The following is a 108538-nucleotide window of genomic DNA, read 5'->3' on the forward strand; positions in this document are numbered from 1 at the left end:
TCCTGTGAGACACAACCTACATGTATTTCCTTTTTACATGTCATGGATTTCGCAAAAACTTTTGAGGAAGTCTCCCACAACATCTTCTCTACCAGCGAAATTTCTATAGTCAAACACTCATCGCTTAAAAACATCCTTTCTCTCAAACAGAACCCTGTCAGTCCTCTTGAAGGCAACATAGCTGATACAGTCTCGGTCACATCTGGCGTTCCTCAGGGTACTATTCTTCCTCTATATGATTTGGCAGAATACTTGAAACAAAGTACTCTACGACTGTTTGCGGATGGTAGCATCATTTATCGAGACATCCAAAACGCCAGCGATATAAAATAACTTCAAACAGACCTCAATGCAGCTGCAGCCTAGGGAAGAGACTGGCTGGTTGTTCCAACCCGAAAAGTGCTTTGTCCTCCGCGTCTCTTGTAAGCATCGGTCAAACCCTACCACAATATACTAAATTCATGACCATACACTACAAACAACAAATTCTGTAAAGGACCTTGAAATAGCAATTTATCAACCTCAGATGGGATCAACACATTAACTTTATAACATCAAAGACAAATCAGTCACTAGGTTTTCTGCGCTACAACCTACAGGTCAATTCTTCAAAGATCGAAAATCATGCCGCCAAAACCCTGGTACGTCCCAAACTAGAGTACAGTGCCTCTATTTGAGACAAACATAACTCCCGGAAGGTATCGCAAGCCATATGCATTCAAACACTTCCAGACGTCCAGAAGACTAGCTGCTTCAAATACTCCGTATATCCCAGAACTATACCCTACTATATCCCTACAACCCAATGGAGTCTTCTCCTTCAGTCTGTCGTTTCTGTCGACACTGTTGATGCCGTTGAGTCTGCCCTTTCTTTCCCAAATTTATGTCACTTCATTATTTTTATTATATGTATATATATATATAAATAATCAGCATTGATGGCCCACTAGTATACAGAAGAAGAAGAATGTCTTTATACGAAACACATTAAAACACAATTTCTTTTATTAACGGTGACGTCACGAGCGTTTGTTTGGACTTAGATACCGTTGTTTTCACACGAGGCGCGAGGACTTGTGTTGGATACAATAGGAACTCTTCGCACATAACCTGGTCATGTGACAGGAGTCACATTCGCGGAATTCCGAGTGATGTTGAATCAGGAAATAAAAGCAGTGCACGTGCTAAATCTATGTTGCAAAGTGTGTATCACTTGACTATTTTGCATATATGGTTTAATTATCAAAACAATTATCCCACCTTTGCAGACAGTCTATAAATGTCCTTATATCATTATTTTCTTGTTCAAAATGACGTACCTGATTTGGATAAAATGCTGAAACAAGTGTTATCATATCACAGCACTAAAAACGGCCCTAAATACTTTAATAACGCAATGAATCGGTATGATTTCACCATAAATCTATAAAACCCCACATAGATATCACGGAATATCAGTCCGCTAATAAAGAATACGACATAGACCAATAAGAACGGATATAGGATGGATCAATGCACAAATTTATAATTAAGGAGCGCTAGATCCCAGGTTTTACATCGGGTGTAGTTTTGTCCATCGGCTATAACAGCGATGTAAAGGTTTTTGATCTAATCTAAGGCTAAGGTAATATCAAGACAATATCAAATCAAAAGCTGAACTAATCTACTCATAATTGCAATAAAAGATGATTAAAACAACGGTGATAAGGTTGCTACAGTGGTATATCGTTGGTGACGTCACCAAAGGCTATATGTCAGCAGTCTTGTACAAAACGTTGGGTACAAAGGTAACAAAATACGTGACTGAATGTTTACAGAAAAATCAGGAGTAAGAAGACGAATGCATTATTCAATGTGAACTTGAACATATTGAGAAACTCATTTTTATAAAAGTAAAAAGCAATTGAGAATACCAAATTACGAAACTGTAATTCTAACTATAATCGATCAAACAAGTGCTCAAATGAGCAAACAATAAAGATTTGCATGGAGACCATTCAAAAAGTACTAGGGAACAAGACCAGGTGTGTCGGTAGGGTAAATATCTTGTTTTTTATTGAAGACAACCGCCAGACAAATCTTGGTCAAATTTTGACATACCGGTTGTTGCCACCATTCCAGTTTCCATTTTTTAAATGTGTACTTTCCTGAATTTGACCTAGATTTGATTTAGGTCAAATAAGGGTTGGTCACAATCTCAAAATGAGAGCTAGGGTAGTGACAACGGAACAACAAGAGTTATCAACAAATATTTACATTTACACTGCAGCCCCACTATATAACTTTACCAAGCTCACTTGGAAGTTATGAGTCCATAACTTCCAAATCTTTATTATGACGTCATTAATATAGTGACGTCATAATTGTCACGTCGGCGATAACGAAAGATGGCTGTTGAAAAGGCTGTTCCGTCTTTAACGATAACAATTTGTTCATTCATCGTCGGAGCAAAATTCCTGGATATAGTCTTTAAAAATCGTTGTCAAATGTAAATATCAGCATTGAACTGCTTTCAGTTGGAAGTTATGGGCTGATGAATGCCAACTGGACAAAGGCAAATTCAACATGAAGCGCTAGCGCGCTTCATTAAATTTGCCTTTGTCCAGTTGGCATTTATCAGCCCATAACTTCCAACTGAAAGCAGTTCAATGCTTAAATATCAGACATGCCACACGTCATATCGTACAAGGAAATAGAGTATTATGAGATCATGATGTCAACCAAAGCACTTCCCCATGGACTTCTTGGGAACCCTTTGTTCTTATTTTCCCCGTCGGTCGTCGGCATTTGTCACGGTAACTGTTGTTATAGGGTATCGAATAATCTGGGACATGTAAACCAAAGGAAGGAAACGCAGGATTGGGTCTCTTATGAGAGCTTTCTGAAGTACATAGTTGTACATTATTCGGGGACGTATTTCTTTAAACTTTCGACTAGAGCCCATAGAAAAGGAGCCGAAGATAAAATCTTGAAGATTATTGAATTTCCGATCGACAACATCCATGTTGAGTTTGATGACCAGATCTTCCAACAAATCATTGGCGTGCCCATTTGAACAAGCTGTGCGCTTCTATTGACCGACTAGGGTTTTGTCTTCAAACGGACTGAATATCTTGAAGAACTTACTGTAAAAGGTAACAGAGACCTTACAAAATCGTTCAATTTCACCTATGAATACATTGACAATGTTCAACTATGGATGAATAACAGAGACTTTACTGATCATGTCGATCGACTATGCACTCTATACCTTGACATGAAGGACATTACATAATCTTCAACTTCAGTTAAAACAATTCTAGTTGTGTAGCGCTTAGGTGTTTAACATCCTTGCAACAGCCAGGGTCATATGAGGACGGGTGTCAAGGAAACACTACTAGTCCAGGGTCATATGAGGACGGGTGTTAAGAAAACACTACTAGCCAGGGTCATATGAGGACGGGTGTCAAGGAAACACTACTAGCCAGGGTCATATGAGGACGAGTATTAAGGAGACACCAACAGCCAGGGTCATATGAGGACGGGTGTTAAGGAGACACTAACAGCCACGGTCATATGAGGATGGGTGTCAAGGAGACACCACCAGCCAGGGGGTCATATGATGACAGGTGTTAAGGAGACGACAACAGCCAGGGTCATATGAGGTCAGGTGTTAAGGAGACACCAACAGCCAGGGTCATATGAGGACGGGCGTCAAGAAGATACCATCAGCCAGGGTCATATTGGTTTGTCGCGAAACCAATATCTTGATGACATATATAAATGTAAGCCACTCAAAACGACAGTATTACGTCATTGTGTTTTCGAACCTTAGCCATGTAGAAAGTAGAAAAATAAAGCTTGGCAATCCAATCTAACATTTCCCTAAACTACTAACTCAAGTAAAACATATCAGCAAAAATTGACAATACCGTCAAATACAACAATTTGTGACCTTTATACCTAATGGTATCTATAGGTTGGGACGTGAGGAAACAAATGCGTGCACTTTGTATCTAATGGTATGTATAGGTTAGGTCACGAGGAAACATGTGCGTGCCCTTTGTATCTAATGGTATCTATATGTTAGGATTTGAGTTAAACTTGTGCGTACCCTTGTACCTACTTCTATCTAGCGGGCTGAAGTTAGCAGCGGATTCGTTATTCGTTATTGGGTATTCAGTGTTTTTTATGTTTAAATGAAATTTCTTTTAATTGACATTTTGACGATTGGATTCAAATAACAAACAACTGCAGCAGTGAATAGGGGATTCAGTAACATCTAAGTATTTTGTCTTATAATATGTGATTGGGGATTCGAATAACGAATCCGCTGCCAGCAGCCGGATTGGGGATTCAGTTTTTTTATGTATTTTGTCTTATAATATGTGATTGGGGATTCAGTTTTTTTATGTTTAAATGATATTTCTTTTAATTGACATTTTGACGATTGGATTCAAATAACAAATACGCTGCAGCTGTGGATTGGGGATTCAGTTACATAATTATAAGTGTTTGTCTTATAATATGTGATTAGGGATTCGAATAAAGAATTCGCTACCAGCAGCGGATTTGGGATTTGAATAACAAATCCGCTGCTGTCAGCGATTGGGGATTCAGTTTTTTCATGTCCAATTGCTATTTTTATACCCCCGCCATGAAATGGTCGGGGGTGGGGGATGGGGGTATAGAGGAGGATATCTAACAGTGTCTTCAGTAATACACTGTACCGAATATATTTCACGAGTGTGGCTGATATTTTGATATTTTTGAAAAATATTAGCAACACGAGTGAAATATATTCGGTATTACTGAAGATACTGTTAGATATTCTGTTTATTACATTTCATAGCAAAATATACCGAGGCAGCTCAATCTCTCCCAGAATTCATTGCGGTCCCTTGTCAACGGCTCACAAATGTACGCAAAATCGTGACGTTATGTATTCTATCTTACATTATAACGTCATATAACTTCAAATCTTTATTTTCCGCATTGTCGTTTGTAAGCAGTGTTGTGATTGGTCAAATCAGAAAAAGTGATATTTTCCACTAGTCAAACATATCAGAAAAAGTGATATTTTTCAAAATATCACTTTGATAGAAAGAATAATTCTGGATATTTCACTGGTAAAAATGTAATAAATAGTGTTACACGTGTCCGTCCCATCCCATCCCGATTCAATATTAAACTAGCATATCTATATAACTAAAAATGTGATTGTTATCAAACTTTGTTAACATAACAAATATGACGTCTACTTGCGCAACTTACTCCTTTTACCGGATCAAACATCCAAGATGGCCGCCACAGCACATGATTGGCTGAAAACATATCCTGTAATAACGTTTGTTCTATCTGATTGATTCTAAACGATCTTGATAGGGAGATGATACCACGACAGCACTCATTATTAACAAAAAACCAGAATAACGATTCAAGATGGCCGCCAAATAGAGATTTCTGATTGGTCAATATTTAGATATCGTTCGATTTTCATGAAATTTGGTATTAAATGCAGTCTGGCTACACAAAGACAATTGTAGAATTTATTTTTGTAAAAAAAAAAAAAAAAAAAAAATTGAATCCATTTTTCTGGCCCCTTATTGGTCAAAATTTAAATATTGCCCAAGTTTCGGGAACTATTTCATGTGAAGGCGGGGCCATTTATGTCTTAAAGACTTTTCTAGTTCTTATAAATTGTGATTGGAGATTCGAATAACGAATCCGCTGCCAGCAGCCGATTGGGGATTCAGTGACATACATGTTCAAGTGATGTTTTTCCTTTTGATATATGATTGGGATTTGAATAACAGCAGTATTTTACTGATAGAATTTTAAATTCCGTATGCATGATAGCATTCCAATAAAACCTTCAGCTATATCGAAATGATACTCTGGTCTTTATATATTTGTACCATAGAATGCTTGCGAAGAAACATAGAACTTCGTCTACTTGTAAAGAGACGATAAACCTCCCACAAGAAAGAAACTCTTGGCAGCAGATTTATACTAGAATCACATTATTGTTGATTGAATTACAAAGTAATTATATCATTGAAATACCCGCAAATTGCCGTTTTCGTAATTTGTGATAACATACGTCAATTAAACATCAAGAACTGAATCCACAATACGCTATTGGCAGCAAATTCGTTATTCGAATCACAAAATCAAAATGTAAAATCGAATCTCCAATCATAGTTTATCATAAAAATACCAATAAAACATAAGTAATTGAAACCTAATCCACTGCTGCAGCGGATTCGTTATTTGAATCCTAATGTCAAAATGCCAACAACAACAAAAAACAAAACTTTTAAACATAAAAAAAAACTGAATCCCCAATCCGCTGCTGGCAGCGGATTCGTTATTCGAATCTCCAATCATATATTATAAGAAAGACACTTATATGTAACTGAATCCTTAATCCACTGCTGCAGCGGTTTTGTTATTTGAATCCAATCGTCAAAACGTCAATTAAAAGAAATTTCATTTAAACATAAAAAAAACTGAATCCCCAATCCGCTGCTGGCAGCGGATTCGTTATTCGAATCCCAAATCACATATTATAAGACAAAATACTTAGATGTAACTGAATTCCCAATTCACTGCTGCAGCGGTTTTGTTATTTGAATCCAATCGTCAAAATGTCAATTTAAATAAATATCATTTAAACATAAAAAAAAACTGAATCCCCAATCCGCTGCCGGCAGCGGATTCGAATCCCCAATAACGAATAACGAATCCGCTGCTAACTTCAGCCCGCTCTTGTATCAAGTGCGTGTCCCTTTTGTACTGTGATTTCTCTAATTATACAGCTTTTTCAAGGCGGCGAGGAAACTATGAAATATGTTTAGATTAAACTAGATGTCAAAATGAAACGTAACATTGTATCTTATTAACTATATGCAACCCTGTCAATTTTATCTTGATTAACAACGATGAGTCGTGTCTGCAACTCGGGTGATTATGTCTGCTAATCAGTGTTGGCATAGCTGACACCCACCATACATTGCACGTACGTTCACACTGTCAAAACCTGCAAAGTGTGAATGAATCAAAGTGTTTTGTGTTTATTAATCTCGCGGGTAATAATTCAGCCAAGTCATGAAACAATACAATAACTTTCTACAAAATCTATATTATATCGTTATCATTATGTTTTATTAAAAACTTTCGTGTATAAATAAGAACGAAATCATATAGAATGTACATCAACATATTATTGTTTTAGGTCAGGGATGCAATCGATATGACCATTCCATGAATGTTAAAAAAGTCAGAAATGTTGCTAATTAGGATATCTATGACTATCATTTTGTGAGTTAAATGAAGTTTGATAATTGTTTATGGAAAATAAATGGTTTAATTGTTTTAAAACCTTTGATATCTCTCCATACTACATTCATTGTTTTACATAGAATGTTACATACATATCATCCTTTTGTGAACGGTAAGACTATCTAATATTTTTCAACTATAAATTCTATTTGATTCCAACCCTCCATAGTGTCTATTGGCACACCGAGTTAGCTATCACATCTAATGCTTTATTACAAAAAACCCATTTAGAATGTTTGCTTTTTTAGAGAACGCCTGCTATCCTTCCCACCATGGTACATATATAATGATTAGAAGGAGACACAACTGTTAATGTTATTTGTACACATTTTATATAGGGAAAAGTTCTTATACAATGATTTCATCTTGCGTGAAACACAACCATAATTGGGGGATGTCTCGGAAACGATTTTTGGAAAGAATCGTGTACTGTAGATTGAATTATTACTTACTACTATTTACCTGAAATAGGAATAGTGAGTTTGGAAACTACCAACGCACATGTTTGATATACCTTAATTAAGTTTAGTGATTAGACAATTTAAATGATTAAAGCAATGACTTTTGCTATTTGCTCCACGCAATGCATATGAATATTATGATGGGATTCACATTGAAGAAATTTAGCACTTTTTCACAAAAAATCGTAGCGGCGCAGGTGAATGATGTCTAAAGATGTTTTTACACAAGTGTCTCATTTGCAGTGTTTCCGAACGGTCGATATTCTCTAGAACCATTGATAGACATCAATACACATTTAATCTGTCTCCATTGCATGATTTCCTAACAAGTGTATTAAATATTTACCATAATCAATTGTCTGAAATCATAAGTGGCATATCTACCTTCAATGAGTTTTAACTGGGCGACTTGTGCTACAGGAAATGGTTACGGTCCTCACGTTTTACTTGCCTCTGTTTCGATATCCTATCGGTGTCGTCTGACTACATCTACTGTTTACCACTCATTCCACCTTCTGTGTCATCTTGTTCTGTTTATATCTTCAGTCGTCTCTGTCAGGGAACATACTTCATAACCTTATAGAGTCGGATGCTCAACTATGGGCCAAAAGCGAGGCAGCGTCAAGGTAAAACAAGGGGGATATTTCCTGTCTCAGAAGTCGTCTCTTAAAAATAATGAAATGGATGGAGCAGGCTTATATCCTACATGGAAAGGTCTGCCTGCCAAGTGCTTAGCATGTTAATGATCTTAACCGTTATTGTTGAGATTTCACCATATCTTACACACAACATATCTTTTATCTCTCTTACCATGCTTGTCCTCTCATATATACAACGGTGAGGTTACCTTAATGCTAGACACTGATGATGCGACGTGATTGAATTAATTACGTTTCACTATTTATTTGTTGCCATGACGTCATTCAATTGATATAAGTAGATGCAAAGTGGACAAGGAAAATGCACTGGTGTAGACAATCATGTCAAGGAACGGAAATATACCTCTACCTGTCAACCTACTTTTTACTGCTTTGTAACTAAAACAAAAATCAAAAGTATCAATGTAAAGCGATATTCCTTGACAATGTGACATTAACATTACTCTTCGTTCCCCAATGTATATAAAAATAACAACTATCCGTAATTGAAACTACATGCAGTTAAATTTTCTGTTACACAAAAATTGATCCATTTATGTTTATAGGATTATATTAACATTAATATACAATTTAAATGCAATTTTGAATTTATTTTTCTGGTGGCGTTCATATTTACATTTTCAAAACCTTAACTTATTTTACATCAATTACAAAACAAGTCAAATCACCTTATATTGATCACTCTTGTTGGTCCGGATGGAAGAACGCGAGGGTCCTTACTGTGGGAGGAAATCAGGGTACCCGGAGAAATCCCTTATGGTTATACCCTTTTCACGTCCGATGGGGGAATTAAACCCCGGCAGCCAAGGTAAAAGGTAAGCATGTTACCACTGCGCCACCCGACCATCCGTTCATATTTACTGCAGTCTCTATTTTGGAAACGCTTCTAATTTCTGTCATGGTTTTCTTTCCGCATAAAACGAAAAATAAAGTTTCTATTTTTACTTTTATGTTTCTTCCCACATGGAAAGAGTACGCATGTGCGCAAATTTGACGAACGCTTCCTAATGAGTCCCTATCTATACTTCGATATCGTGATTCCGGCTTGTTTTTTCATCTTATTTATACTCGTACCGACGCTTTCTAATGAATCATCTATTCATTTTCTCGTTTAAACAGGCTAATGAAATACCCATTTGAACCTGTTGTGTGAAAGAAGATATTCTACGGTTAATGAAAGGTTATTCTATTCTCGTTGAACAGGAGATATCTTTATCATAAACCGCCAGTTAGATGGCTCTTAAAAAGCATATTTGAAAGACATTTTCTTGACAAATCTTAAGAAATTAGGAACCATCCTAATTAATACTTTTGTTAATGAAATCTGTGCCTGATGACACTGAAGCACGGGAGAACATATGGCGTAAGATAATTTTACACAATTTACCTTTATTTCTTCCGCGCTGGGGAGGCCTACCTGGCGGACAAAGGTGGGCGTGTCCAGGTAAACGAGAACTAAATACGCATGCGTGCTCATGTGAACCGAATCATCATATTGTCGAATTTAAGTCACCTATCATTAGTCCATCATTAGTTCCTTTATCGGCGAGGAAGACGGAACAAGTAGCCAGGGTATCGCCCTGTTATCAGAAGATACATGTCGTTTGTACACTGACACTCCGAACGCAGAAACGATACAAAAATGTTTAAAGCAGTTGGAGATTTTACATTTAACAGTGAGAAGGCTAGTTAATTCTAACACCTCGTAGTAAGAAATTTATTTAAACAAATCGCTTAGTTATTTTAATTGATCAATGTGTATCTGATCGCGGCAATAGGTAAAATTAAAATTTATTGATATGGATATGTTTGCATCCATATTTGCGGCAAATTATGCCTTTTATAGTAACATGCAGGGTAGAAGACCAGTTTTCTACGCTCCAGTTGTTTGTCATCCGTCTCAAGCCCGACAATACCTATCTGCACCAAATTCATCAAATTTTCGAGGAACAGCTAATTCGACACCCATGAACTATTCCAGACTCCTAGAACAAAGAACTGATTGTAATGAAAATACAACAAAACAAAAAACCAACGAAGGTGTAAAGTTTTCTATTGATAGAATTTTAAATGACGAAAGACAAGACGTGCCAGAAAGTGACGAAGATGATATTGTTGAAGGTCCAAGAGATGAAACATCTCACATAACAGACTCACAATCATCAGACTCAAGTAAACAGTTTCCATGGCTACAATGTACTAGATATAAACCTCCAAAATTACCAAGTAAGTATACACCACCTTTGTGTTATTCTATTACAAGTACTGATGTCATTTTAATTGTGCTGCCTAAATATAGATGTACTTGATTTAATTTTACATGCAGTTCTGAAATTATTTTGGAATGAAGTCATAGATGGATGTCAATATTACTAATATGTGTATTTTAACATGAACATAAGTTAATGTTTCTTTATACATGACTGTCGTGAGGGCAAGCTTGTTGGACCAAATACAAACAAAGATAAAGATAGCACAGAGACTACTTAGAATTGAAATAGGCCGTTTATTATATATAAACGACGGACTTGAAAATATGAATTATCAAGTCTGACATTCAACTTAATGTTTCTTTCTGAAAGATGAATTATTTGATTTAAGAAAATGACATGAATTCCTGGAATTATCTTTCAATGTAAGGCATTGTGATTATCGTACGATATTAATAATTCTTGATAAGATATATAGAAAAGTGGCATTATGTATTTATAGCTCTCGGAAGAAAATAGACATTCCTTTAATGTTATCCAATTATAGATGTGTTAAGAAATTATCTTTGAATAAAAGTCGCTGATAATTGATAATATCGTTATACTCTTTTTTAATATATGCTTATTGGCAGTTTATACGCTGACATCTAATACAGGTTAACACACATAATGCCTGGTAATTTTACTATAATTTAATCAATGTACCAGTTTAGACATTTGTGGTGACATTTTTGGATTTCGACATATTTCAACGGAAACGACTCCACATTAGGTATAACTGTCTAGTCTGTCCTTTGCAACACTGATTGCATACATATAATATCCATACCATTGTACAATGCATTCCGATTTCGATAAAGTTATTCTAAGATGTCTTGTAAATACCGGATCATATCGCATCATTCATAATAAACATATTGAACCTATTTATACCTTTGAGTAATCGATTATATCAGAACGCAAGGAAAATAAGCAAAATTTCATGAATTTACTTGATTCTTTATGATAATTTACGATATTATGAATTTTACCCGACGCCACCATACAATTTCATAATTCATATCACAAGAATTTTATCTTTCTACTGAGAAATGCAAATTATTTCAAGTAAACTATGCTTTAACTACGATTGATTTTGCAATTGATAGTATATTTAATTTCGTTCAATATCTACATTAATATGTCATTAATAAGATTCCTGAACCAGATTTTTTCCAGACTGGTTAGAATTAATAATGTATATCAATATATATTAAACACATATTTTTATCGTTTCTCAATTATTCAATAAATATAAATCCACATGCAAAATATACAGATATATAGAAAAATGCATTCCAATTATAACATTAAAATATATTGATATATTGTAACTATGACCGTTTGCGATCGTCTCTATGTACGTGACATGTTGAAACGGATGGTTTTTTTTCAGGATGGTTTAGGCCAGTTGACTTCTCTTGTAATCAACAACCACATTTATACAGTGCATTTTGATATGCCATTAGCAATTAAATTTACTATCATGTTATGCTATTTAGATAAATAGGGAGCCTTCACCGATCGATTTAATCTAACAATACTATGATCATTTATTACGCAATGCATCAAGTCATTGTTTTACACAAACTCCACGGGTTTTTGTTCTTCAAAGAAAAATGAATTATGACTTTTTGTGTGATTGTGAATAATAAAACTTGTTAGTTGTATTATTAGACATTACGGATGTCCATAGATGTTTTACAACAGTAAGCTTTGCCACGGTAGTACCCATTCAGTAAGTTGATGCAGATTTGATGTCATCTGTAATAAGTAATATATATTTAACCGATATAGCGACTAAAAATATGAAGGTTAGATACATATCGAGTAATCATCTATCGTTTTACGGTACTCAGGTTGAAAAGTATTAATTGGTTTCAATGAGGTGAGGAAATTGTTTATTAACACCTTACAACAATGTATTGCGGATCAAAGGTGGTTTAATGATTCAAGCCAGTGGAAAGGAATCCATTTTACTGGTGTCATTAGGACAGGTGTAACACAAAAACAACTGTTGGAGAAATAACTACTTTTTTTTCTTTGAAAATGTAACTTTTTGTCTGTGTTTAAGCTGAGTCCTGTTCAAACCTTCGGTAAAAATTCAAATTAAAAAAATCCAATGTTCGAAATGATATATTTTTTTTATTAATACTTCATTTGTTTTTTTTAATTCGTTCTATTTCAATTGCTTGTATTTTGTTTGTACTAGCGTTACGTGCTGTCTAAATTGTTTGTTTCTATTACACAATGATAACCAGCTATATCAACTATAAACACCGTATATCAAAAAGATTTTTCTGAAGAAGACGTTTTATATTATGTATTCTATTGTTGAAATTCTTGTTCTATGTATCATAGCTCCTGTGACGCATTTGTCTATATAGATTTATTGTTTATTGCTTCATATGCTGAATACATACCATTCACCGAACTTGTAAGCAATCATCATCTTGTACCAGGAACGTTTACAAAAATTGTTGCTTCTGACACATTACAAAACACTATCATTATACGTGTCATTACAAAGGAATTTTTGTATTTTTTTTTAATATATTTATATCGTAATGTAAATTTCATTCGCACTCTTAAAGTTGAATAAGGTCTAGTATATTTAACAAGTGAAAATACCAATATTTATGTTTCTCTTTTCGTTGTGCAAACTTTTGAAAAGAAGCCAACACTATGATGATAGTGAGCATGAAGCATTTTTACATATACGGAGAAAGCCCATTATTCATGTAATCTTTCCAATCCAGAATTTAAATCAAATTTAAAATCTATATTATGTTAGCTATTTATTATTTAGGATGTATGAATGCATTTGATCCAATTCAGTTCACTGGTTCAACTATGAAATAATGAACAGACAGATGCAAACGTGTTAATGTTGAGAGAACACCGTGTCAATTTACATTGAAGTCATACTTAGGCGATAATAAAAAACGAGCATGTATCTGTCAAATAACAGAACCACAGCAACTAAATAATAGGTCGGCAGCAATTAAATAATAGGTCCGCAACTGTCAAATAATAGGTCTGCAGTGAATACGGTGTCCGCCTCCTATTGTGTTTTGTCGCGTCTATCGCTTGGTCGTGTCGACACTTTAATCAGCTGCATTGTCAAAATTGTTTCATGGAACTTTCAAAACAAGATTAAAATGACGAAGAATCGTGATATCCTTAACGGTGAAACAAATACCGGACGTGTTTATTTTATTGTCAATGCTGAGGCTTGGAGGAGTAGTCGATTGAGACATTTATAGCCATCCGGTGTTTTAAGTGTTCCATTTATTCAAAACCCGAATGCTACTTTGTGGCAGGACCTGCTGCGTAGAAGTACATGTAACTATTTAGATCACGTACAATTTGAAACCAACCGAAATAAACAAATGTTAAAACTGAAAACTACATAATGTTGTACAAATTGGTATTTGTTTCATCATTCCGGTAGACTCACCTTTATGAGCAACACAATGCATTCAATGCAATAAGATGGATACGGCGAGCTCATGATAATTAAATCTGTTACCTGTAAGCAGGCTATCCTTCCTCTCTCCAATTCGCTTTCCTTACTAATGAGGAAGGCAGAACAGCTGTATGATGCAATTATTCTAATATATCGGCATATAGTGTACAATACTTTTGTGCGTGTTTCAATATTCTTATTCTATCTCTTACCAGGGATTCAGAAAAAGGAAGTAACAAAAAAGAGAAAGCTTGGAAGAAACCCACGTGTCCCTTTTACACAGCACCAAGTTGCTGCACTCGAACAGAAATTTCGCCAAACACACTATTTGAGCAGTATGGACGTTGCTGAACTTTCTACTGCTCTCACTCTTACAGAAACAAGGGTATGTAAAATAAAATTATACTTGATCTCATAGTGAAAAAAGGTAAGTTCAACCAAAGTACACTAAACTATCCCTCTTATAGAAGAATATGGACAACAGACACGGTTAAGCATAACAGTAGTAGACCGTTTATTCCACGGTTAAGTATAACTGTAGAATGCCCAGTCTCATAGATACGGGTAAGTATAACTGTAGAATGCCCACTCTCACAGACACGGGTAAGTATAACTGTAGAATGCCCACTCTCACAGACACGGGTAAGTATAACTGTAGAACGCCCACTCTCACAGACACGGGTAAGTATAACTGTAGAATGCCCACTCTCACAGACACGGGTAAGTATAACTGTAGAATGCCCACTCTCACAGACACGGGTAAGTATAACTGTAGAATGCTTACTCTCACAGACACGGGTAAGTATAACTGTAGAATGCCCACTCTCACAGACACGGTTAAGTATAACTGTAGAATGCCCACTCTCACAGACACGCGTAAGTATAACTGTAGAACGCCCACTCTCACAGACACGGGTAAGTATAACTGTAGAACGCCCACTCTCACAGATACGGGTAAGTATAACTGTAGAATGCCCACTCTCACAGACACGGGTAAGTATAACTGTAGAATGCCCATTCTCACAGACAAGGGTAAGTATAACTGTATAACGCCCACTTTAACAGTTCTGCACGGGTTCATATTATTAATTATAAAATCCCAAATAGCTAATACATTTAATTAGTATAACGCAATATCACATCGAGACCTATCAGTTTGGAACCCATGCGGTGTGACATTCACAAACTGGTGTCAGACACTGAAACCCGTGTTGACGGATGGTCGATACTTCGGACACCTTTCGGTCATTATGCCAACGTCAACTTGTGTAATTATCTCTTGTATCTATAATGCGGATTTCAATTATCACAAATGGATGACATATTGTATGAGACAATATTGGAGTATTGAAAAGTATTTTATTGAAATACTATTGTGTGAGTCATATTGATATAGTCTCAAGTATTTCAACAGATCAGATAATCTGCATCATTTTGCATTGATTCGGTTAAAGTGACTTAATACCAATTACAATGTATATGCGTGAATGTCTTAATTTCCATTCGGATGGCTTCTAAAACAGAATATTGATAACAATTCACGAAAATAAGAGTTTAATTTGTTTATGATATTGTCTTCAATACACGTGATGTCGTTTTTATTGGGCATAGGTATATGTTGTTTTTATTGGGCATAGGTATATGTTGTTTTTATTGGGCATAGGTATATGTTGTTTTTATTGGGCATAGGTATATGTTGCTTCGGTATGTGATCGGATTAACATGACGCTATACTCTCCCTAATAACTTAGTTATCCCTTTGTTATGGTTCGTCGCACACCAATGTATATATTATCATAACAGAAACCTCATTTGATATATCGTCATTGTCATTAGTTCGAGCAAAGAACAAAATGTGTAATATACATTAAACTGGAATCATGTTGGTATTTTCCTAGCTAGGAAATAATGTCATGGCTATTGGTCATCAAATACGGAGCTATTAACAAAAGACATTTTGGCTCTGGTTAAATCGATACATACTAATACATAAGGTCAATTGCAAATCGTTTTTGACAGTAAGCTTTGTCTTCAAGATTTAGCGAAAATGTATCTAACAGAAATATAGTTCTTCCTAATAAATGACATTCTAGCTTCAGAAATAGTTAAATTTATATATACCTCGGAATTAAACAAAGGTTAATTCCACATATCTTTGACAGTAAATTCAATGACGAAGAAGATTTACCAATAGTGATAATAGTTGAATACTCTAGTATGTTCATCTTAATTAAGTGTCATATCTAACAACTATTTCGAAGAAATGAAGACGTGGTTAGTTCCTTTGGTAATATCTTATTAACACAAATCACTTCCCTGAAATCTACCCCGAAAATTGCTTCTAATCATATCACATTGTGCCACCTTATAGAACCCTAACTTATTGGTCTTAATGGGAACCCATGATATAAAATTTAAATATCAAAACCTTAAAACTAGTCATTGTGTCTGTTTCATGTCTGTATCACTAAAATCTAGTTGAGACAAAGTTGATAGAGATATTTACATTTATTAACAGTCGTTGTCGAAGTGGGAATGACTGGCCTTTAGCGAGATGGCTTTAGATAAGAACCAAATCTGGTTGTTAGATCCATACTATATTCTTTATAAAATTAAATCGTGTATTGTATAAGCAAAAATTAAACACTGTTTCAACTAACTAGCCTTAAAACAAATTCATAGAAGGATGGTGAAAGGAATATAAAATAGTATATAGATATGATATCCGGAACGGCAAGGTTATCACGAATGTTATCACGGATATTATCATGAATGTTATAACGGGTATCTTTGACATTAATTTTGTAAATCTAATGACGTAAAAAGACTCGGGCAACAGTTTTGGCTACAATTTATATACATGGGTATTATAAAATTAGGATTATGTAAAGATAGTAACAGGAATAACTGGTTTCTATGAAACAATTTTCTAGAAGAAAAAGGTGCGGTTGAAGAAATGCCTACATTCCTCCCACTACATACCAAAGGGAAGTATCATCAATGAAATATCTGTTTTCTCTCTCTCCAATGCAACTATCATAACAAGGTATGATCTTGAGGGTAAAATATGGAATTACATGCCGTGTCTCATATTTGTCTTTTCAATCAGACTGGTTATCAGTCGTTTATCCCATCGGCTATGAGACAGCTTTATTGTTTTGGTAGTTTTTCATGGAAATTGTAGAAGTCTTCAAGAGTAGCACTGCAACTAATAACGCGGCGATATGATAAGTCAGATATCATATTATGGACGAAATTGGTTTCTTTTCTGATTTTCATCATCACAACTCCGATGTCAAGATTGGAAAACTCGGCGGTGAGTCTATACACTCTGCCAGTGTCCTGTTGATGGCGCTGAACCATTCTGTAGGCGATGTTGGGTCTCAATCAGGTTACGGTGGTATTTGGCTAATTAGTATTTGATAATATGATATTAACAAAGCAGTAGCTCTAACAATGACACATTTCTTTAACTTGATGGTTTTTAATTTCTGATGAAGAATTCTGTCGCGTTATGATGAAAATAAATCGAAGCATGAGGCATTATATATCCATACAAATTTTCATTATTTGCGAAATTTATCGTATTTTGAAAATAGAATGGTTTCAAATATTGAAGAAAAAATGTAAATTGTCACAGTTTCAGAATATGGCTCGTATAATTTCAGTGCTATTTGCTGAAAAGGAACCTGAAATTTCATTAATGTCAATTTGTTTTGTTCACACAGACGTGTTCAATTCATTCTAAAAGAAATTGAGAATGCAATAAACCATGTTAATGCAAGTTTACCCATACGTCCATAAACCTCCGTGAAGTTGATTACTTATTCCTTATTCCATTACTTATTCGATTCGTTACTTATTCCTTATTCCATTACCTATTCGTTTCTCTTTACTAATTAACACTTTAAAAGGTTCAAAACTAATTATTAAGCATTCCCAATGCTCATTCCACCATTTCATTCCTTACCCATACCTAATTACTTGTTCAATTCCCCTATTACTTTTTCGATTTCTCTTTACTAACTAACACTTTAAATGGTTCAAAACTTATCATTAAGCATTCCCATCATCCAGTCGACCATTTCATTTCTTATCCATACCTTATTACTGATTCGATTCCTTCATTACTTATTTGCTTCCTTCATTACTTATTTGTTTTCTCTTTACTAATTAACACTTTAAATGGTTCAAAACTTATTATTAAGCATTCTCATCATCCAGTCGACCATTTCATTCCTTATCCATACCTCATTACTGATTTAATTCCTTCATTACTTATTCGATTCTCTCATTATTGGGTTATTAAGTGATGGGAACGGGTTTTCCCCCTTTTTTATTCATTAGCTTAATATTTACATTTCCACTGTGTGTTCTCTATATGAAGGTACTAACAAAATTAGCGTTCATTCCTAGGTGAACAATTAAGCTGCCGCGTATGAATACATACAGTACATTGTTGACGGTGCCAATGCAGAAGTGTGAATATAAAATCGTGTTTGATTACATATGAAATAATGTTTTATCAACTTTAAAACTTGTTAATAACTGTAAAATTGAAGACAACATTTCAATATTTTTCTTTCATGATGATTAAAATAATGAATTTGTGTGGAACTATATTTTGTGTACTTGTGTACTTGATTACCTTTCCCGCCAAATTGGAACTATCTGTTACGCTGTTACAGCGATCATTCAGCTGTTTCGTCACTACGTATAACGAACCTAGAATACTGTTTCTTATGATTTTTTTCAAAGATTACGGCATTTTTTGACAGATATTTCAACATGACGCGCTAACGCGCGTCATTTAAAATATCTGTCAAAAAAATGCCGTTCATACACCAGTGAACAACAAAAATAACAATTATTTCTTAAATATCATTTATAGTGTTTATAAGCACAGGGGAAAAGAACAGGTAACGAGTCGAATCAATAATGAAAGAATCGAATAAGAAATGGAATACATAATGGACTCGAGTGAGTAATGAGGGAATCGAATAACAAATTAGCTCAGAACAAATTAATGGAATTGTCGAATAAGTTATGGCCATGTTTATTCATTAATTTTTATATCATTTTTAGTTTTCATAAGCAACGGGGAAACCGATAGGTAATAAATCGAATAAATAATGATTAAGGAATTGAAAGGTACGTAGAATACGTAATGTAACTGTAAAATCATTATTTGTTAAACATTCATATTGTCAATAAGTAAAGGAGAATCGAACAAATAATCAGAAACTCGATTAAATAATTAGTTTTAAATTGGGAACGGAAGCAACGAAAAAGTACTGAAAATGTTGATTCAATAGTATTATATCATTTATAGTGTTTATAAGCAATGCAGAATTGAATATGTAAAGGGAGAATCAAATAAGTAATGAAGCAATAGAATAAGAACTTTGTTTAAATAAGGAATGGAAAGTTTGAGTAAGTAATGAACATGTTTATTTATTCGTTTTGACCGTTTTAAACTTTTAACAACCTACACATGTACGGTGTTTACATGTCTCAGTTGATCCGATATGCCAGGGCTTATTCCAGTTATCACGATTTTCGTGTCAGGTGTCGAATACTAACGACTTGATTAACTACACAGGGTTCGAAAGATGCAGGTTGATGAAAACTGTGGGAACATTTCTCGGTCGGCATCATGATCTTATTGGAAAATTTCACGTTTCCCTCTGCAATATGAAGTCAGACTTGTTTGGTGCTTTTTAATATGCTTTTGGCGTGGTTTCTTTTTGAACAACAGATTCTCTTTTGAGAATGTGACCTTAACCGGATTTGACCTACATGATCGATGAAGCAGAGAACACCTGGTTCTATTCCCTTGATTTTCTATCACGAGTCTCCATACAAATCTATATTTCATCACAACATTTTACCTTTGTTTACTCGATTTTGAGTTTGAATCATGGTTCCGTTACACTGTAGGTATTCCTGGTTTTTGAAAACAATGGCGAAACAATAAGACAAAGCTGAACTTGTATAAGAAATGAGCGAACCAACGAAGTATTCAGGGAATCAAATAAGTAATTAGATCTGATCAAAATCATTGAAGGGTCGAAGTGGTAATGGATATAATTATTCATTTCTTGTATACCACTTACAGTATTTATACACAATGGGGATACGAGTAGGTAATGGGAAAATCGAATAAGTTATGAAATCAAAATAAAAGAAATGAGCGAATCGCATAAGTAATAGCTTCTAAGGTATGGAAAGGTCGAATGGGTAATAGAAATGCTTGATGATTATGTTTAAACCATTAAAAGTGTTCATTATTAAAGACGAAACGAATAAGTAATGAAGGAATCGAATAAGTAATGAGAAAATCGAATAAGTAATGAAGGAATTGAATCAGTAATAAAGTATGGATAATGAATGAAATGGTCGACTGGATAATATGAAAGCTTAATAATACGTTTTGAACCATTTAAAGTGTTAATTAGTAAAGAGAAAACGAATAAGTAATGAAGGAATCGAATAAGTAATGGGATAATCGAATAAGTAATGAAGGAATTGAACCAGTAATAAGGTATGGATAAGGAATGAAATGGTCGAATGGATGATGGGAATGCTTAATAATACATTATTAGATAGGGTAGATATTCATACTGAAATGAAAGCCTTACTGTTACTGTCGCAACATGGTTTTTTTCAAATGTGTTTATTCCATCAGGGCAAGTTAGTGATATGCATGTATAAATATTGAAATCACACAATATTTCGAAAAGCTGCGGATGTGATATGTTTTTTACTCGAACAATTTTGTGTGAATTTACATCATCACTAGTAATAATATAAGCAGCGATGAAGCCAATTTGATCAATGATACATAAACAACGATATATAAGTAATTCCAAGCGATAGCCAAACAAAACGCATCTCCCAGTGAGTAAAAAATAGTCAAAATGAACCTGGTTGTTAATAGGACGTTAAACAGACCAAACCAAATTATCCATTGTGATGATATAAATATAATTACCAAAGGGTTTGGAAATTACTTCATGAAATATTTTCGTTTACCTGCATTTAATTTAAACTATACAAAGCTGTATTACAAGGGGACAATGTATTGATATATCGCACTTATCCCAACTTAATTGAAGTGAACGTTCCTCTGATTGGGATGATTAATATATACGTTGCCGTTGTATGATTAGCTTTAGATAACGATGTTCATCCGATGGATCACGTTTCGTAGTGAAAGATTTGCTTCCGAACTAAGCATGGTTTTGTTTGTTGACCTTGATTACTTCTCGATGAGTTTCCATATATTCGATAGCTTTCTATTGTAATGTTAATCTGGTATATCTCAAGTTGTTGCATACTCCAACAAAACTGAAGGCGGGTTTCTAATCAGATTAAACACTGTACAAATCCACTGCTTGTGAAACAAGAATACTTAGAGAACGCCCTTTGTCGCATGCTTACTGGTCCATACCTTTATTGCAAACGTTCAGGTGAAGATGAAGGACGAGATTGCATTGGATCAAATTCCCCGATCATTAACTGGATGGACCTTTGGTACTGATGAAATATGAAAGTGTCCCTCCTCTATGATATGTATCCTATTAAAGTAATAATATTGCTATTTCCTTTGTTTCTAAAGAAATAACCACCATCATTATCTGTCTTTTGATATTATTATTAAAACCTCTAATTTCTAATATCCGTGGTACTTTAATCAAGTCGTGTCCGACTCTACGACTAGCCACACCTGGTGATACGACAATTAATCAACGACGATGGAGTTTTGGCTGAATATTGTGCATCCATAACATCCCATTGTGAGAGCATTCCTTTATGGTTATATGTTGTCTCATTAATCTAACACGGTGTGTGCATTTCATGACCGATTAACATGCAGAACTATTGTTCTCTGTGTACCCTGTTCATTCTTTTGTCGTATTATGATAACTGCAATATAATATAATATGTATATATGATACAGATATGAGTACACGACATAAGCATACACCATCACATCCTAGGTCATTATCTGCTTGGTCTAATATGCAACAGATTCTCCTTGTTAATCTAGTTTTCCCCCCAGTATTAATCAGAATAGAAGAATCATGTTATTTGAATGTTATATGGACTTGATACAGTATTTGAACCTTATTCTACTCTGATAGTATTCTTTGGTATGAAATCAAATGAAACGGTATTGTATACATGTATACATAGCGTTTTGAGAAAGAAAGCATAATTATAATTATGGTCTTTTTTCTCAGCCATGTACTATTAGTAAGACGCCCAATGTCTCGAAGTGTGTTAAAACACAAAAGATTAGTCCAATAACTTTAATTCAGCACCACTGAGCTGTTTATCAAAATCAATATGCATTTCGACGTTTTCATTTTGTTGTAAATGACAACTAATTACATATATGCATCACAATAATATTTCAATTTTGTCATATGAATTAAAAAAAAAATATGGTAATATGAATTTGAAATATCAATTTATATATTTCATCAAAACGTAACATATGATTAATTACCGTTCAGTCTGGCGTTTGTCTAGAAAGTTCGTTTGGAAGAAGAAATTATTTTAAGTGATATATCAGATGATATTAATCATAGCTTGTATTCCTAATTGTCTCGTCTGAAATTATGAATACCCAGATGCACATTATTTCATCTATCTCCCATTTATCGGTTTTTGCTGGGTTTTTTTTAGCTGTAAATACTACCCTACAACCGTATAAAGAGGAACAAAACTGGGTTTTTTTCTTTATCCTTTTATTAATTATTGCTGTAAAATAATATTCTACATCAGGTTTCAGCTCCAAAAGACAACATATCTCTATATATCCAAATAAGTCTGTTATATTCGCGACACTGTGTCATTTTAATGTGAGTTAACGATAAAAGAAGTTCACGCCGACCTGAAGACATCCTATCGTGACCCGCCGACCACCAGCGGGCAGTCCCACCCTGTAGTAATGACCGGGCTTTGTCCAGCGAATCGTCCAAACTACCTGTTACCTACAAATTAGAGAAGTGACTTTTCCCCAGCCAATAATTTGCCCACATTCGGTGTGAGATCGTTAAGAATAGATGATCGTTTTATTATATTAACTTCCGCTAGGTTCAGATTTAATAGTTTGGTTTGTAACATTGGAGTTTCTAAGCACACCTTGCAGATTTCCTCCAATGTCTGTGTTTTATGAGGTCCTACTTAATATCTAATTAAGTCTTAAAGTGCTATTTTTAAATAGGGGCTTTAAGAAAATTGGAATGTGTAAACAGGCACGGGTAGTTATTGTCAAACGCTCATCTTTTATTTGTATTTCAACACGTTTCAGTATAAAAAAACGGAAGCTGTTCTTTATCCGCTTCAAATCGAGGCTTCCAGTAACTCTTAAGCATTTGAACACATGTTTTCATAATAGGATACAACACGAGATGTATCTAAATTAATAGTCAATACTATATATGTGTATAAAAAATATTAATTATATTTTACTAGTAAAATATCAGAAATCATCAACTTCATAAAAATCTTTTCTTTCTGTTGTCTTACAAAATGAAATGAATAGAAAATTGAATTGGTTCCCACTAATAAAAAATATATCGGTGTATTATGTTATACGAGCGAAATATTCAAGGGGAAACCAGTCAAAATTCTATATATATATGAATTTATTTGTGGCATTCTAAATATCAATATTATCATGCGAAATACCGAATATAAACTGTTTTGATAAGATGCTAAGAAATATCCCTTTTTTCAAGCGACAGCCCGCACAACGCCTACAAAACCGATTGATCAGAACGGAATTCAAACTTCTTTTCGATATTTTTATGTGTTTTAGATATTAACATAGAAATACGCTCGGTTATGGATATATTTTGATTAATATAATTATTGCAGGAATGAATAGCTCTATAAATCCCATTCCTTTTGCTTTATTGAAATAAATAATAAATAAAACAATCGTTAAGCTATAATTCACACATATAGCGCAGGTGTGGTTTGTTCATAAAGATAATGAAAAGAAGATTCATTTCAAATTCGTACTTTATACCTGATTTTCTGACGCACCATGATTATATAATGATGTTAAAATTCATCTGAAGTTATGATATTATCGGCTTTATTTCAAGGCGTGAAAATACACATATTACAAATCCATCTTCGTTGTATCGCAGTTAAAGTCAAAACAGGTTATTAATCAGCTTTCATGAGAATGTTATCGGCATCCAGATGTACGTGCTGTCGTGGAGGCTTGTTTTGTTACCTATTTACAAAATTTATTTCAATATGTCCCCAGCAAAAATCACTTAACTAGTTTATCACGTGAAAATACTTTATGATTATGTTTTGATGACGTCACTCATAAAGGATGGTCGTTATCGTTTTATGTCTTAGTGACACAATGCGTCATTTAAGGACGTTGTGATTTGGGAACTCGTCAATCAAAACCCGCTTTATAGTACCATAAACAAAACGCTATATAGTGCTATGCCACTGAAACTTCATGTCGCAGACATGTTGACATGTCTTCTCCCCCAGTCCACTTTACTGATATGTCATATGTCGCAAACACACTGACGCGTCTTATCTCCCGGTCCAGTTTACTGACATTGAAATGTTATGTCACAGGCACATTGGGGCGTCATATCTTCCTGTTCATTAACAAATGCCCTATTAATGACTTTGGTATGACTCTGTAACACAACCCACGGCCTTCATTACATGAGCGAATGCTGACTACCAAGGCAAAACTGAGTCGATGTTAAATTAAATATTAGCAACAAACATATTTTATAGAGAAGTAGAGATATAAATATCCTTAATTTGGTCGCCTCTTACGAATTACATAAAGGGGCAGCAGATGCAATGCTTACACCCTTCTAGCTTTGACACATACACAACACACACCCTTACACCCTCATTCACAAGCTCACACACGCGCATCCCCGTCGTTGGCGAAGCAGGAGTCGTTCACTCTTCCGAAGTCTCCACGCAAATCTATATTTTTGTTTATATTCTGCGCTTGTTTAATCGATTTTGAATTTAAATTATTATTTCGTTAACATGTTATTATTCTTTGTCGTTATTGAAAGGCGTACAATTGAAAAGTGTGTTATCATACTTTCATTCTCAGTGTTTCCAATAAAAATCTTTGTTGACATGATTTCAACCAACTGTATGATGGAGGGCTTTTAAACAAGGGAATGCACCGACCCCCGACAAATGTACTGTATTGTTGTCACCAGTTATATGGTGATTGGTGACGATATAAGTGGCAGGAACAGACATAAATCTGTAATGCAATTATACGGTATGGGTGGTTGATGGCTTGATCGGGAAATGAATAGGCCTGAGTGCCTTTGATGGCGGAGGATGGTAGATGCGGCTATGAAATGCTACACAATTGATCCTCATATTTGGTATGTGTCTCGTCGTTTGATACAGATATAGACCTAAGGGTATTAAGCGGTACATCACTAATTGGTTTGGTTTGTTTGACATGTGTCCTTTATCATATCGATAATAAAACAGGGAAGTTCATCAACTCAAATATTATCACGACTTGATTTGCGTCTTAAACAGTCATTATTAGTGTTTACACGAATACACAAAATATATTGGTTTTATTCAAGGTAGATCAGCGTCAAAATTTAATACATAAATACACAACGAGGATTCGAAAAAGTTCTAGGTATTTATATCAATTAACTTAACATCGTAAATTGGCGGTAAGACTGCACTGTAACGTATATCAAGATGTCATAGCAAAACAGGAGAAGTAGAAGAAGTCATGGAAGAAGGTTGAAGGGAGGGAGTACATGCTTGTGAAGTCAAAAATATGTTTACTGTACTACTTCAGAAGAAGGAAGCAGAATCATATTGGCCTACCAAAGCAGACAGATATTTTGAAATGCAATCAAGATGTAATACCATGTCAGGTCAACACAACATAGCTTTAAGATAGACAATAATTCATCTCCGTCCACTGAACATTGTATAATGACATCCATTTTTTCAGGTGAAAATATGGTTCCAGAACAGGCGCGCGAGGGAACGGCGTGATCGTGAGGCCAACCAAAGAGGAGGACTCCTCCCTGCGAAAACATCGTCTACTGGGGTAGATGTAACGTCATCGCCTTGGTCTTTCCCAATGTACCCATCCCATCCCGCCCTCACTCAGTATCGTGACGTCACGCAGACCAGCATGTCTGCATTTACTCCTGTTACCAGCTCCTCTACGTCATGAGCTCCATGTCGTTTAGAATTTCAACTGTAAGATATGTAATTCATATGACAGCTCGCTACCGGGATAATACTTTACATGACAATCTGATTTTAATTTAGGTGTTATGTTTGACTGATAAGAACTGTGAACTGTGACATATATAGACATTAAATGGTGGGAGTTGTGCGACATGGCTTCGTTATCGTTGAGGTTCTGCTGTTGAGATAAAAACGACTTAAAAGAAGCTGATCACGAGTTCAACAAGGGTACTCCATGGAAAACACTGGTGATCGAAAGAATGTGATTCTTGTTATTAATACATATTGGATTATTATTCAGTTAATCGGAAGAGACTTGCCCACATTGGTGACTTTTTCAGAAATTCGCTTTCCGTTTTCTGTCTTAATGCTTGTTTGTGTATGAACGTTCAAGATTTGTACGATGATTACATACAGATGCTGCCATTATTTCAGGGTACATATAACGACTTTATTTGACAGTCTTTAATTGCATTGATATATGTATCGCTTTTGTTGAAATGAAGTGTGTCCCTTTTGGAAAATGAAACTAATGATACGCAATCTGGTGAAACTCAACGTGTTTTGAATAACCACTCTTCCACATGGGTATCTGAGGAAGTAAGATAAGTACAGTGAACAACACTTAATGAACATTATCAACAATACAGCATTACCGCAGTCGTCATTTTAGACAAATGCTTTTCTATTGTGGAGTGTACATTGTCTATATTTACATAAACATTGGCGAATGTAAAGTATACTTGTTCGAGTGTTCAGAGTTCCCATTTTATCTAATTAAAAAAACTATATGTGTATTTTCCCAATCTAGTAAATGAATGAAGTCGAAATAAATAAATACATGTTTTTCTCGTATCAAGAATTTGTTCTTTTATTCCTCACACATGCAGTTTTCCGAAGTTTATTCATATAATTCGGTGTCGTTTACCTCAGAACTTGTCTTCCATCATGTCAATAACAACCACGTGGTGATCAGATACTATTTATTGGAGCTTTCTCGGAATATTAAGATTGTATTTTTTGCCGACTGCAGATGGACACACTTACTACAACTCAGAGATGTGAGAGAAACAAGATGATGAAGATTACGGAGACGTTTTATGACCGCCATGTGATATATATTGTAGGAAACCCGTACTTTCTATTATGGATATTGGCGTTTTCAGTAATAGAATCTTTATGCTTTTCTGGTTTTCTTTTGCAATTCTCGGTTCACACTTTGAGAACTTGATATGATTTTGGCCTTGTTTTTCATATTGAGTGTCTGCGAAAAAGAATATGTTTGTTCCGCTCTTTTGAAAAACCTAGATTTATACTTTGGTACCCAATGGAATCACATGAAATGATAAAATAGAAATTCAGATAAGCATTTGCGTATAAATGTAATATCAAACTATAAACGAAAATATATTTCATTGCTTAGCTGTTTTGAAAAACAACATCTTAAAAACTTTCCGACCAATCTTATATTTTAATTTAATCTGGATTCTTGCCTACTCATTCGTTTATAATCCTATACTCTCTTTAAAACACCTCAACCTCTCCATTGACCTTTTATCAACAAATTTCAAACGTTTATGAGAGAGTGGCACTATGACCTAATATTTCAACTTAAACAATATAGTAATATGACATGGAAGGTAAATCTCTCCTTTAAATATCAAGCAAAGTAAACAGAACCCAATTAACCGTGCTTTTTTCCTATAACAAATGTTACTGTTGGATCCACAGAGATTTTTCGTGACTTTAAATATTTCAGATGAACCTACTTCTTGCCACGTGTATTTGCTGCTGAAATGTCTCTTTCCTTTTACTGCATTCTTAATTATTGGAAAATTTAAGCAAATTAGAGAAAATGTTACTGTCTTTGCATTTTTATCCAAAAATGCCATTCGAATTACAGCTAGCATCCTGATGCCAGTTTTTGCTGACTAAACAATTGAATTTAAACAACCCAACATAAACACAGAATACATATTGCAATAAAATGTATTTGAAAATCGCAAATGAAAAAACAACGAAATGAAAAATAACCATTTCAGTGACTGAAATTGGATCAATATCTGCTAACCTGTAAAGATTATATCTATATATAACATTACTAAAACTGATGTTAATGCTTTGTGGCCACAATTTTAGTACACGTGTAATTTATATGTCGCAGGCAAACATGGTGTTCATTTCTTACAGCAATTTCGAAAGTTTTTCACAGCAAACATTGCTAAAACTGGCACACAATCTATAAAACAAAATGTTCCCCTCGTAGTAATAGAATGCATGAACCTATCGAAACTCTATACAAAATTTGAAATATAATGCAATTAATCATATCAACACAAATATGAAATTCCGTAATGTAACCCCATTGTTCATATCAGGTAAACGCTTTTTATGTTTTATCGCTTGGAACTTCAGAAGTGAAATTATACAAGGAGACCCAGTTTAATTGAATAATAAAATATTTCGCATAGTATATAGTGTGGCAGAAGTCTAAAAGGTGTCTGCGTAACAATGGACAAGGCGTACATACCAGGTTATCATGAACTCCTAGAGTTTCTAGACTCATTTTCTGTTAACAGTCTTGCTTCATATCAAATGTCAATAAATCATGACTTTCAGTTTACACTAGCATTCATGATTTAAATATGATGACAGTTTTATAAAATTGATCTCGGAAGATGTATTACACATTTGCAATAAATTGTTATATCTTTATTTTTTTAATAGTGTATGTGAGGGGGTGAGGGGGGAGGGGCTTCATTGATTTCATTTTTTAACAGATTTTAATATAAGCCTTAATTTACTATCACGAAACACAATACAAAACTGACAACAATTACTAAACAATAAGAGAGGACATTGCTCAAATTGTCAGTGGAATAATTCGACATTGACAGTAGTGAGTTTGTCAACGGGGTGAGTTGAAAAGAATACAAGACAGGACTAAAGCGTCGTGCAGAAAACTATATAAATATTACATCATTCTTATAAAAGCAGATTACGAAGCCATCCTTTAGTCAAAGCTCTTCGAACTAATCATGGAATTTTGAACACACGAGAAAGCCATTTTAACGTCACTTCATCATTTACCATGTTTTAAGTTGCAATTCAGTGGACAGGTTATTGCATCATAAGCACTTACGAGAATTTGTGAAAAGACGACAAAGTGTCCATTGGTTTCACCTCCATCATTACCTGGACATAAAGGACTGTCAACGAGATTTCTACAAAACAAGTAAAATTTTCCCTCATATTCATTCACACTCAGTCCATTAGGTATTGCACATTCACAGCTTACTGATCATATATGATGACTACATGTACTCATGCATGCGGCTTCACGTGAGAAGTTTATTAAATCTGAAAATGCACTGGGTGAACCTCGCTTCCATCACATCATTACCCTGGAAGGTTAGCGACTCGTCAAATGTAAATCATGATGCCATTGTTGTTCGCGATCATAGGTTATTTACCTTTCATCTAACAATGTAGACTATTTGACTGATAGTTTATTGTTTACCTAAACGACAAAATTCATGATGATGATCGGAAAATATGTTTCTAAAATAAAGCATCATACAGTTTCCAAACGACATAGTCTTATGTTCAGGGTCATGAGGGGTCAACGTTATCGAATAAGCTCAAAAGATTCCTGAATGTTAACTGAAAGGCGTAGATTCATGATGTTAAATACTATTTACTATTTCTTCTGAAAACCAAAGAAATCTAGGTTAACGATACTTGATATGGAACGCACTAAAAAGAAGAATGTTGAAACTTTGACTCGATTCTAACAGACACCTTTCATCAGATGGTCTTGTTATCCGATGTTGTGCTTAAGGATCTGCTCTGGTGAAAAGTCAAAATTTTCTGACGACTTTTTAAATGTTATACCTCATTTTAAAGGGGGAATACAGAGACATATTAAACAAATGAAAATCATATGTCGGTGTGTTCGTTTTTTAGCTGTTGTTGATCAAAGATTAGAATTTGACATAATATATTATTCTACTTGAATTCTGCTGTTTTGACCATACACACAACAAATCAGAGCAATATCTTTAAAATGTGTTATCAGATATGTATGAATGTTCTTGGAATTGACAAAACTAGCATATCATTTTTAAATTTAGAAGTTAGATTGATCTAACCAATTATTTCCTATCAGAATAGCAATCTATGTAACCTCTACCCGTAAATTTAAAGTATAAAATACCCACTTTTCACTTTTATTAGATTTAACGCTTGATATAAAATTATCGAAAAACGTTTAAAGATATTTTGCAGATCAAATGGGAATAGGTTTTTCTTTCTAACACTGAAAAAAATGTGGGGTGAGTATGCTTACTTTTTTGTCCTGAACTAATATTTGCTATTTTTCAGCTTTTCGGGAAAATGTTTTTAAGAACTACAGTAACATCAAAATGTGAAAAATAAAATGCAAAACCTGTGTAATTTCCCACTTTGTTGTTTATTTTTTTCATTGTATTGAACATTCAAAATTGCAAACGCAATGATGGTTGTAGTGAAAACAATTAAGTCCAAATATGTGAAATTTGAGCTTTGCACGAAATGCAAGAAACAGACATTTTTTTAAATGACCGCAAAATGAATCTTTTTTTTTTGGAAAGTTTTCTAGAAACAAATCTACTAACATAAGAATTCTGAAATTTTGCCACAATTTTCGGATACAACCTTGCTATAACATTGCCCTTTTTTGTTTGTTATACATTACAAAAACTTTTTATGCGAGTTCGAAACGAGTCTTCAACGTGACTGAAAAGTTAAGAACAGCAGATCCTTAAACAAGAAATAAAAAGAAAACAATAAATCTGAAGCGTATGATTTTTTGCAAGAAAATGAAATCCTCTAATCACCTATATCACCATGTTTATCGCCATATACAAAGTCACGGCTGTTTGACCTGAGGTCACGACCCGGACGCGATGAGTGAAGTTCAAGGTGAATATTTTTGCTTTATTATTCTAAATTATATCGTTTTCAGTAAAACGGTTGTAGCATGGAATCATAGTTATCTAAGACATCTCCGTAAGTTATCAGAATAAACCTATTTCGTGTAGTTTTATCCGACATATCGCCTCTAATTTGTTATTCATGTAAAGTGCTGTACCACATGTAGCAAAATTTCATAAGATATTGATTTCAATACGCAATGCTATTTTGTTATCAGGCCAGGTTCATTTTAATTTTCAATATTCCCTGAATTTAAGACAACCGAAGAGGTATCAAATACATCTGTACAAGACATATTTTTTAAAATCATTCTTCATGAACATTTACGCCTGTGTAAAGTAAAACAAAGTATCACTTACAACACTATTCCTTAAAAACAAATACTACACTTGGAAATAAACTGACTCGCCTATTGATGGGGTATAGGCTAACGGCTTCCGTACAAATGTCCAATCTAAATTCTCTTCCACCGATGAAGTTACTCTATTAATCAGATTGAAATACAATTACAAGGCCGTCTTTCAATACATTAGCATTAACTACACCCATTCTACGACCATTCTTTGATTTTGATAAGATCACAAATCCAAATTTGTGCACTTATTCTAGGAGTTATGATGATAATGATAATATACAAAAAGAGGTACCATATACAAATAACTTAGCAATAGAACTAATATTTTTACAATGTTAATAAGTATAGAACGATATGGAGCAACAACTTTGATATTAGACCAATCAGAGCTGTTTCTATTATTAACAACTCTAATTGACCATTCGTATTTTAAAAATGATCACAAGATGTTGGTTGGTCACCCATTCCTTAATCCTGATATTTCCATACATTTACCAGCTATGGACAATAACGAAATTTCAACCTGCCGTCTCTTTATGTATTGGAGTAATATTTTCAACTTTTCCATTCGGAAATGAACACATTAGAGAACAAAAGAAAAAGACAACTTGGTGGGAAATGTAGAATATTTACAGCTTCCTTGAGTAACCGGGCATTCAATAGATCTTGACCTTGCAACAATCACGAGCTAGTCATTAAACAAACAAGCTTTCTCAAAGTCGTCTGTGATCATTATTGTGTCATTACTGATAAGTGGAGGTACACAAAATTGACCAGAGTTCGGTAACAATAAATGAACAGTTTTCCACCAGTCCTTTGAAATAAGGTTCCCCCCTGAACAACAAGCATTTGCCGTGGTCGAAGGGGTAGTCAAGCTTGTCGCTTGGACTATCATGAGTCGGCTTAACAATGTTATAGGAACAATAGGCAGGGCAGTTGTTTCTTACCGGCTGATCAAGAAAACTTTCTCTGATATTTATCTACTATATTGATATATTGATCACTAGTGCAAACTATTTCAGCTAGTGATATAGTCGCTTCAGTAAAAAATGTTGGGTCTTCTACAAGTTACGATCAATTAAAGGAAATAAGCATGCGAGATGACTAATAATTAATGAGATTGACAATTAACCCGCCTGTTGATACAATTTTAGATATACATTGTACCGACATTGAACGCATTTTCGATAGACTGCGAGATATATGGAACCAACTGATTACTGAGGAGTTTGGAGGTCTGCACAATGTATTTTTTTCCCACCCGGAATAAGTTCCAACTCTTTCAATTGTAGGTAGCTCTAAATCTCGCATTCGAAAAATCTGATTTTTGCTGAAGTTTGGCTATGATTTTTTTTTTTTTTTTTTTAATATATATATGATTTTGGAAGAAAGGATTTTTTCTAATTGAATTGTTACATGAATAATTATTTATATCAAATTTCAAATCATGATGAATAAAAGTTTCGGAAATGGTCGTACATTTTGTACAAATAGATTCTTCAAATTAATGTATTCTGTGACGACACGAAAAAGCGTACTTTGGAGGATAACATGTCAGATTTTATCAATGTTTGAAAAGTTCGACATTGCGATAAAAGCATTTTGAAGAACCAAGTTAAGAGCAAGAGGTTGAGATTTTACTGCAATCTAACATTGCTAAAGACTGGCACACAATCTATAAAATCACACTTCCCCCTAGAATTACCAGACTGCATGAAGTTGGAGAACCTATGGAAACTCTATGCAAAATCTGAAATATAATGCAATTAATCATATCAACATAAATATTAAATTCCGTAATGTAACCCCATTGTTCATATCAGGTAAACGCTTTTTATGTTTTATCGCTTGGAACTTCAGATATGAAATTATACCAGCAGACCCAGTTTAATTGAATAATAAAATACATCGCATAGTATATAGTGTGGCAGAAGTCTAAAAGGTGTCTGCGTAACAATGGAAAATACGTACAACCAGCTTATCATGAACTCCTAGAGTTCCTACACTCATTTTCTGTTAACATTCTTGCTTCATATCTCATGTCAATAAATTGAGACTTTCAATTTACGTTAGCATTCAGGAATTAAATGTGATGGCTGATTTATAAAAAGTATGTAGGAAGATGTATTACACATTTGTAATAGGTTTCTAATTTGTTAGTTTTTATTGTTTGTGTGATGGATCTTCATTTTTCTTCAACAAATTTTAAAATCAGCTTGAATTTATTCTCATGAAGCACAATATACTTCTTAGAGCAATTAGAATGAAAATCAATTCCCTTCATTATGTTCCGTTTAGAGCAAACCTTGTGAATAATGTAGCATGTACTTGTGAGAATATCTTTCACTACTCTAAAGAATGTCGTATTTCCATAAATGTAAGGGATACCCTTATCAAAAATTTAAACTTTTTGAATGTTGAATTTTGTTTAGAAATCCACATGTTACTGCGCATGTGGGTTAATGTTGCGTCCCGTTTTGTTGCTCATTAGTGTATTCATGTAAAATATACATTGTTGTACATTGTTGCAACTTGTACATTCCAATGACGTCACATTGTTTACAGATCCCGCGTTGTGTCTGCACTGCCTGACAGGAAGGCTTCATTCTGTGTTTTTTAGTGTTTTTGTTAGTTTTCTGATAATTCAATTGATCAGGTATGATTAAACAACCCCAATCAATATGAGGTGTGAATGTAATTTTAAGTTTAAAAGTCATGTTGCGAAAAATACTTCAACTTTCACTTTGTCAGTGCATTCGTGATCGCAGCTTCGATCGGCTGTCATGGCAATGACGAGGACGGTGGTTTTGTCACAGTGACGAATTTACAAACTTGCATGTGTACAGCCGAAAACTTCTAACTATACCTTATGTCTTTGGAAATCATCTTTAAATAATTATTTGAATTAATTACGATCCATTGCATTCGTTTATTAACGTTTGTTTGCTTCTATATGCCGATTTCGATACTTAAAACACTGAAGAGTTCCAATATTGGAGAATGAACATTAACACTTGCTCTATGAATCGTCCTAGAGCACCCGACTACCCTAAATCAATACTTATGAAACAGGTAAGAGCGTGAAAGTAATTGTATGTTAACAACGAAAAGTGCTGTACATTCTTACGAAAATGACAAACATCGTCAAAATTACTTCAAACGTAGTCAATTAATCGGCACTTCTTCAATTAACACCAGTTTATAACGCCGTTATGTAACCATACTTGAATAAATAGAAGAATGTACAGCAATTTTTCTCGGTTTCTTAGCACGATGAATAAGTGTATCATATTTGTTTGTACGACAAAATACGTTGGTCGGGTGCTCTGGCCATATTTACCGACCAAGTGTTAATGTAGTCCTTCGTGCCGGTCACGTGACCACGCGAGAACACGAGGAACGACGAAAACATCCCGATAAAGACGTTGGACACCTAACATTAAAATCCGATCAAGAAAACAAACAGAACTAACCGGGAAATCATTAAATATTGAATTTATATTAAAACATGACGTTTTTTGTTCTTTTTAATTATAAATGCAACATTAACCCACATGCGTGTGGACCTGAATTCAAATATCTTTAGATATGTGCAAACATTTATCAAATACAGCAATATATTTTGACAATAACACATATTGTATTATTGTAGAAATCTAGTGTTTTCATTGTATTACTAGTCTTCTGTATGTAAATGTGTATTGGGAAAAGGCGTCGATAAGTTATTTTTGTGTCTGGTCCTTTGTTATAAGTTTAATAATAAATATGTTTAAATTATATCGAAGAAAACCCGTCTCTATTACACAATACATTGTATAATAAGCATGATGTTTCTTTCCACAAGGCATTGTATCATAGACATCATGTTCCTTTACACAATGAATTGTATAATAGACGTCACGTTCCTTTCCACAATGAATTGTATAATAGACATGATGTTCCTTTACACAATGAATTGTATAATAGACATGATGTTCCTTTACACAATGAATTGTATCCTAGACATAGACTTGGTGTTGTTTTGTATATATTTGTGTAGACACGTTATTACAAAAAAAATGAATAGGGGTGGGAAATACAGAACATGAGTTTATTGGTGTGATATGTTAAAAACAGAACACAAAAGGACTCGAGAGTCGTACATTGAGTTGAGAAGGGGGAGAAAACTATGAAATCATTATATAAACAAATTAAAAAAAACTTTCAGTCGACTCTCTGTAATCGCCAGTATAAACCAAATTGTTCAAATAAACAACATTCGACTAAAATTTTCTATTAGACATTAAATTAAGCAATTTAGCAGATACATGTTATAGAATGTGACTGGTGTACTTGAAGCATTGATTTAAAATTGCTTCCACACAACTAGTTTTATTTTGCGTTTAAAGTTTGCAATTGATGCTTTACTCTGATCTAAACTCGTCAAAAACAATTGTATTGTCATCTTGTATAATAGTGGTGTATTTTTGTGATGGTACATTACGAAGATTTTTTTTTGTATTTAATATTCCTATTTCTACTAGTTTGTTAAAGGGACTCAACAGTTAGATTTACATCTCATAACTGGTAAGACGTGTTATTACATTTTAAAGTACGTTAAAAGTTATACACATGTTAATCATGAAATATAAAGGTCAGCACATATTGTTTACACTATTCAGAATATTTTTTATGTTTTTAAATAGCGAATGCTTCCGTTATTACCTGAAAAAAAAAGCTTTCGTACTACGTTCGGAATAGTGTAAACAATATGATTGCCAATGTGCGTTTTGGGAGATGTGTTGATATCAAACTAAAAAGTGGATTCCCGTCCAAGCAGATAAGAGACGTGTCCGTATCCATGTAGGGAAATTAGGTAGATTGCATGATATAAAAGGATGTTCTTATACGTTTGATTACCGCATCTACATTCAGAAGAAAAAAATCTTTGCACTGAAAAGGTTATGTATAATGGAGCTAGTACGGTGCAAAAAAAAAAGATAAAAAAGAAATAATAAAAATGAGGATGGACTCAAGAAGAACTGTGATGAAAAACAGGTCAGAAACTTTGTAAATGAAGAGTTGGAGTACAGGTAGGGATCCATGATGTACCGATAGCAATAACAAAAGGCTTCATCTGATACTAAGGATGTGCTAACAGAACTTGAGCAAAGAAAGCAGAAAAGAACATTATAGTTCCGGAATAAAAGAGCACAATATCTACGAAAGATGCTGACCGGATGTTACCTGGGTCCGAATGTACTTAACGACATCGCAATTGTGATCAGGCTACAGAGATTTGATAATTAGGAATTGGAAAGTTTGGAGGCTGGAAAACCTAGGCCGATCCTAGTAACGATAAGCTCAATTGAAAACAAAAACTAAAAAGTAGTGCAAAGTACAAATCGCTGAGGGACCCTCCATGTGACAGACGACTAGTCAGACCGATAACTGGCCAGGGAACTTAAAACCCAAATCACAAAATTGAAAAATATTGATACCATTGCATTACAGAAATATATCCAAAGAACTGTAGGTACTTACCTATCGAGCCCGAATTCTGGATTACCGGATACGATTTATATATAAACAACAACCAAGAAAACAGCCACAGAGATGTGGGATTGCATAAAAGGTAATGTTTTCGAGGAGCAGAGGAGAAAATTGAAAGTAAATTTCAGGAAAGCGTATTTGTCAATATCAAACTGACAGGGAATAACTACTTAACTGCTTGGTTGGATGGATATTCAAAAGAGTAGGGTCAGGATCTACATATAGCCATTTACTTCTAGTCGGAGACTTCAACCTGGTGAAAACAAATGGGATTACTTGATCATCCAAAGATAACGCAAGCGAAAACTTGTTTCAATACCTGGGAGATAACCACTTATACCAGCCTATTAGAGATTATACCATGGTCAGGAAGGGAAACGGACCCAGCATATTGGACTTAATAATAACAAATGAAGAGGAAATGGTCAATGATATATCAAAGTCCAACAGGATGTAGTGACTATCTTAATCTACATTTTGACTTTTTATTCCAATAAGCTATATATTATACTAGCAACATACCATAACTAAAATACCATAAGGAGGGTTACCACAGTATGAGAGAAGATTCACCATGTGACTGTACAGGAATATTACAGTACAATGCAGTGGAAATGTAAAGTACATTACTCGTCTAATAAAAATAACAGTTCAAACAGACACATCCCTAAGTATAAAGGTCACGGCCGTTAGACACCTGCTAAAACCAATTAATCATTATAAGAATCAATTCTAAAAATATTTCTCAAAAAACATGGAGCATGCCAGCGCTACATGGAAAGAAGAAAAGGGCAGAAATTTGTAATGAGTATACAAAAGTTTGTAAGAAGCTAAAATTAGAAAATCTAAACGTGAATTAGAGAATAAAATCGCCGTAGGCATTAAACAACAGGTCAGAGTGACATTTCATTTATATTTATATCCAGTAGGCCGAAAAAAAGAAGAAAAAAGAACAGCCCCTGGATCTACAAAGAGCTTACTATTTGGCTATTGAACCCGGCTGGGCACTGTAATCTTGCAGGTATGCGCGCTGCAGATTACGCTTTACTACAACGTTCGTCAGAACAATGGATGTCTCTTTGCTCTTATTCCACCCGTACGATATAGACATGTCATGTGAATCTCGATTCAGTTCACTGAAAACCAGCAGTCCACAATCTGTAAAAAATATCACCAACAAAAATGTCAGAGAAAGCTCATATACGACTAGACCCAACTCCATATCAACACCAAATTTACCAACAAACCGGAGTAATGACCATAATTTATAGAAGCATAAGAAACAAAACATCAGAATTCAAAACAACATTAAACTACACAAAACCGGATGTAGCAATCGGTATAATCGTGGTTCGAAGGAATACAACCTGGGGAAAATTCGGCCAAAGACGCAATCAAATCGATCGAATTGCTTCCAGGTGACAGCCACAGCCTTTACGAACGACAGAGGAACTATAGGAGGGGAGTATCTTCATCATAACAGCTGAGTAGGTTCAATACATAACCAAATGTGATCTGGAATGAATTAAGATGAATTTAAAAGGTACATTATAGACATATTGGTCATGGCATTCATATGGAGGAAATAACAAAAACAAAAACAAAAACAAAACAAAAAAACCCAGAAAACACCATCCTGGAAAAAGAAAGATAGCAACATCATATTAGCCGGTGACTTCAATTGACCAAATATCAACAAAAAATTGTCCAAATACTTTCCAGACGGGTTTAACTTTATATTTTCTAGGAAACAAGACAACAAAGCAGTAGCACAACTGAAAAAAAATGGCCAACTCATAAACAATAGCAAGTTTCGTGTTTGGCAACTTAAGAATCTTCATCGGGTTAAGATTACCCTGTCTCACCCCCAAGGGAGTCACACATTCTATAAAACACTCCGCGATATTATAGTCCAACTGGATGTCTATGACGTACTAACACAGGTGCAAAACATATCAACATGTCATAGAAATAACGCTGAGATGATCCTGTTATGCACATGCAATATAGCATTCCTCGCTACAGCAGTGCTTTCCCACAAGGACCCTCTGGTAGACTATCTGAATTTAAGAAGAAGATAATAACCCATCCGTTTGAAGAAATCAGATGTATTGCTAAAACTGTTGAAAAAACGAAAACAAGGTCAAGACCCAACAAATCACTGACCGATGGTAAACTCTCTAGGGAATGAAAAGAAGCGATCTTCAAGAAAGGTTATACATCGGATGCTGGTGAATATAGACTCTTACGAGTATATTTAGTATGGTACTGGAAAGGCTAGTAGGAAACAGCATATTCAAACACATGGACAATATGGTTCCACTTCTGGCAGATCAACGCAGCTACAACTACTGATCGTACTGGAAGGATGGATGGGAATCATAGACAAAGGACGACAACTGGATGTCATGTGCATAGACTTTTTGAGGGCATTTGATAAGGAGCTTGAATGATACGACGACAGCAACGAATGATTATACCTGGATTCAAGACCTTAATAATAAAAAAGGTAATAGTAAATGGCGACTCATCGAAGACCTACCCAGTAACTTGTGCGTACTTCCATCTTATATGTAATATATATAAATTATCTACCCGGAATTCTGGAATCACGGTCTCTATTATAGGTGAACGGTACAAAGCTATACAGGGAAATTAAATGTGACAACGACGTAGAAATTTTGCAAAGGGATTAAAACAAGCTTCAACAGTGGTCATTAAGAAATGATTGTTCAAATTCCAGCACTAAACTGATTTGAGAAAACTATAATCAAACATCGAGTTAGAAATAAAACTCTTTAATTTACATGTATCAATTTTCTCAAATCAGCCATGCTGAGAATTATCATGAGATGATGAGTCGGTATCTCATGATCTGGTTAGATGAAAAATAAACATCAAACAAACAAACAAACATGCAAACACGAAGACCATGTAACGTCAATCAAGGTTTAAAAAATATACTACAAAAAAATATTCCAGTTTGTAATATACATATACTTAATACATTTTTGACACAACTAAGCAAAATTAGCGGAGAGAGAACAGCCCTATTCGCGGAAAAGTGTCAAGACAGTTCTTGGCACATTCTTAACAACCGCTATAACAACAACACAAACAAAATGTAGTGCCATCTACAACATTTATTCTGTGAGATTGTTGGAGAGATTTTTGTGTTTTCAACATTTCAGAGACCATAACAACATTGGATTTATGTAAATATTACATGGATCCTGTTTATTAAAAAAAACACGAGAAGAATAAATCCGACGGCGGAGAGTACTACCCGTAGTAACGCGGCCCCCAACATTACTACACACTGTGATGAGGCTAAAGTTGTTACGAAAAATGAATACAATTTTCGTCAATGCTTTCAAGCATACTGAATGTAAATATAATTTAATATTACCTATATGTGATATCCACATTGAATATTCAGTGTTACCCGTGTATGGATACTTAGGTAAATAGGGAACCTGCCTAGGTTTGTGTAGTCATACATGAGTGTGCATGACCTTTGACATCCCTTAGTACCTATATACCAGCTGGTGACCTTCCTGACAATAGGGGACGTAATACCCGTTAAATGAATAAATAAATATCTTCCTGGCATGCAGATTAGAGAAGGAGTGCTGAGTGAAATATAAGGCATCGATCACTCCCAGGACTCCTCCATAACCCAGGCTCACATAATAGTATAATAGTATGTCACTGCAGTTTTAGGTACCAGTGACCATGGGTTGGAGTCAGGTCGCCACCGAAAACCATGAACTAAGGGTACAGTTGTTCTGCATAAGTCTACATGTACCTGTAAGGTGCACCAGATAGCATTGCTAGAGGTTTTACCTGTTACTTGGTAGTTACCAGGTGTCAGCACCAAGTGAATACACGAAATGGCACCAAATACCATGTTCTCAACAGTTTGGTCTGGTGCAACCAAATACCAAATACCATGTTCTAAACAGTCTGGTCTGGTGCAACCAAGTACCAAATACCATGTTCTCAAAAGTCTGGTCTGGTGCAAACAAGTACCAAATACCATGTTCTCAACAGTCTGATCTGGTGCAACCAAATACCAAATACCATGTTCTCAACAGTCTGGTCTGGTGCAACCAAGTACCAAATACCATGTTCTCAACATTCTGGTCTTGCGATACCAAAAACCAAATACCATGTTCTCAACAGTCTGGTCTGTTGCTACAAATACCATGTTTTCAACAGTCTGGTCTTGCGATACCAAATACCAAATACCATGTTCTCAACAATATGGTCTTGTGCTACCAAGTACCAAATACCATGTTCTCAACAGTCTGGTCTGGGGCTACCAAATATCAATGCCATGTTCTCAACAATATGGTCTGGTGCTACCAAATACCATGTTCTCAACAGTCTGGTCTGGTGGAACCAAAAATACCACGTTCTCAACAGTCTGGTCTGGTGCTACCAAATAACAAATACGATGTTCTCAACAATCTGGTCTTGCGATACTAAAAACCAAATGCCATGTTCTCAACAATATGGTCTGGTGCTACCAAATACCACGTTCTCAACAGTCTGGTCTGGTGCTACCAAATAACAAATACCATGTTCTCAACAGTCTGGTCTTGCGATACTAAAAACCAAATGCCATGTTCTCAACAGTTTGGTCTGGTACTACCAAATACCAAGTACCATGCTCTCAACAATCTGGTCTGGTGCTACCAAATACAAAATACCATGTTCTCAACAGTCTGGTCTGGTGCAACCAAATACCAAATACCATGTTCTCAACAGTCTGGTCTGTTACTACCAAAAATACCATGTGCTCAACAGTCTGGTCTTGCGATCCCAAATACCAAATACCATGTTCTCAACAGTCTTGTCTGGTGCAACCAAATACCAAATACCATGTTCTCAACAGACTGGTCTGGTGCAACCAAATACCAAATACCATGTTCTCAACAATCTGATCTGGTGCTACCAAATACCAAATACCATGTTCTCAACAATCTGGTCTGGTGCTACCAAATACCAAATGCCATGTTCTCAACAGTCTGGTCTGGTGCAACCAAGTACAAAATACCATGTTCTCAACAATATGGTCTTGCGATCCCAAATACCAAATACCATGTTCTCAACAGTCTGGTCTGGTGCAACCAAATAACAAATACCATGTTCTCAAAAGTCTGGTCTTGTGGTATGAAATACCGAATACCATGTTCTCAACGGTCTGGTCTGTTGCTACCAAAAAAACATGTTCTAAACAGTCTGGTCTTGCGATCCCAAAAACCAAATAATGTTCTCAACAGTCTGGTCTGGTGCAACCAAATAACAAATACCATGTTCTCAAAAGTCTGGTCTTGTGGTATGAAATACCGAATACCATGTTCTCAACATTCTGGTCTTGCGATACTAAAAACCAAATGCCATGTTCTCAACAATATGGTCTGGTGCTACCAAATACCACGTTCTCAACAGTCTGGTCTGGTGCTACCAAATAACAAATACCATGTTCTCAACATTCTGGTCTTGCGATACTAAAAACCAAATGCCATGTTCTCAACAGTTTGGTCTGGTGCTACCAAATACAAAATACCATGTTCTCAACAGTCTGGTCTGGTGCAACCAAATACCAAATACCATGTTCTCAACAGTCTGGTCTGGTGCAACCAAATACCCAATACCATGTTCTCAACAATCTGGTCTGGTGCTACCAAATACCAAATACCATGTTTTCAACAATCTGGTCTGGTGCTACCAAATACCAAATACCATGTTCTCAACAATCTGGTCTGGTGCTACCAAATACCAAATTCCATGTTCTCAACAGTCTGGTCTGTTGCTACCACAAATACCATGTTCTCAACAGTCTGGTCTGGTGCTACCAAATACCATGTTCTCAACAGACTGGTCTTGCGATACCAAAATCCAAATACCATGTTCTCAACAGTATGCTCCTGCGATACCAAAAACCAAATATCATGTTCTCAACAGTATGGCCTTGCGATACCAAAAACAAAATACCATGTTCTCAACAGTCTGGTCTGGTGCTACCAAATACCAATGCCATGTTCTCAACAATATGGTCTGGTGCTACCAAATACCACGTTCTCAACAGTCTGGTCTGGTGGAACCAAAAATACCACGTTCCCAACAGTCTGGTCTAGTGCAACCAAATACCAAGAACCATGTTCTCAACAGTCTGGTCTTGCGATACTAAAAACCATATACCATGTTCCCAACAGTCTGGTGTGGTGCAACCAAATACCATGTTCTCAACAGTCTGGTCTGGTGCTACCAAATAACAAATACCATGTTCTCAACAGTTTGGTCTGTTGCTACCAAAAATACCACGTTCCCAACAGTCTGGTCTAGTGCAACCAAATACCAAGAACCATGATCTCAACAGTCTGGTCTTGCGATACTAAAAACCATATACCATGTTCCCAACAGTCTGGTGTGGTGCAACCAAATACCATGTTCTCAACAGTCTAGTGTGGTGCAACCAAATACCATGTTCTCAACAGTCTGGTCTTGCGATACCAAAAACCAAGTACCATGTTTTCAACAGTCTGGTCTGTTACTACCAAAAATACCATGTTCTCAACAGTCTGGTCTTGCGATACCAAAAACCATATACCATGTTCCCAACAGTCTAGTGTGGTGCAACCAAATACTATGTTCTCAACAGTATGGTCTGGTGCAAACAAGTACCCAATACCATGTTCTCAACAGTCTGATCTGGTGCAACCAAATACCAAATACGATGTTCTCAACAGTATGGTCTGGTGCAAACAAGTACCCAATACCATGTTCTCAACAGTCTGATCTGGTGCAACCAAATACCAAATACCATGTTCTCAACAATCTGGTCTGATGCTACCATATATCAATGCCATGTTCTCAACAATATGGTTTGGTGCTACCAAATACCACGTTCTCAACAGTCTGGTCTGGTGGAACAAAAAATACAACGTTCTCAACAGTCTGGTCTGGTGCAACCAAATAACAAATACCATGTTCTCAACAGTCTCGTCTTGCGATACTAAAAACCAAATGCCATGTTCTCAACAGTTTGGTCTGGTGCTACCAAATACCAAGTACCATGCTCTCAACAATCTGGTCTTGTGGTATGAAATACCGAATACCATGTTCTCAACAGTCTGGTCTGTTGCTACCAAAAATACTATGTTCTCAACAGTCTGGTCTGGTGCTACCAAATACCAAATACCATGTTCTCAACAATATGGTCTTGTGGTATGAAATACCGAATACCATGTTCTCAACAGTCTGGTCTTGCGATCTCAAAAACCAAATACCATGTTCTCAACAGTCTGATCTGGTTCAACCAAATAACAAATACCATGTTCTCAACAATATGGTCTTGTGGTATGAAATACCGAATACCCTGTTCTCAACAGTTTGGTCTGGTGCTACCAAATACCAAGTACCATGCTCTCAACAATCTGGTCTTGTGGTATGAAATACCGAATACCATGTTCTCAACAGTCTGGTATGTTGCTACCAAAAATACCATGTTCTCAACAGTCTGGTCTGGTGCTACCAAATACCAAATACCATGTTCTCAACAGTCTGGTCTTGCGATCTCAAAAACCAAATACCATGTTCTCAACAGTCTGATCTGGTGCAACCAAATAACAAATACCATGTTCTCAACAATATGGTCTTGTGGTATGAAATACCGAATACCATGTTCTCAACAGTCTGGTCTGTTGCTACCAAAAATACCATGTTCTCAACAGTCTGGTCTTGCGATCCCAAAAACCAAATACCATGTTCTCAACAGTCTGGTCTGGTGCAACCAAATAACAAATACCATGTTCTCAAAAGTCCGGTCTTGTGGTATGAAATACCGAATACCATGTTCTCAACATTCTGGTCTTGCGATACCAAATACCAAATACCATGTTCTCAACAATATGATCTTGTGCTACCAAATACCAAATGCCATGTTCTCAACAATATGGTCTTGTGCTACCAAGTACAAAATACCATGTTCTCAACAATATGGTCTTGTGCTACCAAATACCATGTTCTCAACAGTCTGACCCCGTGCTACCAAATACCATGTTCTCAACAGTCTTGTCTGGTTGATGACAGGTCTAGATCTATACGCCATGGTCACTGGTGATTTACAAATGTATCTCGAGTTTACTTGCAGGTTTTGAATATGCTAACCTAGATATATAAAAGATTAACATTCAGAACAATTTCTATTCTTGTTCTTGGACAGGCCATCATGGCCTATTAAAATATGTGACCTCCTGCAGTCTCTATAATTGTCTGTTAAGGCACACCCGCCTTGGCTACCGCACAGGTAGCAGCTGCTCTAGTGCTATGCGGTCTGAAATTAGTGGCATCTACACCTTACTTAGCCGGAACCGTTTGGATCCATCTAACTAATGCAGCTCTGCATAATGTTTTATTGTGATGCCACTGTACCAATCAATTTAATGCTGTCTCTTTACCAGGGATCGTACTAAGTGTTGTGGAAGGAGTTCGTAACGAGGAGGAAAACATGTGTTGTGAATATGGATGTCGGAACTCACAAGCAGATAATGTCTTTTTCCGTGCATTTCCCTTGTGAGTGTTTGAAGACAATGGGTACGGGTTATGGAAAGTGGAAAAGAACTTTGAAATGCTCCTATTAATTGTGTTAAAAACATCTCAAAGGCGAATCAAGTCGTTCCGGTCTCTCCCGGTCCAACATCCAATCCGTTCAAACCGGGATCCCTAATTATAACATAATAATAATGTAATGATTGTGTCCCTCCATTTTCAACGAGATACATAGACCTACTGGTACATATGTAAATTGAATATATCTTTGATGAAATACAAAAATTACCGAACGAATTACATTGCTTTGACAGTCGGAGCAAATTCGGTTTTGAAATGTGTATTTTTTCCGACAGCAATGCAATGTATATTCGAAATCTTAGCTGGGCATAATACCACCATTTTATCAAAGGATTCATTTCAGATAGCCGTCTGAGTTAGGCATTGTCATGTACCAAACGTAGGTCAGTCTGACCTAAATTTAGATATTTGACCCATTACATCGAAGGACAAGAGATCCCTGAGGAATCTTGGCGCCCACCATTGATTACGACCTTAATCGGTCCTATGACCGCGTTATTGGTTGGACCTAGATAATGTATCATGATTGTTACATGTCTTCTCAACCTCCCACACCGAGTGAGCTATATAAGGCTGGTACCTATAAAATTTCTCAGCCTGCCACACCGAGTGAGCTATATAAGGCTGGTACCTATAAAATCCAAGATACGGTTGTTCATTTTAGTACTTGTATTGCTCTACTTTACAAATGGGTATTAACGCAAAGCTCGTAGCTTAGACAATCCAGGAAAAATAGAAATTATTGAATTTTTTTCAAGGGAACCAAAATTGAGCGTAAATACGCAGGAACCTATCTTGAAATCTAGCTGTGAGGATTTTACAATAACAATGATATTTATTTCATAACATAAAATCTTATTTCTAAATCTACTGAAGAATAGACAACGTACGAAAATAAGAAATAATAGCTTTTGGTGCTAGACCTGAAGTCAACAGAACACCGTCCGATGATCTGATTTTGATTTGATATATTGATTTAAACATATTCTATTTGTATCCATATATAAAATGAGATTGGGCACAAGTTGTTCAACTCATAAAAATATAATTTGAGATGATCTTATGTTAACCTCACCCTCCTAAACTGTTATTTTAACAAAAAGTAAAGTTTGGTTGCTGATTGGAATAGAAAAACTTTCTTTAACGACAATAATGTAAAAAAAATAAACACCGCAATCCCTTGGAACATGCAAGTCGACGATTTCTGAAATTCAAGCGTTTGCAAAATTCATGGAATTTATATATCTGTTCTGAAAACTATTTTTTTTTTTTTTTTTTTTTAAATGAAAATGTGAAATATGTATCCATTATAGTGTGGTATCGATTCAAAAATTAGAATTGTATTTTCTAAAATCAAAATGTTTATTCATGAAAATAGATGGTCATGAAATATAAATCATTCGTTCATAACGTAAATATCAGATACGCTGTGACGAAAGCCCTTGTGGTGTCATTTCACGCTATCCTACAGTACAACAACTTTTACCATATGCATTTTTTTGCATATTGAACGTTCATTTTAGATATTGAACTTTTTTATTTTTTTTATTTTCACAATACAACCTTAAATTGTGTGAATATTTCTTTCAGTTTTGAATAAAGATTGACCGTTATGAATACATATTAATATTTTCTGACCGTATATTTGTTTTTACAAACATTTGATTCCCTTAAAAAAATAGAGATTTGAATTGATATTGCACATTGACGAATAAAAAAGTAATATTTTTTTTCAACAAATATTTGCGTTTGATGAACAAAGCTTTAAATTTAAATAACAAATATTCTTATTTTATATAATTTGCACCTTTTCACGTGCCATACTTATTTAACTGTTACTTTTAGTTCTTAAAAAAAAAAAAAATTGGGAATATTGAGGTGAACTTGTTGTTTGTTCTATTAGTTATATAATCTTTCAGTAGACCAGCTCTCTATTACACTAAGACAAGATATACTTACACGTATAATGAAGGGAGACAAGCCATGTCATTTTCTGAAAAAAAATGGAGATCTATTTTTGAAACATTTTGAAACATCACTTCTAAAAGATTAATCAGAGGACCAAGTCAGAAATAGGAAAGATTATAACTATCAAACAGGATTCTTATTAAGGGGAAAATATTCGAACAACATATGATGTACATTGTAATGCAATATGCAGAATAACTAAACATCCAAGGTATGTGCTACTTATGATAGACTTTAAAATTGCATTTGATTCTGTTTCATGGTGTTATATTGATAAGGTTTTACAGTGTTTTAATTTTGGGTTGAACATTAGAAATTGAGTTAAAACGTTACATAATAAGGTATTTTCTTCAGTTAATCAAGTTAGTAATATGTCTGTACCTGTTAAAATACAACGCGACCGAAGTTAAGGGGATTCGGTTGTCCCATATATTCTTATTCTTTGTGTTGAAGTCTTAGCAGTAATAGAACTATTACAGGAATCCAAGGCCAAAATGTAAATATTCTGAATGTACATTATAAAAAAAACAAAAACAAAAGCAATGACAAAAAGCACAACAACAACAACAACAACAACAACAACAACAACAACAACAACAAAAACAACAACAACAACAACAAAAACGAGCTAAATGTCAATACAAACAACAAAACTCGGGTTATATGGTTAGGCAGTAGAAAATATAGCCAGGAAACTTTCTTGTCATAGCTGAATCTGCTTTTGGGAATGGATAAGTTCACTTTTTTAAGAATCGATTTTCTTGTTGGTTTAAATGAGATCCTCAGAATGAATTTTGTTAAAAAAAAGTTTTGAGCTCAAACCCCTTATTAAGATTGGAGTAGGCGATGTTTAAATCCAAAAGGTAAAATCAATATCATAAAGTCTTTGTTAATTTCTCAACTTCATTACCTTTTCTTTACCTTGCCTATTCTACCTGAAAGATGTATTACAAAGCTGAGTTGCTTATTATTTGATTTTCTGTGGAATGGCAAACAGTTTGAAATGAAAAAAGAGGTTGAAACTCAAAATTAATCAAATAAAAGATTGAAAATGGTCGATTATTATGGTTTTCTGTTTTTCTGTCTTTCTTTCCTATTGCTACTGTTTAGATTCATGAAGAAATCACAAAAAAAAAATTTGAAAATAGCAGAAACATTGATTGTTCGTCTTTTAAAAGTAACCGGTGATCAAGGCAACGCTATGAAAAGGTAACGTTAGCCTCACGTGCATTGTGAGGTGAACATTAGATTTTGAAGTACATATATATATGTAATGAATCTGGGGATGTTTTATCTAATGTAAATATCCAGAGCATTTACATGCTGCTTCCAAAGTACTCTTAGTATTTTGGTATATATGAGTGCCTTATGAGTGACCTAATTTTAATGACATGCCTGGCTTATAAAGTGAGTCAATGCCATCAATTCGTACAAACATTTTGTATAATAAATAGGTGATTTGTGTGTTTATTTTTGATTGATTTTAAATTTCAATTTATTTATCTATTATTATTTTCTCATCAAATTACATTATATATTTAACCTCAGAGTCTTTGTAAGTTGGCCAAAAGAAAATTGTTTATGAAGTTCAAACGGACGATTTCATGAAATCCTGAAAGCCTTTGACGATAAATCGCTAGCAGGTGGATTGTCATGGAAGTCAGTTGAGGGGGAATAACTCCCCGTTTGATGAAAAGAATGACTTATAAATGGACTACATGGCTGGCGATTACACATAGTCATCTATGATTACGTCACTTGAGACTGGATAATTGTAATAATTTGAAATTCATTTTGATAATGCATAAATAAGTACAGATCCCACAGTAACTGACTCTCGGCAATAATTATAAACATGACATATCATCCTTCTATTTTGATTACATTTGGCAATATTACAATCTGGCTATGGAATAAATAGGTAACATATATTATATATATGCATGTGCCGCTTTACTGAAGTACAGTCAGGGACTATACGTACTTTATATATAGGCCTATGTACGTCAAGATGCCGACTGTGACCACATAAATTACTAGAGATATGATTTAATGTTTAGTGCAGAGCTTATGTATACACGCGTTAGTTACAAAAATCAACACTATCCCAACTTCACGTGAAAATGAATGTAAATTTACATAGTTTCTGGTAGTTCCATATATAGCTTTTTCTATAAGTACGTTTATAGAATTCTAGTAGGAGCTCGGAAAAAGCGCTACTGGGCACATAAAATGAAAAATTGGTTAAACTAATAAGATTTCCTTCTATGTCCCCGTTTAGTCTTAACATGTATAATGACAATTTATCTATTTATGATTACAGAGTGTGACATACAAATTTGGGGTCTGTGTGTAAAAATAAGATGATGGAGATGACGTAAGAAGCTAGAATCAAGTCATTGTAAGAGTTATGTCCCCTATTCCATGCGGAAGTTTAATGTAACCAGTGCGTGATGTTTAACTTTAAGTAATACATATCATTCATGTTAAATTCATGCCCAAAATTGTATAAATTCACCAACAAAGTAAAGAATATTAGTATAATGGTAATTCTTTCGGGGGAATTGTGAAGATATGGCGAGGCATGTACAAATATTTCCGTCCAACTGCATTGCGCATGTACGGAAGTCGATTTGATAATCTTTGGTAGGATGGAAGTGGTGAAGATGTGACAGGACAATAAGGCCGTATCATTTGAAGATTTATGTTTAGAGACAGTATAAACTTGGGCTAATGGCTAACACAGCCCAATTAGACTCGGGTATACTTCGTAGAAATCCACAGGATGATTTTGAATTGATACAACGAGTGGGAAGTGGAACGTACGGAGATGTTTACAAGGTGAGGGTGAAATCGAAAAACATGCATGGAAGGAATCATTCCATTACATAGGTTGATTTCAAAGAATGGTTTCAATGTGGATTTGTTATTATTGTTTTTGTTATACGGATAAATGATTCCAATGAAACCAAATCGCTATTACCCGGGAGATGTGGTAGAATTGAGAAATCAATAGAAGTCGGTAGCTACAGAAGCACCAAATAGCCTTCTAACCATTGAGTCATCACAATATTCCAGTTGAATGGTTACTAATCCATCCTTCATGCATATATATCCTCCAAAGGTGTACATGTATCTATTCCTCAAAAGACATATGTCAAAATGTTGAAGGAATGCCTACTGCATCACATACATTTAATTCATGGTTTTCTCAATTAATTTCCTTTCACTAATTCATCAGTATACATTATACAACCTAACAAATATATTGACATGGAAATATTCCCCATGGTATATTGCGTTAGATAACGTTTTTTGTCCCGAGTTCAAGCACTAACAACTACTCAGCTCAATTATGTCTATGTGTTTTTGGTTTTGATTTTACATTAAGTATGTTGTTTTCCTTCCTGGGATATGCTGAATATCGATCACTTGATCAGAGTACTGGACATGATGGTAATTGAATCACTGCCATACACCTGGACAGAACACATTGGAGAATGTGCTTTTTCCCTGTTTTTTCAAAATAGCAAATCAAATTAAAACAATTAATCATTCCAATAAACCAAATTTGTCTTATAAGATATATAGCTTCAGGCGTATTTTACACCGAATAGGAAAGTATTTCCGACAGGCCTTGTTTTCACTTTTGAATAATTAAATTTAAAATCCACATAAAAAAATCCAAAGGAATGCATTCAGTACAAGCAGCAGACATCATGATCACCTCAAAATGATCACAGGAGTACATGATGTACCATAAAAAATGAAAAAAGGTCCAGTTGAAATTTCAAAATGAAAAAGAAAAGGACTCTTTTGATTTATATATATAAATAATGAATATCTTAATTATCTATATAATATATATCGATGAAATGGCAGTAGCAGGGTTAACTACACTTGAGCACGAGTACTTATTAAATATTGATCTTCTTCAAATTGATAAATGTTGAACATTTTAGCAAGGATAAGTAAATATTATCTGTTCGTACAGATGTGATTAGTAATCAGAATATCGTAACTATTTTATATTACTGTACCGTATTTGACCTAATAAGGGTGCCCCTACCTTTTTTCAAGGAAATAAATCTTTGACCTGAGTGTCAAAATGGTGTTCAAAAGTAATAATTCATGTGAAAAGTTTTGCTACTTTATGTGTTCAAATTTCTTTAGCAAATTAAGTAATTACTGGAACACAAGTTTTCACCACATTTTGTCTATTCGTACAGATGACATATCAGTGCAAAGAGCACCCGAAACTAAACACACATACAAATAATAACTAACCATCTTTATTTGAAGATAAAGTAAAAGACTTCATTCTTGTTGATAAATAACTTTTGTTTAGAACAGAAAGCTTATAAAAGACATTGTAAATCAATTATTAGGTCAAAGAAAACGATGTCTGATATGATCTGGGAAATCACCTGTGTCTATAAATAGAACACAAAAGAGTTCCATTTGAACATAAATGGTGGAACTAAAGATCAGCTGGCATGGTTTACAAGTTTACAGGAATATTCAAGTGATGTTTAAGCTTAATATATGATAATGAATAGATATCTTCATCTGGAATATTTTTAATGTCAGGATGCCTTTGGCACCTGCCGTTATAGTCATGGTGGGAAAATGTTGTTAGTGACACTTTTGTTTCTGGCTAATTATATAACAATTCCTCTTTTCTGTCATACAAATGATATACATCCACAGCCTAATATAGTTCCTATTTTGATAGCAATTATTGACACGATTTAACTGATTAAACTGTGTTTACTGCAATTATTTAAAATGAAATGTGAATGTTTGGTGTTCTAGACTATTTTAGAGTATAAATATTAGTGGTGGGCCGATTATCGATTATAATCGAAAATTAATCGAAATTACCAAAATACAGCGATAATCGATTGTTAAATTCAATAATCGATTAGTGAAATTTCCATTGAAAATATCTCCGGTAAAAAATGCGGCGTTTCTGGAATAAGTGCCCTGTGTTGGTTTCTTTGTTAGTCACTGTTCCGGTCACGAAAACGCTTCACGCACTCAAATTATATACAGTTATAAAGCGTCTGTTTAACTCATACGCTTGAACAAAATGGAGGCACTTGAGACGGTGACACATGAGGCGGAATTATTCCACCACCCAGGCGCGAGTACCTTTAGTATGGAAATATTTTGGATTTGGAAAAGTAAAAAAAAGGGCCTCCAAATAAAGAAAACCTCAATATGAAGGCGGCAGTTTGTCGCCTTCGCTGATATGTTAATAAAGATAAGTTGACATATTTTTTTCTCCCGTATGATGGCGTATCAAGTGACTTGTTTCAGTTTCAATTTGAATTTCAACGTTTGCCGGTGATATTCATGCTTAAGTAAACAAAACCAAAAGTTACATACTGACTGGTCTGTTACGTTATATAATTACAACTTTGAACAATGGCTTTAGTTTTGGATTACGTTGACATGTTTCAAATACTGGATTTCTGTACCAATTAATATGAGTATTATACAGATTGTGGATGGGAAATAATAACAACAACGTCTCATATGACTTCTTCTATTTCTATTAATCTGGTATGTTCATTGGAAACTTGTTAATATTGTTTTAAACTTTTAATCATGAATTCACAATACATTTTTTCAAATATTCATAATACATTTAATAAATAACTCTGATTTACATACTATTATATATATTTAAATATTATAATCGATCGGAAGGGGCTCTCCGATTATGCCGATTAATCGATTAGGAAATCACATCCGATTCCCAACACTAATAAATATAAACATTTTCCATGTCAGTATATGCAATTTTGTTGGCGTAGGATTACGTAGTTCTGTCCTGATCCTGCCTTGAAAACGAAAGTAAAAAAATCAGTTTGATCGTCGTGGAAATTTACATTTAATCACAGAGAAACTATCCACATGTCTTAGACTCATATGCTCATCCTGAGTTCATATGCAGGAACATTTCATATAAGCCTAAAACCAACCCTATTTACGTAGTCAAATGCACCCGAGCATTCCACGAGATAACTTCAGCTGTCACGTGACTCATCACTAATCGGCCAAAATGGCGGTTATGTCTAATGTAACTAATATAAACCAAAGACTGTTCGCAGTTTCATATTCATTTGTATGTCCCTAGAATACGCAAGAAATATCACCAGGAATTGAAGGCAAGCTGTAACAAATTACATTGCCGTTTTTCGTGAGGATTTTATTGCATAAGATTATTATTTGTCTATTTGAAAAGAATCTAATGATTATGATCCTTGACTGATGTACTGGCGTCTTGTCAAAACTAGATATGTCTCGTCGGACAACGCGACCGCAATTTTTTCTCGGAGTTGAATATGGTAGGCCTATTAGGGGTCATAAAATATATGTTTGCTAGGCCTAATTAACATCTTATAGTATAAATGAAATAATAAAACTTCGGCAGTGTACATCTTGGATTTTATCTTTGGTTGTACAACATGTTCTGTTCATATAGAGAAAGAACTATACTCAGCTATTGGAAAGTTGTCAGCAGATAAATATGTTATACATGTTTTCTTGAATATATATAGAATAGGAATAACCAGATTAAGACATTTCATCTGATACAAATGTAACTGTCTGACTATAAAATCCAATTTTAAATTTCTTATTATATGACCTCAGACCCTGACGTTTCTCAAGGCCTTTGGCCCTTTGATGATGACTGAATATTTTACCGTTTCCACAGCCTTGAGTATTCTGCTTTAAGGTATAGTCTGTTTCATAAAACTTCAGAATAACTAATCTTAATAAGGGCGCCCTCACTGTCAATTACCCGCGCCCTTATTAGGTCAAATACGGTATATATTTTATGCCTGGGGTCGACTTGTTAAGTTGTTGCCTTCTGGCCATTGAAATCTGGAACTTGGATGTACGTGACTACTATTCTATAAAACTAGCAAAACAAAGGTTATGATCCCTGAAAAGGATTCATGCACATTTGGGTAGTTAATTAGCTGGCACTGAAAAATGACACAATATAAACAGTACACTTCCGTCACAATCTACAGGTGTATTAAACATAAGAGTGGGTATACCACATATCTAACAGGATATGCTTCACCTAAATCTAAGTCTCAAATGACTCCAGTAGATTAAAAAGTAATTATTAATGGACTGCAGCATGTTGGTATTTTTAGGATATGATTTATTATTGTGTCAGATTAACTAATATTGTGACAGTTTGTCTTATAATTACTTCCAATTGGTCCTTTATAAAGAATGTACATTATAATATACAATCGTATGTATGTAGACTATTATATATATATATGTATGTTGTATGATTATGTACAATACTATTATGGTGTGATATACCCATTAATGCATAGTTATTGCTATACATATACTTAAGTTAAAATATAATATCATTCAATTCTCATATACCAATTTTAACTATGTAATGTTGCTGTATATTATTAATCCAGAGCATCAAGTAGACCCTTGATAGTATGATTTTGACTCCCCAAATTGAGATCTGACTCTTGAGATTGAAGGGACGTATATATTTGATGGATGTTTTGACCCTTCCTATTTCTAACAAAAATAGTCATTTGACTTCCGACATTGCTGAAAATAAATTAACAGGGTCAACAGGATGCCCTGTAATCATTTCTATGAATCAGTTATAACTTTTTATGATTCAGTATTGAAATTTTGATGAAACAATTACAGTACATATGTTCTGATGAAAAAGATTATATACTGATGTTGTATACATATTCCTCTAGCTGTTCTAATATCACTGAAATCTTGTCTTGGGTATATATTTATATATTAATTCAGTTTGCTTTGTAAAAGACCAGGTGCATGTACATGTATAAAGGACATTTTTGGCAAAGCTGTTAAAGGTCAGCTTTCTAAATCTACGTCATACAGTTCATTAGTAAACACAGTTATTTTTACGATTGGTCATGATCATGATCAGACCTAATAGGAAACAAAATAGCATAAATGCATGTATCGGCTCCCAGTATGGAACACATAACCACTGTTTCAGGAAATAAATAACACCATGCTAGCAACAGTATAATATAAAATAAGGTTTTAAAAAAATATTTTAATTTCAAAATCAACCAAATTTGTGTGTAAATTCTTCTCCATGGCTGATCTGTGTACTCGGATCACCGGAAGCATAGTCACTTTTGTCACTGGATTATTTATTCATTAATTAGTAACTAGTTGACTGTCCATTTTGTCTCTTGCCATGTGCAGGTAGGGCATAAGAATTGTACCTGCTGCAGTTCTGCCCCCATTGCATGATCGTTTATATGGGATCGTTTATATTTTCTCTTCTTTCTAATACCTTTCTTCTTCCTAATGTCTCCCTTGACACTGTCTCAACTTTTGGCCTTAAGTTGAGCATTTGCCCCTGTGAGAAAGGCTGTTGGATTCTGTCACCAAGCAGAGACATACCAGAGTCTGCGAAAATGGTAGTTGCTACTCTTGCTTAGAGCTCATGCCCGTACATTAGGAGTAGGACGACTGGTTCACCCGTTAGTGCGAGTGGATTGGATCGATGTCCTGCTGGGTGGCTTCAGTTGCATGAGGTAGCACTATAAACCTGCAAAAGTTCTGGACTATGAGAATGAGACCTAAATTAGAAAAAAAAAGAAATAAAAAAAACAAAATCCTAGGTGGCACCGTCCAAACACCAGGGTTGTTCATATATGATGAGGAATGAGTCAATTTGAGATGTGTTTTGCAACATGGTATGATTATACAGGCAATAATTAGATTTTGCTGTGATTGGCTTGTTTTCTACAAAAGTATGTACATGCATGGATGTATAGTGCAGCACAAGTGTCTGATCTTCATCTCCAGTTCAAATGTTAAATAGGTCGAAAGTGCATGCATATTTTGTCTGATAAATACTAATTAAGAGAGGATAAAATAAATTTCTTGTTTATGCGAGCCTGTCTCTCTACACCAATGAATAAAGGATACTTAGTTCCAAATTACATATACATGAAGTATCGTAGTGTTGAAAATATACACATTATTCTACTACATATGTCGGTCATTATTCAGGAAGTAGCTTTCCTTTTACACATACTTCCGTTCCTGTTTCAAATTCTAGGTAAGTTTTGTTACTATTACATTTAATAACATATACTGAGTTAATTAAAACCATTTTTTTATCAAGATGTATTACGCACATTGCATATGTACACAAAAAGTAAAATAATCCATTGTTTCATATGTGCCCTTGATCATAAACTGTCAATGATAATTTGTCAACTTTTAAGTTAATTATAACTTATTGAGTTCAGTAATTGTATTTACATTTAATTGATTTGTTCAATATATGATTCTTAATACTGCTATATATGCTTCCTTGAAGTAAACATTTTCAAAATTAAACTGTTTAATACATAGAGGAATTTCCTATTTATTTAAAAACATTCACCTATAGTGCAAAAGTGAATCCATATGTGTAATGTATGTATGAAATACATGCATGACCTTTATGGGGTTTCCATTTCTTAGCAGATTTGTAAAAGCTAGAATTGTTCATATTTTAAGCTTTTAATGCTCATTTGAGCTAAAAGCAATTCCTTGACAAGTTTCAAAAATCTTATGAAGAAAATATGAATCAATAAAACTAAAAGATATATTGATCTTGCGTTTGATCACATTTCAAATAATTTCTTAGCATATTCTAGATCTTTTACCATCATCAAGTCATCAGTGCATGTGTTAGGTCTTTGTTTGAAATTCTATTGCAAGGCTTAAATTTTGTAGAACTTCCTGCAGTCACCTGCAATATTAAGCAAAATACTGTATGTTAAACTGAAATTATATTCAGCTTTTCCAGTATGAATAACTATATATATATGTACAGCTGATTACATCAGGGATCATGAGCTAGTAAACATTTAAGGGTGAAGGGTGTTTTCAGAATACAATAAAAAAAAAAAATGACTTGAGTTCAGTTTGTGTATATAAATTACATGCATGTATATACACATGTTGTTTTTCAACAAGCAAAGTTATAAAATCAATTTATATATCTGGAGAGAACACAGGGCATCCAGCTGCAGTTGACCTTTGATTTTCACTATTTCTCAGAAATCTGATCATGAAAGGCTAAAACATGTCAAATAGACAAGTCCCTTCAAACCAATGAGTCAGATTTCATTTTGGGGTGCCAAACCAACCACTCAATGGTCTACTAGATGCAGTGGAACATTCTACATAATAAACATGGTAAAATTCACATTTTTCTGTGAAGTTTAGTCCTTGTTTGTATTTCAGAGCTGTAAGTAGCTGGGTTAAAACAAAAAACCTGCATGGTGTATGTAGCTGAAGCATGCTGGTATCAGACAGAATATATTGATCTTTTAAGTCTGCCTTTTATGGTTCGTCGATGCCCTTGTGTAGGTGTGAATTTCTTGTATGCTACATCTCTCAATGGTGCTGGAGTATTTCAACCACCAGATGTCCTTCTTAAAGTGTTTTGATACAGTTGTTCCTTCGTCAGGTTTAAGTCTCAGTCAATGAGAATTGTACTGGCTAAAAAAAGCTTCCAGCTGTTAAGCTATCAATTATGTATCTGTAATTTGTGTTTCCTTGAATTTTATTTAAATTGATTTTCTCAGAAAACCGTCTAAAGGAATTCAGAAAACAATTTGTATCTGTATTAATACATCATAGATTCCTAGCTAGCTGGGCTATAAATTATATATAATAATATGATGGATGTTTATACTATTTGGAGAATAGTAGAACACAAATAGTAAAATATACTGAAATAAAAAATATCAACAAAATTTGAAAGAGATCAAATATTTAAAAGGTGGTCATCTAAATAATAAAATATCAAATTCTACATATAATACGTTTTGCTTCAAGAAATCCATCCGTTTCTTTCATTGACAGTCTAGCAAGGGTCGAGCTTGACCAGGAAAATATTTTCCTATAAATTGCCCTTTCTAAAGGCTATATTTGAGTCAGGGACGAGATACTAAAAGCAAGGCTGCTATCATATGTAACATTGGTTTAGTGAAAATTGTATCCGCTCATGGGCAGGATTCGGATACCCAGACTTAGCTTTATTTTTATTCAGCAACGGCTTTATCAAAGATCAAAAGTTTGATTTGGTATTATTAGAATGTTGACTTTCATTTATTAAGCCATTATTGAGATTTTTTTTTTTTTTATTCACGTTTTGATTAAGTTCATAGTACATGTACAGGTACAAGAAAGTGATATGGGACAGGACATAGAATTCAAACTGGTAGACTTTGACCTAACTGTACCAGTTTATAAGTTTTTGGTTTGGTTTGGTTTATTTTGTTTAATGTCCTATTAACAGCTAAGGTAATTTAAGGACAGCCTCCCGTGCGTGCGACATGCATGTGTGTGGTGAGTGCGTATGTGTGTTTTGGGAGGCTGCGGTATGTTCGGTATGTTCGTGTTGAGTCTTCTTATAAGTACCTTGCAGCTAGCTATGACAGTATAGTAGTGTAAATCCTGTTAGCCAGGTAGATTATGTAAGTGCTGTTAATTGCGATTTGGGTTGGGTAGGTAAGTGTCATATACTGGCCCAGCATCAAGATGGTCAGATGGGTGACTCCCCACAGGGACAGAGATAGGATTGACACTTTACCTGTATAAATAGTTGTTTTTGTTTTCTAAATTAAAGTTATTATTTCTAATTGATTATAATCATTTAGACAATACTGTTGGTATCATTTGATAGTGTAAGTTATGTAGTTTATGGAACTGTTTTTATTATTTTAAACATTGCAGTAGTTTGGGCACTGTATTGATTTATATGTTATTTGAGGTATCTAAATATACTTTAAGTCTAAATTGAATTAATATGAAATGTTTGAAGTAAAATATAATTAATAGGGTTATAAACTAGAGTGTGTCATCTAGAGATACTAGATTATAGATTTTAAATATCAGTATTGGTTTGGTAAATAATGAAGTCTAAAGATGATAGAGAAACACAGTACTGGGGATTCAGAGGTCAACCTGTGGATTGGTAGGTGGCCTTAGGGGGTGACTTCTCTGAGGGTCAGAGAATTATTATATGTATGTGAGATGTATGTGCAAAAAGAGGGAAGAGCAAAATAGAGAGAAGAGATTAGAAAGGACAAGAGAGAGGAGAGAGAAGAGAAGGGAAGAGAACAGGGAGAACTAGAGAGAACAACAGAGAATGATAGAGAACAAGAGACAGAATATTGGAGAGTAAGGAAGAACAGAGCTATAAGAGATACAGAAATAGAGAGGAGACTTGAAAGGAGAACATTGTGTAAATTGGATATGTATGTTTAGATGAGTTAGAAAATAAAGAAGAAAAACCTAAAATTGGAATTGGACTTATTTAAACGTGACAACAATTATTAAAACGCGACAACAATCGTCCCACAATCTATCTGTCCTCCTATAGCTAATTAATAATTAAAATAAGCCATTCAGATACTGTCTGTCATATTTGTTTTCTTATTTTGTGCTCTTTATTACTTTTTTTTTTTTTTTTTGCCATTTTTGTTTAATCATAACATCACCTTTCCCATGGCCACCAATGCATTATGGGTTTGGAGAGCCTTAAATATATAAATGGTATCCTCATTTGCATGTTATCTTCTCGATGTCCTCTAGATGATATGGTCGGTCAGAAATTTCCATCTATACTTATATAGTTACTCATTTTTAGGTCATCTGACCCGAAGGGTCAGGATGACCTATAGCCATCGTGCTTCGTCCGTCGTCGTCCGCCGTCCGCCGTCCGCCGTGCGCCGTCCGCCGTCCGCCGTCCGTAAACTTTTCACATTTCAATCTTCTTCTCAAGTTCCACCAGTGGGATTCACATGAAACTTGCCAGAAATGATCCTGAGATGGTCCTGACCAAGTGTTGTTATTTTTCGGGTTGGTCCGAAATCCAAGATGGCCGCCATAGCCGCCATTTTGAAAACACATTTTAAACTTCTTCTCAAGTTCCACCACTGCTGTTGGGCTGAAACTTGCCAGAAATGATCCTGAGATGATCCCGACAAAGTGTTGTTATTTTTCGGGTCGGTCTGAAATCCAAGATGGCCGCCATAGCCGCCATCTTGAAAAACACATTTAAAACTTCTTCTCAAGTTTCACCAGTGCTATTGAGCTGAAACTTGCCTGAAATGATCCTGATATGATCCCGACCAAGTGTTGTTATTTTTCGGGTCGGTCCGAAATCCAAGATGGCCGCCATAGCCGCCATCTTGAAAAACACATTTTAAACTTCTTCTCAAGTTCCACCAGTGCTATTGAGTTGAAACTTGCCTGAGATGATCCTGATATGATCCCGACCAAGTGTTGTTATATTTCGGGTCGGTCCGAAATCCAAGATGGCCGCTATAGCCGCCATCTTGAAAAACACATTTTAAACTTCTTCTCAAGTTCCACCAGTGCTATTGAGTTGAAACTTGCCTGAGATGATCCTGATATGATCCCGACCAAGTGTTGTTATTTTTCGTTATTTTTCGGGTCGGTCCAAAATCCAAGATGGCCACCATAACCACCATCTTGAAAAACACATTTTATACTTCTTCTCCAGTTCCACTGGTGCCATTGAGCTGGAAATTGGTGAAGATGTTAAGGAAGCAGGGCCAACAAAGTGTTGTTATTTTTTTGGCCTCGTAAAAACTTTGACATGGCAGCAATGGCGGCCATTTTGTAACATGATTGCGCAATCATGGTTTTCCTGAACAACACCTATTTCAAACTTTTTCTCAAATTCCACCAGTGGGATTCAGCTCTAACTTACCAGAAATGATCCTGAGATGGTCCACACCAAGTGTTGTTATTTATTGGGTTGTTCAGAAATCCAAGATGGCCACCATGGCCAACAGTGCCACTATATACTTGCTACAGAGAATGCATACTACAATAATATAAGGGTTTTAATTTAGAGTCAGATGACCGTTAAGGCCCCTGGGCCTCTTGTTTCGGAACCAAGCATTATTTGTAATTAATTAGAGATAGGCAATCTTAAATTTGCACTTAGTTGCATTTAATCAGAAAAATGTATCAAGCAATCGGTGACCATCTTTAATTAGCTGTAATCTAACTCAATAACAGTTGTACATGTGATTGTGTATTGATGTGACATATTCGATTATGCTAGCTTTATTGATATATACACCACACGGCAGTTGCTTACCACTTAATAAGAAGGTTGGATGGAAAGCATAAATGTGATAGCAAATACATATGTCTTCTAATATTTATTGTCAATACATAAATTAAAGCACTAATTATTTAAGAAGAGAAGGATTTTTTATGTTGATTACCCCTCAGGTAAATTTGATAATGTTTATGCCTATATATGTACCAATGATATATGTATTATTTAACTTGCATATAATTTGATAAAAAAATATATGTACTGTAATATATATACCACACTGGGAAAAGGTAAAACCAAATTTTAAAATGTTTGTTAAATTATTGGTATTAGTGATCACTGGCCTAGATCTAATCTTACTGCACATATAAATGACTCTGTAATTTTATAAAAACATTTTGTGGTTACTATAAATCATACACAAGAGCTGTTACATGTTATACACAAACTTCAGGCTACGATAAACATGATAAATAGTTTGGTCGTTTTATATATAATGAAGTATTTTGTGGTTTCCAGGCCAGGAACCTCAACACTGGTGAGCTGTCTGCCATCAAGGTCATCAAGCTCGAGCCAGGTAAGTTACCATGACAACATCATCACCACACTAATTTTCTTCAAATGTCAGTGTTTTTAATGCATATTTATATCCAGGCTTTGTTTCCTGGGGAATTTTAGTGTCGAGATAATTATAATACACTGGGACAACATTATTGATTAATTTATCTTCCATGATCAAATAAAAAATTTATTATTAATTTCTGGACCCTGGATATGTATTTGAGTGCTTAAAAAGTTTTTATTCATTTACCTTATTACTTTAAAAATCTATGTCAATTCTGACATAAAAACATCAAACCTTAACAGGAATTTTTTTCTATGAAATTTCTTTATTTGAAAGTTGACACTAATAAGAAGATCAAATAATCTGTATGCATGCACATCTGCATGCAGGACCTCACCCCATATCCAATATAGCTACAGAGATCGAGTAACTGAACTAATAACCAATTTTTTATTACCTAAGCATGATAAAGAAAATCATGTCTTGTATGAAAATGGATCTGATGTTTGGTTCAGGAAATGAATCTACCAGGAAAAGTCGGTCAGAATATTATAAGCATTGTAGTACTGGTGTAGGGTGTGACACACGTTAATGTATGGTATTAGGCTAATTAATACCTCTGTACTGCAGTGTGTGTTCCCATCAATACAGTGATACACTGATGTACTGTTTACAGACCAATCTCATGATGATGTAGTATTGATTACTGGACAGATCTGGGGTAGTGACTGGTAGTACCTGGAAATCATTGTTTTGTGGCCATGGTCACAATGTTCAAGGGCAGATACCTCCAGGGTTATATGATTTCGGAGATTTGTGTGGGGGTGGGGGTTGGTCTGTAAGGGAACGTGGGTGGAAGCTGAGATGTTACAATATCAATTTGTGCAAGACCCAGAAAATGTTATGATTATAGATTGATTTAGTGAAAAATACCAGGATTTGTAAAAATCTGTGTTTAATACTGTACTTGATGTACTATATTCATTCATACAATTTATATTATCATATTCATGAAAAAGATAATATAGTAATGGTAAGAGATATGAATGGAATTTTGAAGCAATATCTTCTTCTTTTCTCTCTCTCTCTCTCTCTTATTGTTACAAATTACTGGAAATGTATCCTAGACTAGATCTTGACTATTTGCTTATTTATCTCAGCTACTGTATTAAAACATGATTTTGTGTCTATTTTGTTTTCTAGATGTACTTTCACCAATATATTTGACCATTTCCTTTCTAGGCGATGACTTTGCTGTTATTCAGCAGGAGATTGTGATGATGAAGGATTGTAAGCACACAAATATTGTGGCTTACTTTGGCAGTTACCTCAGGTAATATACAGACACTGGGTATATATATAGTAGTAATTATATATAAATAATCCCAGACAAAATGTATATATATATCATCTGGCAATAGGTCATTCACAAGTACTGAGTTTAGATATTAAAATAAAGTATGTATAAATACTGAAAAAAATTAAAAAGGGAAACACTATTTTAATTTGGTAAGCTCCAATAAGCTGTCTATATATACTAATCTCTACTTCAGGAAAATAGCAATGGCCTAAATACTGAACAAGGAAATATTTATTTCCTCTTCATGCATGTTAAAACTGGCAAAAAATGACATTTAACAATGTTAATACAAGTTCATGTCCATGTGGAGTGGGTACGTACGTAATTATAGTAAAAGAAAGCAACAAAGTTCAACGACCAACTTATAGGGAACAACCAACCAATTGAAAAAAAATATTTTTGAAACAGCCCCTGTGTATAGAAAGTGGAGCCAAGGATAAAATGTCTGGCAGCCACTGATTTGCCAGTATGTTATGAAGTGAGAAAATAGATATGTAGCCTGATAGGTAACTGTCAATAAGAAATGTTGATATAAATTTCCTAAGTCCGATTGATTTTTTTCCCAAAAGTTCAGGTAATAATAATAAACAGGTAAACATTTAAGATTTTTGAGAATTTTTACTGCGAAATTCACCCATTTTCAAAATGGCTACCCTGGAGAAAATTTGAGCTGAAGGACCCAATTTTTTTTTAGATTAGGTGTTATACAAGACCCTAAACTTTTGTTATAAACCATAATTGTCATATTGAATTCAAGGATTTGAATGAAATACTCCAAAACGTTAACACTAAAGTCTATGGGAAAACAATTGGTTGGTTTACTCCGGCTTTCCTCCACCTCCAAAACCTGGCACTTCCTTAAATGACCCTGGCTGTTAATAGGACGTTTAACAAAAAACAAACCAAACCCTATAGCAGCTTTACCCTTTACATGGCTCTTCAGGTAAAGTTTATTTTCAAACGACAACATCATTATGTACATGCGTACACATAACAAGTATACAGAATAGCACAAATTTTTGCTATGACTTGTTGAGACTGAGTTTTAATATTTTTATTAATTGATCCTCTTTCTTTTCTAGTAAAACAGTGTCAGATAACTAATTGATATATAGGTATCATGAAGGTGCTTATTGACAGGTAAATTTCTTCATAGTTCGACAATATATATATAATTTACCACATTTAGAACAAATTATAGCATAGCCATATATCAAATATATGACACACTTTAATTTACAATTCATATTTGCTTTAACTTTGAAATTTAAGGCATTTTGATATATGGGACATGTACCACACCTTGGTGTCTTCAATTTGGACAACCCTGTGTTATCACAGTGTTCTTATAAAAATGTTTTCATACAGCTAGTACTTTGCTTCAACTCTTCACATTTGTTTTTCATCACGGAACAGCATTGATATTGTTTTAACTGACCAAGTCTGGTATCTTGTACTTGTTTCTACGTCATTGAGTTGTCCTTTGAAAATAAACCTTACCTGAAAAGCCCAGCAAAGGATGGAATCTGCTAGTAAGTTGGTCGTCGACAACAGAATACATGTACCAACAGATTTGTATACTGAACCATGTACTTTGTAGGAGAGACAAGCTATGGATTGCCATGGAGTACTGTGGAGGGGGTTCCATGCAGGACATCTATCACAGTAAGTGTGCCAGGTCGATTAGTAAGGGTGTGTAATAGAAGATGTTTGAAGTGTGAAAAACTTATCAAAATGAGCGGATAAATAAATGCATGTACAAAACAACTGTATCAATATTGAAATGGTATATTGGTGAAGCACTGTCAGTGATGGTTATGTATTTATGGAAGTTAGTGGGAAAATGTTGATTTTTTTTTCATCGATTTCCTATTCATATCTTTTCAATGTTGTGATTTCATATTAAACATTGCTTGAATAATGCATTAATCGCTCAAATTTCTCAATCTTTTTATGAAGAGAATAAACCGAATGACTATCAAGATTCAACTGTGACAGAAACCAAAAACTATTTCATGGATAAATATTTATACTAATGGTATTTCATATACTTCTGTGTTTTTATCAACAGTTACTGGGCCATTGTCAGAATCACAGATTGCCTTTGTGTGTCGGGAAACACTGAAAGGTCTTCTTTACCTCCACAGTCGCGGCAAGATGCACCGTGACATCAAGGTAAGTGTCGCAGCTCCCTTCTATAGAGTGACACATTAACCTTCTAGGTTCCTATCTAGACTGACTGACTGTCTCCCTTCTTTAGAGAGAAACATTAACCTTCTGGGTTCCTATCTAGACTGCCTAGTCTCACTTAAAAAAGTCAGCGTAGTCAGCGTCCGCTAAGGAAAGGAGAAAGTAGTTCCAGTATGTCTGCATGCTTAGATACATGCTTAAAATGGACCTTGCACCTTCCATTTTCTATTGTAGGAAGGATTTTGTTTAAAAAATTGACACTGTTATGTTTAGGAGATTATTAAAAAAGTGCTAATGTCAGGTATTGCCTCCTGATGGACAAAGTGTCACATATCACATTTTCTTCTTTTTCTCAAAAGAATGAACACGTACTAGACATATTGAAACTACTATCATAATAAATTTCAGATTCACGTAAATGAATATAAGGGCTGGTTATACCTGAACAGATTTATGAACACATTTTCTTGTTTACATTATATGACCTTTAATACTCACAGACGGAATAGCAGACAACTTTACTCTTTTACCTGAGACTGTAATTAGTCATTATGAAGTGTTTACCTGCACATATATGCATTGTGTGATGTACATTGTTATCATGACGGATGACTGAAATTGTAGCTATAAAATGTTTATAATGTATAAGCTGGTAATATAACACTGTAAGGTGAAAAAAAAATAGATTGTTATGCAGGTTAGAAGGTTGTAGATTTGCAGTAAGTAAACTTCACATTCATACACCTCTGCTTAGGGAAAGAAGATTAAGCTATTTCTGTTAAAGTGATTAAAAAAAGAATAGAAGAGACTGTCATAGACTGGGGCTGTTACATGGATTTGATGAGAAACCGCGTTAAAAAATATGTACCCAAGTATCCGTCAAAATAGGACTTGGGGTCAAGTAGTGCCCTTCATCAGTGATGCTGTGGTGTATTCGGTTCAGTGTTACAAATTACAGTATAGAGTGTAAGGAAAGTGAAGTAGAAAAATATTTATTCAATGGAGTCGACAAGGATATTTTAAATACTTGGCATATGATATTCATTGATATGTGTTCTATCTTTCAGGGTGCCAACATTTTACTTACAGATGAAGGTGATATAAAACTGGGTGAGTACCTTTTTAACCGCATGACAGTTCCAACAAAGGTTTTAACAATATACTTATTTATCTACACATTCCATAACCAGACATGTTGACAACAGTTTTGATCCATTCACAAAACATACTTTTTAAAGCCTGTTTTATAGATGCAAATTACTTGGACCCAGCAATTTGACAAGAGACATAAATTATGTTACTTTAAACATTGATTTGTACACAGCTCAGTTCCATATGTGATTATCAGTAAGATGAAATACAAATATATCTCTGTTTAATTTCAAACAAATATTGACATACAGTTATTCTGGGAAAACATCAGAAATATTAATGTTTAATTTTGTTTCCAGCTGACTTTGGAGTATCAGCCCAGATCACAGTGACAATGAACAAGAGAAAGTCTTTCATAGGGACTCCGTACTGGTCAGTAGTGCAAGGGAAAAGTTCAAAAATTCTGTATTTACACAAACAGAAAACCATAGATTAGTCCTAGATATGATAAAACTAAGGGTGTTCATTCCAGTATCTGTATAAAGATTTTGCAGCAATATTCATTCTATCTAAGTCACTGTTATAAGGCAATGCATGTTGCAATAGACATGGACATTTATTCATTCTTGGTAACAGAAACCTTACATATTAAACAAGTGCTTATAAATGAAACCTTGTAATGGATATCTGAACTATGCAGTACCAGTAATAGCTCTGTTTATTCAATATACATGTATAATCACCATGACCTGTAAATGTGGCGTCTCTGGGAAGAATATAATAATTTGGGTGGAAAGCATAAAGAAAATGACTAAAGCTGTAATATCTTTTGTGTATTTGTGTAGGATGGCCCCAGAGGTAGCTGCAGTAGAGAGGAAAGGAGGCTACAACCAACAGTGTGATATCTGGGCAGTAGGCATCACAGCTATAGAGTTTGCAGAGCTACAACCTCCAATGTTTGACCTTCACCCAATGAGGTATGACCTTCAGTTGAAATCATCCCTAAATATTAGAGTCATAATATCTATATTTTTCATTACAGTAGCAAATCAAGTGGTTCTGAGTTTAGATATGTTTGTATCAATTACAAAATCATCTTCAGCCTTCACTGTTCTGAGAGGACAGTGTATTGATGAATTTTTTTATGCTTGGGACGTAGAAGTGCAAAATTATGACAATATTTTCTGTGAAAAAGAATGCAAAAATGTGAACATATGTCAGGTGAAAATTATGATAATTTTTTCTGAATAGTGCAAAAATGTGAAAATATTTCAGGTGAATGATATTAAGCATTTCACTTCCCATGGCTGAATTATCTTCCGTAAAATAATATGAGAGTTTTACTGTTTAACTGTAATGCATATTCCATTTTCAGAGCACTCTTCCTGATGTCAAAAAGTGGATTCAAACCTCCTCAGCTTAAAGACAAGACAAAGTGGTAAGTCTGATATAGTGTTTAGACCTGAGGACAGCACACTCTCTATTGATTCTATTTGATAATGAATATATATAGAAATTAAGATTATTTATTAAGTAAAAGTTTCAATGCAGAGTATTGAGTTATGTTCTGTCAAAATATTTTACAGACACTAATTTGTACATCCTGTATAGAAGTGTATGATGTGTACTGCACAAATTGAGTTATAAATCATGATTCAGTTGTTAGTCAGATTTACTGTATAATATATTATATCACCTTATTTTAGATAAATTGCACTATACTGAAATTTGAAAAATGTATAGAAATTCTCAAATAAAGATTACTTAACAGAATTTTACTGCTGGAAGTATTCAGCATAGTGAGTTTAATGTATAGATATCTAAAGTGATAAATTCTTATTTCAGGTCTCCAACATTTCAACATTTCGTTAAAGTTGCACTCACAAAAAATGCCAGGAAACGGCCAACAGCTGATAAATTGTTAGAGGTAAATATAGTAAATGTTATTATTGTCATTACAGAGTTATCACACCTTTCAGTATTTGGGAGATAACATTCTGCCATTTCCATTTGTCCCACCAGGCAGTCTCTCACATTCCTACATCTATATCAATTTTAGTAATAACGTCAACATTGTCTAAACTTTTGATATCTATCCAACAGCACCTGTTCATGCAAGGTGATTTGTCCCGGCGCCTGACAAGAGAGATTCTGGACAAGGCTCGCAACCCAACTAACACATTTGAAATTATGGTTGAAGATGAAGATGGGGTATGGAAAAATCACCCAATCTCTCCACAGAGAGATACTGAATTTAAAACAGTTTTATGACCTCAAAGTTATTATAAAGAATTCAGCTTTTTATCAGGGGGAGAGTACTGAAAACTTTGAATTAATGTATTAAAGGTTTAGTATTAAATTTAAAGTGTAGAACTGTAATGGTGAATTTACAACTCGCTTAAAAAGCACTAAATAATGACTTTGAACTTCTGGAATGTTGTGCTGAAAGGTTTCCTGGTTAACAAATCATTTCAACCTATTAATCGATGGTGAGTTAATGGAAGAGAGGGAGCTAGGTATGCATCCATGTACCTCATAAACATAGCAAATCAAACATCAATAAGTGTTCTGTTTTAATAGAATACATTGTTTCCACAGATTATGCAGAATGTCCAGCAGAGGATACCATCACAACGATCAGCTCGTAATAACCCGGCTCGCAACAGCATAGAACTTAAAGGTAGGCCTGGTAACACGTCTTACCACAAATTGGAGGAAGGTGTTCTAAATATAGTACTAAGTTTGTATATTGGTAACATAAAAACAAACCTATTCAAACAATTCAAAATGTTAGACATACATGCACATGTAGGGAAACTCTTGTAGGGCCAAACAAGAATGAAACAGAATTATCTCAAGTTCTTTATACTAATATTGTATTGTATAGGTGTAAAGTGTTCAAGAGGGAGCTGGTATATTATAGGAGCAATAATTTATATTGAAAATCTGTAAATAAGGTTTTTCAAGTCAGTCACAAATATTTCACTTTTGTACAGATTCTTGGTACATAGTATCGTGTGTATTCTAGCATTCACTCTCCTGTCATTTCCAGGTAATTTATAGATGATAACCATTCTTCACCCATGACTATAATTAGTTGTAAGTTGTTACATTTTATCAGCTTGATAATTGGTTTGATTAACATATTAAAGGAATAACAGCATTTCTGTGTTTCGTTAAAAGTGATTGGTTTGTTTACCTTAGGATGGTTATGGAGGCAGTTTTAGTTTAAATTCTTGTCAGTACCATATTTAATTCAATACTTGTTAGTACAGCATAAGCATGCTATTTCTGTTCATGTCGTTACAGCATTAATAAATTTAATATTTTTGTCTTTGCAGTAAATATTCCTCAGCCTGATCAGGTATGTGAAACAAATGAATTCAGTATGTAGACATTGCATTCCGATTCTAAATTGGTAGTGTTATTGAACTCTACTCTTAGAATCCCTTTGATATTTGTTGCTGATAATTTTCAAAATTAACATCTTTCAAGAACAATATCTATATCTATTGGCATTTCTTTTTGGGACTGGTACCCAGAAAATGTGGCTTCTATACCATCAGTATTCATAAGTATTCATTATTTTATGTCCAGGTATAGAGTTGTGTTGTTTTATTTCAGGATGAGAGATTCTACACAGGCCAAGCCTGGATGGACAATGACATCTCCAACCAGTAAGCATATAAAGTAGTTTGTATCCCTGATAGACTGTCGTGTTTATTGTCTGTGGTAGACTATTGTGTTGTTAACCACCACTTATAGTTCCTTAAGTATAAGGAAGTTTGTTACAGGCCATCGTCATAGTTAAATGGGCACTATTGACTAGGTATGTGTTATACCCAATTGTGATGTTTTGATGTTAGCTTACCTCCCTGCTTTATTGCTTCTGTGCTTATATCTTTCTGACAGGCTTTGATTTAACTGTTAATAAACAAATGGCCGACTGGACTAACTTTTTTGGCCACAAACTGGACAAAATTCACTGAAGTGATAATCAAGCATTTTGGTAGAGTAATTAGTAGTTTTAGATTAATTTAATTCTAATGGAGCTTGATATGTTCAACTTCAGAAGAAACTCAATTATAACTCTCTCTATATAGAAAATGCTGGCACAAAGGCCTCAGAACAAACAGTGCATTCTACTCCAACTCATACTTTTAAATAGTTTTTTCAGAAATCCACATTAAAACCATCAATTGCATGTTTATTTTGAAATTTAGTATAGCCTTACATAATGTTTGAAGTAAATGATGTGTGGGGTGTTCAGTTATACACAGTGAAACATGTACTGCACTATCAGACCATAGTTTAACAAGTAATTCCTCATTTGTGTAGAGGAACAAGGGCTCTGATGAATTTCAAAATGTGTGGAAAAACAAGCTGCATGCTAGATAGCATGGTACATTATATAATGTACAATAAGCATCGGCATGCCTTTTATACAATGTTGATAATTAATGCAGATGTTGATAAAAATATGTTTTAATATTGTTAATTTTCATTTCAAGAATGCTAACTTTTGTAGAACTTTCTGTAATATGGGTTTTCTTTTCAACTCTAATTGTGTAAGCCAGATATTATTTTAATGTTAATTTCAATGTCAAGCAGAAGAAGTAACATCCATTCTAAATGATTAACATACTAGGTACTAATATAACAGTGAAAAAAGGGCAACTGTCTTAATTTAAATGTAATTTAGTTGCCAGTTGGTAAAATATAAATTATGGTGATTTTGTGATATTTTGTACTGTGATTTGTGTGTTTGAGACCTTGTTTTTCATTCCACTAACATTCATTGTGTTAATTGGTAAACACATATTGCTATACTTTTACCTGTGATGATCGTGTAGTGTTTTATACATCCAGTTCAACACTTCTTGTAATTTGTAGAGTTGATGCTGTTTCTCTAACTAATATCAAATAAATAGAAGTGAGAGAGTGGGTTAAATAGATGAATAGAATGAAAATGAACAAAACAATAAAATTTCATTGTGTTTATTTTGGATCAGAATACCTGTTACCCTATATCTGTCACTTTACTTCTCTTCCCTGCCTATAGACCGGATGTCTCCTGCATGTCCAGGTAACTGCCCTGAGAAAAATGCATGGATGTGCATATATTTTTGTATCGTCCCTCAATTTTAGACTAGTGTATGTATAGTTATTGATTTCAGTATGATTTTCTGCCATGCACATTACTGTTACAATATTTCTAAACAATTTAAGGAAAATGTTTAATGTTGTAGAAAGAAGCCTTAAATTATCTCATTTTTAGCTCACCTGGACCGAAGGTCCGGTGAGCTTATGCCATGGTGCAGCGTCCGTCGTCCGGCGTCCGTCGTCCGTCCGTCAACATTTGCTTCAAATCGCTACTAGTCAAAAAGTTCTTATTGGATTTTGACCAAATTTGGTCAGAAACATCCTTGGCAGAAGGGGATCAGATTTTGCATAAATGGTGGCTCTGACCCCCAAGGGGCCTGAGGGGCGGGGCCCAATAGGGGAAATTGAGGCAATTCCTTTAAATCGCTACTAGTCATAAAGTTATGAATGGATTTGAACCAAATTTGGTCAGAAACATCCTTTGGGGAAGGGGAACAGATTTTGCATAAATGGTTACTCTGACCCCCAAGGGGCCAAAGGGGCGGGGCCTAATGGGGAAATAGAGGTAATTCCTTAAAATCGCTACTAGTCATAAAGTTATGAATGGATTTGAACCCAATTTGGTCAGAAACATCCTTTGGGGAAGGGGAACAGATTTTGCATAAATGGTGACTCTGACCCCCAAGGGGCCAAAAGGGCGGGGCCTAATGGGGAAATAGAGGTGATTCCTTCAAATCGCTACTAGTCATAAAGTTATGAATGGATTTGAACCCAATTTGGTCAGAAACATCCTTTGGGGAAGGGGAACAGAATTTGCATAAATGGTTACTCTGACCCCCAAGGGGCCAAAGGGGCGGGGCCCATTAGGGGAAATAGAGGTAATTCCTTCAAATCGCTACTAGTCATAAAGTTATGAATGGATTTGAACCCAATTTGGTCAGAAACATCCTTTAGGAAAGGGGAACAGATTTTGCATAAATGGTGACTCTGACCCCCAAGGGGCCTGAGGGGCGGGGCCCAATAGGGGAAATAGAGGCAATTCCTTTAAATCGCTACTAGTCATAAAGTTATGAATGGATTTGAACCCAATTTGGTCAGAAACATCCTTTAGGGATGGGGAATAGATTTTGCATAAATGGTGACTCTGACCCCCAAGGGGCCAAAGGGGCGGGGCCTAATGGGGAAATAGAGGTAATTCCTTCAAATTGCTACTTGTCATAAAGTTATGAATGGATTTGAACCCAATTTAGTCAGAAGCATTCTTTGGGGAAGGGGAACAGATTTTGCATAAATGGTGACTTTGACCCCCAAGGGGCCAAAGGGGCGGGGCCCCATATGGGAAATAGAGGTAATTCCTTTAAATCGCTACTAGTCATAAAGTTATGAATGGATTTGAACCCAATTGTGTAAGAAACATCCTTTGGGGAAGGGGAACAGATTTTGCATAAATGGTGACTCTGACCCCTAAGGGGCCAAAGGGGCGGGGCCTAATGGGGAAATAGAGGTAATTCCTTCAAATCGCTACTAGTCATAAAGGTATGAATGGATTTGAACCCAATTTGGTCAGAAACATTCTTATGTGAAGGGAAACAGATTTTGCATAAATGGTTACTCTGACCCCCAAAGGACCAAAGGGGCGGGGCCTAATGGGGAAACAGAGGTAATATCTTTAAATCGCTACTTGTCATAAAATTATGAAAAGATTTGAACCGAATTTGGTCAAAAACATCATTGGGGGAAGGGGAACAGATTTTGCATAAATGGTGACTCTGACCCCCAAGGGGCCAAAGGGGCGGGGCCCCATATGGGAAATAGAGGTAATTCCTTTAAATCGCTACTAGTCATAAAGTTATGAATGGTTTTTAACGCAATTTAGTAAGAAACATCCTTTGGGAAAGGGGAACAGATTTTGCATAAATGGTGACTCTGACCCCCAAGGGGCCAAAGGGGCGGGGCCCCATATGGGAAATAGAGGTAATTCCTTTAAATCGCTACTAGTCATAAAGTTATGAATGGTTTTTAACGCAATTTAGTAAGAAACATCCTTTGGGAAAGGGGAACAGATTTTGCATAAATGGTGACTCTGACCCCAAGGGGCCAAAGGGGCGGGGCCTTATGGGGAAATAGATGTAATTCCTTCAAATCGCTACTAGTCATAAAGTTATGAATGGATTTGAACCCAATTTGGTCAGAAACATCCTTTAGGAAAGGGGAACAGATTATGCATAAATGGTGACTCTGACCCCCAAGGGGCCAAAGGGGCAGGGCCTAATGGGGAAATAGAGGTAATTCCTTCAAATCGCTACTAGTCATAAAGTTATGATTGAATTTATACCCAAATTGGTCAGAAACATTCTTATGTGAAGGGGAACAGATTTTGCATAAATGGTGACTCTGACCCCGGAGGGGCCAAAGAGGCGGGGCCCCATATAGGAAATAGAGGTAATTCCTTTAAATCACTACTAGTCATAAAGTTATAAATGCATGTTGTAAACTCAGAGAGTCTGGACTTCATTATTTCTTTAAAGCAGTTGGGATCCCCACGCTATAACCATAAATAGCATTGTTTGAGGTTAACAAACAAAAGGAATTGAACATGAACATTATTTTGACATTTGGTCAAATCCAACCAGGTGAGCGATACAGGCCCCATGGGCCTCTTGTTCAATGTCAAAATCTGATTTGAATAGTTTAAATATCTAGTAAAAACTGTAAAATATGGTATGTTATGCTTGCTGTAAAATTGCTGTTTGTTATTTCCCAATGCCATCAATAGCTACTTTTGGATTCCTTGTGTATATAACAGAAGTTTGGGTCAGATTTAAATAGTTATTGCAAACCAAAAAAAATTTTAGGGGGGGGGAATTACACAATTTTTTGAAGTGTCCAGTTTTAAGAGTCTCCCAAGTGATTAAATGCGAAAATCTATTGACTGTACTGGACGTATCTCAGAATTTTAATGGTGTAAAATACTGCACCTGAATTATTTTTTGAATACCACATAATACGCATGGATTTTTTTTGAATGATTATGATTTGACGGTTTTTTTTTTATATATACAGTATATATAAATTTCATATCTTAGATTTACTTCAGTGTTACTACATTATTTTAACTTTGATTTTTGTTCAATGTTAGTTATACGTGAAATCAATATATATATATTTTAAGTGAATGGGTTAATTAACAATTCTTACTTTGACATGAAAATCTCGTAACATGGCAAAGGATAGAGTTGTTTTAAAAATGTATTTTACATAAAGAGAGTTGTCAATAAGAATGGAGTTTTGTAAATCTCGTAGATTTAATCATTTATGTGCATGATTGGATGAGAGTTTTTAATTTTGAAACACTCAGGTTGTACAGATATGATTTTGTGTGTTGATGCTTGTTTCTTTGCTCTAGGTAGGTACTAACTATTAGTATTTTTATGAGAGTATTATTGTATGGCTGAATCTTGTGTTTTTGCCTGTTTATTAATCTTGAATGTTATTTATTGAACTCTTATTTCAAAATAACCCTAAAATTCATTGAAGTAGTAATTGTGAAAGCTCTTTACAAAAAGCGATTTTGTTTTGATCAATAATTTATTTTTTCTTAGTTTTTATGACGGACAAACTGTAGTGTATTTATTAAGTTGATCCTAGATTATTTTATGCATATATATATTTCCCTGTTTTAAATTGATTTTATGGCTTAAGCTACTTAAAATTACAAGCAATTTCTTTTTAAATGAAGTTATAAATACGACTGAAATTATACCATGTAGTTAAGACATGTGACATTTGTATGGGTCCAATATATACATATTTTTAATGTGTTTCAAATTGTTAATCAATTTTTGGTAGTGTATAAATTTCCACTATATTACTGTGTGTACTTTTGATAAAACAGGAGATTGAACACTTTGAGTAGCTACACATATCTATTGGTGAATGTCCCCTTTACGAATACTGTTTGTATATTGAACATGCCATGCAATGCGTCAGTGAGACATCCTGCTATCTATATGCCTATATACACACTGGATATTCTGGCGGCGTTAAGGTATTTCCGCCAGGTGTGAATTCTGGCGACACCAAGATTTGATGATACTCCCTGGCGGCACCTAGGCATTATATGTGATGGCACTTCTAACAGCATTTGTTTGTGTACACAGGGGTCTGCTCCAGTCAGTTGATGAAGAGTTACAGCGGAGGTAGGCACCTGGGGATCGCTTCTCGTATAACCACCTATGGGGCACCGTAAACCTTAGTGTCGCTCACCTATATCTCATTCTGTCCACTCAGTGAGCAAAATTACTTAAACAAATTAGCAGAATTTGAATTTTTTGAAAAATAGCATTATTATCTGTCATTATGTGTTTTCTTGAAAATATTCTTACATTTTTGTCCTGTCATGTTAAATACATGTAATACTAGACACACTTTCTTTCGGCTGTTGGTGTTCACGTATAATTAGTCAAAGGGAAATATTTTTTTTTAATAATGATATCAGATAAAGATGAGATATAGGTGATTTGAGACCTGCTTCTGAAGTGCAAAGAATTTCAGGAGAGTTGGGGAGTATTGCCCATATAATGTATTTGACCAGATAGACAGAGTACTTTCTTTGTCTTATGTGTTAAGTTAATATTCCAAGATGCATACACATTTCATTATATAATTTCGTAATTTTATACATTTGAAAAAATTCTTTCGTTATTATTAATGAATTACAAATTCTTGCATGAAAGTATATTTCAAATGCTTCTTTTAACTTGGAAAAGCTCAAAGTGACTTGAGGATTCTTTGCATATATTCAGAATAATAAGGTTTATTTGTATATATTGGAGTTGATTCTAAGCTGTGTATTGATACTGTATTCAGTTTTCCAGTTGATTAACCTGCATTTGTAATCTAAAGTTTAACTTTATGAAGTAGCTTAATTAATGTGTGTAAACTTGTATGGTTAAGTTACTAATATTATCTCCATTAATCAGAGTGATCTGTTACAATCTGAAGGTCACAATCTGAAGGTCACACAGTCTGTTTCCTATAATATCAAAATGCCCTTAAGAACTCCGTACTATAAAGAATGCTACAGAAATTCTTAGTAATTGATGCATTTATTTTTCGTTTGTTGTCTAATGTGCACCCATAAACATTTCACATATTTTTCAACATCTCAAGAACAGCTGAACTAAATATAATTTTGATAGAGACTTTCATACCAAAAGGCAAGCAAAAAGTTATCGGTATATAGAGACTTTCATACCAAAAGGCAAGCAAAAAGTAATCGGTATATAATTTACGCAGACCTATGTTTTGACCTTTGACCTAAATCTAAGGGAAAACAAATTGTTTTGGCCGACCTGCTGCTCTTCTTGTCACTTGATCTTCTATTGAGTGCATATATATGGTCATTCTACTAGAGGTTTCCTTGTATTGCTTACTAAGATTAGTAATTCATTCACATTTATATGAGTTTGTGGAACAGTCGGTGTGTAGAATTACTTCCAACACAAATTCATTATCTGTGCATTCTTGGTATATAATTGCACATCTGGAAGGGGACTGATTTTGGCAAATTGTCTTGTTTAACTGGTTTGGGATGGGGCCTTTTTATTGCATTTTGGGAAGAATATAGTTGAATTATGAAGGAAATTTTCAGGAGTAAATGTCTTATTTTGGTATTTGGCTAAAATTTGAAATAATTAGGAACGGGGCCATTATTGGACCCAAAAAAAGTCCAATCATGATGGACTGCTAATGAGATCAACAGATTCTTCGTGCTTAGGGCAGATTGTTTATTGATTGAAACCAGTGTCAAATGATTGGGCTACAGTTACCATATTCAGTTTGTATGTATATATTATCATCCCAGAAATGATTTGTTATACACTTAGTTCAGGACTTTATTAACAAATTCAAATACTGGTAGTGCACAAAACATTTGGTTATTATAAAGCATACAAACAAATAAGAAATGTTTGCAAAAAATTTTCATACTTTGGTTAAATTTTATGATATTCTGTTGATTTGTATTTTGAATGTAATTATGTGGTCCATGTATATCTTGTTTCTCAGTACAATAGCTGTTGACCAAATGATACTGAAGCAAATGGAACTGTATTTACAATTATTAAATTCACTACAACTCTACTCCTATGTGATTTAAATCAGATCTAAGATTCACTACATACATCATACAGGTACACTACATTTCATAGAGCCTAGCATATCTGTGCATACTGAAATTTAGATATGGTTTTAATCAGTTTGTCCTTTGTACCTCTGACTCTTCTATCAGGATAATTTTAATTACTTGATGAATGATGATGAAGAGGACAACTACGTTATGTAAATTTATAATGACGCAATAGACGAACAGCCCTGTTTGTAGACAGTGGCTGGCCAGTTTCACAGCTGGTGCTTGCAGCTCTACCATATGTGATGTGTATCAGCCCCTCACCTGTATTGTTCAGCCAGTAGATCGCTAGTGTTGTTCTCTTTCTGTAGTTTCTTGTTATTGTTTAACTTCCTAATCTTGTGGAAAATATAGGGGATAAAAACTGTTCTATTGCACATCTAACTTACAAAAAGGAGCCTCCAACTGTTGACTAGTTTGATGTTATAGATTTGTATTATCCACCTGTATCAACCACCACAGTAACCAACCCTGTCTGTTTGTGTTAATGTTTGTGTTGTTTTGATACTAACTCTATAACCTTACCGTTTTGTGTTAAAATTGATTTTATTTTGTGCAATATAATTTATTAGAATTTTGTTCATTTTAAAGTTTTATAGGACTTTGGGATAGTTTCCTCGATAAATATAATTTGATTTCTGTGAGGATCTTAAGGTTCATATAGTAGAACATCACTGGAAAACAATGTCTTCTTTTAGATGATCATTATGAAGATGATTTTCCATTATTTAGCTGTAGCCATTTGTGCCTTTATTTTTCAATTCTCCGTTATTTTAGCGATATATCTGTAAGGCTAAAGGGTCACAAATCCATCAATAGTCAATGTCTTTAATAGCTAGCAAACTTACATTGAAGTTGTATATATCAAAGAAAGAACAGAAATCTATTTAACCACATAGTAAATATGCTGTATTTTAATTCTCAGAACCACTGTATTTTAATTCTCAGAACCCATGTTACAGCTAGTATATATTTCAGAAATGGTTTTCAAATGAAAAAAAGGTCAGCATTACGTTTTTGGTAACTCTGACATGATTGAGATATGAATATAATTATATAAAAATCATATAGAGGTTAGAAATAATTGACAGGTAAGTTATATATTAATGTACATATTATCAACATACTTCATAAGAAAAGATAAGATACAATTTTCAAAAACAGGTTGATGTTACCATTGGTGACAGTAAGCTTGATGTATTTATGAGATATGGCATGTTTATGTTTTAGATTTAATATCTACGAACACATAGAAGATATTGATAGTGACCGGTTTGGGTGTGTAGACCATCATTTTGCCATATACCTATGCAGAATTAGAATTATACTCTAGCTTGCCAGCCAGTATTTGCTTTGCAGTACACCGACCTGTACATTTCAAAATGTAGCAGATACATTATTTGGGGGACTGCTGCAGAATAATTTCACCAGCTTTGCCACTGAGCTGGGTATTTGCAGTTTGGAAGTGGGAGGGGGAGGGGGTGTGGTAAATAATAACATTCTTACTAACTTATTACTACTAGTGATTTAGAATTCTATTGCAATGTAGTACTAACAGGATTATAGATGTAGCATAGGTAAACATGTTACTAATTATAGGATTATAAATATGGCTAGGGTAGATGTGCACGATTATAGATGTGGCAAGGTAATACATGTCATACTTGGTAGACGTGTCGTAATAACACGATTATAAATGTGGCTAGGGTAGACATGTCATTCTGGGTAGATGTGTCATGCTAACAAGATTATAAATGTGGCTATGGTAGACTTGTGTGGTACTAACAGGATTGTTAATGTGGCTATGGTAGACTTATGTGGTACTAATAGGATTATAATGTGAATATGGTTGACTTGTGCGGTACTACCGCAATTATTTATGTGGCAAGGGTAGATGTGTCATACTAACAGGGTTATAGAGTGGTTAGGTAGATTGTGTGTCATACTAACAGGGTTATAGCGTGGTTAGGTAGATTGTGTGTCATACTAACAGGGTTATAGAGTGGTTAGGTAGATTGTGTGTCATACTAACAGGGTTATAGAGTGGTTAGGTAGATTGTGTGTCATACTAATAGGGTTATAGAGTGGTTAGGTAGATTGTGTGTCATACTAACAGGGTTATAGAGAGGTTAGGTAGATTGTGTGTCATACTAACAGGGTTATAGAGTGGTTAGGTAGATTGTGTGTCATACTAACGGGGTTATAGAGTGGTTAGGTAGATTGTGTGTCATACTAACAGGGTTATAGCTAGAGTGGTTAGGTAGATTGTGTGTCATACTAACAGGGTTATAGAGTGGTTAGGTAGATTGTGTGTCATACTAACGGGGTTATAGAGTGGTTAGGTAGATTGTGTGTCATACTAACAGGGTTACAGAGTGGTTAGGTAGATTGTGTGTCATACTAACAGGGTTATAGCGTGGTTAGGTAGATTGTGTGTCATACTAACAGGGTTATAGAGTGGTTAGGTAGATTGTGTGTCATACTAACAGGGTTATAGAGAGGTTAGGTAGATTGTGTGTCATACTAACAGGGTTATAGTGTGGTTAGGTAGATTGTGTGTCATACTAACAGGGTTATAGTGTGGTTAGGTAGATTGTGTGTCATACTAAAAGGGTTATAGCGTGGTTAGGTAGATTGTGTGTCATACTAACAGGTTCATTAATGTGGCTAGGGTATATGCATGTCGTAAGAACAGGATTACAAATGTGCTTAAATCATAATTTGCTTTTGACTTACTAACATTATAATTTTGTGTGCAGATCGGCTTTAATTGAAATAAAGAAGTGACACAAATATATTTCTAATACATTAGAGTATAAAAAACTAAATGATTTCTATATACACAGGACATGGTGTGTTATATATCACAATATTTGTATACTTATATATGTCACAGTACCATAGCTGATATGGTCCACTGCTAATTTTCACAGGATATAAATATATTTTGTCAAATTATGTGGATGATCACCTGACGTATGTACGAGGAATGTTGGTACAATACAAGTACTTATGAATTCTTAATCGCATATTTGTGATATTTTGTTTGGCTCAAGTCAGTACCTCCAAAATAAATATTATAATAGATTTCCATTCATTACATTAGACTTTTTATTCTCATTCACTTAATCAATATTTGTAAATATGTCAATGAAGATATTCTTTGCTCGGAAAATTTTATGATTTTAATTGATACACTGATGTTTTTCTATCATATTGAAAAACCATTATTTAAAAGAAAAATAAGATTGAGATTTACAAAGTCGTCAATGAGGAACATGAAACTGTATCTTTTTATGTGGGATTTTGGTTTAGAGGTGATATAAACTGGGTACTGTGACATGGGAAGATTAACCAGACACTTGTGTGTTTACAATGCTTTCTAATGTGTGTGTATGCTCTGATCACGGTCATGTAACATACCATGTGTTGCAGAGGACATCGTGACAGCTTAATTGAGGATGACCTCAACGACCAGTTTGTCTCTCCTTCACAACAGTAAGCTGACAACAACCAATTCCAAATATACCCATCCACGTCACAACAAGGACACCAGCCAACATTGTCCCTTCTACTGATGGAACTTTTTTTAGTTAACATTAGCCAAATTTGGAAAATTTCCTGACACTCAATTAACAGAATTGTGTTTCATTACTTACCTTAAATCCCCCTACTTTCATTCATCCTTTTAGATTTCACATTAACTTGAATCTTTCCCATAACTAGCATTTCCTTATAGGTGCTTGACTTATTGGATCTTGACTCAAAAAGACGCTGCATATGAATTTAAGTCTTCGGCATCCAGGAAAATCAAAATGCTCATAGGAGTCATCAATCAAATAAATTCTATAATGGTCATTTCATAGATTTCATTATTTTATATCTAAACAAGGTTTCAGAATGCATATTCTTTATTTATAAATGTCGTGCTAAATTTTCTTCTTTTTTGAAAATTTCTCATCTGGAATCCAAAAAAAGAACTTTTAAGTTTAGATTTTTGGTTTAGATAACAAAAAGACGGTCGACTGGTTTGGTGTCCTTGTTGTGTTTGTGGGTGGCTGTGTTACTGTTCAATCACAGTTGTTTGGTTGTTGTGTGTTATGGTTGGGAATGTTGAGTTACTGCAGTAGTCCCGTGTCCACCAGCATCACCTAAATTATACACTAATCTGCATGGCAGACCTCACAGAAATTAATTTCTACACTGTATTTGCCCACATCTCTTTGCCACCTAATCTAGTCAAAACTTCACCCAGCACTGATCAGCTGTGTAGATATGTAGACTCTTATTTTTATAATTAATTTGGTGAGTTATTAAAAAGTGTATCTTATACAGAACAGAAAGACTACATGTAATTGGTGCAAACATATAATAGAATAAAACGGATGTTGTGGTGGAATTCTGTCAACAGGGGAGATAATCATTTTTGATCAAAGAAAACCCTTTACAAGGCATCATAGTAAATGTTGAGACTATAGAAGAGAATATTATGCTGAAAAAAAGTGTGATAAGAAATTGCCCAGTTTATACTGTGGTAAATAAAAAGATGTTATAGGATGGAAAAATGGGGTAATTCAAAGATAAGGAGCCATGCTAGATATGTTTAAATTTAATCCATGTATGTTTATTAACCTTGTCAAATTTCAGGTTGATCCAAGCATACCCCTCTCAAAATGAATAGCCTTTTGGGCCTATCAATATATCATGTATGCCCCCATGAGCTGTAGAGGTTGCACACACTCCTCTGTATTGAATTGATCAAGGTATTGACCCTCCTCAATGGTATACACTTCCAATTCCTCATCAATGTCCACGTCAATTGAGCGACAGGGATTGGAGGGTTCAGCCTTTTTCTTATCATTTTATTGGGAAGATCAACCTGAATTGGAGGGTTCAGCCTTTTTCTTATCATTTTATTGGGAAGATCAACCTGAAATTTGACAAGGGTACTAATTATAATATAAACACATATAGATAAAATTTGGATGGATGATAAATGGAATAAAACAGAGTAGTGGTTCCCTATCTTTCTGTTACCCTGTTTTTGTTTTATTTCCCTAAACTGGGCAATTTCTTATTGTTCCTTTCAGTAAATTAGAGGATTATCTAGTATCAATCCTTATCCATGAATTGATATATATGCATTTATCTACCTAGTACTGACATGAATATATTATTATAAATGATGGTATGTTATAAATGTAGTCATTGTATTTGAAAGAATCGCATGTTAAATATAATTCGTTTAATAACAAACCTTCTGAATCCAACCCTTCAAAGTTTGGTTTGACGACAGAAAGTAAGTCTGTTAGCCTCTCATAATGTGCAGTGATGTTTCCAAATTACCAGCCATCTTAAATGTCTATTCTGCTATAGTAATCTAAAGCTGTCCAAGTCTAGTAGTAACAGGATTCCCTGCAGATACGCAATGCCACTCAAGTCCAGTTCATGAATTTCTGTCTTACCAACCCATCTTTTCCTGGAAGAATTTAGCTGAAATACATGATGGCCATCTGATGATGATGAGTTTTGACAGATGTGTTGTTTGTAGTTGCAATGATTTTGTTTTGTTGGCTAGTATGTAATCCCTGTTAATGTTAGAGAGTTTCTTTTGATGAACTGTTGATATTGCAGTATGGTTTTGTTATGGATAAGTATTTTTAAGGTGATAGGAAAATTACATAACTTCTTCGAAATTGAAAAATAAAAAAAAAAGATGCGACCAGCTACAATAAATTCATAGTGGATTTATTGCCTCTTTTTCAGTAAATACAGTAGAAGTAAGACTATCATTGCCTGAAATTGGTCGAGTAAGGTTCTCTGAATAAAAATAATTATAATCCATATTGATTACCCTTTAAACACCTATATTTAATACTCAGTAATGACAATGAACTCCCAACATTCACATAACACCACCATCAATAGGAAGGTAAATAACAAAGTAACTTATCAATATGCATTTATAATCTATAAACCATTGTATTCTAAGCATGATAAGTATTTGGACCCAGTTGTTAGACGGGCTGTATATATGGCTGTACAGGCTTGTTCTATACTACACGGATGTTAATTCCTGGCCGCTGTATTACTATACATATCCCTATACCTTTACAGAACTGTACTCCAGGTAGTCTCTAATCAACACCCATAGCTAGCATAAACCATACAATATACCATCAAATGCAAACCTGCATGAAGAGTACATTTCTTCAAGCCTTAGTTCATTTTGCATTGAATTTTCTATCTAGAATATTTTCAGTTGAGTTATGGAATTGTAGATAGCTTACCATTATTGATTTGTAGTGTCCATCACAATACACATGGGTTTTAATGACACAAATTATTTATATATTACCAGTAACTGCAGATAAAATTTCAATTTTGCCCGGCACATGTGCAACTTTATAAGGAGAGATATATACACTGGCTTAGTTATAGCTTATGATGCTGATTTTTGTCTAAGTGGTATGACAAATGCTTTACTATTGTAGGGTGGACATGCTTGCAGGCCTGTTTTTGTAGACTAGACAACCCTTCTTTGATTTTGTGAAGTTCAAAATATAGCTTAAATACCAAAACAGATTTGTTAAATCTTCAAAAGATTATCAAAATGATGATTTGGAAAATGCACTGTTACTAAACATGCTAGAAATGGCTGTTTTGCTGTTTCTTTGAATTTAAAAAAGATGTTTTATGAAGAAAGATTAGCAAGGATACTTGTACCAGGAAAGCCATTGATGTGTTTCCAATTCAAGAAAAGAACATAACGTTTGACTGTTTTATTTTTTTGCTGTTTGTTTATTAGTCTGTATTAAAGCATGATTTAATTGACAATTAACAAATACAAGTTTTCTGTATTTCCAGATCCACCTTACAAGTGAATCCTCCTCCTCTTCCTCCAAGAGTAAGTAAAGTGATGTTTTATCAGTATCTATATGTATTCTTTCCCATTTTCAGTGCACTAGCCCCCTGGCCTTATCCCCGATAAAATACGGTATGTAAGATACTTTGCTCAAGTTTCACCAACATTTCTTAGCGTAAGGAAAATTCATCTAAAATTTTTCCTGAAATCTGATAATGTTTTTTTTTGTAAAATACTAAGTTAATGAATGTTGATGTAAGCAGGGTCAGTTCAGACCTTCATATATCCAGATTAGTCTCAGAAATTTGAGGATTAAATTAATGTATACAAATTTGGAACCAATATGCGCAATCAACATATCTGATAGAAACTAAACAGTTCAAAGTATTGTCCCTTCATCACAGATGTCAGGCACTTTTTCTTCTGTTAAAGAGATACCAAATGTAAATATGTACACATAGAGACTGCTCCTTTTATAGACACAGTTTAAATCATTTTCCTTATATAGAAGTTCTCCCAGGACTCCAACTGTAATGAGTGCAGAAGTAATGAACCTGGGGCCGAGATGTTGGACATGGAGCCGCCCGATATGGACAACCTCATCGACCGCATGCTGACTTTGACCCCTGACTCCCGACCCCCTAGAGAAGAGGATACAGAGACACCACCTGCCATCCCTCCCAAATTACGCACACACACACAGAATGGTATGATAAACAGCATGGGGAATGGAAGTACGCCCAGTACCTCAGACGACCGACCGCCTCCTGTTGTACCACGCAGAGAAAAAAAGGATCAGGTAGTTTATAGTTTATGTTTCATGTGGTATGGTATGGTGTACTATGTTTATGATAACTGGACCTGATTGAAGTATGTGATGCATATCAGGAACAGAAATATAACTAAGTTTCAAAATTCTGTTAGAATTATAAGAAACCTGCATTGTGTCAATACAGCTTTGGTATTACAACCATTTATTGCTTCTATTTACAGCAAGACAAGTCATCACGCCCTGTCAGCAATGGACTACCACCAACACCCAAAGTCCATGTAAGTAATACACTACCACCAACACCCAAGGTCCATGTAAGTAATACACTACCACCAACACCCAAGTAATACACTACCACCAACACCCAAGGTCCATGTAAGTAATACACTACCACCAACACCCAAGGTCCATGTAAGTAATACACCACCACCAACACCCAAGGTCCATGTAAGTAATACACTACCACCAACACCCAAGTAATACACTACCACCAACACCCAAGGTCCATGTAAGTAATACACTACCACCAACACCCAAGGTCCATGTAAGTAATACACTACCACCAACACCCAAGGTCCATGTAAGTAATACACTACCACCAACACCCAAGGTCCATGTAAGTAATACACTACCACCAACACCCAAGTAATACACTACCACCAACACCCAAGGTCCATGTAAGTAATACACTACCACCAACACCCAAGGTCCATGTAAGTAATACACTACCACCAACACCCAAGGTCCATGTAAGTAATACACTACCACCAACACCCAAGGTCCATGTAAGTAATACACTACCACCAACACCCAAGTAATACACTACCACCAACACCCAAGGTCCATGTAAGTAATACACTACCACCAACACCCAAGGTCCATGTAAGTAATACACTACCACCAACACCCAAGTAATACACTACCACCAACACCCAAGGTCCATGTAAGTAATACACTACCACCAACACCCAAGGTCCATGTAAGTAATACACTACCACTGACACCCAAAGTCCATGTAAGTAATACACTACCACCAACACCCAAGGTCCATGTAAGTAATACACTACCAACAACATCCAAAGTCCATGTTAGTAATACACTACCACCAACACCCAAGGTCCATGTAAGTAATACACTACCACCAACACCCAAAGTCCATGTAAGTAATACAATACCACCAACACCCAAGTAATATACTACCACCAACACCAAAGTCCATGTAAGTAATACAATACCACCAACACCCAAGTAATATACTACCACCGACACCCAAAGTCCATGTAAGTAATACACTACCATAAATACAGGAGACCTGTGTATTTAAATTTTTTATGTTTCAACTGTCTTCATTTTAAATCAGGAATGTAGTTCCATAATTTTTATCATGTTTATGCATCTCTGACTGTGTATTTATGCCTGAAATTGTGTTACAGATGGGTGCCTGTTTTTCCAAGGTTTTCAATGGGTGTCCACTACACATCAACTGTACAGCGAGTTGGGTACATCCAGATACCAGAGGTAGGTACAATACTTTATATTTCATCATTTTATGCATTTAATAATTCTTACTGTAAATACAGTGGAACTTCGTTAACTCGAACTCGGAAAACTCGAGTACCCTGCTTAACTCGAAGTACCTCGTCAGTCCCGGCCGAATTCTCTCTTTATCTTAGTAAAGAAAACTCGGAAAACTCGAACTCGGAAAACTCGAAAAACTTGGATAATAGGAAGTGAAAATTTGGTCCCAACAATAAAAATCCTATTTGAAATGATCAAATAACTCGAAGTATAATTTTCATGTCCAACAACGATCGGTGGTAAACGCCGACACTTTTTAGACCTTTGAAACCAGAAGTGTGAACGAAAAATATTATGTAATCCCTATCGCTGTACCGCTCAACCTGTTCATGTGTATCAGAAAAGGTGTAGGCACCTTGCATTTAAAACGAGAGCCGTGATCGTTTGAAACGAATGCTGTGATTGGTCGATCGCGAGTGTGCACATATGTGCAGATCCAGTTGACACCGCCAAGCACGTGCAAAATGAAGGACGATCCTGATGAGCTTTATCAATGTTTGAAAGGAATCAACCCTGGATTGTCTTAGTTTCGAGATGAATTTAAAAAGATCGCTTTCTCAGACCACAAGAAGTATTTAATATGAATTTACCCCTGGTGTTTAAACGGCTACTGGTGGATCGCATTGTTAATCTGCAGATGCCAGAAACAAAACAAAAAATGAAAAGGTCAGTAGAAAAAGATGACGACACCACAGTCCATGATACTCGAAAACCTAAAAAAAAACTGTGCATGTTAGCAGGTAAATGCAAAATCCTGCATCCCAGTGTATTTAACGAAAGATTCATACAATGTTTACAAACACATCATGCACCCGTACCTTCATTTAGGTTAGTGACCGCCCGCTATCGAATACGCTTGTAACTTTATAAAGTTCGATGATGATGATGACAATGTTTACAAACACATCATGCATCCGTACCTTCGTTTAGGTTAGTGACCGCCCGCTATCGAATACGCTTGTAACTTTATTGACATGTAGGTCTACCTGTGACAACACTATATCGATGCACTCCTGCACACATAACTTGCAATTCCGACCAATCACGGCTCTCGTTTCAAACGCACCTCATGTGATTGGCCTAGCAAAGTTACTGTACACCTTTCTGATACACATGAACGGTTAAGCGGTACAGCGATAGGGATAACATAATATTTTTCGTTCACACTTCTGGTTTCACGAGTCTAACAACGAAATTCTGTTTCTAATACTGAATATATCGGCACTACAAACCTACATGCTGTTATATGTGTTTTATAAATTCATTAAAGAAATTGTCAGTGGAATCTTATAACAACAACTCTTGGTGATAAAAAGTACTTCTTTACTTACATCAGTTAATTTCCTAAGGCGGTCGCCGATAATAGTACACACGATAGTCAACAACTCATCTACCCGCTCGCTCAAGCGGAACTAATCTCTGACACACCGGTAGATCTACTTGGCTGATGTTTTTACAGGTGTAGAAATGAAACAGTCACCGGTGCCTATTAAATCTTTAAACTGCTGAAACAATAGCGTAATTACTGCCGAGGTGTACAGAGTACGATTGTAACGGTCAGCGCTGTCTATTAAATCGGATAACATGCCAACTCAGTAACAGTAACATTTTATACGCGCATGCGCAGCCCAACTTCCGGTGTTAATACACATGGAAATGGCGTGATTATCAATAAAACGTAAGTAGGCCTATCAAACAGTATTTTATATGTCTAATATAAGGTAATGGTTCTGTTACGTTTTACATACAATCTGTGTTAAACTTAAACGGTTATTTGATTTGACATGAATAAATTGTTATTCTGTCGAATTCCGTTTTATCATTATTCCTTTTGCAAACATGACTTGCACATCAGATCGTTATTGAAGTGACTAAGTGAAAGAAACTTTATCATGACTGTATATCGGCAAAACTACACCATACTACAAGTGACAGAACGAAACATTACATATATATTTACATGCATTGACCAGTCTTCACACTAAACTGATGAGCAAAAGAGCGGAGTTATAATGAATATATAATGTTGACAAATATTGACCAAACTTTTCACCAAAAATGATAACTTGCTTAATTCGAACACTCGGATAACTCGGAAGTTTTTCGTGGTCCCGTTGACTTCGAGTTAACGAAGTTCCACTGTATATATATAAAACAGGACTATACAGGATTATCATTTGATATTTATCATTCTTATACATAAGTAAGACTTTGATATGAGCTCCATAAAATTTTATAGTCGTGATAATTCTCCCTAGAATGTTATACGTTTGTTACACACTGAAATGTTTTAATGAATTGCTGATATGATTTGCTCTTTGTTGCAGACCAATACATACTTATCGGTGCCAATGAGGGTTTGTATACCCTGAATCTTAACGAGCTCCACGAGGCCTCTCTAGAACTGGTGGGTAAACAGACTAATATGTTTGATATGAATTCAACAGTAGTCTGTAGAAATACCGTGCTCTTGACGACAGCTTTCAGAAATTCTATTTATGACATAATATACGTTCATTGCAAGAAAAAGCAGAAAAAAATATGTCCATAAGATAGTGGCTATCTCACATGTTTGCTACCTGACATAATTAATACCACACTTCGAGAAAGTTCAGTAACCACATAATTGTGTTTATGGTGTTGTTGATATGAAGCTGTATATATCAAATGATAATAAATAACCATTGTTACGTTTTGATATTTCTTTACACTTTTTTTAGGTACCTACATTGACCATATTGTTTCTGTTACAGCTACATGCGCGGAGGTGTACGTGGGTATATGTGATAAAGGATGTACTTATGTCCCTCTCAGGTAAGTACAACTCCTTCCTTCCCTAATGGATTTCTAATCTAGTTTTAATGGAAGCATATTTCTGTGGTAATTTTGTAAATATCTGGTGTTATAGCAGTTACAACTCTACTTTACCAACATCTGACTATAGACATATATGGATAACCTATATCTGTCTTAAAAAATTGTAACTTTACCTATAACCGACAATAGGGATGTGTAACTTTACCTATATCTGACAATAGTGACATGTAATATTAACAATATCTGACAATAGTGACATGTAACTTTACCTATAACTGACAATAGTGACTTGTAACTTTACCTATAACCGACAATAGGGATGTGTAACTTTACCTATATCTGACAATAGTGACATGTAACTTTACCTATATCTGACAATAGAGACTTGTAACTTTACCTATAACCGACAATAGGGATGTGTAACTTTACCTATATCTGACAATAGTGACATGTAACTTTACCTATATTTGACAATAGTGACATGTAACTTTACCTATATTTGACAATAGTGACATGTAACTTTACCTATATTTGACAATAGTGACATGTAACTTTACCTTTATTTGACAATAGTGACATGTAACTTTACCTATATCTGACAATAGTGACATGTAACTTTACCTATATCTGACAATAGTGACATGTAACTTTACCTATATTTGACAATAGTGACATGTAACTTTACCTATATCTGACAATAGAGATGTGTAACTTTACCTATATCTGACAATAGTGACATGTTACTTTACCTATATCTGACAATAGAGATGTGTAACTTTACCTATATCTGACAATAGAGATGTGTAACTTTACCTATATTTGACAATAGGGACATGTAAATTTACCTATATCTGACAATAGGGACATGTAACTTTACCTATATCTGGCAATAGAGATGTGTAACTTTACCTATATCTGACAATAGAGACTTGTAACTTTACCTATAACCGACAAAAGGGACTTGTAACTTTACCTATATCTGACAATAGTGACGTGTTACTCTACCTATATTTGACAATAGAGATGTGTAATATTAACAATATCTGGCAATAGAGATGTGTATTTTTACCTATATCTGACCAGAGATATGTAACTAATATAATACCTTTATCTGACAAAATAAGCATGTCACTTTTTTATCTGGCTATACGACTCTGGATTCCACTTTTTAGGTCATCTGACCCGAAGGGTCAGGATGACCTATAGCCATCATGCTTCGTCCGTCGTCGTCCGCCGTGCGCCGTGCGCCGTGCGTCGTGCGCCGTCCGCCGTCCGCCGTCCGTAAACTTTTCACATTTCAATCTTCTTCTCAAGTTCCACCAGTGGGATTAAGATGAAACTTGCCAGAAATGATCCTGAGATGGTCCTGACCAAGTGTTGTTATTTTTCGGGTTGGTCCGAAATCCAAGATGGCCGCCAAAGCCGCCATTTTGAAAACACATTTTAAACTTCTTCTCAAGTTCCACCAGTGCTGTTGGGCTGAAACTTGCCAGAAATGATCCTGAAATGATCCCGACCAAGTGTTGTTATTTTTCGGGTCGGTCCGAAATCCAAGATGGCCGCCATAGCTGCCATCTTGAAAAACACATTTAAAACTTCTTCTCAAGTTTCACCAGTGCTATTGAGCTGAAACTTGCCTGAAATGATCCTGATATGATCCCGACCAAGTGTTGTTATTTTTCGGGTCGGTCCGAAATCCAAGATGGCCGCCATAGCCGCCATCTTGAAAAACACATTTTAAACTTCTTCTCAAGTTCCACCAGTGCTATTGAGCTGAAACTTGCCTGAAATGATCCTGAGATGATCCCGACCAAGTGTTGTTATTTTTTAGATTGGTCTGAAATCCAAGATGGCCGCCATAACCACCATCTTGAAAAACACATTTTAAACTTCTTCTCAAGTTACACCAGTGCTGTTGGGCTGAAACTTACCTGAAATGTTCCTGAGATGATCCCGACCAAGTGTTGTTATTTTTTAGATTGGTCTGAAATCCAAGATGGCCGCCATGGCAGCCATCTTGAAAAACACATTTTAAACTTCTTCTCCAGTTCCACTGGTGCCATTGAGCTGGAAATTGGTGAGGATGTTAAGGAAGGAGGACCAACAAAGTGTTGTTATTTTTTCGGTCTCGTAAAAACTTTGACATGGCAGCAATGGTGGCCATTTTGTAACATGATTGCGCAATCATGGTTTTCCTGAACAACACCTATTTCAAACTTCTTCTCAAATTCCACCGGTGGGATTCAGCTCTAACTTACCAGAAATTATCCTTAGATGGTCCAGACCAAGTGTTGTTATTTATTGGGTCGGTCAGAATTCCAAGATGGCCACCATGGCCAACAGTGCCACTATATACTTGCTACAGAGAATGCATACTACAATAATATAAGGGTTTTAATTGAGAGTCAGATGACCGTTAAGGCCCCTGGGCCTCTTGTTTTTTATCAAATGATGCAGGTCCTATAAATTTTTAGTGAAGAGAAGTTCGACAGTTCAATTAATAATGATTTTGTTTTTAGAATCAGACACCTTTCTGTATTTACAGGTAAAACTCCTCACCTGTACAGACATGATCTGATGATGCTGTACAGTCGCCAGACCACCAGGTTCTCGCTCCCAATGAATAAGATACCTGAGAAACTAGTCCCTAGGTAAAGTTTACTGCAGAATTGTCTTGTTGTCATATAGTTTCCTTCTAATCATCAAAGATAAATATGCAATTGTTATTGAATATAATTATAAAAATTATAATGATTTAATCAAATCTTAAATTATTTTAATTTTCATTCTGTTTTCATCATTAAAATATAACTATGTGGCTTGTTATTTTCAGTACATTAGGGCATTTTGAACATGTATCACATAATAAACTCACTTTCCAATGATGAAGTATTGCTAGAATTCCATATTACTCTCCATTGTGGTAAACTTATTCTTGGACTTTCAATTCATTGTACAACCACAATCCAAAGTTATCTAGTTGAATTGAATATAGTTATAATGATAATAATACAATAGTATCAATTTTATTCCTTTTTAAAAACTCAGTATCTTTTGTTAATCACATTTAAATATATAATTACCTGGGTATTTGAAATATGTGTTTTAGTATATGTTGCAGATTACAAATTTTCTTATGGTTTACAGGAAATTTAACCCAACGACGAAGGTCCCAGACACAAAGGGCTGTACTAGGTGCTGTGTGGGGAGAAACCCCTATAATGGCTACAAATATCTGTGTGGGGCTCTCCATAATGGTATCATATTAATGCAGTGGTATGAACCGCTCAACAAGTTCATGCTCCTTAAGGTAAATAAATCACTTCATGTACAGTACTAGTAAAACTGTATCACAAACTCTGGAATAGAGTATCGTAGACATTTATTTTATACGGTTTCTGAATTTATAATGTAGAATCTCGTATCCATGTGTGCAAAAAAAACAAAAAAACAAACTTCTCTCCAGTCATATTCAGATATTAATGCACTGATTTTATTTTAAAATCTCTAGTTCCTGTAAAATATTTCAGTAAGTATCAATTATAAATGTGAGTTTGGTTACAGACATTTGAGTGTGAGGAGATGTCTATCCAGCCAACAGTGTTCGAGATGTTTATCTCCCCTGAACTGGAGTACCCAATGGTGTGCTTGGGAATTAGGGTCGGGTATGTGTTCACCCTCTTATCTTTTCATCGTGTTAATTCTCATAAAGCTGATGTTTTCAGGATTATACTTCACTTTAAACAAGTACCTGTCTGTCCAAAATAAACCGTATGTTACCTGATTGCAGAACTGAAACTCTTGGTAATAACAAATGTGATAACTTCTATAATTAATTACTGTGTAGTGAAAAAAAAAAAAAAAACAAACATATAAAGTGTATTAATATTAAAGAGAGCTATTCTTTCAGATTTTGTGGGTTAGTTACCAGGATTTCATGGTTATTTTAGTCTGGGAAGTACCCTGTTTACCCAATCTGAAATAATCCTTGGTAAAAATGGTGTCCTTTTCGCATAGAAATTATAGAAAAATGTTATCCTGAATATTTTTTCAGAACAAGAAATGTCCAAACTGATGAGATTCCACAGTAAGGAACTTGCACTTATGAAAGAACTTTCCACATAACACAAGAATGTATCAATTGGTGTCATATTTAGCTTTGTCACGTTTTCTTGAAACACTTTTAAGTAAATACCATAAGATCATAAAATACTTTGAATATTTCCCTCCCTCCTGGTTAGTTCATCCATCCATCAATATATCACTTCTTGGGAGATTATGTTTAAAACTATAGTGCACAGATAAGGTGGCATCAGTGTTAAACTATAAGCTATTAGCTGATCATATTTCTCTGTCACTTTTAATTACAATTTTTTTTTTAAATATCTTTTTTGATGGTTATGTGTTGCATACTGAATTAATATTTCGTTCCACTGATACATAGAGTTCTGACCCATTGATTATTTTATGCCACCAAAGTTTGTCTGGAGATGTGTGGATCAATCACTGTTATCTGCCCTGTTGGTCGAAATAGTAGATTCTTTGACACTACTTTGCAGTTTTTCCCCACTATGATCATTGCTCTTTGTCCTTTACAGCACATAACTTGTTCTAATGATGCAAGTCTGGTCTATTTATTGACTTCAGACAGTTAATACTTAGTAAATTAAAAATGTAATTTAAAGAATTTTTGACACCAATTTGGTTTTACTTAAACTGGTCTATCTGGTACAATATTTGAAGGATATATTTCATATGTTTAATTATACTGTGATGAAATGCATCCAGTAACAGTGTCCTCAGTAAATATATCCTTGGCTATACCTCAGCATTATGACTGAAGAATGTCTGTAAAAACTCACAATCATTAAATATCATATAGATATTTCTTACCTGAGTGACAAATGAGGTGTTGTAGAATGCATTTTACATTTAATATAAATTGGCACTCAGTTGCAGTTTTTACCATTCTTCTATTATGTTGCACACTTACTGATTGTGTATTGGTTGGAGCACTTGTATTTACAGTGCTACTGTTATAAACTTACACTTTTATTACAGCACCGGGTCTATATACATGTATAAAATTACTGATGTGATATTCTGCTATATTGGAGTCTGACACATGTCAATAAGAAGGTCCAATTTGTGTTTGCAGGGATGAAAAGATCTTGCTCAAGTTTGATATTATAAACTTGAATTCCAACAGCAACTGGTTCACAGAGATAACAGAAAATAGAGATGGTAAGTACATATTTCTATATAAAGGTAGATTCTGGGAAAACATGATTGAGCAAAATATAGATATGATAAATTAATTAGTTAAACTGATTTGATTAATATCAAATTGGAAAAAAATAGTTATTTATTACATTTTTACCAGTGAAATATCAAAAATTATTCATTCTATAAAAGTGATATTTTTCAAATATCATATTTTTCACTAGTGAAAAATCTAGTGAAAAATATCACTTTTGCTGATTTGACCAATCAAATTAATGATTAGAAAATACCAAAATAATTGACCAATCAGAAAGCCCGACATATATGTCAGCACCTGGACAGGGGAAACTACTTTTTTTGTTTACAAATTATCGCTGTAGGCCTAGTTAGCATACGGGGTAGGTTTTTCGTTGATAAAAAATGTAATAAACAGAATATCTAACAGTGTCTTCAGTAATACCAAATATATTTCACTCGTGTGGCTAATATTTTGATATTTTTCACTCGTGCTGCGCACTCGTAAAAAATATCAAAATATTAGCCCCACTCGTGAAATATATTTGGTATTACTGAAGACACTGTTAGATATCCTCTATGTATACCTTTAAACTGTGACATGTCATCACATTTTTGTGTCGCCTACAAAAAGTAGCCGACATAAGGTATCACTGTGTCAGTGTCGGTGTCTGTGTCTGTGACAGCAGCGTCGTCCACACAAAGGTTCCCATGTAATAACTCAAGTTCCCTTGGACTGATCAAACTCAAACTTCATGCAGATCATCCTTATCAAAAGTGCATGGCTTTTGATTGCTTTTCAGGTCCAAAGGTCAAGGTCACTGTTACTAAAAATAGAAAATTTGTTTCCTTGTGATAATTCTTGTAAATGCCCAACTGTCTGCGCAGGTGACACATCCACTTCTGTGGAATTCTTGTTTTAAATACATATTGATAATGTAGTTTGGAGGTAATTATATTTGTGTTTTACAGGAGAAGAACTACCTGTTGTCAATGTGACCCAGCTGGAGAAAGATACAATTCTAGTCTGTTTTGATAGTAAGTATACTAACTTTTAGAGTCTAATTAAATCTATCCTAGGCCACTTCTCAGATTGTCGCAAAGGTGATAATCAAACTGGCATTTCTGAACATGTATTGGGCCCACCTGCCTACTCACTGTGGGTTTTATCTTTAGGTTCTTCCATGTACCCCAGCACATTACTTCTGGGTAATTACCTATATCTGGTAATAAGTTTACTAATTTTTAAATCCTGTCTGGAAGTCTTCAAAATGTATTCAGTAATTCAGCAATTTCTTAAACATCAAATTAGTTTTAAGGTAAAAGATGTATGATTTCTTTTTGTTTACAGAATATATAAAAGTTGTAAATATGTCAGGAAAGTTGAAGTCCAGTAAGCGCCAGGCAGCGGAGTTACATTTTGATTCAGCTGTGGAATCGTTAGGTGAGTATAGTAGAAGTAATGTGTTACTTCCTACTGTTTACACAGTAGATTAGAGACTCACATTATTCTCATTCCCTACTAATGTTATTGTAGGAATAATGATATGGTGTAAATGAAATACATAAGGCCAGTTATATCAATATCACTCTGATCCTTGTTATTTAGCATGGAAATGTCAGTATTTTCAGAACATATTAGATAACAGTTTTTAATTTCAATTTCTGGAATTATTCCATACATGTAATCTGTTCATTTCATGTCCCAGGTAGCCACACTTGGACTGTTATACAAGAGCAGTTTCACAATTGTTCATAAAATGGCTATTTAATGGCATAAAGAAATATTATGAACTGTGACTCTCTGGCAAACCTGTGTCCAAATCGGAAACAGATGAATAAATGAGTAAATAAAAAGAAGTTCTTAGCTGACTTTTTATACCCCCTCCCTCTCTGTCTTTTTAGTAAGGTAGATAAAGTAATCCTTTTGTCTGTAAGTAGGTGTGTTTATCTATCTGTCTGTGGTAACCTTGTATACACAAGTTCTCATGACCCCCTGGACAGATCTGGTTCTCAATCATATTACATTATATCATAACGCCATCAAGGTCTACTCCTAGTTACATTTTGTTTGTCATCAGTCAAGGTTAAAGGTCAATAGAAAAGCTTGTGTACAGCATGTCTCATGAACCCCAGGACAGATTTAGTTCATATTAACACCATAGCCACTACAGAATGTTCTACAATTCATTAGATTTTGGTTGTTATCGTTCAAGTTTAGAGGTCAAAGGCCACACTTGACCTCTTTAAAAATAGCTGAAACACATGATATGTAATGATCCCTTGACAAATTTGTTCTATTGATTGGTAAGGTAGGGGTATATTTTACATGTTATGAACCCCTTTCACTTTGCTTTTATCAAACTAGTAGGTAGTGTACACAGGCTTATTTCTGTTATGTCGGACTGGCAAATCAAAGCTACACTTGTGTAATTAATACAAAAATTAGTGATTTGTATCTATGGAGCCATGATGTTAATTTGTGAATATTTTTTGTTCATTCTCCATTATAGTAATGGTTGAAAATAAGAACTGTGTATAGCAGTGTGATATTTTGAGCTTTTTGTTTCAAGGAATGTGTTAACGTTATGAAGTGAAGTAACTGTAGATATTTAACACAAACATCGCTATTTTTCAGTGTGCTTACAAGACAGTGTGTTAGCCTTCCACAAGCATGGTATGCAAGGACGGAGCTTTAAAGCAAATGAAGTAAGTTTTATGTCATGCTGATTCTGATTATCATTATCAAGACAAGAAATCTGCATCAACACTCTGTCTTGGTTTACACATGATGACCAGGTGCAATTCAAGCCTTCATGTGTTGTAGATAGGGAAGGAGAGAGTAAATTACGTTTGAGCATGGTTACTCAAAATCTGACTAAAGGGTTGGTTTGATGTTGCTCTTGTGTGAAGTTTTGTCACTGTGACACTTAATTTAATGTTAATTTGGTGTGTTGGTCACTGTTAAAGCAATTGAATAGTTGCATTTTGGGTTAGTTTAGAAGATTTTGTGTACATTAAATATCATATGCACATGGTAACATAATTCTTAATAATCATGAAAACCATCTGTGACTATCAATCAGAATACAACAATATTAAAGAGTCTTGCACACCAAGACAAGGGAGGTAACTCTCATATACCTATTTCTATTCTATACTAACTTTCTCATCAGGTAGCTTAATGGAAACTGAATTGGTGAAGTATATGTACAGTTTGTACTTAGGTGCTTTTGAATTTTCTTTCTCAAGGTAACACAAGAAATCTGTGATCGGAGCCGAATATTCAGACTGTTAGGATCAGATAGGTAAGTGAACTTACAGGGGAAAGGTTTTAAGTTGTACAACTTGTATGTAATGCTGTTGCTATCAAAAACACATTAAAATATGTTTAAATCAAACTGACCTTAGTGTTTTATTATGCAATAACTTATACTTAACTGAAGTTTAACAAAGGGGAGTTGGCACTCATTATTGGTGATATAAATACCTATTGATCAAAAGAAATTCCCTTGGTATTATTAAATAATAAGATAATACCACAATTTTTTCTTTGCAGGTTACTTACAAAAATCAGTTTTATATCTTTGATACAGGAAGATTTAAAACAACAAAATTTATCTTGCGTGCCACAAATCATTAGCTGTTCAAATCACCTTTACCAACCCCGTCATATTCATCATACATTTCTAAAGTTGTATAATTATATGAACTGAACCGAAACATATTTAATGTGTGTAATTTTGTTGTATTTTCCAGAGTTATCCTCCTTGAGAGTCGACCAACAGATGACCCGACTGCTCATTCCAATCTGTATGTGTTAGCAGGCCATGAAAACATGTTCTAGGTATCTGGCACTGTTCTAGGGATACAGTTCTTCACAGACACAGGTGCAATTTATAGGATGTGTGGACATAATGTGGACAAGAGCCAATGTATAAGGTCGTGTGGGCCGGATGCGACAATGTAACTTCGAAGTCGTATAGGCCTGATGAAACAGTGTCTATGTATAGCTGTAAGGACTTCATGTAAAAACACAGATGGATGGTAATGAAATAAGACAAAACCATTTGCTTAACACAATACAGTGACAATTCATAAACGATTCTGATTCAACCTTTGACCTTCCAATACTTGACACATTCTTCTTCATTATCAATCAGCTTCACCCTTAACCTGTGAGCTCAACCATTGGTCAGTTTGTTTGACTGATAGCAGAGACATCAACAAGGGTGTATCAGGAATCAACATTAAAACTCAGCCATTGGACCTAATGTCTGCAATGTCTGCCTGCTTTTAACTTCATTGGATACTACTATTATAACATACAGCTGTTAATTAGACAATCCAGATACTTTCATATTTGCTATTGACTTGATGTTTTCATCCTGAAGCTTGGCACCAACATCACTGTCTCATCCTTCTGCTATCTACAATGATATTGAATGAATCAAGATGTTTCGCTGTGATCTGATTAGCTTTGCCTACATGTTAAGGTCATGAGAAGATGATAAAGATTAATAATGTTAATGAGGAATTAAACCAATTAAGATCAGCCTGTATTAGTGTACAATGTATACAGTCTAGATGATGTCAGGAAAATATTCACAAAATACTGGGAAAGAATAAAAAACATCTTGCCTAGAAGCGCTTCTCCAGCTTCCTGAATTTCTACATGTAGACAAGACATAATTCACTGATAGCTGCCTGAACTTAAAGCAAAGCTCCTGTGATGTTTTTGCATGTGATTGAGTGAGTGTGTGTGTGATAAGGATGTAAAAGTGTGTGAATTGATGTGACAGTTCTGTATGTGAATCCATGAAGAGGCAGACATGCTGTTTATCTATGTCCTTGAGGCCTATATAATTATAATATCTATGATTTGGGAGACATTGAAAATGTTGTTTTGTTATCCAGTTGAATAAAAGCATAATTTTGTTCCACAACATGCACTTCCAAGCATGACTTATTTACAAACTGGTATCGGGTATCCAAATAGTGAATTGAACTACTGTAGAAGTCCTGATTTCAATTAAATAACCAATATACTTCACATTGAAATGGGTTAATTTTGTTCACTACGTATTTACAATATGTAAATTACGCAACTTAAACTTCTCATTAGTATATTGGTACAATGTATATATGAAAGAGAGTTCACCACAAATTTCAATCTATTACAAAATTTTTAGTACATACACTGCCGGGTATCTATTCTTTTGGGGATTTCAAATCCCCATGAAGATTTGATACTGTAGTGATATATTTACTCAGACACCACAAGTACAATCATCAATAATTGGGTACCATTGAAGTTAAAGGTCATATGATTTCAGTTTTCTGTAGAGTTTTTGTTCGGGTCTATTTTGTATGGAATACACTATTTTTCTTTGTTGATTCTGAACCATTTTATGTTATTTGATGGCATGTCCGTACATGTATATTGAAATTAATTAATATTTGATTGTAAAATCACTCCACACGATGTTTATTAATATTTGATTATAAAACCACTCCTAATGCTTAAATTTCATAGCTGATATGATGTTATGACCTTATTTCTCCCATACCGTAATTGTGTTTTTAAGGAATGAAAGGGTTAATTTGTATTTTATGAAGTTATATTTCTGAATCAGTTTGTGAATCTTAATTCATATACTGTATCATTATTTAATTTTTTTTTTTATTCTCATGTATATTCATCAATTGTACAGGAAGTATTTGTCCTAATTAATTTATCACACAAAAGTACTAAGTGTATGTTTTGTCTCTGCATCATACTAAATGTGCATTTTTATTTTGTAACATGTTATTTTTGGTTATATAATTGTTTCACAAGTATTCTGTTTGTGTACAATCCAACCTATATTATATGTTATAGGTATTATGTACACTAAGTGTATGTAAGTTCACTCAAGAATTACTGTAGTGTAGCCAAAATAAATCCAAAATGATGGTCAAGGTCAAATCAGGCACATATACTACTGACCACTTGTTGTCTAAATGATGTCCTTAAGGTCAAGACTACCTCTTATCATGACCTTGTCTGTCTTGATACAGGATTTATGTATGAAATGGTGGGAAAGGGTAATCTACATGGTCATATAAACATTTATAGCACTTGCATATATATATATATTTTTTTTTGTTTTTTTTTGCAAAGTCAAATAATGAATTTGCACACATCTTTATACTGGTTCTTTGTAAGAATATGCTAATACATATCTATTCCCAAATTATCATCATATACCAGAACTTGATTTTGAATAACATCTTTATAAAGAATTTTTTGCCATGTGTCATTCATTTGAGTCACCAGATATTCACTCCGTTATAAGAATGAAAAGCATGTTATAATTCACAATCAAAAATGTAATCATCCAATTTTCTTTTTGTATGAGATAATATATATTCACATCAACGTAGATCCGTCATTCTATACCATCCCCAGAGAAATAAGTATACTGGACTAGCTAGACCTCGAATTGATTGACACAGTATACTAGCAGGGGTCAGAGGTCTGTTGGCAGGGTCAAGATTAGACTAACATGGTTAGACGTCAACTAACAGGGTCAGAGGGTAGAAGTCTGAACATCAAGAGTGACATTCATGGTTGCAGGGTTAGAAGACAGTTGGTAGAGATGAAGTAAATTAGTATGTAGGTTAGCATAGTCATACGTTGCCTAGCAGAATTAGCAATGTTCTTAGACTAAATCTGCCATAGATAGGTCAGATTATGCGGTGATAGCTATGAAATCCATTGTTTGTGATACTGGGTTGTACAAATCACAGTCTTGGTACCTTCAGCCTTTTGTACAGCCTGCTTGAGCTAAAGCCTTTGAAACAATAGTTGTCTGATGGTATGAAATGGGGATATTAGTATCTGAAAGATGGGCATTTCTGTGTCAATATTCTATAGTATGTGATATTATTAGCAGTAGTTACCATTAACTATGTTACTACAAATTAATATTTAAATGGATTACACTAAAACAAGAAACCATATTTGTTTCTTTTCTTGAATGTTAATTATATGTACATTGTATATAATTGGAATTTAAATAAAAACGTTTGTTTTATGATGTAAACTATAAAATATTTAAATGCGATAATTATAAGCAGTTTCTGGTCAGTTGGAGTCCAAGTGATTTTAGTCTATAGAATCCAATTACTGGGAAACGGGTACCTCATTTACCTGTGACTACGACGGGTAGTTGTTGAAAGTTGTATGTAAATGAAGCCTGCAGTTAGGCAGGTTAGTTGCTCAATGTTAAAAGACTTGCCATGTCAGGATAGGAATTGTTTGAGAATAGGACACCTGTATAAACAAAGTATGTTTCATTGTCATTCATTCTACTCATTAAGTTACAGGTGATTAACAGGATGAATATTCTAAGTTCGTTCTTTAGAGGAAACTAATTAATGTGATGCATGTATTAGTAAAGAATAGTTCTGCTAGCATTGTGGTAGGCTATATACACAAAGTGCTTTTAACTTCATAAATTAAATTCACTTGATGAATTTTTTTTTTTTTAATCTTGCTAGTCACTTATCATTTGTTCAGTGATATTTGGTTAGGTTAATGGCTTACTTGAGTATCAGGTTATTGTATTTTTTTCCACAGTGTAATTCTATAATTTGATTTGCAAGGCAGATTCTGGTATCTCAAAGTAATATTAAGAAAAGGTGAAGTGGATGAAGCATGACACCAGATACTGGCATCTCAAAGTTGAATGGAGAAAAGTCAAATGGATGAAGTATGAGACCTAGTGTGGATTTGGTGTGTTGGTGACAGTAGTTTCCCTTGGTTTGGATATCGTCAGTAATTGGACTGCAGACTTCCATCTTGCAGCATTTACTCTGCATTTCACTGTCCCTAGAATAATATATGGTTATGTTGTATAGATATCATATTTATTTATATATACATATGTAACTTATCTTACAAGCTTTTAGCTATGCAATACTGTGAATAAGCACCAAATTTATTTTTCTTCACTCTAATACTATTTTATATTACGACCTTGTTAGCCAGCAGGTATGTTTGGCTTCAAGTGTTGTAATACCAGACATGTGATATCATTTCGTAGTACATTTAATACTACAGGAAACATGGAAAATTTCTCTAATTTTGTATTCGTTTTGCATTTACTGGATCATCTATATCTTTAAACATACTGACAGATGTTTTGTAGTCAAAATTGTAGATAATTCTACCTTTGAAACACTGAATTCTTGCTTAGCAGGGTTCCATTGTACTATGTTATGCAGTGGGAACAATTCTCAAGAGCTCAGTCTGCATTTCTTTATGATAGAGAGATAACATTTTATTTCATTATTGATTCGTGTAATTTTAAGTGATGAAATATTTTTAGCTTGTCTACTTAAAATGACTGTTCTGAACTGTGTGTATTATGCTAACTGGTGCTTTCGTCTTAATCAAGAGCATAGGTGTGACGCCTATACATGATGTATGCATCTAAATGGCGTAAAAATAAATGATGCAAGTGATTTTTAAATTTCAATATTTTAACAAATGTGTAATTACTGTGACTTTTTTATTGCTTGCAAAACTTTAATAGGAGGAATGATGTGATCTGTGGTAATTTTTTTTTTTTTTTTTTTTATTTTTTTTTTTTTTTATGAAATTAGAAAAAGATCAAAACCTTTTTAAAGTTGGAGCTGACACAGATATGAGAAAATGTAAGATTGAACTGTTGGGCTTTCTTGTGGATTTTCTACTTCACCAAAGGCTTGACATTTAGGTTGAGGTAGCTAAAAGATTGAGATGTTATTACATTTAAAATGTAGTACATATATGTCTGGACTACAACCCTAGAAAAGATACCCAATTTTACATGTCATCCATGACAGAATATTTCAGTTTTATCTTTGTGATAAACAAAATGAGGTTGATTTATTGCTCTATATCTACACCAAAGCTGTCCTTTTTTCCTACCACACAATTTCTTCAGCATTATCATTTGTTACCCATAACATTATAGATTTATTTAACCAAATATGTATACTGTTGATGTATTGCATTTGATGTGCACAAAAGTTCTACGTAAACCGGACACCTGGAACTGGTATTATCACCAGAGAGACCCCTGATAGCCAATAGCCATGTGTCGATCATCTGTTAAAATATTGTTACCAAACTATGTAACATGTTCTTCTGTATAAAAAAAGCCATGATCACATTTTTATATATGTTTGTTGTTATTATTTGCTGATTATTCTTCCTTTGGAGTCATTGTGAAAGAAAATAAATCGTCATATGGTGATAGATTGCGAAAAAGACAAGTGAATTTTCACCAATAAAATGGATTTACCAGTAATAGATGCAGTGTATGCCAAACATCCAACATAGAAGTGCTCCATTCAGATCATGGACAGTGGACTTATCAGAATATTATCAGAATATGTGGGGGTGGGTCAGGCTGCAATAGGACTTATTCAATACATAAAAAAAAAAAAAAAAAAAAGTACATGTGTATATTCTAAACCTTGTCATCTTATGACACCTTCAGCAGTATATACCTGCAATCTCATAGGATTTTACAAAAGACACAATTTCAATACAAATTGAGTGTTAATATATGTTCTGAGTCTGAACCTTGTCGCTATTCAAATGTGACATGTAGGTTGTGGCACAGTGGAGCCAAAAACTGCACTAAACTGCATAATATAGCTATTTCAATCAAGACCTTACTAACAATGCTGGTGGCCAAAAGGATCGAAAGCCAAAGTCTACTTCTGATTCATCCCCCTGTCAAGTTGATGATAAAATGGTTTATAATGTTCCAATACCACAGAAAACAAAACATTAAAATAAGGAAAGATGCATTAATGTTTAAACATCAGTTTTGTTTGTATACCAGGTATTTTGAACAGGTGCCCCTATTCATAGCAGCATGCATGGTTCAGGTAAATCTTGATTGGAATAAAAAATGTCCATCCCAGAGCTTTCCACCCAACAATGATTTTTGAAGGAATGTGCAAAGATAAGAATTTAGTTATAGATACAGTATATGGCAATAGAACTGTATCATATATCTGTTTCTTTATGTAGGGCTCATCAGTGATGTAAGTGTCCAGAATGTACAAATCAATAAGGGAAGTTGGAAACAAAATCAAATTAGGCAGCTGTTGAAATATAGAAGTTTGGTAAAAATGGGTATTGGATGAGTTTGAAACAACATTAAATTGGTGTGTATTATTCTAAACCGGTGCATTGCACTTCTGAGGGACGAAAATCTCCACCCGCAGAGCTGAATACAGCAGTACAAAGGGTGTTTTTACATTGTTTTAACCAGCGTCTGATAGAAAATTTTATTCAAGCTAAAAATGAATTTGTTGAAATGTCGTCAAAATGCTTTTTGTATAAATTCCTTATTGATAGCTATACGTTACAAAGTCTATCCAGATATATAAGATGTATTTCGAAATTACGACTCATCTCACCAGCTCTATGTAGATGAGGTAGGTATCGCAATATTCCAAGGGCGAATCGAATCTGTCGTTATTATGACCAAAACCAGGTAGAGGACGAGTTTTATTTTGTTTTAAGATGTCCATTGTTTGCATTCCACAAAGATAATCGAAAGAAGTTCATTAAAAGGTATTACTGGAACCGCCCATCTTAATATAAACTTGTCCAGCTGTTGTCTGTACGTAACAGGAAAGAGCTGTATATAATTTAGGGAAGTACTTGAAATTTTGTTTAACAGCACGTTCTAGATCTCGACTTTAGCTTATTTTGTTTTCACTCATATCAGTTCATAGGCTTTCCAACATTATAGCCATCTATCCCCTGACTACACTATTGTATACTCCACTCACTTATCCATTCGATATTGCCGCTCAGAAATGTCATAACATCTGTAAACTTACTGTAATATTTATTTTCAGTATGATATATTTTTATAGATCTACTGTATATGTAAAGTAATTATATTAATGCTGTCCATCTTTCATTAACTTGTATGGTATATTAAGGATTGTAAATTATATGATGTTATCTTTTAGTATCTGCTTATGAGCCATAAGATTTAAAGTGAATAAACATTGAACAAAGGCACTAATTAATACATTCTTTTAATCTTATTTCCAAGTTATTTGTGTCGCCCGCAAAAGCAGGTAACACACAGGTATCACAATATGTCAGTATGACGGCGGCGGCGGCGTCGTCGTCCGCACGGAGGTTTCCGTGCGAGTTCCCTTGGGCGTATCAAACTCGAAACTTCATGCAGATCTTCCTTACAAGTGCTTGCATGGGATTGCTTTTCAGGTCCAAAGGTCGAAATTCAAAGTCACTGTCACTAAAGATAGAAAATCTGTTTCCATATGCATGCAATAACCCCTGTAATCACCCACCGTGGAATTCATCACCAATAGAAATGTATCTATTCTATAAAGCTGCATTTGTGTTGTCTTTCTAAGAACGTTTGTGTTTGAGACCAAAAGTTCAGAAATCCATAAGGGAAGGTACTGACTACTGAGAATCAAAAATCGTCCAGTCTGAACAAATGTATCAAACAATAAAGTAGTTCATTGTTCTGGACATATATCACGCCCTGTCCCCTGATGGACTCCTAGCGTTTTAGTACCCACTTTCCGGTTAATGACCTTTACAGATCAGGCTACGACTGATACTGTTGACCGATATTTTAAGCTTACTATTTATTTCACTCAATTTATGGCTATATCTAATGTATGACTTAGCAATTACATACAACCACATTTCGCCAACAGAACAAACATCACGCTATACTACAAAATACCCGGAGGGGTCGAAGACCACACACAAACCAGTATTCACCGTTAAATGAACTTTGCAAATCATTTATTTATTTCTACAATCATCATATACATAGATCTGGTAGTTGTAAATAAAACTACACTTTGGCATATCCAGGGCAAAAAAATGTCGGAAAACCCCATCAGCCTGTTGTTGGTTCTTTCTTCCTGTCGAGATTTCCACACCTTTAGTCAAAGTTAGCATCAGCTATACGATACAGTTTCGTGAGTTACTAATTGTTTGACATATACTGTTATCTTTGTAAAGATAGTTATTTATATAGAAAAAATGTTACGGGAATTCCAATATGATGTTTTCTGAAAGGTTATCTAAAAACAACTATAGTCATATATACTATAACTTGTACAAAGTACTGTAATTCTATATAACTGACGACGACATCAAGAAACCATATCCGATTATATGACAGATTAGTATTAAACTACATGTCGTACAAGGAAACAGAATGATTCCAAATGACATAACATATATCAATCTCGAAATCCCGCTAAAGAGTTTGTGACAAGTTTCGGTTGTAAATTTGATGCGCAAATTATGTAAATGCGGAAGTTGATGATGATTTTTTGCCCTTTTCGAGTGGCTGCATATCATTTTCTCCGATTTATTTACGTCTAGCCGAAGGAAAATCGTATATATACTGTTCGCAAAATCGTAACCTACTGGAAATAAATAAATGTTTTTTAACCCATCTCATCAATCTATATATTCCATGGTGTCCATCCAATAACACGCTTATCAGAATCATGGACACTTTCTTTTATAGCCATCAGATTTGATGTCCAGTGTGTGCTGTTAAAGTCAATGAAATTTGTGTGCTGAACGAGTAGAAGAAAGCCAAAGGTTAATATTGAACATGAATTTCTAATAAGAGGTCGACTTCTTTTATTTAAATGCCCAT

At 34.7% G+C, this 108538-nt stretch overlaps 2 protein-coding genes across 6 annotated transcripts; both read left to right on the forward strand.

Moving 5' to 3' along the window:
- The first annotated feature begins 9998 nt into the window (after positions 1-9998).
- Positions 9999-27247, forward strand: LOC117322838 (homeobox protein MSH-A-like). Its single transcript, XM_033877780.1, has 3 exons — positions 9999-10669; positions 14377-14546; positions 26175-27247. The coding sequence occupies exons 1-3, from the start codon at positions 10243-10245 to the stop codon at positions 26400-26402; spliced, it is 825 nt and encodes a 274-aa protein (XP_033733671.1). The 5' UTR covers positions 9999-10242; the 3' UTR covers positions 26403-27247.
- A 23273-nt stretch (positions 27248-50520) lies between these two features.
- LOC117323668 (mitogen-activated protein kinase kinase kinase kinase 3-like) lies at positions 50521-105025 on the forward strand. 5 transcript variants are annotated; one of them, XM_033879000.1, is made up of 31 exons: positions 50521-50729; positions 62566-62623; positions 63854-63944; positions 65572-65636; positions 66043-66146; positions 67229-67271; positions 67613-67685; positions 68099-68230; positions 68629-68691; positions 69099-69180; positions 69357-69464; positions 69852-69933; positions 70595-70617; positions 70878-70930; positions 76517-76555; positions 79777-79824; positions 85414-85453; positions 85920-86210; positions 86405-86497; positions 87617-87701; positions 90089-90168; positions 90515-90575; positions 93124-93229; positions 93726-93888; positions 94143-94243; positions 95737-95822; positions 96789-96854; positions 97168-97260; positions 98455-98525; positions 99069-99124; positions 99576-105025. In XM_033879000.1, the coding sequence occupies exons 1-31, from the start codon at positions 50622-50624 to the stop codon at positions 99661-99663; spliced, it is 2652 nt and encodes an 883-aa protein (XP_033734891.1). In that variant the 5' UTR covers positions 50521-50621; the 3' UTR covers positions 99664-105025. The 5 variants fall into 5 exon arrangements, with proteins under 5 accessions (XP_033734891.1, XP_033734890.1, XP_033734892.1 ...); XM_033878999.1 differs by lacking the exon at positions 79777-79824 and adding an exon at positions 81982-82044; XM_033879001.1 differs by lacking the exon at positions 79777-79824 and adding an exon at positions 81982-82044 and having other exon boundaries at positions 86405-86461.
- The last annotated feature ends 3513 nt before the right edge of the window (positions 105026-108538 follow it).

Source organism: Pecten maximus, chromosome 3, assembly GCF_902652985.1.
Source record: "Pecten maximus chromosome 3, xPecMax1.1, whole genome shotgun sequence".
NCBI classification, from domain to species: Eukaryota; Metazoa; Mollusca; class Bivalvia; order Pectinida; family Pectinidae; genus Pecten; species Pecten maximus.

Coding starts and splice junctions, on each gene's coding strand:
- LOC117322838 (XM_033877780.1), top strand. CDS start 10,243: ATGGATATGTTTGCATCCATATTTGCGGCAAATTATGCCTTTTATAGT. Junction 10,670..14,376: donor TAAACCTCCAAAATTACCAA/GTAAGTATACAC, acceptor ATCTCTTACCAG/GGATTCAGAAAAAGGAAGTA. Junction 14,547..26,174: donor TCACTCTTACAGAAACAAGG/GTATGTAAAATA, acceptor CCATTTTTTCAG/GTGAAAATATGGTTCCAGAA.
- LOC117323668 (XM_033878999.1), top strand. CDS start 50,622: ATGGCTAACACAGCCCAATTAGACTCGGGTATACTTCGTAGAAATCCA. Junction 50,730..62,565: donor CGTACGGAGATGTTTACAAG/GTGAGGGTGAAA, acceptor TGTGGTTTCCAG/GCCAGGAACCTCAACACTGG. Junction 68,692..69,098: donor CTTAAAGACAAGACAAAGTG/GTAAGTCTGATA, acceptor TTCTTATTTCAG/GTCTCCAACATTTCAACATT.